At 45.5% G+C, this 144,179-nt stretch overlaps 3 protein-coding genes across 3 annotated transcripts; 2 read left to right on the forward strand and 1 right to left on the reverse strand.

Moving 5' to 3' along the window:
* The first annotated feature begins 17,043 nt into the window (after nt 1-17,043).
* srpx2 (sushi-repeat containing protein X-linked 2) lies at nt 17,044-67,733 on the forward strand. Its single transcript, XM_078210363.1, has 8 exons — nt 17,044-17,190; nt 30,712-30,888; nt 34,229-34,355; nt 47,148-47,269; nt 51,359-51,538; nt 57,447-57,580; nt 60,542-60,663; nt 62,589-67,733. Exons 1-8 carry the CDS (start codon nt 17,079-17,081, stop codon nt 62,767-62,769), a joined length of 1,155 nt encoding a protein of 384 aa, XP_078066489.1. The 5' UTR covers nt 17,044-17,078; the 3' UTR covers nt 62,770-67,733.
* LOC144492363 (uncharacterized) lies at nt 67,426-84,233 on the reverse strand. Its single transcript, XM_078210362.1, has 9 exons — nt 84,153-84,233; nt 83,945-84,049; nt 75,358-77,031; nt 73,689-73,788; nt 72,890-73,038; nt 72,380-72,492; nt 69,845-69,934; nt 69,614-69,736; nt 67,426-67,590 (listed from the first exon to the last, which is right to left on the reverse strand). The coding sequence occupies exons 1-9, from the start codon at nt 84,217-84,219 to the stop codon at nt 67,426-67,428; spliced, it is 2,586 nt and encodes an 861-aa protein (XP_078066488.1). The 5' UTR covers nt 84,220-84,233.
* Nucleotides 84,234-95,897: 11,664 nt separating this feature from the next.
* LOC144492365 (glutamine amidotransferase-like class 1 domain-containing protein 3, mitochondrial) lies at nt 95,898-102,503 on the forward strand. The gene is made up of 4 exons (XM_078210365.1): nt 95,898-96,316; nt 96,569-96,740; nt 98,683-98,884; nt 102,018-102,503. Exons 1-4 carry the CDS (start codon nt 96,206-96,208, stop codon nt 102,208-102,210), a joined length of 678 nt encoding a protein of 225 aa, XP_078066491.1. The 5' UTR covers nt 95,898-96,205; the 3' UTR covers nt 102,211-102,503.
* The last annotated feature ends 41,676 nt before the right edge of the window (nt 102,504-144,179 follow it).

Below are 144,179 nucleotides of genomic sequence, written 5' to 3' on the forward strand. Positions count from 1 at the left end.
TGCATGAGGCCTTCCCCCCAATTGGAGGACTCCGATTTCTGAACTTCCCTGTAGTCCCTGAGCTCCTTTCTCTGCATTCTCCAATGATAGTGTTATCTCAAAGACCTTCTTTACATCTAAATTGGGTTCTGCCAATAATTCTTTTCGGACTGTCATCCCATTAATTCTACAGACCAGCCTATCCGCAACATGTCATTCATGGTTGGCCTGAATTCACAGTGCCGTGCCAATTTTCGCAGCTTGGTCAGAAATTCAGTGACCGATTCTCCAAGGGTTTGCCTTGTCGTGTTAAAGTTTATGCCTGCAGGGATAGTGGAGTCAGAAACTTTAGGAACATTTAAGAAGCTATTGGATTGGCACATGGAGCACTTCGGGATGATAGGGAGGAAATAGCTTGATCTGGGTTTCAGACAAAGCTTCAGCACAACATCGTGGGCCGAAGGGCCTGTTCTGTGCTGTACTGTTCTATGTTCTATGTTGGCATTGCTGGAGTATTATGGAAGGTTGTGAGTCATAATAGCCTTTAACCAAGTCCACCAATTCATTAAAGGATTTGGAGTCAGGGGCATCTGGGTAGGTCAGGCTTTTTATTACACTGAAGGTTGAGGCTCTGCATGCCATCAACAGGATCACTTTCTGCTTCTCATCCCCCTCAATACTGAGGCCCAAAAAAGTAACGCATGCACCCTGCACTGGGCCTAGTCTTCTATGCTTGCATCATAGGTTTTAAGTTCACTGAAAAAAGATATGTTTCTTACAGGAGGATTACTTGTCGCAAGAGTAAAAGTTGTCTGGAAGGTAGAAAAAAACTCACTTGACTCTTCATCGTCAATGTAATAATCTTATTGAGGCCAGTCTTCTGTCACCAATCACCGTTTTGTTTACAGTGATATCTGGATGCCTTTCAACAGCTACAGGGTGCAGATCATCCTGAGTCTATCGACTGCCGGCCTGAGTGGAGCCAGCTGGTTTTAAACCCCCCCACCACTGCACCTTCCCTATTGGGCAAGCCTCTACCCGCCGCCTATTGGGGAGCTCCTACTCAGTGAGGCAGACAGGTAGATCTATTGATCATCCCCAGTGTCCATCATAACAGTATGAATTTTAACATAGGAGGTTAGGAGAGGGCCAGGATGTTGGGTAATATTTTTCATCCAAAGGATAACATAATTGTGGATCAAGTTAACCAGATAAATGACTTAATGACATTTAGATGCATTCCTAGATAAAAGAGCGATTGTAAAATATGAGCAAGTACTAAATGAGGACATGCATGACTGGCTCGATGCCCTTTTTCAGCTCTCAGACATTTTCTACTTCCAACGCCCCCCGCCACCGCCACCCCCCGCCAGCTCCTGTTAGCTCCTTGTTTTAAGTCTCAGTGGCAGAAGTATTGCCGTTTCAGAAATATGGTCATTGAAATATGCTTTGGGAGTGGGGGGAGGGGAAGTACTTTCTTTGTACAGTAATTTAGTAAAAAAGTAAATATTTTCTAATTTACGATTTACTTGGTACCTTGCAAAAACCCCCTTTTCCTTAAGGATTGGAGTCAGCTGATTGGTGTCAGCTCATAAGGGATGGAGTTTAAACACAGGGAGGTTCTGTTGCAGCTACCTCACCCCTCCACTCCCTCGCCCCTCCACTCCCTCGCCCCTCCACTCCCTCACCCCTCCACTCCCTCACCCCTCCACTCCCTCACCCCTCCACTCCCTCACCCCTCCACTCCCTCACCCCTCCACTCCCTCACCCCTCCACTCCCTCACCCCTCCACTCCCTCACCCCTCCACTCCCTCACCCCTCCACTCCCGAACATAAGAACATAAGAACATAAGAACATAAGAACATAAGAACATAAGAACTAGGAGCAGGAGTAGGCCATCTAGCCCCTCGAGCCTGCCCCGCCATTCAATAAGATCATGGCTGATCTGACGTGGATCAGTACCACTTACCCGCCTGATCCCCATAACCCTTAATTCCCTTACCGATCAGGAATCCATCCATCCGCGCTTTAAACATATTCAGCGAGGTAGCCTCCACCACCTCAGTGGGCAGAGAATTCCAGAGATTCACCACCCTCTGGGAGAAGAAGTTCCTCCTCAACTCTGTCTTAAACCGACCCCCCTTTATTTTGAGGCTGTGTCCTCTAGTTTTAACTTCCTTACTAAGTGGAAAGAATCTCTCCGCCTCTACCCTATCCAGCCCCCGCATTATCTTATAAGTCTCCATAAGATCCCCCCTCATCCTTCTAAACTCCAACGAGTACAAACCCAATCTCCTCAGCCTCTCCTCATAATCCAAACCCCTCATCTCCGGTATCAACCTGGTGAACCTTCTCTGCACTCCCTCCAATGCCAATATATCCTTCCTCATATAAGGGGACCAATACTGCACACAGTATTCCAGCTGCGGCCTCACCAATGCCCTGTACAGGTGCATCAAGACATCCCTGCTTTTATATTCTATCCCCCTCGCGATATAGGCCAACATCCCATTTGCCTTCTTGATCACCTGTTGTACCTGCAGACTGGGCTTTTGCGTCTCATGCACAAGGACCCCCAGGTCCCTTTGCACGGTAGCATGTTTTAATTTGTTTCCATTGAGATAGTAATCCCATTTGTTATTATTTCCTCCAAAGTGTATAACCTTGCATTTATCAACGTTATACTCCATTTGCCATATCCTCGCCCACTCACTCAGCCTGTCCAAATCTCTCTGCAGATCTTCTCCGTCCTCCACACGATTCACTTTTCCACTTATCTTTGTGTCGTCTGCAAACTTCGTTACCCTACACTCCGTCCCCTCCTCCAGATCATCTATATAAATGGTAAATAGTTGCGGCCCGAGTACCGATCCCTGCGGCACGCCACTAGTTACCTTCCTCCAACCGGAAAAACACCCATTTATTCCGACTCTTTGCTTCCTGTCGGATAGCCAGTCCCCAATCCACTTTAACACACTACCCCCAACTCCGTGTGCCCTAATCTTCTTCAGCAGCCTTTTATGGGGCACCTTATCAAACGCCTTTTGGAAATCCAAAAACACCGCATCCACCGGTTCTCCTCCATCAACCGCCCTAGCCACATCTTCATAAAAATCCAACATGTTCGTCAAGCACGACTTTCCCCTCATGAATCCATGCTGCGTCTGATTGATCGAACCATTTCTATCCAGATGCCCTGCTATCTCCTCTTTAATAATGGATTCCAGCATTTTCCCTACTACAGACGTTAAGCTGACCGGCCTATAGTTACCCGCCTTTTGTCTCCTTCCTTTTTTAAACAGCGGCGTAACATTAGCCGTTTTCCAATCAACCGGCACTACCCCAGAATGCAACGAGTTTTGATAAATAATCACTAACGCATCCACTATTACCTCTGACATTTCTTTCAATACCCTGGGATGCATTCCATCCGGACCCGGGGACTTGTCCACCTTCAGTCCCATTAGTCTACCCAGCACTGCCTCTCTGGTAACATTAATTGTATTAAGTATTTCTCCTGCTGCCAACCCTCTATCGTTAATATTTGGCAAACTATTTGTGTCCTCCACCGTGAAGACCGACACAAAAAACTTATTTAAAGACTCAGCCATATCCTCATTTCCCACTATTAACTCCCCCCTCTCGTCCTCCAAGGGTCCAACATTCACTCTAGCCACTCTATTCCTTTTTATATATTGATAAAAACTTTTACTATCATTTTTTATATTAATTGCTAGCCTAGCTTCATAGTCTATCCTTCCTTTCTTTATCACTTTCTTAGTCTCTCTTTGTTGTTTCTTAAATTTTTCCCAATCACTTGTTTCTCCACTATTTTTGGCCACTCTGTACGCAGCTGTTTTTATTTTAATACTCTCCTTTATTTCCTTCGTTATCCACGGCTGGTTCTCCCTTTTCTTACAATCCTTGTTTTTTGCTGGAATATATTTTTGCTGAGAACTGAAAAGGATCTCCTTAAAAATCCTCCACTGTTCCTCAGCTATCCTACCTGCCAGCCTGCTCTCCCAGTCTACCTTAGCCAATTCATCCCTCATCCTATCATATTTCCCTCTGTTCAAACAGAGGACACTGGTTTGGGACCAAACTTTCTCCTCTTCCATCTGAATCAGAAATTCGACCATATTGTGGTCACTAGACCCAAGAGGGTCCTTCACAATAAGATCCTTAATTCTACCTACCTCGTTACACAATACCAGATCCAAAATAGCTCGTTTCCTCGTCGGTTCCGTAACATGCTGTTCAAGGAAACTATCCCGACAGCATTCTAAGAACTCTTCCTCCATTCCACCCTCACCGACTTGAGTCTGCCAGTCAATGTGCATGTTGAAGTCCCCCATGATTATTGCCGTTCCGTTTTTACACGCATCCCTTATCTGCTTGTTTATAGCCCTCCCTACCTCAACATTATTATTTGGGGGCCTATATACCACACCTACTAGTGTCTTTCTCCCTCTACTATTCCTCATCTCTACCCATAATGATTCCACGTTTTGTTCCTCAGAGCCTATGTCATCCCTCAGTACTACCCTGATATTATCTCTTATTAATAGCGCGACCCCACCACCTTTTCCTTCCTGTCTATTCTTCCTAAACGCCTGATACCCCTGGATATTCATCTCCCAGTCCTGGTCACCTTTCAGCCACGTTTCTGTAATGGCCACGAGATCGTACCCACTTGTGCTGATTTGCACCATCAACTCATTTCCTAGTTCCGAATGCTTCGTGCATTCAGGCAAAGTGTCCTTATTCCAGCTTTTATCTGGACCCGCTTTGATGAGTCGCGAACACCCTCTCCCTCTACTCCCTTATCCAAATTACCGCCTTCATTCACTTGCACCCTCTCCTCTACCATTAATTTTGTAATTCCCCTTACCCCTGCATCCTCCCCCCCATCAATTAGTTCCTTGATCCTAGTCAACTCTTCTAGCTCCCCTCCCCCCAACCTATCTAGTTTAAATTCTCCCCAGTAGCCTCACCCCTCCACTCCCTCACCCCTCCACTCCCTCACCCCTCCACTCCCTCACCCCTCCACTCCCTCACCCCTCCACTCCCTCACCCCTCCACTCCCTCACCCCTCCACTCCCTCACCCCTCCACTCCCTCACCCCTCCACTCCCTCACCCCTCCACTCCCTCACCCCTCCACTCCCTCACCCCTCCACTCCCTCACCCCTCCACTCCCTCACCCCTCCACTCCCTCACCCCTCCACTCCCTCACCCCTCCACTCCCTCGCCCCTCCTCTCCCTCGCCCCTCCTCTCCCTCGCCCCTCCCCTTCCTCGCCCCTCCACTCCCCCGCCCCTCCACTCCCTCACCCCTCCCTTCCTCGCCCCTCCCCTTCCTCGCCCCTCCCTCGCCCCTCCCCTCCCTCGCCCCTCCACTTCCTCGCCCGTCCTCTTCCTCGTCCCTCCCCTTCCTCGTCCCTCCCCTTCCTCGCCCCTCCCCTTCCTCGCCCCTCCCCTTCCTGGCCCCACCCCTTCCTGGCCCCTCCCCTTCCTGGCCCCTCCCCTTCCTGGCCACTCCCCTTCCTGGCCCCTCCCCTTCCTGGCCCCTCCCTTCCTCACCCGTCCTCCTCCTCGCCCCTCCCCTTCCTCGCCCCGCCCCTTCCTCGCCCCGCCCCTTCCTCGCCCCGCCTCTTCCTCGCCCCGCCCCTTCCTCGCCCCGCCCCTTCCTCGCCCCGCCCTCGCCCCGCCCCGCCCTCGCCCCGCCCCGCCCTCGCCCCTCCCCGCCCTCGCCCCTCCCCTTCCTCGCCCCTCCCCTTCCTCGCCCCTCCCCTTCCTCGCCCCTCCCCTTCCTCGCCCCTCCCCCTCCCCGCCCCTCCCCTTCCCCGCACCTCCCCTTCCCCGCCCCTCCCCTTCCCCGCCCCTCCCCTTCCCCGCCCCTCCCCTTCCCCGCCCCTCCCCTTCCCAGCCCCTCCCCGTCCCCGCCCCTCCCCGTCCCCGCCCCTCCCCGTCCCCGCCCCTCCCCGTCCCCGCCCCTCCCCGTCCCCGCCCCTCCCCTGCCCCGCCCCTCCCCTGCCCCGCCCCGCCCCTCCCCCGCCCCGCCCCTCCCCTGCCCCGCCCCTCCCCTGCCCCGCCCCTCCCCTGCCCCGCCCCTCCCCTGCCCCGCCCCTCCCCTGCCCCGCCCCTCCCCTGCCCCGCCCCTCCCCTGCCCCGCCCCTCCCCTGCCCCGCCCCTCCCCTGCCCCGCCCCTCCCCTGCCCCGCCCCTCCCCTGCCCCGCCCCTCCCCTGCCCCGCCCCTCCCCTGCCCCGCCCCTCCCCTGCCCCGCCCCTCCCCTGCCCCGCCCCTCCCCTGCCCCGCCCCTCCCCTGCCCCGCCCCTCCCCTGCCCCGCCCCTCCCCTGCCCCGCCCCTCCCCTGCCCCGCCCCTCCCCTGCCCCGCCCCTCCCCTGCCCCGCCCCTCCCCTGCCCCGCCCCTCCCCTGCCCCGCCCCTCCCCTGCCCCGCCCCTCCCCTGCCCCGCCCCTCCCCTGCCCCGCCCCGCCCCTCCCCTGCCCCGCCCCTCCCCTGCCCCGCCCCTCCCCTGCCCCGCCCCTCCCCTGCCCCGCCCCTCCCCCGCCCCGCCCCTCCCCCGCCCCTCCCCCGCCCCTCCCCTCCCCCGCCCCTCCCCTCCCCGCCCCTCCCCTCCCCCGCCCCGCCCCGCCCCGCCCCCGCCCCGCCCCCGCCCCGCCCCTCCCCCGCCCCGCCCCGCCCCTCCCCCGCCCCGCCCCGTCCCCCGCCCCGCCCCGTCCCTGCCCCGCCCCGTCCCTGCCCCGCCCCGTCCCTGCCCCGCCCCGTCCCTGCCCCGCCCCGTCCCTGCCCCGCCCCGTCCCCGCCCCGTCCCTGCCCCGCCCCGTCCCTGCCCCGCCCCGTCCCTGCCCCGCCCCGTCCCTGCCCCGCCCCGTCCCTGCCCCGCCCCGTCCCTGCCTCGCCCCTGCCTCGCCCCGTCCCTGCCTCGCCCCGTCCCTGCCTCGCCCCGTCCCTGCCTCGCCCCGTCCCTGCCTCGCCCCGTCCCTGCCTCGCCCCGTCCCTGCCTCGCCCCGTCCCTGCCTCGCCCCGTCCCTGCCTCGCCCCGTCCCTGCCTCGCCCCTCCCCTGCCTCGCCCCTCCCCTGCCTCGCCCCTCCCCTGCCTCGCCCCTCCCCTGCCTCGCCCCTCCCCTGCCTCGCCCCTCCCCTGCCTCGCCCCTCCCCTGCCTCGCCCCTCCCCTGCCTCGCCCCTCCCCTGCCTCGCCCGTCCCTCCCTCGCCCCTCCCTCGCCCCTCCCTCGCCCCTCCTCTTCCTCACTCCGCCCCTTCCTCGCCCCTTCTCTTCCTCGCCCCTCCCTCGGCCCTCCCCTCCCCTCCCTCGGCCCTCCCCTCCCCTCCCTCGCCCCTCCCCTCCCTCGCCCCTCCCCTCCCTCGCCCCTCCCTTTTACTCTATTTGTTGTCGGCAAACCCAAAGGAAACTCTCTTGGCTACAACCTGCGAAGCGGAATGCTGCCGGCTCACTTACTGTGCCGCGATGCTCCTGTATGTACAGAAATCCTTCTCACTGGCACCCAGTGCAAATACCTGGTCAAATTCATTCCCCCCAAAATAAACTGGCTGTCAATGAGACAGGATTTTGCTGTCCTGGTTCGTCCTGATTGACCGTTACCCTGTCCAAAACAATGGTAAGTAATGTTGGAGAAGTCCTATTGCAATAGAATTCTGCTGAGAGTCGAACATTATGGAAACAAGAGCTGAATGAGACATATAAGTGTATTATCACATTGTTCTTTGTTTTCTAGGGTCAGGGTATTCTTATGCTGAAAGTCCCGATGTTGGTTACAGTGTTCAATATACAGGAAGCAGTTACTACATAGATTACAAAGGTAAGCCACACATTTATAGACATATATCTGTAACATCATCACTGACCTTTTCAATTGCACAAGCAAGTCATTTTTTAAATACTAATCACAATGTTCTGCTAGTTACACAAGTGAAATAAAAAAAATGTTCTTGCATTTATTTTCTGAGAATCTTGGTAACATACAAAGAAAGGTTAGTGCTTCTTCCCAGTAATGTTCAACATGGAGGAATGCTGATTTATCAGTTGAGGGAGGGCAGTAGGTGGTAATCTGCAAGACTTTTTCTTGCCACTTTTGACTTTAGACTTCATGGAAGCTGGAGTCAATGTTGAAGACTCCCAGGGCAACTCTACCCTGTTCTCTACTGGACAGGACATACGCAGGATGGTAAAGGTGGTGTTTGGGACTTTGACTGTAAGGAATAACTCCATGAGTATGTGGGTCAGTTCTCCCAATGTTGGCATCTGGCCCCAGATGTTCATTAGAAAGACTTTGCAAGGTCAACAGGGCTGGGTGTGCTATTGTCATGTTTGCATCTAGTTTTTATTCCTTTTAACTTCTCTGTAATAGTTTGGAAGAACTGATCGAGTGGCTTGCTAGACTGTTTCAGAGGGCAGGTAAGAGACAACCACATTATGTGGCCTGAAATTACATGTCGGTCAAACCAGGTAAAGAAGACAGATATCCTTCCTTAATGGGCATTAGTGAACCAGATGGGTTTTTACAGCATGCCAATAGTTTCATGGTCATCATTACTGAGACTAGCTTCTAATTCTGGATTTATTAATCAATTGAATTTAGATTCCACCTCTCCTGTCGCAGGATTAGGACCCGTGTTCCCCAGAGTATTAACCTGGGCTCCTGGATCACAATTATAGTCACATTGCTGCCAAGCCACCATCCCATTAATTGCTATGTGTTGGAAACAGACAATCTGGGAAACTTCTCCAAATCTACTTTAGACTATTTCAAATAAAATTACAAACATAGTCTTTAAAAACAACATTTAAAAAAGATTTTCTAGAAGCAGAAATCATTAAAAAACCCCCAATATATTATCATTGTTATTAACGGATAGAAACCAGATACATAGAATCCTATGGTACAGAAGGAGGCCATTCTGCCCATTGAGTCTGCACCGAACACAATCCCAGCCAGGTCCTATCCCCATAACCCCATGCATTTACCCTAGCTAGTCCCCCTGACAGTAAGGGGCAATTTGGCACAGCCAATTTGCCTAACCCGCACATCTTTGGACTGTGGGAGGAAACCAGAGCACCCGGAGGAAACCCACACAGACATGGGGAGAATGTGCAAACTCCTCACAGGGAGTGACCCGAGCCAGGAATTGAACCCGGGTCCCTGGCGCTGTGAGGCAGCAGTGCTAACCACTGTGCCACAGTGCCACAAGGTGCATTTGAGAAAGATGCAGTTGTACTTTGCCTTTAAGAAAAAGGCAGATGATTACCAAAGTAAATCGATGATTTTTAAAAGAATTACTTCGGTGTGGAGGTTTGAGGTATTGGATTTTCTTCAGTAGCAAAGAAAAATGAGAATTTTAGGCACAGTCACACCAGCTGCCTCATTCTCTCAGGCCCCTGCTTAATTTTGAACTTTGCAAAAAAGGCGACAACACTGACAACATGATATCAGTACTGAGAATGAGGTGGAAATAATGCTGCCTCACTACCAGTTTGCATTTCTATTGCCCTCCAGAACTCGATGTACTGCACTGTAATATCATGCAGTGATCAGGAGTCTTCATAATGGAGCCAAGCTAAGACATATGTTTTATATCAGTATACATTCTTCAGTTCTCTATATTATATATCTTTTATAGTGCTGGATTATGTTTCCAAAGGGGCCCCAAGTTTCTAAAGCCGCAGGTTTTGACCACAAAAATTGTCTTTTGAGTAACCGTACAAGATTCTGCAATGGCTTTAATACTGTGAATATGATTTAGCCAAATACAGTATCTTGAATAGTGTTGTATTGGAAAGGAGAAAATGCAGAAAGAAATCAGAGTTTCAGTGGGCTCAATGATGAACACGTCCAACTGCCGCAGAGCTGCATCAACATCACCAATACACTGTTGACCCACATCATTCAAACAGCAGATGTAAGTTGATGCAAGTCATGATCAAGTTGTGTGGTACCCTGGTTATATCACAAGTTGGAACAATGTGCCAGTTCGAGGCTTTATCATAAGTGTAGAATATGAAATCCATAAATTAATGATGGCCCAATATTATCCATTAATAGGACCCTCGATGGGGTACATGATATAAGGCTCTATACTGGTGAGAGAGTACAGCTCATATTCACTGGAATACTGCCTGTTGCAAATGTGAAGAAAGGTGAGAAAAATTGGATTTTTAAAAATTTGAACAACAAATATTACCGGGTTAAAGAAGTGTTTAGAATTATGAAAGGATGGAACCAGGTAGATAGAAGCACACTAGCTGAGAATGAGAGGCCATAGATAAAGGTGAAACGTTTGACATTTGGAACTGAGGGCAGGAGAAACCCGGAAGCGATTCTCCCAAAAACAAAATGAAGTGCTGAATTGGCAGGAAAAGTGATGTAACTCACGATTGTTTTACAGTACAACTTCAGACTCGAATCTTCCACATTCTGTGCAATGTGACAATCACAATTGTGAATATCATTAAAAGCTCATTTAAAACCTATTCACGCCAAAGAGCCTGAAATCGGCACGATGGGCAGGAACCCGTGCATGCGCAAATCGCTGGAAGATCGTTGAAAAGACCTCCCAGCATCGGGATCGCTGCCCTCCAAGCCTCACAGGCAACGCTGACCCCCACAACCCCCACACGGGTATTGCTGGCCCCCACAATCCCCTACAGACATCTCTGGCCTCATCGCTGCACACACACCCCCGCCTCCCCCCCGCCACCCCATACAGACATCGCTGGCCACCCCCTCCGCCATACAGACATAGCTGGCCACATCACTGCCCCTCCCCCATACAGACATCGCTGGGCACATCGCTGCCCCCCCCCACCCTACAGACATTGCTGCTCCCCCCACAGACATTGCTGGCCACCTTCCCCCCATACAGACATGGCTGCCCACTCACCCCATACCCCCACAAATCTGGATAATGAGGGTCCCCAATCCCTCTATCCCTTGAACATACTGACCTCGCTGCTGCCCTGCAGAGAACTAGCGTTGTGCTGCCATGCACCCCCAGCTTGCGATCATTCCTCTATTGATTGGGAGTCCTGGGTATTGCACCCCCTTTGAACACAGCAGCTTATTGAATGGCAGTCAATCAGCACCCCGAGGGATATATGACACTTAACTGAAACCAGCCTTCAAAATTTCTCACAAGGATTTGTTGCCAATGGGCCCTTGACGGCCGCACTCACTGCACCTGCACTCCCTTAATAAGCCAAAGCTGTGTATAAGCTGCAGGAATGGACATACAGCCAATCATACCACGAAGATGTCTTCGAGGAAAGCAGCCCCAAAATTTGCCAAGGCTGACCGGGAGCGCCTGCTAGATGGCGTGAAGGAGAGGTGTGAGCGAACCTTCCCTGGCCAGGGCCCTAACTCAAGGGGTGCAGCCGCTACGGCATTGTGGGAGGAGGTGGCAGATGCTGTGAATGCCAGGAGCCTGACACTGCCCTCTAGCCAGCAGCGCAAAATAACCTGTATGACCTTCTTCGAGCAGCAAGGGTGGGTGAGCATCCCATTTGGAAACCCGCATATGGTTGGCAAGGATCTCAAACCATGCTTAGACACTTGAAGGGCACGGAACAAGCGAGCTTTCCCCCAGGAACAGAACCTAACCCCTTCCCCTCACCCCTCAACGAGCACCCTTTAATGGTGACCCTTTTCCCTGAAACTGCCAGCACAACGCCCGAAACACAGGCACACGTTGCTCACCATCCACTTTAATATATTAATGCTTGCTTAGCCACCTTATGTTCTCACAGAAGAAAAGCATGCATAACAAACAGGAAACTGCACAGACTGGTGGTGGTGTGCCAGACCTGCGACAGCTGACCAGCCATGAAGAGCATGTCATGGAGCTGGCAGGGGGAGAAGAGTTCATCCCGAATGGTGATGGACAGCCAGGTCAGCGTCCAGCATGCAAGTGAGCAGAAGTGTACCTTCAACCTTGGTCCTTCTTGAAATAAGTGCGATGCTGCACAGAATGATTTACTTCCCTCCCACTAATGTGTGTTCTTTATTGCAGCTCTGGACCCAGAAGAACCCGGTCTCCCATGGAGTGTCTCTGGGCCCTCTGGGCACCCCAAGGGAGGAGGAAGGGCTTGAGCCCATGCCAAGGCCTTCCAGCCAGGAGATCCTGGACGTCCTTAAACCTTCCAAATTACCCCCCCCCCCCTTCCTCACACCGAGGCATCTCAAGACCAGCTAGATGAACAGAGTGGCACCGAAACAGTGTCATCTGCAAGTTTGCTGGGGCCCTCCAGGTTGCGGCCACCCAGGGGACGTCCGCCAAGGGCATCACAGGCAACGGAGCGTGCATCACAGCCGGACACCTCCACCGCCGATGTGCATCATGGGGCAGCACCTAAAAGAAGCAGTGGACCACACAAAGTTAGAAAGTTGTATTTTCACTAGGAGGGCATGGGTGAAGGTCACCAGTAGTCAGGGTTTATTCATCACAAATAACTTCTATTTGCACCTCATAGCTGTGATTAATGTATCTCTGATTCCACCCCTCCCCGCAACAGAGCTGTGTGGTCCCCGTTCCCATGCTTAGATGTGCTGCCTGTTGTACCTTGTGAGACCTGGCCACATGTGCCTGCCCCAACATCCACCAGACCCTTTGTACAAGTGCTCCTCCCCTCCCTCCCCCAGCCCCCCCACTGATTGCCCCACAAACATGTGTCCCCAACCCTTACTGCTATGTGGGCCAGGGTGGCAGCGTGCATTCAGAGTACAGGTAGGAGTCAGACTTGAGTGGCACCAGGGGCAGGATCCCAGTCTGCACAACAGCGAGTTGTCATCATCTCCCAGCCTTCAACCAAGACTTGCAACCATTGCCAGCCCCGGCACATTAACAGGTTTGGATGTTTCTGGGGAAAGACTGGGGAAGAGTGAAGTGGTGGTTTGAGGGCCCAGGTGGGTTTGGAGGGGGAATGGTGGCTGCACTTGCTCCTGGGGTGTGGTAGATGTGTGAAGCGGGCTGTAATCAAGGCGTCCTTCATTGCCCTTCTCTACAAGACACCTGCCATCACCGCCTGTCCTCTTTCCTGTGACTCCTCATACGGCAGGAAGTCCACCTCGCCCCCTCACCGCTTCTCCTCCTCCTCCCCACCCTCCTCCTCCTTCTTTACCTCCTCCTGCTCCAGCTGGTCTCTCTGCTGCTGGGCGATGTTGTGCAGAATGCAGCAAATGATGATGATGTGTGAAGCATGGACAGGGTCATACTGGAGGGCCTCCCCAGAGCGGTCCAAGCAGTGGAACCGCATTTTAAGCAGGCCGATGCACTGCTGTACGATGGACCGGGTGGCTGCATGGGCCTCGTTGTAGCGGGTCTCCGCCTTTGTGTCAAGCCTCCGCACAGGCATCATCAGCCATGATCTTGGTGGGTATCCTTTGTCACCCAGTAGCCATCCTGGGAGCCTGGGCTGGTCTTCAAAGAGGCCAGGGATGTCCGACTGCCTGAGCACAAAGCTGTCATGGACACTCCCTGGATGGCGTGCATTGACCTGCATGATCCACATGAGATGGTCACACACGATCTGCACATTCAGGGAGTGAAACCCTTTTCTGTTGACAAATGGCTGCGGTGCTCCATGTGGGGCCCACAAGGTGATGTGTGTCCCATCCACTGCTCCCTGGACATTGGGAATCCCAGCAATGGCAGTGAAGCCTACAGCTCGGGCCTCCTCCTGTGCTCGGCCCACATCAAAGTTTATCTACTGTCCTGCCCGGGGTATACAGGGCATCTGTGACCTGCTGCATACATCTGTGCACGGAGGCCTGGGAGATCCCACTGAGATCGCCATTGGGTGCCTGAAATGACCCAGATGCAAAAACGTTCAGGGCAGCCGTCACCTTAAAGTCCACAGGGAGTGGGTGGCCGCCTCTCCCCTGAGATGTTAAGTGTGCGAGCATCTCACAAAGGTGTCACACCGTGCTCTTGGGGAGCGACGGCACATCGCCTCTGAGAAGGCCTCAAATAAATTCTGGGGCCTGTACCTCCTTGGCCTCGGCACCCTCCGCCTTCTGTGCACCCTTTTGAGAGCCTGCTCACCCACCTCCTGGCCCTCAGTAGCAGCCCCCTGCCCTCCTTCCTGAGGGACTTGTATTGGTCTCTCCAAGCCCGCCACCACCTCCTCCTCCTCCGCTGCCACCATAATGGCCAGCTCCAGATCAATCAGTCCGAGATCCGTCTGCACAGTGGGGTTTGGAAAGAGCATAGAATGACAGATTAATGGCATTGGCTGCATAGACCCAGCACCATCCCAATCCCTCACTTGGGCCAGTACCCCCACTTGTGGGTGCTGGCAATACCACACAATCCATGGTGCCATGTGTGGTCCGATTAGGGTTGTGTAAGATTCCCATCATGACAAATGCTGGCACAGATTATGCAGGTCGGTGTGCAGCCGTGGGCAATGCGCACCCTTGAGCCATTGCTATGTGTGTAACTGCAGCATCCGTTACAGACAGGGACAGACTGCAAATCAGCACCAGATGTGTGCCCAGTGACAGCAGATTCCATGCAGTCCATGTCTGAACCTCTGTAACTTGGCCTGGAGCAGCAGCTGCTTCATCTGGTTAGGCCTCAGTCAGCACATGGTGCACCCCTCCCCCACCCCAGAACACCAGCACTTAGTAGAGTCCCTGACCACACCCCGCGGCAAGACAATGCCACTGCACAGTGCCCTCAAGGGGAAGGCTGCGCAGGAATCCTTCAGGGACCCTCCCCCACAGAGCTCTGAGAAAATAGAAACACCCACCCTCCCACCCCAGATATCACTGGTCCACGGGCCAGCACTTGAAGACAGCCAAGAAGAAGCCCGCCATGCATCTCCAGGGCCCGCCTACAACATCCCTCACACTCCGCTCGCTTCTGGTCCACAGCACTTACCTCCTTACGCCAGTTCAAGGCTGCCATGCCAGGTTGAGATCTTTACATACCTACTCTGATTGATGCCAAAGTGACAAAGAGGTGGGAGACACTAACGTGGGTGGAGATCGCCGTGTTGATCCTGATAATGGCATGATAAAGTATGGTAAATGATGCAAATCATCAGTAGGCCGGTTTTCAGCGCAGTCCCAATGGTGGCATTTTATTCTGGTTGAGGGATGCGCGTGGGGATCCCGCAAAATGGCCGACACGTGCATCTTCCAACCTGACGCATCAAACAATCAGCGCGTTGTGGTGGGAGAATCAGGCCCCTCTTTACACAGAGAGTTGTGTGGCTGTAAAATTAACTTTGAGGGTCAGTGGCTAATATGGAAACAATGTCAATGTTCAAGACTGTTGGATAGATGGGTGAAGAAAAACGGTTTGAAGGGATCAGGGAAGGTGGGTGGATGTGATTGGAGCTATATGATTGTATGGAGGTTAAACACCAACATGAATTGAATAACCTCTTTCCCTATCGTAATCTGTCTATATTCCTGAGACCTCGAGGAGACATTCAGACACTCAGACAGTGCAGAGAAAAGCCACAAGGCTGGTCTGTAGTGTCAGAGGTCTGAAACATGGGGAAGGATTAGATCTAGGTCTCTGAATCTATATAAAATAGTACATTGTATGGATGAAACATTGCTTTGCGTTAAATTATAGGAGCAGGATAATGTTCAAACAAGTAAAATGCAACTTTTAGATTGATACAAGGCAGTTCATGCAGTGAGTGATCAGCTGTTGGGCCTGAACTTTCACTCCTGTGTCTGGAGCGCAGAGTCACAAACCTGCCTCGGGATAATATGACTCAGGTTGTCAACATTTGTTCCAAGGTGGGTGGGCTCGTTGTCCCTGGAAACAGTTCGGAGGAGATGTGGGGGAGGAGGTAGGGGATTGTTGGATGGATTAAGTAATGTAGTTGAAATTGCCTTCATTATAATTTCTTAATGTCCTTATGACCACCAATATCACTGAATCACAGTGTTTCATTTGGAACATCTCCGCAAATATAGAAAAACATGTTAGCTCTCCCGAGGCTCTTGGTAAAAAAAACATCTGAAGCTGGGTCTGGGATATTTTGATGCATATAGTTCAACTCTCAATTCTTGATGAGTGGGCAGATTTCAGTTACAGTAGCAGAAGGTGCACCGGAATTGCCTCCTGGGTTACAAAGAGAGGGAAGAAAAGAATCACCCCCACCCCCCCCCCCCCCCCCCCCCCCCACGAGAAAACGCAAGTGTTGTGTGCAAACTGGCCTGGGACTCACCATTCTGCCCTCTGCTACTTAGTTAATTTGCTACCACCCATTGCATGGGCTCACAGGATGAGCAGGTGCAGGAGGGTATCTGGCTCTGATAAATCTTACCCTCAGCAAGTATCAGCACCTTCAGGAGAGGAAGGTAACAAATTAGAGGAGAAAGGTAAATACAAAGAAAGTGCGCAAGGCTCTGCCACTGACCACATAAACCAGTGACTTTGTATCTTTACTCATTTTTGCCTTTTTCGCTCAGCCTTATACTTTGACCAGGTGACCCGTGGGCATTTTGAACATATTAAACTGGAAAAATGAATCATGTCAAAGAAGCCCCAACTGGAAATGAAATGGAGATGAAATGGGAATTAATTTGATGTTTTCAGATGTTGTGTTAAGCAGGTTTTCATCTGAAACATTCATGTAATTTTTATTGGGTTATAATTTAAATAGGTAAAACAGTCTTTGCCCAACTTGCAGATCTGATGGCAGCCTGAGCTATGGGTGTAGGACCATGCAGATTTGATCCCAGCAAAGTGGGAGACATTGTGATTTGTCTGAGTTTTTCAATGGGAGTAAAGGGGAAAAACAACATCAGGCAGCATTCCCATTCCGATTGTTGCCTCACGTGCCTTGTGGAAGTCAGGTAAGAACAGGGTCAGTCTTGGATAGCTATTTTGATGAAGTACCAGAGAACACTATTGTCCAGGGAACCATTCCCCATCTTGAATTGATACCTCCAAGAACAAGGGGATAAGAAAATCTAAATATCCAACTCTCTTGAACATGAACTTACTTTTTTTTAGAGCCAAGGTGGTGTTACCCGTTGAGGATAGAAAACGCTGATGTTGAATGTCATTCGCCAAGAGGTCCAAATTACAGAAGCATGTTTGGAACTCGGTGTCGAATATTCTGTGACAGAGGATACCGGCTACTAGGCCGAAGGCAGGTTGAGTGTACAGTGACCAGATACTGGTCCAGAACCAGTCGATGCAAAGGTGAGTATGTGGAAATGGTGCTTCCTTAAATTTCATGCTATTTTCCTTGTTAGCTCAATTAGTAAAGGCTGCATGTAACTGAGCCATGCTGACTTGGAAGGTTTCAGGTTTAATTTTGAATCTGTGCTGAGTAGGTTGCATTTGGCCAGGCTGACAGATGTGCTGCAACAAACCTCAGCATTCCACAGCTTGGAAGGGAGTTTTAAAAAGAAATCACCTGGTGTTACTATTCAAGATCATTATCGAGTGACTTTTTTTCTCGAAAACGCACGTTTATGAATGTTTGATTAGAACAAGATCAGGCTCAGCTGTGTTACCCAATGACTGAGCAACCTGCTGACAGTCTCATGAGTACTGCAGTTGAAAGTTGCTACTTGGGTGAGGTTGTGGATAACAATCAGCTGCTGAGGAACTTTCCCTAGTACCTCTGAGCACCTTCAGAAGCAGGCGAAAAATGTTAAGGACCAAAAATCTATTGCTAATTGACTTTTGCTTGCTGGCTGCTTTTCCAGTGCCTCTAACACCTTAAAAAAGGCCAATGGCATTTTGGATTTTATAAATAAAAGCATGAAGTACTGGGGAAAACACTAATGATGAAATTATATAACCGATTGGTTGGTTTACAATTAGCCTACAGCTTTGGATTACTCATTATAGAAAGATGTAAAATCTCAGGGAAAACACAGAGTAAATTCTTCAGTTTCATGCCAGAGATGGAAAAAATACAGCTGAGGAAAGATTTCAGACACCTTACGTCAAGGATTGTTAGAGCATGGAATGCTTTTCCACACAAAATAATGGTGACTAAAAGTATGTCTTTCAAGGGAAACCAGATCATTAGTCGAAGCAGAAGAAGACCCAGTGCTTTGGGGAGAATGTGACAGAGTGGGAATAGTTTTGGGTTACTCTAATAAAGAAGGAGTGTGGATGCAATGAGATAAATGGTCTCCATACCTGCTGCAGTTGAGCAAGCTTGACGGGCTAACATGGCCTACATCTGTTCCTATGTAAACATTTTGTAGTCACGTCTGCTATCGTGGATGTCACTGAATACAACAGAAAATTTAGTCAAAACATTGCAAGTCTGGGTATGATCACATAGGCCTTTTATATGTTTCCTTTTGGTTATGTAAAATATTCTGTCATGTCATTGGATAATATAGATGGCCAGGTGCAAATTTTAAGTTACATTTTTTAATGGAGATTGTCCTTGCTCTTACCCACATCATCTTGTTAGAGTTGAAATTGCCCACCATTCACCCCTTCCACTTCATCCTCTCTGCCTTTTATTGGTCGGGAGCAATATCTTGAGAGATAGAGAACGGGATTTTCTGCATTTTCCGTGGCGACGGAGGTGGTCATCCATTGGCCGGCAGCAGGATCTTCTGATCCTGCCAATGTTAAGGGGGTTTCCCCATTCTGTGCAGCCTCCACTGCCAGGAAACCTGCGGTGGGGAGTTTGCTGTCGGTGGGGCTGGAAGATCCCGCCGGCAAGAGCAGCTGGAAAATTCTGGCCATTATTTCCTTTTGTCCATTGTCTTACAAAGCGCGACAGAACTGTGTCATTACATTTGCACAATCTGGCAAAATCTTTGGATTGTTCCAAAAAAAGCTGCAATATGAAACTTCTTCAACTCCAGTGTGACAGAACAATAGAGGCCATTGATTGCAGTCAGATATTGAGTATGTTCCAAGACCAATTCTATGGTTTAAGGAAAACATGGAAATTATAAACTACACAGGACAGGATGCACAACAGTGGGTAAACTTTCTGCTGCTGCTTTATTTATAATAAAATGCTAACTGAAACTTGTGCATAAATGGAAACAAAGGACACCTTACCGCAATCTGTACTGGTCTGTGAATGAGGAGAATGTAACAGTTGTACTACACCATGATGTGATTTGATTTATTATTGTCACATGTATTAGTATACAGTGAAAAGTATTGTTTCTTGCATGCTATACAGACAAAGCATACCGTACATAGAGAAGGAAAGGAGAGAGTGCAGAATGTAGTGTTACAGTCATAACTAGGGTGTAGAGAAAGATCAACTTAATATGAGGTAGATCCATTCAAAAGTATGATGGCAGCAGGGAAGAAGCTGTCCTTGAGTCGGTTGGTACTTGTCCTCAGACTTTTGTACCTTTTTCCCGATGGTGGAAGAGAGTATGTCCAGGGTGTGTGGGGTCCTTGATTATGCTGGCTGCTTTTCCAAGGCAGTGGGAAGTGTAGACAGAGACAAGAGATGGGAGGCTGGTTTGCGTGATGGGCTGGGCTTTGTTCATGACCCTTTGTAGTTTCTTGCAGTCTTGGACAGAACAGGAGCCATATCAATATGTGATACAACCAGAAAGTATGCTTTCTATGGTGCATCTGTAAAAGTTGGTGAGACAAGTTGTAGCGGACTGCCAAATTTCCTTAAGCTTCTGGGAAAGTAGAGGCATTGGTGGGCTTTCTTAACTCTAGTGTCGGCATGGAGGGACCAGGACAGGTCATTGGTGATCTGGATTCCTAGAAACTTGAAGCTCTCTACCATTTTGACTTCGTCCCTGTTTATATAGACAGGGGCATGCCCTGCACTATGCTTCCTGAAGTCGATGACTATCTCCTTCATTTAGTTGACACCAAGGGGGAAATTTTTGTCGTCGCACCAGTTTGACAGATTCTCTATCTCGTTCCTGCACTCCGCCTCATCATTGTTTGAGATCCGACCCACGATGGTGATGTCAACAGCAAACTTGAAAATCGAGTTGGAGGGGAATTTGGCCACACAGTCATAGGTGTATAAGGAGTATAGTAGGGAGCTGAGAACACAGCCTTGTGGGGCACTGGTGTTGAGGATGATCGTGGAGGAGGTGTTGTTGCCTATCCTTACTGATTGTGGTCTGTGGGTTAGGAAGTCTAGGATCCAGTCACAGAGGGAGGAGCCGATCCATAGGCCACGGAGTTTGGATATGAGTTTTGTCAGAATAACGGATGTTGAAGGCTGAGTTGTAGTCAATAAATAGCAGTCTGATGTAGGTGGCTTTGTTATCCAGGTGCTCCAGGGTTGAATGCAGGGCCAGGGAGATGGCATCTGCTGTGGGCCTGTTGCGGTGATAGGTGAATTGTAGTGGATCCAGGCAATCTGGGAGACTGGAATTGATTAGTGCCATGACTTACCTTTTGAAGCATTTCATAATGATGGATGTCAGAGCCACAGGATGATAGTCATTAAGGCACGCTGCCTGTCTTTTCTTTGGTGCCGGGATGATGATTGTCTTCTTGAAGCAAATAGGGACTTCAGATTGGTGTAAAGAGAGGTTAAGGATGTCTGCAAATACCCCCGCCAGCTGGTCCATGCAGGATCTGAGTGCTCATCAGCCTATCCTATCCGGGCCAATGGTTGACTTTCGAGAAGGCTGCAGTGACTTTTGCGATGGTGACCTCGGATACAGGTTGGGCATGCTCTTGTTGACCTCTTGCTCAAAACGCACGTAGAATGCATTGAACTCATCAGGAAGGGGTGTGTTGGAGCTGGCAATTTTACATGCCTTCATCTTGTAGCCTGTTATTTCTTGCAGACCTTGCCATAGTTGGCAGGAGTCTGTGTTGCTGGCCTGGGACTCTAGCTTGGTCCGGCACTGCTTTTTAGCATCTTTGATGGATCTCTGTAGATCATATCTGGATTTCTTGTATAAACCAGGGTCGCCTGACTTGATTGCTTCAGACCTAGACTTCAGCAAGCAGTGGATATCCCTGTTCATCCATGGTTTTCCGGTTGGGAAACACATGGATTTGCTTCTTTGGCACACAGTTTTCCACACACTTACTAATGAAGTCAGTTACTGTAGTGGTGTACTCATTCAGGCTGGTCACTCATTTTTAAAATATTGACCAGTCTACTGACTTGAAGTAGTCCCAAAGGAGATCATCCGATTCCTCAGACCAACATTGCACAACTTTCTTTGACGGATTCTTCTGTTTCAGTTTTTGCTTGTAAACCAGGAGCAGGAACACAGCCTTGTGGTCTGATTTGCCAAAGTGTGGGTGGGCGATAGAGCGGAAGGCATGTTTGATAGTTGTGTAGCAGTGGTCTAGGATGTTTGGGCCTCTGGTGGAACAGGAGACGTGTTGGTGGTATCTTGGTAAGACGCTCTTGAACTTGGCCTGATTGAAGTCTCCAGCCACGATGAACAGGGCCTCGAGATATTTCGTCTCAAGGCTACTTGTAGTATAAATTTCATTCTGCTTAATCTTCACGTCTGCATGGAGTGGGATGTTAACTGCTGTCAGGATAACAGAGGTGAACTCTCGCAGAAGGTAGTGGGGGCGGCATTTTAGTGTCAGGTATTGTAGGTCTGGGGAGCAGAAACTCGCCAGTATTGCTACATCTAGGCACCAAGAGGTGTTGCTTGGAAGCTAGATCTCAGCTTATAAAGAGTATGTAAAGACATGTAAAGAATAACTTCATATAGTGGAAATCTGCAATAAAAACAGAGTTCACCTTTATTTCACTTTTTAAAAGGGCAATATAATATTTTACTGAAACCACTGATTCAAAATTGAAATTCCTTCATATTAGCCTCCCAATATCACTGCCCATCATGCATAATTGAAAAATACAGGGGACAATTATAAATTCTTCAACTGTGACCTAGAAAGCTTCTTACAACTCCTCAGATATCGTCATGGTAACTATGTTGGTCCCTGAACAACATCATACTGTTGCACTGTTGGGATGAGCATTCGGTTCGGAGAGGGTATCAGAAATTCTTGGTGATCAGATGTAGAACGTCAATGTTGATAGCTTCAAAAGTACAATGTTCATCTTTTATTCATTGCTGAGATATGAAGGAATCTCAGTATGGAGACCGTCAACAAAGTTGAAAAGACAAGATGTAGTAAATCAAGAATTACTGGCCGGTAACGCCAGGGTTGGGTTTGAAAGATTGTTGCTTTCTGCAATATAAAAATGAGCACAAGACTAATTGAATATGGGGACATATTAACATTTAGCTAGCAGGATTACTGGGGCAAATTACACATACCTGCTGATAATTTTATTCCCTTATGCTTAGTTTCATCTCCTAGTTTTTGTTATGATTGGTTCTTTGGATGTGAGTGTTGCTGGCAAGGCCAGTGTTTGTTGCCCATTCCTTACTGCCTTGGAGAAAGTGATGGTGAGCTGCCTCCTTGAACTACTGCTGTCCATCTGGTGTTGTTAGGAAGGGAGTTCCAGGATTTTGAAGGAATGACAATTTGGTTCCAAGTCAGGATGGTGTGCAGCTTGGAGGGGAACTAGCTGGTGGCAGTGTTCCCACACACCAGTTGCCCTTGTCCTGCTGGGTGGTAGAAATCGTAGGTTTGGAAGTGCTGCTGAATGATCCTTGGTGGGTTGCTGCGATGTATCCTGTATATGGTGCACATCGCTGCTACTGTGCACCACTGGTAGAACAATAAAAAGAACAATAAAAGTGTATCATAGAACATAGAACAGTACAGCACAGAACAGGCCCTTCGGCCCACGATGTTGTGCCGAGCTTTATCTGAAACCAAGATCAAGCTATCCCACTCCCTATCATCCTGGTGTGCTCCACGTGCCTATCCAATAACCGCTTAAATGTTCCTAAAGTGTCTGACTCCACTATCACTGCAGGCAGTCCATTCCACACCCCAACCACTCTCTGCGTAAAGAACCTACCTCTGATATCCTTCCTATATCTCCCACCATGAACCCTATAGTTATGCCCCCTTGTAATAGCTCCATCCACCCGAGGAAATAGTATTTGAACGTTCACTCTATCTATCCCCTTCATCATTTTATAAACCTCTATTAAGTCTCCCCTCAGCCTCCTCCGCTCCAGAGAGAACAGCCCTAGCTCCCTCAACCTTTCCTCATAAGACCTACCCTCCAAACCAGGCAGCATCCTGGTAAATCTCCTCTGCACTCTTTCCAGCGCTTCCACATCCTTCTTATAGTGAGGTGACCAGAACTGCACACAATATTCCAAATGTGGTCTCACCAAGGTCCTGTACAGTTGCAGCATAACCCTACGGCTCTTAAACTCCAACCCCCTGTCATTCAGATCCATTGAAGTATCAATGACAAAAATCACTTATCATTGTGTAAATAAATATTGTGAAATTGACAATAGAATCAGAGAGCCTGAGCTTTTTGCCTTTTACCCACACCATCCCCTAACCCTTTACGTTATTGTTAATCAGAGATCTATCAATCTCTGCTTTAAATCTACTCAATGATTGAGCTTCCACAATCCCCTGGAATAGATAATTGCAAAGATTCACAATCCTTGGTGTAAAGAAATTTCTCCTCATCTCGGTTCTAAGTAGCATCCTCCTCATTTTGAAATTGTGTGCCTTGGTTCTAGATTTTCAACCAAGGCAAATATCTTACCTGCATCTATGCTGCCCATTCCTTTAAGTATTTTGTAGGTTTTAATGAGATCACCTCTGATTCTTTGGAAGTCTAGAGAATACAGGCCCAGTTTGCTCAATTGCTTTTCATAAGACAGTTCAGCCATTCAGGCAACAAGTCTGGTGAACTTTCATTGCACTCCCTCTGTGGCAATATTATTAAGAGGACCAAAGCTGCATGCAGTCCTCCAGGTGCAGTCTAACCAAGCTCCTATATAATTGAAGCAAGACTTCACTACTCCTCTACTCAAATCCTCCTGTAATAAAGGCTAACATCCCATTAGCCTTCCTAATATATTGTTGCACCTGCATGTTAGCCTTCAGTGCCTTATGGACAAGGACACCCAGGTCCCTTTGTACATCTACATTTTCTAATCTCTTGCCATTCAGGAAATACTCTGCATATCTGTTCCTAATACCAACATGGATTATCTCACATTTTTCCACATTATATTCCATTTGCCATGATCTTGCTCACTCACTAAATCTGTTAAAATCCTACTGTAGCCGAGCTTTGTATCATCTGCAAACCTGGAAATATCACATTTGGTCCCCATTTTCAAATCATTGATATATTGTAAACAGCCGGGGCCCAAGTGCTGATCCTTGTGGTACCCAACTAACCACAGCCTGCCAATGCAAGAGTAACCCCTGTTTATTCCTGTTCTCTGTTTTCTGCCTGCTCGCCAATCCTTAATCCATGACTGTATGTTCTCAATCAAGCAATGGCTTCTCTGGGGCGCAGCTGTTTCAACAAGTGTAATGGTTGTCGGAATATCGCAGACATTGGTTGTCCAATTAATAGCTGTCAAGTGGGAAAGAGGCCAATCAGAGGAGCAAAGGGAGACTCTATATCCAGTTGGCATTGTAGGCCAGAACGTCATGTGGCAGAGAGTAAAGCTGCGAACAGGAAGTTGGTCATGGCTAGAATTATAAAGGCCCCCTGCTCACAGAATCACTTTATTTTTTTGAAAATACAAAAATCATTAAACAAAATGTTTTTAAAAAAAGCAGACGCTACCAGCTTCTCCAGCAGAATCTGCTGGTACATCAATCACGGTCATGGTGGAAGGCCTTTTATTCACTCTCCAGCCTGATGCCTAAAAAATGCAGTGAGCAATGAAAACTTGCAGGCCATGGGTTGTTAACAAACTTAATAGCTTTTTAATTTGTGCTTTCAAAATGGTGGGTATGGGTTGCTGATTTCTGCCCCTGTTCGCCTTTGTAATTTGGGCGACTGGTGCAATGACATTGTATTGCCAACCCAATACCTGAATGTAGGGGGCCATGGGGCCCGATTGCAGGATCGGCCCACCCATTTTAAAGTGCAGCCCATGGGTTCGAGGGTACATCGTGGGGGTGATTCTCCCATCCCGTCGCACTAATTTTTTGGCGGGTCGGGCCAGGAGAATCACGTGTGGGCCGATTTGCGGGATTCACGCATGCGTTCCTGCCGTGCGTGCATTTCCCAGCGCCGGATATCTGACGCAGTCGGGAACGCGCTGGAAACCGGTGGGAACAGCAGATAAATGATTGATTTAAATCTTATTTTAATCTTCTTTAAATGTGATTAGTGGGCCTGGGACTAAATTCTCCGGGCCTGCTAGCATCTCCCACCTCACCAGTACAATTTCACTCCAACGAGGTTCAGACTAGCTTCCCACTTTCAGGACAGCAGGTCCCGCTGGAGTGAAAGGGGGCAATCGGGACCCTCCCAGGGGGTCAGGCAGTGGGGGGGGGGGGGGGGGGGGTGGTGCCCCCTGGGCATGGGCATCCTGGCAATGCCAGCCTGTGCCTCCTGTCACTGCCCAAGGGGCAAAGTGCCCATTCCCAAGGGGCACCTTGGCATTGCCCACTGGGCATTGGGAGTGCCGGGGCAGGGCCAATGGGGCGGGACCCGCTGGGGATGGGGCCAGCTGGGGGTGAGGCCGAGGAGCGAATGGTGGGAGTGGGGGGGTCCCGCTGCCACTGCCACTCTGCAATGGGATTGGTCGGGACTGGAGGGGGTTCAGTGATCGGGGTGGCCTGGGGGGCGGAGGGGAAGTGGTGGTCAGCCTGGGGGGGTCTGCCTCCCATAGGGGAGTCTACCGGGGGGTGGAGGTGTCTGCTGGGGGGGGGGTGGGTGGTCTGTCCCCGGGGGAGGGGGGGGGTATCGTCACTGCTGGTAGGGAGGGGTGGAGGAGGGGGGTGGCGGCTGGAGATCGGGACACTCTGGGACGGGGGGATTTGGGGCTTGCCTGCGAATGGACGGGGGGCTGCGATCGGGTCGTGGGGGTTTGGGGGGGGGGGCAGCACTGCAGAAGTCCCAGGCTGGCCAGCGATTGAGCAGGCCAGCAAATCAGAGGCTGGATAGATAGGGGCTTCTGCCTATTTGATTTATTATTGTCTTGCATGCGCAGAGTTCCGGAACTGTCAGCCTTCCGGGCGTGACTCGGCCGCACCCCCGAGCTTTTAATGATATTCACGATTGTGACCTCTGCATCATACAGAGTGTGGGAGATACGAGACTGAACTCCCACTGAAAAAATCAGCGCGATTTACACCCGTTTTCACACAAATTCAGCACTTGGAACTTTTTTGGGAGAATCAGGCCCAGTCTTTTTTCACAGCCTCCCATTCGAAGAAGAAAAGTCAATGTGGCCTGAAAAGCAGGGAAGACAATTGAGAAATTTATTCGATCATTGAATATTGATTCAGGATTTCAACTTTGTTTTCCCTGGGACAAATTCGATGTAATTTTTTGAACTGTATTTTTCCTCACAGGTATTACATCACATGCAAATGCATTGCTGATTAAAAGCACAGGCATCAATCAAAATAGTTGTCCCGAGGCTCTTTGCTCGCTGTGAGATTATTCATGGGCTGCTGAGTATGTGGAGCAGGAAAAGGACAGGAGATTTTGGGCTAAATCCTTTCCAGATTTATTTTTTGCCTTGACCCGACTTCAAATGAAACGGATGCCTGACGTTTACCGGCACGAGGAGTGTGAGGAAGCTTCTGGAATCATCTTATGCTGACCATGTCCCTTGGCACTTTACTGTCTCTGTGATGTACCCCTGGTGCTTCCTTTTGTCTCGCCCAAAAGCCTGGAGTTGGCAAGTTTCATATCGTATGTATGATTTTCACTGAGTGATGGAAGACGGAAGAAAGAAGCAAATGAAAAAACAGAGGAAGTGGATGGCGGAAAGAAACATATTTTGAATAGTAAGAAGCATCATAAAACTTGCTGCTCCTTCTCCACAAAAAGGGTAGATTGTGTCTCATCAGATTTGTGGCTTCTTCAGTCCATGTCATTTTGTCAACTGTCAAAATACTTGTTCTGCCCCCAGTTGAAAACCATGCGGTTTGACACTTTAGGAGCTTGAAGATCTAAATACACACACTTCTTGGCCTTTTGGCTAAGATCAAGTGCTCAGGGTAGCCAATGAGGTTAAACTGAAGCTTCACCTCATGCAATTTTTCAAAAGCCATCTCGGCCTTTTTGGCTAAGGTATCAGAGATTTTGGTGAATGAAAAACAGGAACAAAGATGACTTTTTGTTGTTGACTGAGTTATATAATTTGAAAATTCCCTGATTTCTTCTCCATTCCAATTGGCACATTCCTGTTGGCTGTTGTCTACTGCCCGGGAGGGGATATAATTCCTCATCCTGTCAGCTTGGATCTGGTTTGATCAAGCTCAAGATCGGATGTATATCCTTGTCTTGTCAGCTTGGATCTGGTTTATCCCTCACATGGGGACTCTGGACTTAATTGGCTTTTTTGATTAAAAAATAACTTTGATGATTTTTAAATAACTATGTCAAATGATTTGACATCACAAAAAACAAAGGGCGGCACGGTAGCGCAGTGGTTAGCACTGCTGCTTCACAGCTCCAGGATGCTGGGTTCGATTCCCGGCTCGGGTCACTGTCTGTGTGGAGTTTGCACGTTCTCCTCGTGTCTGCGTGGGTTTCCTCCGGGTGCTCCGGTTTCCTCCCACAGTCCAAAGATGTGCGGGTTAGGTTGATTGGCCAGGTTAAAAATTGCCCCTTAGAATCCTAAAATGCGTAGGTTAGAGGGATTAGCGGGTAAATATGTGGGGGTAGGGCCTGGATGGGATTGTGGTCGGTGCAGACTCGATGGGCCGAATGGCCTCCTTCTGCATTGTAGGGTTTCTATGATTTTATGAATGGAGTTTTATTTAATAATGGAAAAAGTGGGATTTGGAAAATGGGTTGAAATAAATAAAATTAAATGATAAAGCGCATGTTCTATTTCCTGTTTATATCTACCTCACCCCTTTTAGAAGTTACATGTGTGTGGAGGCGTTTGGAGAAGGGAATGGAAAAAAGAAATCATCTCAAACTTCCTCAAGATTCCATTCTGGTGAAACAGTTTCTTTGAAGATTGTGAACCCAGAGGTAGCGCGTGTATCAGGGTGTTCCTAACAGCTGTTGCTCTGCTCCACTCTTCCAGTACTGTGATTTATAAATAACAAATCTCCTCTCCAACCTCCATTTAACTTTAATAAAATTCACCGGGATAGAAGCAAGAACCAGAGATTTCAAATCAGCAGTGGGAGCCAAGATAGAAGTCAGAATGGAGTGCTGTCCATATAATCTCACAGTGTGGAAACAGTAGGCAACAACTGACAGGAATGTGTCGATTGGAATGGAGAAGAAATCAGGGAATTTTCAAATGATATAACTCAGACAACAACAAAAAAAGTCATCTTTGTTGCTGTTTTTCATTCACCAGAATCTCTGATATATGTTTGGGTTTGCACAGTGGTAGGAAATTCATCATTCTGTCCTCCTGTCCTTTTCCCTTTTATTGCCTCAATTTTAAGCAATTGGTGCCTTTGTCTCACACATTCTGATTGAACCACAAAAGATACAGCGGGGTGAATTTTACCATCCTGCCCACCAAGGGAATCGGAGCGAGCGAGGGGTGGACCATGGAAAAGTCCATTGACCTCCAGCAGAATTGTCCGGTTTTGGGGCAAGCGAGGCCGAAAACATGTGTGTATTCACTTCCTTTCATGATGCTTCCTGGTCTTCTAAGCACTCTTCCTACGTGAGACAATGCCCCATATTTTGCTGTGAGTCGTAAAGGAACTGCCTCCGCTTTCACTTTGCATATGTTTGTCCATAAATTATTTTGGAGCTTGCCATTGGCAGTTTATGGTTTTGTAGCATCTAATCCACTGTTACATCATCTCTCAGGGGTACCTGTGGGCAGGACAAGCTGCAGGGAGGCTCTTCCACCAATCAGCTAGACAAACCCTCACTGAGCCATGCAGACTGTAACACAGGAACTAAAAAAAAGCACTCAATATAGATCGCATTTTAATTATTGCACAAGAAACAAAATAAAGATTGGGTTATACACATGGGATTTAGCGAGAGACTTGAATCAGAAAAGTAAAAATGATTTTTTAAAAAACTGCAACATTTATTTTCTTTGGGAATGAGACTCTGTGGAAGTTAGGTTATAACAATTGTGAAAATTAAAGTTCCATAATTGTCAAAGAAAACTTCTGTCAAGTAATGGAAAATGATTATTAGCCAAACGCGGCCTTCAGTCAGACCTTCAGTAAGGCCAACACTGACGTATGCAGGATAAAGCGAGTATATCTAAAAACTTGTTCCAAATACACTGCATTCCAGGTTAGGACAGCAGGATGAAAACAAAGAACAAGTTACCATGGCGATTACCAAATAGCAAGATTTGGGAAAATTTATGCGAATGAAGGATTGGTTTTCTATTCGATAAGAAAGGGCAAAAGGCTATGCTATGATTGGTGGATATGTATGTCAATGGAAGATGTGAAAAATCTCTTGTTCCTGATTTGCTGTAATTGACTATAACTGTGAGTTTCTCTGTAACCTCAGAACTGCTCCGGCCATTCCGTTGGCCGTAGAGAGTTCTCCTTGTGCACAAGTAATTAAAGACCTTGCATTGGACGCATGGTATCCAGCGCTGTTTGTGTGAGGAGTCGACTGAGTGTCTTTAGATTGCTGTTACCCAAGAGAACTAACAACTCCACACTTGTAGAATTAATTGTTCATGGATTGAAAGGTTGTTCAGTAATGATCACTTATGCTATTTAAAGACCTAACGTTTTAATCTATTAGTTTGACACGAGTAAGTAATTATTGTGTTTATGTCTCGAGTATCATCACCTCGATGCTAAAGAAATCAAAAGCAGGCAACTCTCTCCAGAAATATCATTGTTCTTTCTTAAGCCACAGATAAATGTAAAGTCAAAAATGTCACTTTTACTCTTTCTGTTCCTACTCCGATCTCTCTATCTTTTACTTCCTACAATGGTGTACTCAAGATGTTAATCGGTCTTGTGTCTTAACAGATTCTGAATAATGTGCTGTGCATTCCTTCCATTTTCTGTTTGTGTTTCATAATTTATGGCATTTGTTTTCCTTCCATCAATTACGCCTACATACTCTCAGAAGCTTAAATCCTCTAGTTAACTGGCAGTCTGTTAGAAAATATAATGCCTTTTCGCTATGTTACACTGGCTATACGCAGTGAGTCTTGCGAGTTTCTTTGAAAATGAAAACTTTACAGTGCTTGTGCAGTCTGGTCTGCCATACCTGACACAGGTCTGTAATGTTCAATGTGTCAGAGGTGGCCAAAGTGTCCATCATGCATTCTGAGTATAACCTGACCAGTGCAACTGAGCCATTTTGAAGCGTATTATTCTCAGGAGCAGAATTTGTGTTGCAACGTGGGTATGATCACCAAATTAATAAGTGTAGGTTTGATGTCAGTATCTTTACCTCAAGATCCAGCTTAGTCTATACAACAGGATTACTGATAAATAGATGCATTAATAATGATTTGATTGTGGCATTATTTCATGTAATCATGATTCAAAACAATGGGAGTGTTGATAAATGTTATGCCTTCCTATAAACTAGCTCTCTGCTGTGTTGATACTGTAAGCAGAATGAACTGGATCAGGAACACCCCACAAGTTCACAAACCTGGTGTGAGTTTGAGCTAGTTTTATGCACAGTGTAACTGGTATAAATTGTCACTGTTCAATGTTAGAATATTGGTAATCCAATTACATTGCTCATGACTATTTCCTTATCAGAGGTGCGTTGTCATACACTTCCGGCATTCCCATATGGATCGTACGTCTGCTCTAAGGGGACACGTATGGATTCCCAGTGTGAGTACATATGTGAGCAAGGATACCAACTGGAAGGAGACAGAACGAGAATGTGCCTGGAGAATGGCCAGTGGAGTGGGAGTGAACCTTTATGTGTAGGTAAATTGGACTGGAACCCACTTGATTTTGTAATTATTAAATTCTCGCAGTTGATAAAAGGGGAAAAGAATGGGTTTTATTTTCTGACTGGATTGTCTGGTCCTATGCTTCAAAGTAAGAAGTTTAACAACACCAGGTTAAAGTCCAACAGGTTTATTTGGTAGCAAAAGCCACACAAGCTTTCGGAGCTCTAAGCCCCTTCTTCAGGTGAATTTCCCACTCACCTGAAGAAGGGGCTTAGAGCTCCGAAAGCTTGTGTGGCTTTTGCTACCAAATAAACCTGTTGGACTTTAGCCTGGTGTTGTTAAACTTCTTACTGTGTTTACCCCAGTCCAACGCTGGCATCTCCACATCATGACTACCTATGCTTCAAACACAGTTCCTCAACATTTTACAGTTCACACCCATTTTAATGTGAAGCATGCTGCAAAATGTTTCAGTTTATTTCTTAGTGTCACAAGTAGGCTTACATTATCATTGCAGCGAAGTTACTGAGAAATTCCCCTAGTCGCCACACTCCGGTCCCTGTTCGGGTACACTGAGGGAGAATTTGGCATGGCTAATGCACCCAACCAGCACGTCTTTTGGACTGTGGGAGGAAACCGGAGCACCAGGAGGAAACCCATGCAAACACGGGGAGAACGTGCGAAATCCACACAAAATCCAAGACGGGAATTGAACCTGGATCCCTGGCGCCATGAGGCAGCAATGCTAATCACTGTGCCACTGAGCTGCTCCTGTTGTTGTCAAAAAATACCAAAAATAGTGAAGTTTCCAAGAGCCGATGTTTTCCTTGTATCAAAGAAGTCTCTGCAGCCATGTTGTGTGGTCTTAGTATTCCCTCATTACGGAGTTCCTCACTGGTATTATTTCAGTGATAGTTGTTGATTAGAAATTACCATTGGTGATGCTGGTGGATGAATGCTTAGTTAATTTGTATAACATTCCTTTGTCTGCCATTTTATAATAGGCATTAACATATTTCAAGTTCTGAATTAACATTTCTATTAAAATTGGAACATAAGAATGATTAATTCATTCAGCTAAGAGTAATGGTGGCACAGTGGTTAGCACTGCTGTCTCGCAGCGCCAGGGACCCAGATTTGATTCCCGGCTTGGGTCACAGTCTGTGCGGAGTCTGTACGTTCTTCCCGTGTCTGCATGAGTTTCCTCCGAGTACTCCGGTTTCCTCCACAGTCCAAAAGCCGGTTAGGTGCATTGGTCGTACTAAATTTTCCCTCAGTGTACCCGAACAGGTGCCAGAGCATGGCGACTAGGGGATTTTCACAGTAACTTCATTGCAGTGTTAATGTAAGCCTACTTGTGACACTAATAAATAAACTTTAAAATTTCTAACAGTCATGATGCTCATTTGGAGAGCTGGTGCAGACACAATGAGCCATGTAGCCTCCTCCTGCGCCATGACAATTCTGTGATTCTGTGAAATTTATATCATTTAAATGAGTTTGAAACCTAGGTAAGGATCGTGGTTGCAGAGCCTTGGGAGGGTGAAGGAAGTCTGGATTAATTCACTATTAACTGGTGTCAGCATCAAATAATCCCGAATCAAATATAAATGCCCAGGTGTTGAGTAAGTTTCCTCTTTCTGCCCGGACAGCGCGTCTTGATATACTGACGCAAAGTTTCCTATGTTTAATCCCTACCATTTTGGACCGTCTTACAGTGAACAATTTTCTCATAGAATGTTGGTAATCCAATTACCTTGCTCATGACTATTCTCTATAGAAGAATAGAGGCTTGTATCTCATAGAATCATGCAGCGCAGAAGAGGCCCTTTGGCCATCGAATCTGCGCCGATACACGAGGAACACCTGAACTTGCACCTAATCCCAAGTGCCAGCATTTGGCCCATAGCCTTGAACATTATGACGTGCCAAGTGCTCATCCAGGTACTTTTTAAAGGATGTGAGGCATCCCGCCTCCACCACCCTCCAAGGCAGCACATTCCAGACCGTCACCACCCTCTACTTAAAAAAAGTTTTTCCTCTCATCCTACCGAAATCTCCTGCCCCTCATCTTGAACCTATGTCCCCTCGTGACTGACCCTTCAAGTAAGCGAACAGCTGCTCCTCATCCACTCTGTCCATGTCCCTCATAAACATATATACTTCGATCAGGTCGCCCCTTAGTCTTTTCTGCTCCAACGAAAACAACTCAATCTCTCTTCATAACTTAAATGTTCCATTCCAGGCAACATCCTGGTGAATCTCCTCTGCACCCTCTCCAGTGCAATCACGCCCTTCCTATAAATGGTGACCAGAACTGCACACAGACTCCAGCTGTGGCCTCACTAAAGTTCTATACAACTCCAAAAATCCTTCCCTGCTTTTGTAATCTATGTGTCAAATGATGAAGACAAGTATCCCATATGCCTTTTTCACCACCCTACTAACATGCCCTTCTGCCTTCAGAGATCTGTGGACAAATTTGGCAAAGTCCCTTTTGTTCCACAGAACTTCCTAGTGTCCCACTATTCATTGAGTACTTTTAAACATAAGTAATTTACAGTTAACTGCTGAACATGTTTGAAATGCTTACAAGATAATTTCTGTCCATCTTGTATGAAATAGTAAGAGGCTAAGATAAGATCAGTAAGTGCACTTGATAATCGAACTGGCCCCACATGTTTACTAATGTGACTTCTCTGGAGTTCTTCTCTCCACTGGGACCTAGATTAAAATTGAACAAATTTAACATTGAATCAGAAAGAGGAATTGCTCCTTAGCTCAGCTTGAATCAGAATCTGTCAAGATCAGAGAGAACCCGCAGGTCTCCAAAGTAGACCTTTTATTCATCACTCCAAGGTGGTTTCATCACACAGCCTACCAGATCTCATACATTGGCCTATTCGAAACAAAATTGACTTGATCTATTCAGTGCAGTACATATATATTTTAGAAATATTGCACACGGTATGTAACTGATCCACATACACCTGGAAGATCTCTGGTTGGATTTGTGGCTTGTGCCCAGTTAGGGGCTCTCAGCCACAACCATATAAAGGTGGAGCTGTTGAAATTGGCATTGGGTTCCAGGGTTAGTGAAGCAAAAGGTCAGCTGAGTTTTGCACAGCAGATCATCATCTAGTTAGAGCCTGTTCTAAACTTGCATTTGGAGTCTGTCAGGTTAGAACAGGGTCAGCGCTGTCTGTGATGCTCCCCTCCATTCACACATTATTCACAGCATGGACATGTGGCTCCAGTACTGCTGCTACCTATAAAACAACCCTCAACATTTGTCACTGCCTTCAGAGTGGGTGGGATGTGGGGAAACAATTGGAATGCAAAGAATATTAATTGATATTTCTTGATTTTAACAGATTATGAACCGCCAAGGATAAAGTGCCCAGGGTCCAGGGAGAAGGTGGCTGAACCAGGACAGCTGACAACGCGAGTATACTGGGACTCTCCACGTGTGAAAGATGTGGCTGACAAGCACAGCACAAAGTTTGTTTAATTTCATTAACTGGTTTACCTTGAGGAGTCAAACCCAAATGTGGTATTCGAGCAGGGCTCAAGTGAAGAGGGGGTAATTGGATCTAAATGGCTATGGTATCGAGGGAGGTTGGGAGGAGGGATAGGAGAGGAAGATGGGAAGAGAAGGAGGATGAGGGAAAGGGACTTGGGGGAGAGGAAGAGAAAGGAGGGAGTTGGATGACGATAGATGGTTACTGATAGACGAATAGTAGTAGTTCCTGGGCCCATTTTGGAGGAAGGAGGTGTAATGAGTCAGCAACACTGCTCAGTGCTGAGCCTGGGGAGGGTGGAGGAAGTCTGGATTTATTCATTATTAATAAAGGGGATGGGGGAGGGTTTAAAGTTTATTTATTAGTGTCACAAGTAGGCTTACATTCACATTGCAATGAAGTTACTGTGAAAATCCCCTAGTCGTCTCACTCCGGCGCCTGTTCGGGTTCACTGAGGGAAAATTCAGCATGGCCAATTCACCTAACCAGCACATCTTTTGGACTGTGGAGGAAACTGGAGAATCTGGAGGGAACCCACGAAGACATGGGGAGAACATGCAGACTCCGCATAGACAGTGTGTGGTGAACCACTGCAGTTGTCTGTTTATGTGATAGTTTATGTGATATGCCTGGACACGCTCCTGCTGCCTCATAGAATCATAGAAACCCTACAGTGCAGAAGGAGGCCATCTGGCCCATCGAGTCTGCACCGACCACAATCCCACCCAGGCCCTATCCCCACATATTTTTACCCGCTAATCCCTCTAACCTACACATCCCAGGACTCTAAGGGGCAATTTTTAACCTGGCCAATCAACCTAACCCGCACATCTTTGGACTGTGGGAGGAAACCGGAGCACCCGGAGGAAACCCACGCAGACACGAGGAGAATGTGCAAACTCCACACAGACAGTGACCCAAGCCAGGAATCGAACCCGGGACCCTGGAGCTATGAAGCAGCAGTGCTAACCACTGTGCTACCGTGCCTCAATCCGGGGCTCCGCCCTTCTCGGGGTATAAAGGTGACTGCTCTCCGCCCCTTTTGCCTCAGTTTGGATAAGCTATCGGTTCGGGAGTGCTCCAGTTCTTTGTTAATAAAAGCCTGTTATTTCGCAACAACGAGTCTTTGCGTGATCAATGATGCATCAATTTTATTAACAAAAATTTTGGGATGGAGCAACTCCTGAAACCTGACAAATTGGACTTGGATCCACAGGTTGTTGGGGCCTCAAACTCTTTTGATCACTGGATGCGCTGTTTTGAGACCTTCATTGCCTCCTCCTCCACCGCCATCGTAACCGACATCGACAAACTACACGTGCTCCACGCCCGCGTCAGCGCTCACGTCTTCGCGATGATCCGAGATGCGGAAACTTACCAGGAGGCAATCGATCTCTTAAAGAGCCAGTACAACTGGCAGCCGAATGAGGTCTACGCCAGACATCTGCTGGCCACTCGCAGGCAGCAGCCTGGGGAATCGACTGAACAATTCCTGCGCGAACTGCGTGCACTCGGCAGAGCCTGCAACTGCAAGGCCGTTTCAGCCGCCCAAAACGCCGATGACCTGATCAGAGATGCCTTTTTCGCGGGCATCAGGTCGACCTATATCCGGCAGCGTCTGCTGGAACAAGGTGGGGTGGACCTGAAGAAAACTGTGGAGCTTGCCAGCTCGCTGGAGGTGGCTTTCCGGAACCTCGAGGCCTACACCCCCGACCACGAGGGCGCACCATGGACATCGCGACCACAGCCATCACTGTACCCGGGAGGGCCGCAAACCTACGCCACGCCCTGTCCCGACGCCGAACTGACCACTGCGGCAGTCTCTGGAGGCCCGAGGTGCTACTTGTGCAGCCTGGAGAAGCACCCACGACGACGCTGCCCGGCGAAAGACGCGATCTGCTCGGGCTGCGGTAAGAAGGGCCATTACCTGAAAGTTTGCAAGGCAAAATCGGCCTCCAGGCCCAGCAGCGCCGCGTGTAATCTGCGGGAGGCACTGTCTTCGACGCCATCGGCCGTGTGCGATCCGCGGGAGCCGCCATCTTGGACGCCATCGGCCGCGTGCGACCCACAGAGGCCACCATCTTGGACTCCATCAGCCACGTGCGACCCATGGGAGCCGCCATCTTGGATGATGTCAGCCGAGTCACGGGGGCCGCCATTTTGGGAGCCTCGAGTAGGACCACCAGCTACAACCCTGTGGTGAACCATCGTTGGTTCACCACTGGGGTTGTTATTGTGTTACTGTTGGGCTAGGGTGTTGTTGTTATGGGGGTTGTACTATGTTGTTGGGTTAGGGTGTTTACCTGTCCTAAGTGTTATCGTGGCACACTCCAGTGGGGTCCCGCCTCCGGTGGCAGGGTATAAGACCCCCTGCTCCGGCAGGACCCCTTCAGTCTGAACGGGTGAATTTGTGTTAGTAGTTTCATTGTTAATGTATTAAAGCCTTCAGTTCTAAAGCCTTGTTTCCGGGTGCTCATTGAGGTGCATCAATTTAATACATTAACTGAGAATATGGAACAGATCCTAAAACCGGATCGTCTGACACTGGACCCACGTGCGGTCGGTGCAGCTAACACGTTCGAACATTGGTGGAAGTGCTTCGAGGACTACCTGGCAGCCTCGGTAGCTATCACTACAGACAGTGATAGACTCCAGGTCCTCCACGCAAGGGTAAGCGACACGATTTACCTAGCCATTCGTGCAGCTTCCACTTACCAGGGTGCCGTCGAGCTCCTAAAGAATAGGTACATTACGCCACCCAACGAGATTCACGCTCGTTATCTCCTCGCTACACGACGTCGGCAGTCGGGCGAGACCTTAGAAGACTACGCCAATGAACTCCTGCAGCTTGCCAGGGCTTGTGACTGTAAGGATGTCTCCGCCGAGCAGTACATGCAAGACCTCGCCCGAGACGCGTTCGTAGCAGGGGTAGGGTCCTCGTACATCAGACTTAAATTATTAGAAAAGGGGAAACTCAACTTGACCCAGGCAATGGGGATGGCCGTGAGGTTGGAGGCGGCGTCGAAGAGCTTGGCGCTGTACCCCGAGGACCACGTGCAGTCAACGTGGTTGGAGCAAGCTCTGCTCCCTCCTCGCCCCGCGAACCCGCGCTCCCAGATCGATTCGACGACGGCGGCAGCTCCAGGTGGCCAGCGATGCTATTTTTGTGGTGGGGCCAAGCATCCACGGCAACAGTGTCCGGCAAGAACGGCAATCTGCAGCCAGTGCGGTAAAAAAGGCCACTACAGCAAAGTCTGCAGGTCCAAACCTAAAAACGGCAGTGCAGCATGTAACCCTCCAGAACGGAGACCATCTCTTTCGGCGCTGCAGTACCCATGAGGTCCGACCACGTGCGATCTCAGGACGGCGCCATCGTGGCAGACAGAGGAGGAGGAAGACCACCAGGAGTCGCTGCGCTTGGAGCCCTCGGCCACATGCGATTCATGGGGGCGGCCATCATGGTCCACGACGACTAGGAGCGACCAGCAGGGGTCCTCAGCATCCACATCGGCAGCATGCAGCAGCGACCAGCAGGGGTCCTCAGCATCCACATCGGCAGCATGCAGTGACGCCCAGGGGCCAACGGTGGCGTCGATCTCTCTGGATCAGACCAGGCATTACAGACTGGAACATTCCATGATGGAGGTAAAGGTTAGTGGCAGAACTGTGAATTGTCTGTTTGACAGTGGGAGCACCGAAAGTTTCATACACCCTGAAACTGCTAAAAGGTGTGGACTCCGGGTTCTCCCTGCCAAACAGACAATTTCCATGGCATCACAGTCCCGGTCTGTACCGATCCAAGGACGATGTATGGTAACTCTTGAGGTACAGGGCACAGTTTACGAGCAATACAGGCTCCTTGTGCTACCTCACCTTTGCGCGCCAATTCTCCTCGGACTAAACTTTATGGCCCACATGAGGAGTGTGATCCTACAGTACGGTGGGCCACTCCCTTCACTGGCAGTAGGGAACCAGCCGCAGCCTCCAAATTGCCCAAAGCGCCCCGCGTGCAATCTATCCACCCTGAAGATCACGACACCATCCCTTTTTAAAAATCTGGTACCTGGCTGCAAGCCCATCGCTACTAAAAGTAGGCGTTACAGCGCTGAGGACCGGATCTTTATTAGATCTGAGGTTCAGCGGCTCCTCAAGGAAGGGATCATACAGGCCAGTGCGAGTCCGTGGAGAGCGCAGGTCGTGGTAGTCAAAAGCGGGAACAAACCTCGGATGGTCATCGACTATAGTCAGACCATTAATAGATACACGCAGCTGGATGCGTATCCTCTCCCGCGCATTTCTGATATGGTCAATCAGATTGCGCAGTACCGAGTGTTTTCTACCATAGACCTTAAGTCCGCCTACCATCAACTCCCCATCCGCCCAGAGGACCGACAATATACGGCTTTTGAGGCGGATGGTCGTCTATACCAATTCCTCAGGGTTCCATTTGGTGTCACCAATGGGGTCTCGGTCTTCCAGCGTGCTATGGACCGAATGGTGGACCAGAACGGGTTGCGGGCTACCTTCCCGTACCTGGATAACGTCACCATCTGCGGCCATGACCAGCAGGACCACGACACGAATCTCCAACACTTTCTACGCACTGCATCTCGCCTGAATCTGACCTATAACAGGGAGAAGTGCGTATTCCGTACGCGTAGGTTAGCCATCCTCGGATACGTGGTGGAAAACGGGGTCATTGGCCCTGATCCAGACCGTATGCGCCCACTCACTGAACTTCCCTTGCCCGCTAGCACGAAAGCACTGAGGAGATGCCTCGGGTTCTTTTCGTATTATGCACAGTGGGTCCCCAACTACGCGGACAAAGCTCGTCCGCTCATTAAGTCCACGACCTTCCCACTTACGCCGGAGGCCCAATTGGCCTTCAAGGTTTTGAAAAGCGACATCTCGAAAGCCACGATGCACGCGGTGGATGAATCCATCCCTTTCCAGGTGGAGAGTGATGCATCGGACTTCGCCCTAGCCGCCACACTAAACCAGGCAGGCAGGCCCGTCGCGTTTTTTTCCCGCACCCTTCAAGGCCCAGAGATTCGGCACTCAGCGGTGGAAAAGGAGGCTCAGGCCATTGTGGAGGCAGTCAGACACTGGCGCCATTACCTGGCAGGTAAGCGGTTCACCCTGATCACGGATCAACGATCCGTGGCGTTTATGTTCAGTAACACGCAGAGGGGCAAGATCAAGAACGATAAGATCTTGCGGTGGAGAATTGAGCTCTCCACCTATAATTACGATATTATGTATCGTCCAGGGAAGCTCAATGAGCCCTCGGATGCCCTCTCGCGTGGAACATGCGCCATCATGCAGGAGGACCGCTTGAAGGCTCTCCACAATGATCTGTGTCATCCTGGAGTCACCAGACTCTACCACTTCATAAAAGCCCGCAACCTACCCTACTCGGTGGAGGAGGTCAGGTCAGTTACTAGAAGTTGTCGGATTTGCGCAGAATGCAAACCACACTTTTATCGACCAGACCGGGCACATTTGGTCAAGGCCACTCGCCCTTTTGAGAGGCTGAGTGTAGATTTTAAGGGCCCCCTTCCCTCAACGGATCGGAATGTCTATTTTCTTAACATAATAGACGAATTTTCCCGGTTTCCGTTTGTTTTCCCCTGTGCGGACACGTCGACTGCCACCGTCATCAAGGCATTCAGTGAGCTTTTTACCCTGTTCGGGTACCCCTGCTATATTCATAGCGACAGGGGCTCGTCGTTCATGAGCAACGACTTGAGGCAATTCCTGCTCTCATTCGGGATTGCCTCTAGTAGAACCACGAGCTACAACCCTAGGGGTAACGGACAGGTGGAAAGGGAGAATGCTACAGTCTGGAAGGCTGTCCTACTGGCACTGAAATCCAAGGGCCTTCCACTCTCCCGGTGGCAGGAGGTCCTTCCAACTGCGCTCCATTCTATCCGCTCCCTCCTGTGTACGGCAACCAATGCTACTCCCCACGAGAGGATGTTCTCATTCCCTCGGAAGTCGTCCTCGGGGACCTCATTGCCAGCCTGGTTGACGTACCCAGGACCCGTCCTTCTGCGGCGCCATGTGAGGGCTCGCAAGTCCGACCCCTTGGTCGAACCGGTCCAACTCCTCCACGCCAACCCTCAGTATGCCTATGTGGCATATCCTGACGGGCGAGAGGACACTGTCTCCATTAGAGACCTGGCGCCCGCAGGGGACGTAGCAACTCCTGTCGCTCCTATTCCCCCAGTCACAGATCCACTACTCCTCATTACTTCCCCAGACGTGGCGCGGTCAGCACCGGGACCAGTGCATAACACTTTTACTCCCATGTACAGCTTGCCTGAGACTCGGAGATCGGCGCCACCATCATCACCACCACCACCACCACCAAACGTTCCAGGATCCCCTACACCATCGCCTCATCAGGGCCGGCCGGCCCGGGAGTCTTTGAGGGGACAGCCAGATGTTGCTTTGAGAGAGCCACCGCAAGCACCTGCTCCGGTTTCGCAACCGGTGTTGAGAAGATCGCAGCGTCGGTGTGGTCCTCCAGACCGTCTGGACTTGTGAATCCTGTTATTTTTTTTGTCATTGTCTGTTTTCATCCACCCCGCCACCTTTGGTTCCTAAAGGAGGGGTGAATGTGGTGAACCATCGTTGGTTCACCACTGGGGTTGTTATTGTGTTACTGTTGGGCTAGGGTGCTGTTGTTATGGGGGTTGTACTATGTTGTTGGGTTAGGGTGTTTACCTGTCCTAAGTGTTATCGTGGCACACTCCAGTGGGGTCCCGCCTCCGGTGGCAGGGTATAAGACCCCCTGCTCCGGCAGGACCCCTTCAGTCTGAACGGGTGAATTTGTGTTAGTAGTTTCATTGTTAATGTATTAAAGCCTTCAGTTCTAAAGCCTTGTTTCCGGGTGCTCATTGAGGTGCATCAAACCCCAGGGGGAACAAACAGGTGGAGAGGGAGAATGCGACAGTCTGGAAGGCCATTTTATTAGCTCTCCAGTCTAAGGGTCTTCCAGTCTCCCGCTGGCAAGAGGTCCTCCCTGATGCGCTACACTCAATTAGGTCACTACTATGCACGGCTACCAATGCCACCCCTCATGAACGAATGTTTGTTTTCTTCAGGAAGTCCTCCTCAGGGACCTCACTACCGTCGTGGCTGACGTCCCCAGGCCCTGTCCTGCTCTGGAAGCACGTGCGGACTCATAAATCGGACCCCCTGGTCGAAACGGTCCAACTCCTCCACGCCAACCCCCAATACACCTATGTGGCGTATCACGACAGGCGGGAGGACACGGTCTCCATTCGCGATCTGGCACCCGCAGGTACTATGTCCCACGGCCCCTCACCCCCAGCTCCCAACGTTACCCATGATGCACCAGGGTCGCAGCACGCTCATGTAGCCCCCGTGTACGGCACGCCTGAGCCTCAGGAGCAGCCTCCACACACCTGGCAGTCTGAAGGCGCTATGGACTGGCGTCTGACTCATCACCGCGGCCTCCTGCACCGGCATCACGGCCGACACTGTGGCGGTCGCAGCGGCAGATCAAGCCCCCGGAGAGACTGAACTCGTAACTGTGACTGTCGTTCCACCACCTCGCCCCCGCCAAACTTTTTTTTAAACGGGGTGAATGTGGTGAACCACTGTAGTATTGTCTGTTTATGTGATATGCCTGGACACGCCTCTGCTGCCTCAATCCGGGGCTCCGCCCTTCTTGGGGTATAAAGGTGGCTGCTCTCCGCCCCTTTTGCCTCAGTTCGGATTAGCTATCGGTTTGGGAGTGCTCCAGTTCTTTGTTAATAAAAGCCTGTTGTTCGCAACAACGAGTCTTTGCGTGATCAATGGTGCATCAAAGTGATCCAAGCCGGGAATTGAACCCGGGTCTCTGGCGCTGTGAGGCAGCAGTGCTGACCACTGTGCCACCATGCTGCAGGAATGTTGCTCATAGGGGTGGCAGAGTTCTAAAAGGCTGAACAATGTGGGAATGTCAGTGGCATTGCAGAAATGCAAGTTGTAAGGGGGTGCGCAGAGGATTCCACTCTGTTGGCTGAAATAATCTCCAGGTAAGGAGGAGCAAGTGCATGGGGAACAGATCTTTGGAAGTGGCAGGAGTTCAAGGATGTGGAGCAGACAGACTGGTTTGGCTTGGCGAGCTTGTCCCTGCTGGTTATCTGTCATGGGGTTATAGTTGTGGAGTTTCCAGAAATTAAAGATTAATATTCCGGGCACTGCTTCGAGCAACTCAAGAGGAAAACGTTGGAGCATTGGGAAGGGGCATACGGTTACTGTAGGCAAAGCTGAGTCAAGAAGGAAAATCTGCAACAGGATTTGTCTGGGAGAACATTTGGTGAACCCATAAAGTTTTGTCTGGGAGAACATTTGGTGAACCCATTAGGTTTTCTTTTACATTAAAAATTGTATTTATAAAACTAGTTACCTCCTCATTTATCTGCCAGCAAAAACATGCAAGAAACAATACTTTTCATTGCATACTAATACATGTGACAATAATTAATCAAATCAAACAATCGACTGTGAATGATGCTGTTCCATGATGCCCCTTAGTGGTCAGACCTGGTAATTACATATGGACAGGATCTACATTTCCATCCGATTTCTTATTATGCTGTCAATGTTTGTTCTAATAGTTAACGCTGCTTCTGTTTTATATTGAAAGCTGCAATCAGTGCAGCACCAAACTGTCCTTAGATTTAGAATGAGTTTTCCAATAAACAAGTGCTTTTGATGTATTTTAAAATGGAATATTATAACCCTTTCATCAATTTTAATACAAAATAGGTATAAATATTAGTTACCTTACCATTTATTTTCCTTCCTGCTGTTCCATCCCTTTCTTACTCTATCTTCTACTCTCCATTTTGTCTTTCCTTCCACAATTTCTCCCATTATTTTGTGTCTCGATTTCCATTGTTTTGGGAAGCAGATATCTGGATAGTGCCTCTCAAGTAATGATTCTTCATGAGTGAGTCTGGACAGTTTATTGTTGAGAGATGACTTCACCATGGGCGCCATCACAGTTTGGCCTACTCTGGTCTTCAACTCATGTCCTAAACTTTCCAACAAAGATCACAATGGGGCTCCTGGCAGAATTTATTTTTTCATTGTTCATGGGTATTGAGGCCAATTGTACTGCACTGTTCCCGCTCGCCCCCCCCCCCCCCCCCACCCCCCCCCGTGTATAGATTAATTTAGCTCAGACTACTATTCCACGTTCCGTCAGGAAAAAGGTACAAAAACCTGAGATCACATACCAACCGACTCAAGAACAGCTTCTTCCCTGCTGCCACCAGACTTTTGAATGGACCTCCCTTCTATTAAGTTGATCTTTCTCTGACTGTAACACTATATTCTGCACTCTCTCCTTTCCTTCTCCCCTATGTATTCTATGAATGGTATGCTTTGTCTCTATAACGCACAAGAAACAATACTTTTCACTATATACCAACACATGTGACAATATTGTACAGATTAAACATTGAACCTTCAGGGTTTGTATGTCCCGGTAACCTAAAGAGTGGCACATCTATCCCACTGGCTGCCGCATTGAAATTCGTCTGCCTCCATGTTGGACACTGCTAAGCACGGTCCTTGTTTATACACTGGGCTGAATTTTATGCTTTCCCACCTGTGGGTTTGAAGGCAGGGGAACATGTAATGTCCAGTGAGTGGGCTTCCCACCCACCCCCAGACCTGTGTGAAATTTTATAGAGGGAGGGGAAGGTGGCATAAGGGCTTCATCACATGCTGGCTGTATTTTACCTGTGGCGGGGTAGGAGGGTGATGTAGGGATGGGTTCACACCATATGGGAAGTTCAGCAGCTTTAGCAGTGTGGGATGGTGTGAGGAAAGAGATTGAGTCCTTCTTTGTAGAAGCCCAGGCTCATCAGAGGGATAGATTGTGAAACGAAACTAGCACAAAATATGAAAACTGATAGCAAAAGTTTTTACAAATATATAAAAAGGAAAAGAGTAGCTAAAGTAAATGTTGGACCCTCAGAAGACGAGAAGGGGGATTTAATAATGGGAAACGAGGCAATGGCCGAGGCCTTAAACAAGTTTTTTGTGTCGGTCTTCACAGTAGAGGGCACAAATAGCTTACCGAAAATTGACGGTCGTGGGACTGTAGGGGGTGAGGTCCTTAAAACGATTACTATTACTAAAGAGGTAGTGCTTGGTAGGCTAATGGGACTAAAGGTAGACAAGTCCCTGGGCCCGGATGGAATGCAACCCAGGGTACTGAAAGAAATGGCAGAAGTAATAGCAGATGCGTTGGTTGTAATTTATCAAAATTCGCTGGACTCTGGGGAAGTGCCGGCTGATTGGAAAACCGCTAATGTGACGCCACTGTTTAAAAAAGGAGGTAGACAAAAGACGGGTAACTACAGGCCGGTTAGCTTAACGTCCGTAGTTGGGAAATTGCTGGAATCCATCATTAAAGAAGAAATAGCAGGACACCTGGAAAAAAATGGTTCGATCAAGCAGACGCAGCATGGATTCATGAAGGGAAAGTCGTGTTTGACGAATTTACGGGATTTTTATGAAGATGTAACGAGTGCAGTTGACAGAGGGGAACCGGTGGATGTGGTGTTTTTAGATTTCCAGAAGGCGTTTGATAAGGTGCCTCACAAAAGGTTGCTGCAGAAGATTAAGGTACACGGAGTTGGGGGTAAAGTGTTAGCGTGGATTGAGGATTGGCTATCTAACGGAGCAGAGAGTTGGAATAAATGGGTGCTTTTCTGGTTGGCAGTTGGTGACTAGTGGCGTGCTGCAGGGATCGGTGCTGGGGCCTCAACTGTTTACTATATACATAGACGATCTGGAGGAGGGGACCGAGTGTAGGGTAACAAAGTTTGCGGATGACACAAAGATGAGTGGGAAAGCGAATTGCGTGGAGGATGCGGAAAGTCTGCAGAGAGATTTGGATAGGCTAAGTGAGTGGGCGAGGATCTGGCAGATGGAGTATAACGTTGGCAACTGTGAGGTTATCCACTTTGGAAGGAATAATAGTAAAATGGACTATGATTTAAATGGTGAAAAATTACAACATGCTACTGTGCAGAGGGACCTGGGGGTCCTTGTGCATGAATCGCAAAAACTCAGTTTGCAGGTGCAGCAGGTGATCAAGAAGGCAAATGGAATGTTGGCCTTTATCGCGAAGGGGATGGAGTATAAAAGCAGGGAGGTCTTGCTGCAATTGTACAAGGTACTGGTGAGGCCGCAACTGGAGTACTGTGTGCAGTTTTGGTCCCCTTATTTGCGGAAGCATATATTGGCCTTGGAGGGAGTACAGAGAAGGTTCACCAGGTTGATACCGGAGATGAGGGGGTTAGCTTATGAGGAGAGATTGGGCCTGTACTCGTTGGAGTTTGGAAGGCTGAGGGGAGATCTTATAGAGACATATAAGATAAGGAAAGGGCTAGACAGGGTAGAGGCAGAGAGATTCTTTCCACTTAGAAAGGAAACAAGAACTAGAGGACACAGCCTCAAAATACGGGTGAGTCAGTTTAGAACAGAGTTGAGGAGGAACTTCTTCTCTCAGAGGGTAGTGAATCTCTGGAATTCTCTGCCCATTGAAGCAGTGGAGGCTACCTCGTTAAATATGTTTAAGAAACAGGTAGATAGATTTCTGATCAATAAGGGAATTAAGGGTTATGGGGAGCGGGCGGGTAAGTGGAACTAAACCACTATCAGATCAGCCATGATCTTACTGAATGGTGGGGCAGGCTCGAGGGGCTAGATGGCCTACTCCTGCTCCTATTTCTTATGTTCTTATGTTCTTATCCCACAACCCCCCCTCAAGGAAGGCCACTATCCTTTCAACCAAGATCCGATGCTATTCCACCTTCTTCCGTTGGGAAAAAGACACAAAAGTCTGAGATTAAGTACCAACTGACTCAAGAACAGCCTCTTTCCTGCTGCAACCAGATATTTGAATGGCCCTCCCTTATATTAAGTTGATCTTTCTCTGATTCTAACACTATATTCTGCACTCTCTCCTTTCCTTCTTCCCTATGTACTCTATGAATGGTATTCTTTGTCTGTATAGCGCACAAGAAACAATACTTTTCACTGTATACCAACACGTGACAATAATAAATCAAGTCAAAACCAAATCCTCACTGTTCTTGCTGAAACCCATAGCCTGGACTGACGGTGGGGGGGGGGTTCCTCAGTGTGTGGACTGCCTGTAGTTCTGGCAGTGACCACCACTCCTGGTTAGCGCTGCTGGGACTATGGAACTTTCAATTTTTCAATTGGCCGGATGGGGTCTCCCTCCCAAGACAGGGGTGGAAGTCTTGCCATGAAGCAAGTAATGCTGCTGTCAGCATTAAATTGTTGAGAGGCAGCCGCTGGGATCGTGAACGGGGTCTTCCTCGACTTTGTAGCCGGAGGGGAAGGTCAGGGACCTTGGTGCCCTGTAAAATCAGCCCATTAATTTCAGGCAGCAAGCCAGCAACTTTAAAAGATGTGCGGGTTAAGTTGATTGGCCATGCTAAATTGCCCCTTAGTATCAGGAGGACTGGCAGGGTAAATACATGGGGTTTCGATAAAAGGGTCTGGGTGGGATTATTGTCGGTGCAGGCTAGATGGGCCAAATGGCCTTCTCCTGCACTGTAGGGATTCTATGATTCTATGAACTTTGGACTCTATCTTTGGACATTGATTGTTTGAACATAGGAGTTTGAAACTATTCAACAGCGATGCGTCAATCACTCACAACTGACTGACAGATAATAAACCTCTTCCCTTCCTTGTGTTTTCACAGAATTATTCTGAAAGGACCACCCTCAGGTTCTGAGTTTGGAAAGGGTGAACATATTATTCGCTATGTGGCATACGACAGGGAAAAGAACAAAGCTTCCTGCAAGTTCACTGTCACAGTTTATGGTAAGTTACCTGCCAAATAGGTGAGTATTTCCTTATAACACTTTCAGGAAGGTATCGTAGAAGGACCAGCAGTGAAAATTACATTTGTAGGAGTTCAGTTCAAATAAAGCATCAGGGAAACAAACCCGAGTGACAGAAAGAAATATATAGTCAGTTCAATGAATAGTTAAGAAAAAAGCAATGAGTAACTGAGAGTTTGTGTAAGCAGAGTAAAGCAGATAGGTGGAGGCAGAAGCATTAGACACGAGGAACTGCGATAGAAATAATATTGGGAAATAAAGGGCAGAGAATGCTGAACCTGACATTCCATTGCGCTCACTCCACTGCACAAATACAAGACAGCAGACCTCAAAGTAGTTCTAAGTGGAAGCTACAGATTCCAAAGCTTGATACTGGGATCAATTACAGGTTATAAGCAGCCATTACACCCACAAGGGTCCTTCCTTGACCTGTCCGACCCACTGGCAGTACCGGAGCAGTCGTGGGACTGATTGCAGTCTGCAGATAATTACTTTGCTTGCTCCAAAGGGAGTAATTTGCTGAAATTTCAAAGGTAATTGATCCTCTTAAGGGAGCTAATTTCAAGGGCCTGTCGTGGTTCTGATGATACTGTTGGTCGGTATAATGGACAGATTTCCAAATATGGGTGGAAAATTTATAGACGCACACAATGTTGTGGAGGGCAACGGGCAGGAGACTCATTCATGCTTCTTTTACTGAGATTTGTACTTATCAGGTGGAGCCACTGTTTCTCAGTGAGGAACTGCTCTAGAAACATAGAAGAAACATAGAAAAACTACAGCACAAAACAGGCCCTTCGGCCCCACAAGTTGTGCCGAACATATCCCTACCTTTTAGGCCTACCTATAACCCTCCATCCTATTAAGTCTCATCCAGGAGTCTCTTAAAAGACCCTATTGAGTTTGCCTCCACCACCACTGACGGCAGCCGATTCCACTCGCCCACCACCCTCTGTGTGAAAAGCTTCCCCCTAACATTTCCCCTGTACCTACCTCCCAGCACCTTAAACCTGTGTCCTCTCGTAGCAGCCATTTCCACCCTGGAAAAAAGCCTCTGAGTGTCCACCCGATCTATGCCTCTCAACATCTTATATACCTGTATTAGGTCTCCTCTCATCCTACGTCTCTCCAAGGAGAAAAGACCTCGCTCCCTCAGCCTATCCTCATAAGGCATGCCACTCAATCCAGGCAACATCCTTGTAAATCTCCTCTGCACCCTTTCAATCTTTTCCACATCCTTCCTGTAATGAGGCGACCAGAACTGAGCACAGTACTCTAAGTGGGGTCTGACGAGGGTCTTATAAAGCTGCATCATTACCCCCGGACTCCTAAACTCAATCCCTCGATTGATGAAGGCCAGCACACCATACGCCTTCTTAACCACCTCCTCCACCTGCGGGGCTGATTTTAGAGTCCTATGGACCCGGACCCCAAGGTCCTTCTGATCCTCTACAGTACTAAGAGTCTTTCCCTTTATATTGTACTCCTTCATCCCATTTGACCTGCCAAAATGGACCACTACGCATTTAGAAACATAGAAACATAGAAAAACTACAGCACAAACAGGCCCTTCGGCCCACAAGTTGTGCCGAACACATCCCTACCTTCTAGACCTACCTATAACCCTCCATCCTATTATGCTCCATGTACTCATCCAGGAATCTCTATTGAGTTCGCCTCCACCACCACTGACGGCAGCCGATTCCACTCGCCCACCACCCTCTGTGTGAAAAACTTACCCCCAACATCTCCCCTGTACCTACCCCCCAGCACCCTAAACCTGTGTCCTCTCGTAGCAGACATTTCCACCCTGGGAAAAAGCCTCTGAGAGTCCACCCGATCTATGCCTCTCAACATCTTATACACCTCTATTAGGTCTCCTCTCATCCTTCGTCTCTCCAAGGAGAAAAGACCGAGCTCCCTCAGCCTATCCTCATAAGGCATGCCACTCAATCCAGACAACATCCTTGTAAATCTCCTCTGCACCCTTTCAATCTTTTCCACATCCTTCCTATAGTGAGGCGACCGGAACTGAGCACAGTACTCCAAGTGGGGTCTGACGAGGGTCTTATATAGCTGCATCATTATCCCCAGACTCCTAAACTCAATCCCTCGATTGATAAAGGCCAGTACACCATACGCCTTCTTAACCACCTCCTCCATCTGCGGGGCCGATTTCAGAGTTCTATGGACCCGGACCCCAAGGTCCTTCTGATCCTCTACAGTACTAAGAGTCTTTCCCTTTATATTGTACTCCTTCATCCCATTTGACCAACCAAAATGGACCACGACGCATTTATCTGGGTTGAAGTCCATCTGCCACTTGTCCGCCCAGTCTTGCATCCTATCTATGTCCCTCTGTAACTTCTGACATCCCTCCAGACTATCCACAACTCCACCAACCTTCGTGTCGTCGGCAAACTTACCAACCCATCCCTCTGCTTCCTCATCCAGGTCATTTATGAAAATGACAAACAGCAAGGGTCCCAGAACAGGTCCCGGGGGCACACCACTGGTGACCGATCTCCATTTAGAAAAAGACCCATCTATACCCACTCTCTGCCTCCTTTGGGCAAGCCAGTTCTGGATCCACCGGGCAGCAGCCCCTTGGATCCCATGCCCTCTCATTTTTTCTGGAAGCCTTGCATGGGGGACCTTATCGAACGCCTTGCTAAAATCCATATAAACCACATCTACCGCTTTCCCTTCGTCAATGTGTTTAGTCACATTTTCGAAGAACTCCACCAGGCTCGTAAGGTACCATCTGCCTTTGACAAAGCCATGCTGAGTATTCTTGAGCATACTAAACCTCTCTAAATGTTCATAAATCTTGTCCCTCAGGATCTTCTCCATCAGCTTACCAACCACTGAGGTTAGACTCACCGGTCGATAATTTCCTGGGCTATCCCTATTCCCCTTCTTGAAAATAGGAACCACATCCGCAATCCAACTGCTCTATGGTGGATGAAGTTAGGAAACAAGTGAGATTGGAGTGACAGATTCATGTATTCAGTTTGGAGCTAATTCAAAGCAGGCAGTTGTTTGGTATTTAGGAACTTTACTGTCAAAAATGGTAAAAGCCTATATTATGCCTATAATTTATTTGCTTTTCATCCCTCTACTTTCCTGATTGCTGACACTTACTGGATTAGCACTGCATAGGCACTGGTAGTCATCCAGTGGATATTCTTCATGGATGAGCCTATGGAGAGAGTAGCAGCAGTTTGATCAATAAGTGTGTCCTGTTGGGTCTCATCTTACACTCCGTTGATTCCCATGCATTAGTCTTTCCCAGTAATGATGACAACCTGGTGTAGAAGCCTTCCTCATTCTAGCACTTTTGGTGTTGAATACTTAGGTCAAATGTTGTGCCCACACAACTGCCTTGGAAAACATTAGCTAGCTCAGGACTGACTAATAGTCAAAAACTATACTTTGCTCTTTGCTCTGTATGACTCATTTATAACACTAGTCAGGGTATTTATCCTCTAAACCATTAGGGAATCTTACTGTTCATGTAATTAAGATAAAGCTGCAAATTATTGCTGATGTTAGTGAACAAATTCTTAACTTGACAGTTCTCTTGTTGCTTGTTTAAAATGAATTGATTAATACTCTTTGCAAAAATGTTGGATGGAAAATGTCATAAAACTAAGAATTTGTCCATTGCACTTCCAGCAATAGCCTCTCTATTATGATAAATAACCTCCTGGATTGTTCAGTGTGGTGTAAAGAAGGCTTCTTGTGGGAGATCTTACTGAAGTACTCGGGTTAATTGCACTCCAGTGATGTGAGATGATTACAATATCTATAACAACAGGACCTGATCTCAGGCTCAGATACACAGGCAGTTTGACTGTTTAACTGTGAGCAGTAAGCATATCAGACAACTTCCAGGGGAGGTGGTGGAGGTGAATCGAGTTCTAGAGATATGAGGGAGTGTGGTTGGCTGTTGTTAAAACATGGGTCTTGTAGACTGCAATGGTCTCTTTTTTACTGATCACGCGTTGTGCATCTGCAATGTTTCTCACTGTAAAATTTTAATAATGATCTACTTCTTTATTGCCAGTTAGAAGATGCCCTCTTCTGAAGCCGCCTGTCCATGGTTATATCACTTGTACATCTGCTGGGAATAACTATGGGGCGACCTGCACTTACACATGTGAGGGAGGATATGAGCGTCAGGGAACCTACAAAAGAGTGTGTCTGTTTAATCGAAGCTGGTCTGGAGTGATACCAGCTTGTGTATGTAAGTGAATTTCTTAGATATTGCCACTATAAGTTCATCCACAGGAAATAAGCATTTAGGTCTCTATGACAGTGCTGCAGCCTAAACTGAAGCCCAACTGCTTGGCTCACACATGTGGTCTACATGATCAAAGGTCTGTTTACATCACAGTAACCAGCAGTCACTTTAAGATAATATTAAAATTATTTCAGTCCTAATATAGCAAAGGGAGGTCTACGGGTGCCTCCGAGCTGGGTAGCTTCAGGTTCAAATCCCAACTTAGGACTTGATGGCTAAGATGGTGACAGGCTAGCAACCTGCCCCAGAAAATTCTGGCTAAGGGAACAGACATGAGGACATGTGTATGTGCTCTGTCTGCCTCATGTGTCTGTAGGTATGGAAGAGATTATGGATGGAATATAGCAAGGTTTTGGAACTCTTTTCTCCTTTTTTGGTGTTTATTGATACTCTTTTAAGTGTCACCAGGAGGTTTTTCAGTCGACTTAATGAAGAAACAATCTTTAGCAGAACCACACTGACCATCACAGTGGACCTGGAATGCACACCATGACTAGGAACTGGATTGCCACTACACAGAATTATGTTACTGACAATACTCAATTCTGGCAGAGGGAGAGAAGAAACTTTAATTCTTTCAGTAAGAAGTCTCACAACACCAGGTTAAAGTCCAACTGGGTTTATTTGGAATCACGAACTTTCATAGCGGCGCTCCTTCATCAGGTGAGTGTAGCGGAGTGTAGGATTAGACCCAACAGGACATACCTATTTATCAAAATGCTGTTACTCTCTCCATAGCCTCATCCATGAAGAATATCCATTCAGTGATTCACCTGAGGAAGGAGCAGCGCTCTGAAAGCTCGTGATTCCAAATAAACCTGTTGGACTTCAACCTGGTGTTGTGAAACTTCTTACTCTGCCTACCCCAGTCTAATGCCAGCATCTCCACATCTTAATTCTTTCAGCCTGGGATACTTTCAAATGTAGGTCTTAGAAGTGAACAACCATAATTAGTACAAATTTGCATTTACACCATTATGATTCCATCAAAACCTGTCCTGAAATATTTCCTGAAGACAGAGAGAAGACTCTGCCCGAGTGAGACGTAGACAAAGGGTATTTAGGAATTTGGTTCTGGTGGAAATTCAGTCCAGAGGGGCAATGAGGTGCTCCTTTTTATACTTTATTTCAGCCTCCTGTGGTTGGTGAATTTTCTTCCTCTGTCACCAAGCTCAGTGTGTGCCACTTTCTATTACTTTATCTGTCTGAGTTATTAATAAATTGACTAACTAAATAAATAAGGTTGGTTAGAAATGGCAGGGCTGGTGGTGTGCTGTGACTGCAGCATGTGGGAATCTATGGAATGCAGTGCAGTCATGGGCAACCATATCTGCAGCTTAGGCAACTCCGGCTCAGAGTCATTGAGCTGAGGTCTGAGTTGAGGACCTTGCAGGGCATCACGGAGGGGGAGAGTTACCTGGACACTTAAGGGGGCGATCTTACCAAAAGAATTCTAAGTGCCAAATGAGCTTGCAAACAGGAGAGAAACGCATCCATTTTTTGGGCGAGCTCTCAGATGCTGTCTGATGCCACTTGGAGAAAAGAATGAGGCAAAGTATGATTCTTGCCAGCAGGGGGAATGGATGGAGACTATTCACACCGGGAAGCCGCCTAGTGACTGCTAGAGGGGCGCCATTGAGCATGTGCATGATCTCCTAATGCACTATGTACAATAGTACGTTGGAAGATTGCCACTCCCCAGAATATCGCCTCCCCCCACTCCCCGATCACCCCTCTGACCGATCCCATTTCCTTTCCCGGATGCGAGGCTGATTACACCAGCAATTCAGGGCCGGTAACATCGCGAGAGGCGAGAAACTGGGTGCGAACTTGTTTTTTCACCTCACTCGCGATCTTACTGGCTCGCCACACCAATCAACAGGCGTGATGAACAAGTAGAAACAAGAGAAAGCGAATCTATAAAATGGGACTGGGAAACCTGCAGTACACTTAGAATAAGGCTGATTTCTGCTTCACCATGAAAAAACATATCAGCTGCAGACCAGGCAGTTCCCCAAATGGAGAGAGTGAAAAAAAATTGGTGGAACAGTTACCTCCTGATCACGCTAGCACCCAGTACAGATCCGCACTGTCAGCCATTTTGGATCAGCTCACTAGCTGTTCTCTTGGCTGTAGCAATCAGCTCCAGTCAGGCCAGGGACAATCAATGGTGGAATGTATCCCAACCTTTTTATTACGTGATTGCAGAGGGAGATTTTTGTTCTGGGAGGAAGTGCTACAGTCAAAAGAAAGAGACAATGTGGAGGATTTTCAACTGCTTGGTACGGTAACACAGTGGTTAGCACTGCTGCTGCACAGTGGTTAGCACTGCTGCTTCACAGCTCCAGGGTCCCGGGTTCGATTCCCGGCTTGGGTCACTGTCTGTGTGGAGTTTGCACATTCTCCTCGTGTCTGCGTGGGTTTCCTCCCACAGTCCAAAGATGTGCGGGTTAGGTTGATTGGCCAGGTTAAAAATTGTCCCTTAGGGTCCTGGGATGCGTGGGTTGGAGGGATTAGCGGGTAAAATATGTGGGGGTAGGGCCTGGGTGGGATTGTGGTCGGTGCAGACTCGATGGGCCGAATGGCCTCCTTCTGCACTGTAGGGTTTCTATGTTTCTATGTTTGCTTGCCACCTGTTTCTTACCTTGGGAATGCATGACTGGCTGGGATCTATCAGTTGGAATATTTGCCACATGATTCAAATTTCAGGCAGCTTTTAAATAAGTTCCCGGTATTTCTGTCCAAGACAGATGGGAGGCTGTTTAAAAGGATGATATTAGACTCTGCTTTCTCTCCCTGCCATCTGCTGCATGTTTTTAAAGATCCTTTGCATCTGGAATCTGTCAGTGCTGCTTTATTTAAAGGCGTTGTGTGGAGCTGTTGTTCACTTTTTATTGTCATTTCCATGTCCCTCTTATCTCTTTAATCTCTCAGGGGTTTCTCCAACCGCACTTGAATTGTCATTTTTGATTCTGGGCATGGGCACATTTTGCTCTTTTTCTTGCCATTGATAATTCGGGTGTGGTTTTGGTTGGCATTATACAGTACAAATCTAGTAACTATAGATGGGTAACATCAGCACATGAAAAGTGTGTACAACTGTTCCTTTATTACTAAATCTTTTCAACAGTGTAAACTTGGTAAATTCAGCTTAAATCATATAGCAAGTAGCCACTGTGTTAAGTAACTGAGCATCAGATAGGGAAGACTTTGACTTCCTCTGCACTCACCCCCCCCTTGGCTACCTCTTTACATACACGGTGGCACACTAGTTAGCACTGCTGTCTCACAGCGCCAGAGACCTGGGTTCAATTCCAGCAAGAAGTCTCACAACACCAGGTTAAAGTCCAACAGGTTTATTTGGTAGCAAAAGCCACTAGCTTTCGGAGCACTGCTCCTTCGTCAGGTGAGTGGGAGATCTGTTCACAAACAGGGCATATAAAGACACAAACTCAATTTACAAAATAATGATTGGAATGCGAGTCTTTACAGGTAATCAAGTCTTAAAGGTACAGACAATGTGAGTGGAGAGAGCGTTAAGCACAGGTTAAAGAGATGTGTAATGTCTCCAGACAGGACAGTTTGTGAGATTTTGCAAGTCCAGGCAAGTCGTGGGGGTTACAGATAGTGTGACATGAACCCAAGTTCCTGGTTGAGGCCATCCTCATGTGTGCGGAACTTGGCTATCAGTCTCTGCTCAGCGACTCTGCGCTGTTGTGTGTCGTGAAGACCGCCTTGGAGAACACTTACCCGAAGGTCGGAGGCCGAATGCCCGTGACCGCTGAAGTGTTCCCCAACAGGAAAAGAACACTCTTGCCTGGTGATTGTCAAGCGGTGTTCATTCATCCGTTGTCGTAGCGTCTGCATGGTCTTCCCAATGTACCATGCCTCGGGACATCCTTTCCTGCAGCGTATCAGGTAGACAACGCTGGCCGAGTTGCAAGAGTATGTTCCGTGTACCTGGTGGATGGTGTTCTCACGTGAGATGATGGCATCCATGTCAATGATCCGGCACGTCTTGCAGAGGTTGCTGTGGCAGGGTTGTGTGGTGTCGTGGTCACTGTTCTCCTGAAGGCTGGGTAGTTTGCTGCGGACAATGGTCTGTTTGAGGTTGTGCGGTTGTTTGAAGGCAAGAAGTGGGGGTGTGGAGATGGCCTTGGCGAGATGTTCGTCTTCATCAATGACATGTTAAAGGCTCCGGAGAAGATGTCGTAGCTTCTCCGCTCCAGGGAAGTACTGGACGACGAAGGGTACTCTGTCCACCGTGCCCCGCGTTTGTCTTCGGAGGAGGTCGGTGCGGTTTTTTGTTGTGGCTCGTTGGAACTGTCGATCGATGAGTCGAGCACGATATCCTGCTCTTATGAGGTCATCTTTCAGTGTCTGGAGGTGCCTGTTGCGATCCTCCTCATCTGAGCAGATCCTGTGTATACGGAGGGCTTGTCCGTAGGGGATGGCTTCTTTAACATGTTTAGGATGGAAGCTGGAGAAGTGGAGCATCATGAGGTTATCCGTGGGCTTGCGGTACAGTGAAGTGCTGAGGTGACCGTCCTTAATGGAGATGCGTGTGTCCAAGATTGCAACCGATTCCGGAGAGTAGTCCATGGTGAGTCTGATGGTGGGATGGAACTTGTTGATGTCATCATAGAGTTGTTTCAGTGATTGTTCACCATGAGTCCAAAGGAAGAAAATGTCATCGATGTATCTAGTTTATAGCATCGGTTGAAGGTCCTGTGCAGTGAAAAGGTCTTGTTCGAACCTGTGCATGAAGATGTTGGCATATTGAGGTGCGAAATTTGTCCCCATGGCTGTTCCGTGTGTCTGGGTGAAGAACTGGCTGTTGAAGGTGAACTCATTGTGATCCAGGATGAAGCGGATGAGTTGTAAAATTGCATCTGGAAACTGGCAGTTGTCGGCGTTGAGTACTGAGGCAGTTGCAGCAATGCCATCGTCGTGGGGGATGCTGGTGTAGAGTGCCGCGACATCCATTGTGACGAGGAGTGCTCACATTTTGTGAGCAATTTTGTTTGCTGACCAATATCAGTATAATGAGTGTAGTATTCAACTTTACTCAAATGATATCTTACTAAAAGTTTATTTGAACAGCCAAGCTTAGAGATTTCATTTATTTGATGTCATCAGTCTATTTTTACACAAGGTGGGAGGAAGGACAAGAAGAGGCCGAACATGTTTTATAAATGACCGTTGACTTCCTTTCTGCAGCAACAAGACTTTCTCAAGGGATCTCTCCATGAAACATGAGCACTCACGTTGTCTGTACCTTTAAGACTTGATTACCTGTAAAGACTCTCATTCCAATCATTATTTTATAAATTGAGTTTGTGTCTTTATATGCCCTGTTTGTGAATAGAACTCCAACTCACCTGACGAAGGAGCAGCGCTCCGAAAGCTGGTGGCTTTTGCTACCAAATAAACCTGTTGGACTTTAACCTGGTGTTGTGAGACTTCTTACTGTGTTTACCCCAGTCCAACGCCAGCATCTCCACATCATGACTTCAATTCCAGCCTCAGGTGACTGTCTCTGCACGTTTTCCCTGTGTCTGTGTGGGTTTCTTTTGGGTACTCCCACAGTCCAAAATATGTGGATTAGGTTTATGGGCCATGCTAAGTTGCCCCTTATTGTCAGGGAGATTAGCAGGGTAAATATGTGGGTTTACAGGGATAGGGTGTAAGTGGGATTGTTGTCGGTGCAGACTCAATGGGTTGAATGGCCTCCTTCTGCATTGTAGGGATTCTTTTATGATTCTTTTTCTTCTAGACAAGCGACCAAACAGATAAAACATGTCATGTGTGACCTGGGAGGTAATATTTTGCTTCTTTTATATAATTGCAGTAATTGAGATTAATGTTGATGTGAATTCTGTGGCCGCTCTCTTGGACCAGTTTTATGAAATGCAGCGTCTCCTCATCGTATCCTCTCCAAGTGCATCTGATAGATACTACAATCTGCAAATAAACATGTTGCAGGTCAGTAAATGATACATGGCAGTCAATGCTGATGAGCAAGGGTAAAAACCTTCTGACTATATTTCTGTCTATTCCTTACAGGTGTAGTTGCATCTCAAAACAGTCACAATAATAATTTTATGTTGCACATACATTAATTTGTTTCTCACAAGGATGCCAAATAGATTGCTGCATTAATTCATGGAATAAAAGGGACAATAACAACGTGGATACAAAATTGGCTGAGTAATAGGAAACAGAGAGTAATGGTCAATGGATATTTCTCGGGCTGAAGGAAGGTTTGCAGTGAGGTTACCATGTGGTAGATATTGGGACCCTTGTTCTTCCTGATATATATTAATGATCTAGTTCTTGGTGTGCAGAACACAATCTCAAAGTCTGTGGATGATACAAAACTTGGAAGCATTGTAAACTGTGAAGAGGACAATGTAGAACTTAAGAGGGACATAGACAAATTGATGGAGTGGGCAGATAGGTGGCAGATGAAGTTCAATACAAAGAAGTGTGAGGTGATTGATTTTAGTAGGAAGAACATGGAGAGACAACACAAAATAAGGGGTACTGTAAAGAGCTTGAAGGAGCAGAGGCACCTGGGTGTATATGTCCATAAGACATTAAAGGTTGCAGGACAGGTGGAGACTAGCTAATAAAGCACATAGAATCCTGGGCTTTAGTAATAGGGGCATAGAGTACAAGAGCAAGGAGGTTATGCTGAACATGTACAAAACAGTAGTTAGACCTCAGCTGGAGTATTGTGTACAGTTTTGGGCACCACACTATCGGAAAGATGTGAATGCATTGGAGAGAGTGCAGAAGAGGTTTGCAAGATCGATTCTAGGGATGAGAAACTTTCAGTTATGAAGATGGATTGGAGAGGTTGGGGTTGTTCTCTTTGGAGAGGAGGAGGCTAACAGGGGATTTAATAGAGATATTCAAAATCATGAAGGGGCTGGACAGAACAGCTAGGGAGAAACTGTTCCCACTCATAAGAGGTTGGAGAACAAGAGAGAACAGATTCAAAGTGATTTGTGAGAGAAGCAAATGTGATGTGAGAAAACCATTTTCACACAGCGAGTAGTTTGGGCCTGGAAATGTAGTAGAGGTGGGTCCAATCAAGGCATTCAAGAGGACATTAGATGATTATTTGAATAGAAACAATATGCAGGGATACCGAGAAAAGCAGGGGAATGGCATAAGCAATGATGCTCATTTGGAGAGTTGGTACAGACACAATGGGCCGAATGGCCTTCTTCTGCACTGGAACAATTCTATATTTCATCATTTTGATTGTAATGATGAATTCAGACTCAGTGGCCTGCTGCACAATGTTTCATGAGATCCCTTTAGAAAGTGTTGTTGCTGCAAAAAGGAAGTCAACGGTTATTTATAAAACTTGTTCGGCCTCTTCTTGTCCTTCCCGCCATCTTGTGTAAAAATAGACTGATAACATCAAATAAATGAAATCTCTAAGCTTAGCTGTTTAAGTAAATTTTTAGTAAGATATCATTTATAGTAAAGTTCAATACTACACTCATTATACTGATATTGGTCAGCAAACAAAATTGTTGAAATAGAGATTTCCCTAATTAGCTTTCTAATTAGCTGCTTAGTAGAACAAAACTTGAGTATTGTTCAAAAGAGAGTCATGCTGTCAAAACTTTTCATCTTGCACTCATCGTGATAGAGGCAGGAATGCCACGTCTCAAAGGAAGAAACAATCCATACCACATGAGAAAAGAATGTTGATTGTTAGGCCGGTTAGCTCTGATTGGTGGAAGCGTTACCATGGAGAGTGTACCGGGGAATTATTTTTTGGTATTTTTGCATTTGTCCTGATGAGTACAAGATGGAAAACTTTGACAGCATGCCAATTAATACCACCTGAGCTACAAAGTCAGTTCGAAGTTACTATTATTTCTTTTTCAAACAATCAAAACGTTCTTAAAATATAAAAGCTTTCCACAGACTGTTGAATGGCGAGAGAAGAAATAATGTGACCTTCCACTTGTGAAAACCCGTGGATAAACTGAAATTCATAATAGAATAAGTTCAGTGATCCCCGTTCTTGAAATTAGTCTCAAAAGACCCAGGAGATTTTGTTTCACAAATGGATGGGATTGGGAAAATGAGGTAATTAATCGGTTCCTGCACCAATTGTGTTGGTTCCACCCAGTCATCAGTGTCCAGATTTGGTTCCCTTCAGGTAGAGAGTGAAATGAATGAAGCAGTCAATAGAGATTAGAGGCAGATATCAGAGATAGGAGGAGCAGTTGTGGAGTGGGAGGGGGAATAGTAGGCAAAGCCCTGGGTAAGAAATGTAGGAAGGGGAGTAACCGGAGGGAATGGGTTGAGACATTAGGGATGAATGCTCTCCAGACAGAATCACTGCCTCCTAGCAGTTTTGGAGGATCCTGCTCAAGCCATCCGAAACACTCAGGCAAGCATCTCAAGGGTAGGAATTTCCCATTCCAAACACTTGGTGAGTGACTAATTCCAGCTAGTAAAGTTAGAACTGCCAGGACGGATAGGGCATCGGCAAGTGTCACTGAGAAGGGATTTTGCTCGGAAGGAATGAGCTGATGAATGAATGGGAAGGTGTTCTCAGTCAGAAAGGGACAGTGAGAATTGTACGTTGGGGAAAAGGCAAACCCTACTGATCGGATGGCTTGTGGCATGGGCATTTCTAGTGTTTTATCTGTGGATAATTTTACAGACTGTAAATGGTCATATCACAGATTAATGAAGACAATGGACATCTCTAACCATGATTTTTAAAATTCTAATCTTCCTGTTTTATACAATCATTAGAAGAAAATAGTTACGATATTGGGTATCTTTAAAGGATGTAGAGTGTGGATAGAATATTACCAATATTTAGAATGAGGATTAAGTCGTGAATGACAAAGTTGAGAGCTTTTTTAATGTCTCTGGCTGAAGCACATTGTTTCTGCTCTTGTTCAGGAAGCTGCCTGTGGTCTGGAACTGAGACAAGTAACAATTGTTGAATTAGTTGGAAATACACCCAGAGTAATAGGACGTATAAAGGAACAGATGCTTTCTTCAGAAATTGTCGATCAACTCCGGTAAGAGGCTGATGCTGAATTGACTTTTAAATGTGGACTAAATTTTTGATTCATCTATGGTAAAATGAAGTTGGTTTACAAAGCTGAGCTGAACGCTGCTTACTTCAATTCAATTCTCTTCCATGTGATCAATTGTGATCAGTTGATTAAGGAAAATTAGGGAAAACATGTTGGTTAACATGTAGGGGTACATGTTCATAGCTCCTTGAAAGTGGAATGACAGGTGGACAGAGTGGTGAAGAAGGCATTCGGCATGATTGGTTTCATCGGTCAGAACATTGAATACAGGAGTTGGGATGTCTTGTTAAAGTTGTACGAGACATTGGTAAGGCCATACTTGGAATATTGTGTGCAATTCTGGTCACCCTATTATAGAAAGGATATTATTAAACTAGAAAGAGTGCAGAAAAGATTTACTAGGATGCTACCGGGACTTGATGGATTGAGTTATAAGGAGAGGCTGAGTAGACCTGGACTTTTTTCTCTGGAGCGTAGGAGGCTGAGGGGTGACCTTATAGAGGTCTATAAAATAATGAGGGGCATAGACAAGGTAGATAGTCAATATCTTTTCCAAAAGGTAGGGGAGTCTAAAACTAGAGGGCATAGGTTTAAGGTGAGAGGGGAGAGGTACAAAAGTGTCCAGAGGGGCAATTTTTTCACACAGAAGGTGGTGAGTGTCTGGAACAAGCTGCCAGAGGAAGTAGTAGAGGCGGGTACAATTTTATCTTTTAAAAAGCATTTAGATCGTTACATGGGTACGATGGGTAATCGTAGAGGGATATGGGCCAAATGCGGGCAATTGGGATTAGTTTAGCGGTTTTTTTAAAAAAAAGGCGGCATGGACAAGTTGGGCCGAAGAGCCTGTTTCCATGCTGTAAACCTCTATGACTCTATGACTCTATAACTCAATGGTGAGGTTATTTAAAGTAGAATGATTATTGAATTTTCACCTAATCCTAAACACAAAGCAACAAATACAGGTCTCTTGTGGTCATTCCTTGTCACTATGCTCCATGATTTCCAATAAATATTTAGAGGTAGTTTGGTAGCAGATATTTTATTTGGATTTTGTTGAAGAAGTACGCTGGCTTGTCCCAGTGGGCAACTGGAGCCAAACGTAAAATTGCCTTTTTGATATCAGGTATTGTTGGCACAAGCTGTTGATATTTTGGTTGGCAGAAAAACCTCAGCTGTAGGATGATGTCTTCCTACCCAATGTAATGATTCTCAGGTCATTTGTAGTACAGACACTGTGCCATTGGAGGCACTCTTATAATGAACGGAAGTATTTGAGTTAAAGCATCTAAAACTTCATGAGACAGTTTGCCAGGTTAAACATATAGCCTTGTAGATTTTCCTGACTCTTATTCCAGGGGCATTTGTTTGGGGAGGTAGAGTGAGGAGAAAAGGTGGATCTGGGCCATAGGACAGGCGCATTGCAGAGCTATACATTGGGGATGAGGGGACTCCCTAGGTTCCCATCTCATTTTTCTTGGAACCTGGTTGTTGGGCAGTCAGTAGAAAGATGCTGTGGCTTGCCCCCAGAATCCTGATGAATGGGTGGCCAGCTAGGGTCATGAATGTAGGTTGAAGGATCCAAGGGAGCATAGGATTGGCCATTAACCTTGTGTAAGCCTTGCTGCCAGTACACAAGTACACACTGAGAATGATGCAGTTGTATTGAATCTATTGTTCAGAAAAGAGGTTAGATCAGAAGGAAAGGAATATCCCCCAGAGTTTTGGGAAGAAAAAATGTATGTTGATGAATGAAATGTACTCCTTTTTTACATTTTACAGAATGTTACTTGTTATATTGTTATATTAGTTACTACCTTTGCACGAACAACATTCATACTCTGCTGATAAATTGTGAAAGTTGTTTTGCAGCCTTAATAACCTCTGCTTCTTTTTGGTTCCTTTTGCAGACAAGTCTATTACTTACCCAGTATGCAGTTTAACGTTGTCTTGATTGACAAGTATGGCACAGACAGGGAACGTTATATTCAACCAGTCACATCCAGTGAGCTGTTTCCATTCATAGATAATTACCTACTCCAGACGGAGGAAAGAATTATCCTACAACAAAAGGAAAACTTCTGCAATTAAAGCTCAAACTTGACCAGTCTTCTCTACATTTTCACTCACAACAACTTGTATTTATATAGTGCCTGTAGCATAGTAAAATATTCTAAGGCGCTTCACAGGAACATTTTCAAACAAAATTTCACACTAAGATACATCGGGAGATATTTGTGTAGATGGCCAAAAGCTTGGTCAAAGAGCAAGTTTTTAAGGAGTGCCTTAGAAGAAGGAAGAGAAGCGGAGAGGTTTAGTGAGAGAATTCCAGAGCTTAGGACTTGTCATCTAAAGGCTGGAGTGACTGGTGGAATGGTTAAAATTGGGGATGCCCAAGAGGGCAGAATTGGAGGAGTACTGATGTCTTAGAAGCCCGTGGCATTGATTCATCTTTCTCATCAAATTGTGAAATCTCAGCCTCAGTCTGCAAGTTGCTCCATACACATTTATATCCTTTCCTCAACTTCTAATAGGGCCATTTCCGTCATTAGCCTTTGAAATTTGTTTTTTTTCCCCATTAGTACAACTTACCAAAGCTAATTTTCTGTAATCGCAGTTGATTTTTAAATACCTGTAATTGCAGTTTTGTAAATGTATATAATCACAAAACATTTTCTAAAACATAGGAATTTGAACAAACATGAAACATGAGATGACCAAGCCTGCTCCACCTGATGAATGGTACGCCATTTGGCCAATCACAGATGTTCCCTAATTTATTTACTCTCCTGAGAGACATGAAGAACCCCGAGGAAAATTCCAGAGAAAACTCTAAACTTTCTATGAAACTATCAATGATAACCTCCAGGATATCAATTTAATCTTTGATCCAACATCATCTAACACTGCCCACTTCCCAAAAACACTGATCAAATTTTTCTGCAAAGTTTTGGCCATCAATGCTGGCATGATCTTTTTTTAAATTCATTCACGGAATTTGAGCATCGCTCACAGGATCAACGTTTATTGCCCATTCTAATTGCCTTTAACTGAATAACTCACAAGGCCATTTCAGAGGGCAACTATATTCCTGTAGGTTTGAAGTCACATATAAGCCAGATGGGGTGTGATTTTCTTTCCAAAGGAACATTAGTGAACCAGATGGGTTATCGCAGCAATCCTGTATATGTTCACCATTGCTGATATTAGTTTTTAATTTCAAATTTCCTTTTTATTAACTGAATTTAAATTCCCCAGCTGCCGTGGTAGGATTTGAACTCCTGTCTTCAAATTGTTAATCCAGGCCTACGGGTTACTGGGCCAGTAACAGAAGCATTAAGCTACCATGACCCCTATCCTTATAACTGCTTTCCATTTGTTGATTTATGTTCAGCAATTTTTAAAAAATTACTCTTGTTTTGAAGGGAGTTCATTTCAATCTGCTATTCATTCAATTGTCATTTTGACAGTGAATTGCTGGGATTTCTCACAGAATCATAGAATTGTTAGGGTGCAGAATTAGGACATTTGGCCCATCATGTCTGCACCAGCTTTCCAAACGACCTATTGCCATTTCTTCGCCTTTTCCCTGTACCCCTACGCATTGTTTCTATTCAAATAATTATAAAATACCCTCTTGAATGCCTCAATGGAAGCTGCCTCCACCACACTTCAAGGCAGTACATTCCAGACCTGAACCACTCGCTGTGTGAACAAGTATTTTCTTACATCACATTTGCTTCTTTTGTAAATCAATTTAAACCTGTGCCCTCTCATTCTTGATCCTTTTCTTGCAGTTTCTCTCTATCTACTCTGTCAAACCATAATATGGCATAATACATTTTCAGAGGGACAAGATAATCTTATTAAAACCAACAATTCATCTCTTACAATAGATCTCAATTTCATACATCCAGCTTCATATTGTAATCTCTTTCTAAAGTTTGATCTACTTCCAATGTGAATGTAACTAAGTACAGGAATATGCTTAGCAGACCCGAAGGCCAAAGCCATCAGTATGGGCTTGAAATCCTTATTTTATTTCGATTAGAAAAGCACTAATATAATTGAATGCAGTCATTGTTATTAGGCGGATGAATGGTGTTTTTGGTAGCTGGCTGGACAGTGGTTTCCGACACAAGTCAGTGAATGTACCATCACATTCAAATTCTAGATGCTGAGTTGCTTGACAACTTGGAGGTTACAATTTTGAATTAACAGCTGCCTGGGCTGGAGACGTGGGTTTGACCTGCGAGAAGGGGAAGGTGCAATGAGTCATTGGAACACTTTAGCTGGAAGTTTCTAAGTGTGAGGTTAGCTCAGATTGACAGCATTTAACTCTCCAGACTGTCAGGTTAGCAGAGGGTTTGATCAATTCGAAATATGAGGAAGGATTCTTGTATGCAAGAGCCGCTTGCAAGGTTTATTCTAAAGTTAAGAGTTGGCTTATGGAAAGCAGCTTGGTTTTCCTGAGGATTCATAATTGGCATTGTTTGTGCTGAATACTGTCCATTTAGCTGTTCTGTGATAAATAAACTGCCTCCTGTTTTTTTAGCCAAAGTCTCAGTCTGATTGAGTGTTCAATCTGCCTATCAAAGATGTGGAGAATCAAATATTTCCTGAAAATACATCATTATTGTAAATGGTGTACAGTGAAAGTGGCTTTCTGATTAACCTTGATGTCACACTGTAAATTAACTTAATATTGCTGTAGTTAACAAGGATGCGGTCTAATTTTTGTTATATGGTCATGGGATGTGACCATCACTGACTAGGCCCACGTTTATTATCCATTCTTTATTCCATTGAGAAGGTGGTGGTGAGCAACCTTCTTGAACCACTGGAGCCTGTAAAAATGAGGCTACAGCCATGGCACTGTTAGAGAAGGAGTTCCAGGATTTTGACTCAGTGACAGTGAGGGAACTGCAATATAGTTCCAAATCAGGATGGGGAACTTGCAGCTGGTACTGTCCTTGCGCATCTGCTGAACTTGTTCTTGTCGGTGGTAAAGGTCATGACTTTGGAAAGTGCAGTTGAAGGAGCCTCGGTGAGTTCCTGCTGTGCATCTTGTAGATGGTACACACTGCTGCCACTGTGCATAGGTTATGAAGGGAGTGAATGCTTAAGGTGGTGGATGGGATGCCAATCAAGCATGCTGTTTTGACCTAGATAGGTCAAGCTTCTCGACTGGGGCTACACTCACCGAGGTAAGTAGAGTGTATTCCATCACACTCCTGACTTGTACCTTGTAGGTGAACAGACTTTGGAGAGCCAGGTGGTGCGTTAGTCACTGTAGTATTCCTAGCTTCTAACTTGCTCTTGTAATGACTGTATTTACATAGCTAGTCCTTCTGGACTCAGCCAGCTCAGTCAGTAGGGGCACTTGCGTGATGGCTATTGAAGCCCCCCAGTCAGAGTACATTCTGTGCTCTTGCCACCCTCAGTTTTTCTGCCAAGCGGTACTTAACATTGGAGGATTACTGCTTCATCAGCTGAGGGAGGTTGATTCATGGTGGTAGTCAGCAAGAAGTTTCCTTACTCATGTTTGAACTGATACCATGAGACTTCATGGGGTCCAGAGTCAATGTTGAGGGATTCCCAGGGCCACTCCCTCCCGACTGTATACACCTGTGCTGCCACCTCCACTGTGTTCATCCTGCCCGTGGTACATTTATTGCGGGAGTCCAGGACATTAGCTGTAAGGTATGATTCTGTGGGTGTAACTAAGTTGGGTGTTGCTTGACAATGTAAGGGAAAATAAAGACATAATTGCTAGCCTTGACATTCAACCAGCATGATCTGAGAAGTTGGAAATAGTGCTGATGTAAAATATGTTTATTTCTCAGTCTTTTAAAATTAAGCTTGCTGAACTGTGACAAGATTGAAACTAAACAAATGCCATCAGGATGGAACAAAGGTAGTACTGATAAAGAATATTATTTGTACATGGATTTATGAGTAAAGACCTTTGAGATTGTGCAATATCGGTAAGATGGATTCAAGTGTTCAAAAAAATCCTACAAGCATCTTACATCCATAGATAAGCATTAAACAGATCACTGGAACCTCGTTTGTCTGGGGTATCACAGTTTTCTCATGGAAAGATGGAAAAAAACTTAAGCGGGCCTGGGCGTTTTCTTAAAAGTGCAGGGATTTACTGATGATCTCCAAGAAGTCACTAGGGCACTGAGCAACAAGCCTTCACGCCATTATAGGGCACGAAAGAAATCAAAATGTAAAGATACAGCAATAAATGCTATAGCCTGGGAATTAAACCATTTCTTCATCCAGTAACACATTGACAATCAGTTACATCACTGTCAAAGTATACAATAATTCAGTTATAATAAAAAAATCTATATTTATTACAAAATGCTCAAAGTACAATAAATATTGCATTTTTCCAAATGTGTTTTTTAACACAATCATCCAGTGGTTACATCCACTGACATCAGGATAATTGGTTTTTCATGGAGTTTAACTGCTTCATACTTACGAAAGCAACTCAAGAAATATGTTCCTGTACGATGATGCTAAATAAGAACAGCGTCAGGTTATACCTGTCCACTTGTTGTCTAGACTCTTTAAGAATGGTCAATTTGGTAAAGTACTGGAATGTATCAGGTTCTGTTAATGTCTTCAGAAAAGGAGAGGGAACCTGTGGGGTGGCTGTTCCACAGATGCTGAAGTTCATAAAGTCATATTCAAGTCAAATACAAATTGGACTATTTCAATAATATCTGTACATTACAACTTGTTTTCTTCTTCCTCTTTTATGAAGGCAGGGTTATCATATGTATCTGTCACTGGTGGATGTTGAAATGTATTCAGCTCTGTATGATCCTGATTGAATCCACCATTATCATGACCCTTGAGATGTTTCTTCTGCACTTCTTCAAACAGCTGCAAGACCTTCAGTCAAAATGTACATAAAATTAATAAGCAGGTACTCAACACAATATTTGAACTTTAGGGCTAAAGAGATATTTATTCCCAGAATATTTTACTATATTTCTGTGATGGTTTAATGAATAAATATGATACCACACCCTATACACCAGATATTCCTGGTTTGACTCTTGATTTTTACAGTTACCAATCTTAGTTGTGAGGCCATGGGCACTTGGGGCCTATATGGATGTCAATACTTCTGGTTTACAAAGACTATTTCCTCGGGTGGATGGAGCTATTACAAGGGGGCATAACTATAGGGTTCATGGTGGGAGATAAAGGAAGGATATCAGAGGTAGGTTCTTTACGCAGAGAGTGGTTGGGGTGTGGAATGGACTGCCTGCAGTGATAGTGGAGTCAGACACTTTAAGAACATTTAAGCAGTTATTGGATAGGCACATGGAGCACACCAGGATGATAGGGAGTGGGATAGCTTGATCTTGGTTTCAGATAAAGCTCGGCACAACATCGTGGGCCGAAGGGCCTGTTCTGTGCTGTACTGTTCTATGTTCTATGTTCTGCAAGTATGTGTGGTGAGGCTTCTCACTCCTGACTGCTATTTAGTGTGGATGTGAGTATTAGATTTGGATGTGACAGTCTTCCTAGCAGCCTGCTGGCCCAGATCTCATCATTTGGATCCGAGGACTTGACACCCCAACAACAGAAAGGATTTCCAATAGAAAAAATGACAATTGTATTTTGAAAAATACACATGCTGTGAAGCCATTGTCCTTGCCTGTTGGCATTGCTGTATTGCAAACATTTCTTTATTCATTCATAAGACATGGGCATCGGCTGGCTGGCCAGCATTTATTGCCCATCTCTAGTTGCAAGAGGGCAGTTGAGAGTCAACCCCATTGCTGTGACTCTGGAGTCACGTGTAGGCCAATCCAGGTGGTAGATTTCCTTCCCAAAGGGCATTAGTGAACCAGATGGGTTTTTACAACAATCGACGATGGTTCTCAGTAGTTTCTTAATTCCAGATTTATTTTATTGAATTCAAATTCCATCATCTGCCATGGTGGGGTTCGAACCCAGGTCACCAGAACATTAGTTATGTTTCTGGATTAATAGTCTAGCGATAATGCCACTAGGCCATCCCCTCCCCCCCAAACAGTTGAAGCAATTAGTTTGATCTTGATCCCTTAAATTGGGCTGCAGGAACAAGTGGTCCTGCTAAGCTTGTGTTCATGTTTAGTGGGGTCTTCCCTCATTTGCATACTTTACTTAAAAACAGTTGCAACAGTTCAATAACTCAAGCATGGCTTTGTAATTGCACATTTGATAAACGAACTAGGTAGAACAATGGGAGGTGAAACGTAATACAACCAAGAACAAAATAATGCATACAGGAGAGAAAATGGACAACACACTTATGTCACCAATAGTACTGAAATAGTTAAGAATGAAGGTGAAAGAAACCTTTGGTTAGTCCACGCACCTTACACACTGTGCTCAGTTCTGCAACACAGACACAAGAAAAGCAATCTAAGGATAGACAGACTACAAAGAAGAAGCCCAAAACTGATTCTCGTGCTAAGGAAATGAGTTATGAGGAGAAAACTTGTGCTTTTCAACCTTAAGAGGAAACGTCTGGGGAGTGACCTTAAGACAGTAAATGGAACACACAAACCTGCAAGGTTACATTAAACTAAATGATGCGAATAGGACACAGATTCAACATTGTAAAAAACAAATGTAGCACGGATATCAGGAAGCTTTTCACACTGAGTGGTGGATACAGGGTGAGAATGAAAATCCTGGTAGTATTTAAGAATCAATGTGATAGTAAAATGGAGTTGGATGAGGGAGGAGGATAATTTGAGAGCCTTTCTGGATCTATAAATGAGGTGGAATCAAATGTCTTCCTCATTAGTAATAAATTTGTAAACCTTCAGTCTTTCATTATTTCAAACCGCTTAGAAGCAGACTTCTGAGCACATGTGTGACATCAAAGCAACCGGACATTATTCACAAATCATACCTGTGATTTGGGCACAAGACCAACTCTAAAGAAACCCAGTGTCCCTGACTCTATCTTGGTGCAATCCACAACTGTAGAGGCAATATTCTCCGGTGAAGGCCCATCACACAATACACCATCAACCTGGACCAGGGATAAAAATTGTCCGTAAGTGAGCAGCTATAATTTTACACACCATTGCGGAATTATTTTCAAAGAATTGTCAAAGAATAAGTTGTAAACAATAACAACCTTGTCGCCAAGTTTGGCGTAGACTTGATTGTGGTGGGTGGTGTCTGCTTCTCCTGTTGGGTTTGCTGATGTCACTGCAATAGGTCCCACCTGAATTTGTACAGGAAGAGATTAGTTAGTCCATCAGAGAAAGGCAGCCCAGGCTCAATCCTGTTCTGTACAGATTTCAGCCAAAGGGCTGAATTTTATAGGTGGGAAAGCAGGAGGGTAGACTTATAAATTAGGACAGCGTGACATTGGTGACATGCCCGCTGGCTACCCATCTGCCCCACCATTAATATACAAGTAGTGGGGGTGACATTCGGTGGGTGGCCCTCTGATGGCCAAATTGAGGCCATTAAGTGGGCAATTCTTGTCTGCTATTCTGATTTAATGGTAGGTGGGAGAGGCCAATATTCAATGTGCAATCTGGCAGGTTTAACTATGAGGCCATCTCCGTGGCCTATCTGCAATACCAGCAATGGCCATCACTCCTGTTGATATTGCAGGCATGCAGAGCTGCTGCTGTCTGGTCAGCAGTTCAATGAGGCAAGACCTCCTCTTGGAGATGGGCAGAATCCCACCTCATACTAATCAAAGGAAACACTAAAATGGGGTGAGCCAGCGAACCAGAGGGCTCACCCTCAATAATGTATAATCTAGCTCAGGGAGTCAGTAAGGGTTCAATAATGAACAAGTGAGAGGAAAATCAGTAATGGTTTTCTGCATCTGATGATTTGTCAATAACTGCTGCTGAAAAGTGTGAAAGTTAGATAAGACCTGAATTAAAATTCAGGTTAAATTCATGTTTCTCCAAGCCCCATAATAATTGGTTAAAAAAAATGCCACCCTGTTTTCTAAGTAATGTAGTTTCTAAGGGATACTAGTTTGGCTTCTCTATGGTCATTTTCACATATAAGGCTGGTACAGTGCATGTTCTACCAAATGGAAGCTCAAAATTTCATCTAGGTCCCAAATATATCACATACTCCTATTTAGGGTGAGGGCAGGGGATTCCTGCCTGTTACCAGCAAGAGTGGAAGCTACCAAAATGGGTCTACTCGACAATCACAAGGAATGGAAGCCTATTTTTGTTTTTTCAATGCAGTCTCTTTCACTATCCCATTCAGGATAATAAACAAAACAGCACTTAGGTGGAAATCCTCCTCATTTAGCAATTGGATTTAAAGATTTAACGTAAACTTCAACTAGCAGAGTACTGGATGAATCATTGGGCCCTATTTTACCATTTTGATTCTAAGTGCTGGCTGGACTTGAAACTGGGAGTGTTTCAGATCCGACTTTTAGACCCGTTCTGCAGCGCCCCCTTCGCACTCTACCTGTAAAAATATCAGCGATTCCGAATCGCGCTGCTCAAGCCTGTGGGCGGGGTTTAACACGGCCAAAACCTGCAGCTCCGATCAGCGCCTCCAACTGCGCATGTGCAGGAAAGAAAATGATAGAATGCAGCTCCCTTGCCACATCCCTCCCGGGCCAGATAATGCCTCCCCCTGCCCCCCCCCCCATCCCCCCACCACAGACATAGCCCCACCGCCCCCACCATTGCTGACCCTCTTATACCCCCACGCCCCTGCCACCCAGGCCGATCAAGCAGAGTGACAGCAGAACCCCCTTTCCCCCCCACTGATCTCAGGTCGAGTGGCAGCGGACCCCCCCCCTTCCCACCCCCCCACTGATCTCAGGCAGAGCGGCAGCAAAACCCCTCTTCCCCTCCACTGATCTCAGGCAGAGTGGCAGAGGACACCCCCCTCCCCCCCCCCCACTGATCTCAGGTAGAGTGGCAGCGGACCCCCCCCCCCCCCCCCCACTGATCTCAGGCAAAGTGGCAGTTGACCCCCCTTCCCCTCCACTGATCTCAGGCAGAGTGGCAGCAGACCCCCCTTCCTGCACCCCTTCCCCCCACTGATCTCAAGCAGAGAGCCATCGGACTCTAGGAACCTACTTCCTCACTAACTGGAACGCCCGAATCAGACTTTTGTGGAGCATGTCTGTTTTGCGCCGATTCTGGATGGGCGAACATGGTGGTAAAGGGGGAAGTGCCGGTAAGGTTGGGCGTGCAGCCCATTAAGTCAATTTAAATGCATGCAAATACATTTAAATGGCCGTCATACCCGTTTCGGGGACGGTCCCGATCGTGCCATTTTTGGGCCTTGGTAAAGGGGGAACCGGCGTGGAGGCAGGCGTGGATCATGCTACAGGCCTCATGCCTGACTTTACCAAGTTTTCACGCCTGAAAATGGGCGCAACGTGATGGTAAAATCGGGCCCATTGTGTTTCCAACTATTTAATAATCACAATCTGCTATCCATTAATTAGTGTATAATTCACTGAGAGGTGTCTAGTATTTCCTTTTTACATGTGATAGACTTTAAAATAAGACATTTTTATGTCATTGTAAATTTACCTCATTGACCTTTTCCATTGAAACATACAAAGGTTCTATAAAAGTTGCCACTGAATTAAGACACAACAATTCAAGAAAATAGCTCATATACTCAACAGCGTGGGAGCTATTTGGAGAATTAAGTATTTCACCTGATCAATGAGATGTGTAGTAACAGTGCAGTCTGGAATTCGAATGGCAATGCTCTGAGGAGTTCCAATGTATTTATCTGCATATTCCAGTCTGAATAAGTTCAACCATTCACCTTCAAATGATAAAGTTAGTTATTTTCTCACATTTATTTAACTGTGATTTAAACACAATGCTCTGTATTGCAACAAGGAGTATTGACATAATGGGACATGAATTCCAACAAAAAGGTTTGAGTCTGTGACACGTACAGAATATTTCTGTTCTAATCTTGACAAACAGTGAACTTTTCAATGGAGGTGAGACACTTCACCAAACTCAGGAAGTAAAAGCAGTGAGCGAGTCCTCCCAGGCTGCATTTTCAGACCTCCAGAAAGCTGGCTGAAGAGCAACACTGCAAGAGTACAGATTGCCCAAATGCCAACTGAACTGGAAAATGACACTTGACAGATTCAATGAGGAGAACAAATGAATCACGAAGGGAGAATATGGAATGTAACAAAGGGTCTTACCTCTGGGGATGACAAGACTGATAGACGAAGGCCAAACTTTCTGCATGAAGTCCCAGAGTAGAGGGTTTATCAGATGTTTTGCTGGTTCTAGTTGTGCGATATTAGAGATCCAGAGAGACATTGGCCTCTCTTTGGCCTGTTTCTTTGTACTGTGCAAATAAAAAAGGAAATAAAATCTCTCACTTTGTTTGTGTCTGTTGGTTCCATTCTTATAAATCTCAAAAGATCCCTTATATTGGGGGGTGGAGTTGGGGGCGCGGGGAGTGGGTGCGAGAATATGCCATTTAAGATAGGTTGGAGATAAAAGAGGAAATTGACTCGATCATCTTTCAATCCCCATGTATATCACTATTTATTTAATAAAAAATAATCAAGGAAGCGGTTCTGGATTCCTTAGAGGAGATTTTTAATCTGAGGGATGTTGTTACTTTACTTGTTACACCCCATGACAAATGAATTGAAACTTCATAAATATGGTGCGATCTACTCATGCGAAGACTTGACATTCCTTATTCTAATTTTAAGACCAGTCAATGCTGACCTAATGAGCGTTGAAATGAGATTTGCTACAATGTTACCATGTCAGTTTGGCAATAAATTGGACAAAATTATACTATATTTTCTCTAGTTGAATTTTCATGCTTTAAATCTCAGTTTTTTATAAACAGTAGCAAATCATCCCACACCCTGCTGTTTTCTGTGTCCGGATGTACTAAAGGTGTCTTGTCAGATTTATTACTGTGATGACCCTTTTCTGAAGGTACTACTTAAAAGAAAACAGAATGGAGAAAGATCATACTTGTAAGCCTTTTCCACAGCGTCAGGGCGATTGCAGGCTGCCACCAGCACATACACAGTGTCTGTTGGAACACCACATGTGCCTCCATTTTTCATAATCTCTGCAGAAAAGAAAAAGTTCTGATGTGTTTTCTTTATTTCATAAATCTGGAAAAAAAAGCATCAAAAACATTTCTGCCGAAGATTTTTGTTTTGGAGTAGGAAACTGTAAGGTTTTGTGGGAATTCTGACTAATTGATCACCAGGTGAAAGACACTGAATACCAGGAAGTACTAGTGAAACAATGGAAAGCCAGGAATGAATGGAAACCAGATAAAATACTGATGGAAAGAATCGGAGATTACAATACAGGAGAAGGCATTGGCCCATCAAACCGAGGCCAATGCATACTGTCACACTGGAGTTACTAGTCTAATCTTGTGTGCTCACCCTTTCCTCATATTGTTTTATATCTTGCCTTTTTAGATATTTATTATCATTTAAATGTATGGGAACAATGGAAAAGAAAATTCTAACACTTCATTCTTCTCATGATAATGCTGAGCCAATGTTTCTAATCTGTTTGCATTTTTCTGTCACCTTTCTTACTGTTTGCCAAGACTTAATATTGCATCATTAGCAAACTCAGAATGTACTTATTTTATGTGGGCATCCCTGGTGGGGACAGCATTTATTAGCCATTCCAAACTGCCCTCCAGTTCAGAGGGCATGTGAGAGTCAACCACATTTCTGTGAATCTGGAGTCACATGGAAACCAAACCAGGTAAGGGGGGCAGATTTCCTTCCCTAAAGGACATTACTGAACCAGATGGGTTTTTATGACAATCAACAATGGTTTCATTGTCATCATCATTAGACTTTTAATTCCAGATTTTTATTGAATTCATATTTCACCATCCACCATGGTGCGATTTGAACCCGTGTCCCCAGATCTTGCACTAAGTCTCTGGATTACTAGTTCAGTGACAATACCACTATGCCATCGCTTCCTACCCCCTCCTCTCTACTGTTTATATCTTAATCAATTATATAGACTGTATAAGTAGGTTCAAGAGCCAACAGGGTACTTTATGGAAGGTGTTTATCATGTTCCTAAACAAATTTGCACTCCTAGAGCAGCATGGTGGCACAGTGGTTAGCATTGCTGCCTCACAGCGCAGAGACCCAGGTTCAATTCCAGTCTTGGGTGACTGTGTGGAGTTTGTACGTTCTCCCCATGTCTGCTTGGGTTTCCTCCAGGTCCTCCTCCCACGCTCCAAAGATGTGCGGGTTAGGTTGAATGGCCATGCTGCATTGCACCTTAGACTAGCAGGGTAAATATGTGGGGTTACAAGGATAGGATCTGGGTGGTATTGTTGGCATTGCAGGCTTGATGCACTGAATGGCCTCCTTCTACACTGTATGGATTTTATATTATTACTTCACAAACCATTTCCAATACATCAGGAAACACACCAGACATAGAGCAGATTTAAAACTATCAGTCTAGTAATTATGCAATTAGTACTTGCAGGGAATAACCACCTGCCTTAGAGATTAAATTTAAGGCATATCAATGTACAAAATAATTTAGTAACATGTTTCTCTGTCTATCCTTACATATATGAACACAATTGTGAGTTGGCAGAGTTTGTACTTAACATTTTCTTAAGTGTTCGTCTGAACCTTACCTGCAATTTTTCTGACTGAGCTGGTTTTTCTTGAAGACAAATGAGGGCATTTGGAGCTGCCCTGTCCAAAACCACACAGGTTCGCCCAGGCATGCCCTAAGGGCAACTGGGGACTCTCAAAGCTCTGGTTAAAGAGGGTGGCCAGAAAGCAGTAAAAGCTAACCAAACCAAAAATGATGGTGACCCCAATATCATATCCAAAAGGATTTGAATTAATAGCATCCAATAGGAAGCTGATCAGAATTAACTGAAAGCTGAGAGAAAAGGCAAACCACGCTGCATTAAGAAAGCAAGTCCCTATCACCACAAAGCAATTAAAAAGCAGGAAGCAAATAATTCCTACTGAAATACTAAACCCCCTAGTGGAACCGTAAAGACCACCGTATCTGGTCAAACCCCAGATTATCCATATTAGACCATACAAAATGAAAGCACAACTTTCCAGGGTTTTACCCCGAGAAAAAGAGATTGAACCACAAAGAAGCTGCAAGACTCCCCCAGGAATGACTATCCAGGGCAGGACCACAGTGGCTAAAGGTGCAGAAGCATTGACTGATGCAGTGATGGCAAAGGCAGCCACAACATTGCAGGCATGAGCTAGGATCTCAGCATCTGAATATCTGGAGTATCCCAAATAAGGACTATGGGTATCTTTGTCTGACTTCAGAGTTAATGCATTCATTCTAATGATTAAACCCTTTATGATCCCCTTTCCAGTGGGAATAGTGAAGGATCCAGTACTATTGAAAAGAGAAACTAACATTAAGCAAGCAGATGCCACAAATATGGCCACACTGACACCTTGTGCACCACCGTGAAAAAAGCCATTTGGGTGAGCTGCCACTGCAATACAATAGGAAACAAAAAAAAGCAAATAAATTCCATCAACAAGACTTTTACTTGTCAGAAACAGAGCCAGAACAAAGAAAAGGATAGCAAGAACAATGGGGACTGGAACTGGGAAGAAGGGCTGGTCGTCTTGCCAGAGCTTGTAAAGAAAAGCGTAGCCTTCTGCAAATTTTAATATGGAGGTAAAACCAAAGAATGTAGCAGTTAGGCTATCATTGGCTCTATAAGACAGAACACAAACAACAATTTGATAGACAGCTGCCGTCCAAAGCCAGGGGACTTGGCCAACAAACAGATTGGAAGTTACACCTAAAACCTGGCATCCTAATACACTGGCAGATAGCATATTTGTCATGTACCCCAGAACTACTGTGTCATTTTTGATGCTTTCTGATTTCAGAGAGGAATTATTTTTAGGCAGACTAGCCCCTGGGAAAATGATTTTTCCTTTAGTTAAGAATGCAGAAACACGACCCAGCCCAAAGTAAAGCCCCATAGAGGATACAATCAAATAATTTGAAGCTACCGCAGAACGCCCAAACGATTGATCATATAAACTGGCAATTTCATGGGCAGTAGCAAGAGAAATGGCAAAAGCAATCACAGCAAGGATCGCTTCCTTTTGGATTAACCCCACCAGCCCAATGATGAAGAGCCCTAAGGTGAAAGCTGAGTAGCCAGGGACAAGAGCATTCCTGATCCCATCACCTTGAATTACTTTCTCCCCAATCAAGATATGAATAAGACCAGATCCACACCAGAGAGCTGATACTGTCAGGCACAGGTTCACAAAAAGCACAGCATGTCTTGAACACTTCCTTATGCCTGCAGGGGAAAAAAAGAAAAAGTAAAGGAGACTAAAGAAGCATCTTACACATATACATACATATTCACTGAGTTACATTGCACCCAAACAGGTCATTTGCCACAATAGTCTATGCTGGCATTTATGTTCTACACTAGCTTACTTCCACCCCACTTCATCCAAGCCTATCCTTCTATTTCATGCTCCTCCTGTGCTTATCTAGTTTTCCCTTAAATGCATCAATGCTACTTGTCTCAACTACTCCTGAATTCCCTATTGGATTTATTAGTGACTATCTTCATAGAGAATCCCTGCAGTGCAGAAGGAGGCCATTTGGCCCATCGAGTCTGCACCGACCACAATCCCACCCAACCTCTATCCCCGTAACAACACTTATTTACCCTGCTATTCACCCTGACGAGAGATGGCAATTTAGCATGGCCATTCAACCTAACCCGCACATCTTTGGACATCTTCTATCGATGATTTCTAGTTTTGGATTTGCCGACAAATGGAAACAGTGGGCGAGATTTTCCCGCTGCTCCCACCAGCAGGATCTTCCAGTCTAACTGACAATGGCCTCCTGCCATGGGTTCCCTGGCAGCGGAGGATGCAAACAACAGAAAACAACATTGACAATGGCAAGACGAGAGGGTCCCACCACTGGCCCATGGTGGGCCACCTCTGCCATTGTAAAACACGCTATGGGGGGTGGGAGGGGGGTGGGGGCACGTGGAATATCCCGCGCATCCTTTCCACATCTACTCTATCTTAGAGATCTTAAAGATCTCTATCAGGTTACCCCTCAGCTATCTATTTTCTTGAGTAAAGACCCCCAACCTGTTGGAATGGCTATAACCTCTCAGTGCTGGAATCATCCCTGTGAATCTTTTTCACAGTTTCTCCAATGCCCCTGTATCCTTTTATTATATGAAGGCCAGAACTGTGCACAGTAAACGCGGTTCAACAAGGTTCACTCAAGGTTAATATAACATCTTTGTTTTTCAGTAAATTCAATCTAAAAAATCAACCCTATTGCTGGTTTATTACTTTTACTGGCCTTATTAATATGCATTACTATTTTCTAGTTAGTTTTGTACCTATATCCCTTGATCCCTTTTCTCTGGCTCTTATTATCCAAGCAATATGTTACCTCCTCATTCTTCCTACCAAAATGCACCACCTCACACTGTACATTTTTCCTCTGTTTACAACACTTCTCATTTTGGTGTCATTTGCAAATTTGAAATTGTACCAATTCCAAATCATTAATGCATGAACGACAGAGATCACAGCAACAACCACTCCCTGTGGAACCACACTTCCCAGCTTTTGCCTATGGAGCTAATCTTAATCCCTACTCTCCATTTTTTCTTTTATAGTCAACATACACACAGGCATCTACATAAGTCTTTAATGAGCTCCCATTCCACTTTATCTAGGTTTCTTAATATATTTCTAAACAGTTATTGTTAGCTTTCATGTCTTTTAAAAGCTTTTTTTCATATTCCCATCATACATCAATTTTTTGTATTGGTGTCTTTTTATATACCTTTCAGTCTGAAAGATATGGAGGCGCTCTTACTGGTTCATCCCGCTGGTCGATCAGCGTAGTGAGCCGGTGAGATTGGGCAAGAGGCAAAAAAATCAGGGTCACACCCAGTTTTTCACCTCTTGCGATTACCAGCCCTGTTTTGCCGGCAAAATCAGCTTTGGAAATCAAGTTCAATTTTCATTACCTTATTTAAATATCATTAGTGAGTCCCGAACGCTATCATCCAGACTCACTTGCCCTTAAATGCTCATCTATCGAGGTACTCAATGGCAACGATCATGTATGGTCCCCACCAATGGAGACCCGATGTAATGGACTTACTGGTGGGAATGGAGGCCATTGAAGCACCTTGGGTGGTTGGGGGCAGGGCCGGGCAGTGCCCACTGGGCACCTTGGCACTGTCCACCAGACACTGGGCAGTGCCAAGGAGTCGGGACCTGAGGGGGTGGGCATGAAGGGGTAGGCCCATGTTGGGGGTAGGGTCATGGAGGTGGGGGGGGGGGGGGGGGGGTGGAGAGCTGCACATGGGAGATAGGGAGTACTCTGAAGAGAAGGCTTTGGAGATTGGCATTGGTCAGGACGGCGATTGAGGGGGGTGGGGAGGGACGCGGGGGTGTGGTGGGGATCACTGATGTCCAGGGCAGTGATCAGGGAGTGCGACGATGTCTGGGGGTATGGGGTGACAGGAGATCTCCCAGTGTGCATGCAGCCCACTGGGAGATCAGGGCACCTGCGCAATGGCACCCCTAGAGCTCAGCAGTCATTTTCCGGGTGATATTAGGCTCCGTCCCGCCCTACTGGTGAGAATCACATCTGGGCTTTTTTCTCTTCTTTGTGCCGTATGATTGGCAGCTTGCCCCAAAAAAATCAGTGCAATTCTCTCCCATTTTAATACTCGTTCGGCACTTCGAATTTTAAAGGTAAGATCATCCCCGTGAACTTTTTCTCACATTCTTTGAGTTGGATACTGTCTCTCACCTCACGTGTTGCCTTAATTTCTTAACTCCAGGAGTTGTCTTTTAGGGATATATATTAGTTTCGTATTTTACCAAACATTTCATTTCTTATTCTTTTAAAGTTTGTCTTAAATCGATTTACTCCAGATAACCCTGCAAGTACTATGTGCAACATTAATGTAGGAAATGTGGTGGCCAATTTGCACATAGCAAGATCCCACAAACAGCAATGTGATAAAGACCATGGAATCTGTTTTAACAGTGACGTTCGAAGTATAAATGTAGGTCAGAGCACGGGGAGAATCTATCTGCCCTTCTTCAAACTAATACCTACTGGAGTGGGCAGGTGGGAGCCTCAGTTGAATGTATCATCCCAGAATGTGTTCTAAATGAAGTGAATTAAAAGGTTCAAGAGATGCCATGCCCATCTTCCATCAATATGAGAATCAGTGAGTTTTCAGTAGCATCATCCTAGCTTTCACAAAGGCTTATTTGAATTGTAAATTCATGTTGATGATTATCTGAATGTATCAGCTGTAGTCACCTGGTGGTTGAATAGGGGAATGCAGCAACTTATGTAGTGGCAATGAATCATATCGACCAGAAATGTAACCAGCTCTAATGTTGGTCTAAAATATAAAGAGAAAATGCTGGAAAAACTAAGCACCTGTGAGGAGAGAAACTGAGTTAACATTTTGAGTCCAATATCATTCTGAAATGGCAAGTGGCTGGAAGGTTGGGTCATGCTTGGAGACTGAGTGAAGGTGTTCTGCAAAGCCGTCACCCAGTCTGTGCTTAGAGGAGACCACATTGTGAGCAGGAAATACAGTCGACAGATAGAAAGATGTGCAAGTAAATCACTGCTTCACCTGGAATGAGTGCTTGGGACCTTGGAGAGTGAGGAGGCAGGAGGCAAAGGGTTACACCTTCTGTGATTGCATGGCAAGGGGATGAGGTATTGGGGGTATTAGTGAATTGGAACAGGGTGTCCTACACCTTTTATTCAGAGGAGAAATTGTTCAATGGGAGAATAAGTTCAACCAGGTGGCATGGTGGCACAGTGGTTAGCACTGCTGCATCACAGTGCCAGGGACCCGGGTTCGATTCCCGGCTTGGGTCGCTGTCTGTGCTGAATCTACATGATATCCCCGTGTCTGTGTGGGTTTCCTCCAGGTGCTCTGGGTTCCTCCCACAGTCCAAAAGATTTACTGGTTAGGTGAATTGGCCATGTTACATTCTCCTTCAGTGTAACACGAACAGGCGCTGGATTGTGGCGACTAGGGGATTTTCACAGTAACTTCATTGCACTGTTAATGTAAGCCTACTTGTGACACTAATAAATAAACTTTAAGAGGGTGGTGGTGGATGGGGATTGTTCAGGTGAGAAGCAGAGATTCCTAGACCGTCCTGGTGAGGATGGAGGTGTTGGGGGATTGGACATCCAGAGTGATGGGGAGGCCATTAGAGTCAGGGAACTGGAAATTGTTGAAATGGCGTAGGGCATCAGAGGAATCAGGAATGTGTATGGGAAGAAACTGGACAAAGGGAGAAAAAAAGAGAAGATAGGAAGAAATCATTTCAGTGGGGCAGGAGCAGGCCCCACAGTTGTTTGGTTGAACTGTTTGCCTTTTAATTCTGCTGTGTTGTAAAGTTAGCTGATTTTACCTAGTGTAGAAGCTGGGGCAGTGTGGATATATCCTTGGGCCAGAGAGAAGGAAATAACCATAGCTCCTGCTCAATATTCAGTGACCTCTACATAAAAGTGCTATGTGTAGATTTTGGGTGAGACTTCTGGTTGGATTTGACTCTGAAGTCTGTTTGGTTAAGAGTCAGTTTATATTGTTTAGGCTTGCTCTGGTTTCTCTTGATCCTATAAATATTTTTTTAGGCTTGCATATGAAGGAGACAGTGTGAATGAGGGCCGTAAGAGAGAGAAGAAGCAGTTAAACTGGAACAGCTGCCAACCATGCTCTGGGACCAGGTGAAAACAGCGAATAGTGACCGCTGACAAGCTGGCCCCTGTCCGTTGGAAACAATTGATTCCGGGTTTCCCCAGAGTTGAATCCCACCAGAAATTGGCACTTTAACAGGGAAAATTTGGGGTAAGAAATAGATGATCAAAGTAAATGTCCTAATTCTGGTCCTATGTCTGATAGTCTGGTGGGACTGCTTTGGGTGAAATTCTCTCAGAAAGTACCGAAGGAAAGTGGAGGATTTTCAAGGAATGTTTGTCTGGAGCTCTGCATGACAACGTTCTGATGAGACAGGGGGGTGTTGGTAGGGTACGGGAACCGTGGTGCACGAAGGTTGTGATGAACCTGGTGAATAAGAAAAGAGAGGCGTACAGAAGGTTCAGAGAGCTAGGAGGTGTTAAGGATTTAGAGGAGTATACGGGATGTAGGAAGGAGCTTAAGAAGGAAATTAGGAGAGCGAGAAGGGGTCATGAGAAGGCCTTGGCGGGTAAGATTAAGGAGAATCCCAAGGCTTTCTACAAATATGTCAAGAGTAAAAGGATGAGATGTGAAGGCATAGGACCCTTAAAAGGTGAAGGGGGAAAAGTTTGTGCGGAACCGTTAGAAATGGCGGAGCTGCTTAATGAATACTTTACCTCGGTATTCACGGTGGAAAGGGATCTGGGTGGTTGTACTGCTGGTTTGCGGTGGACAGAAAGGATCGAGCATGTGGACATAAAGAAAGAGGATGTGTTGGAACTATTGAATGGCATCAAGGTTGGTAAGTCGCCGGGACCGGATGGGATGTACCCCAGGTTACTGTGGGAGGTGAGGGAGGAGATTGCGGAGCCTTTGGCGATGATCTTTGCATCGTCGATGGAGACGGGAGAGGTTCCGGAGGATTGGAGGATTGCAGATGTGGTCCCTATATTCAAGAAAGGGAACAGGGACAGCCCGGGAAATTACCGACCGGTGAGTCTAACCTCAGTGGTTGGTAAGTTGATGGAGAGGATCCTGAGAGACAGGATTTATGATCATCTAGAGAAGTTTAGTATGATCAAAAGTAGTCAGCACGGCTTTGTCAAGGGCAGGTCGTGCCTTACGAGCCTGGTTGAGTTCTTTGAAAATGTGACCAAACACATTGACGAAGGAAGAGCGGTGGATGTGGTCTATATGGACTTCAGCAAGGCGTTCGATAAGGTCCCCCATGCAAGACTTCTTGAGAAAGTGAGAGGGCATGGGATCCAAGGGGCTGTTGCCTTGTGGATCCAGAACTGGCTTGCCTGCAGAAGGCAGAGAGTGGCTGTGGAGGGGTCTTTCTCTGCATGGAGGTCAGTGACCAGTGGAGTGCCCCAGGGATCTGTTCTGGGACCCTTGCTGTTTGTCATTTTCATAAATGACCTGGATGAGGAAGTGGAGGGATGGGTTGGTAAGTTTGCTGACGACACCAAGGTAGGTGGTGTTGTGGATAGTTTGGAGGGATGTCAGAAGTTGCAGCGAGACATAGATAGAATGCAAGACTGGGCGGAGAAGTGGCAGATGGACTTCAACCCGGATAAGTGTGTGGTGATCCATTTTGGCAGATCCAATGGGATGAAGCAGCAGTATAATATGAAGGGTACCATTCTTAGCAGTGTAGAGGATCAGAAGGACCTTGGGGTCCGGGTCCATAGGACTCTTAAATCGGCCTCGCAGGTGGAGGATGCGGTCAAGAAGGCGTACGGCGTACTGGCCTTCATTAATCGAGGGATTGAGTTTAGGAGTCGGGAGATAATGCTGCAGCTTTATAGGACCCTGGTTAGACCCCACTTGGAGTACTGCGCGCAGTTCTGGTCACCTCATTACAGGAAAGATGTTGAAGCCATTGAAAGGGTGCAGAGGAGATTTACAAGGATGTTGCCTGGATTGGGGGGCATGCCTTATGAGGATAGGTTGAGGGAGCTTGGTCTCTTCTCCCTGGAGAGACGAAGGATGAGAGGTGACCTGATAGAGGTTTACAAGATGTTGAGAGGTCTGGATAGGGTAGACTCTCAGAGGCTATTTCCAAGGGCTGAAATGGTTGCTACAAGAGGACACAGGTTTAAGGTGCTGGGGGGTAGGTACAGAGGAGATGTCAGGGGTAAGTTTTTCACTCAGAGGGTGGTGGGTGAGTGGAATCGGCTGACGTCGGTGGTGGTGGAGGCAAACTCGTTGGGGTCTTTTAAGAGACTTCTGGATGAGTACATGGGATTTAATGGGATTGAGGGCTATAGATAGGCCTAGAGGTGGGGATGTGATCGGCGCAACTTGTGGGCCGAAGGGCCTGTTTGTGCTGTGGCTTTCTATGTTCTATGTAATCATTGTGCTTGATATTGGGGAACGTTCCAACTGGAGAATGTGCTGAACACAAAGCAGAGAGGAGTTTACATTGTAATCCAACAGACTGGAATGCTACTAAATAACTTTATGATGGCAGTACATCGTTACTTACCAGTATAGCATAGAAGAGCCGCCACGATAAGTAGCAAAACTCCGAGAGCCGAGCTGGGAATCAGCGGGACTGTGCTGTAGTGACTCACAGCCAGCAACAGAGCACCTGGCACACACAAAAACAGGGAAATAAAGAAGGAGGTTTCTTTTTAAAGTTGGAAGAAAACACTTTCATGAGTTAACGAGAACCGTGCATTTTCAGCATTTACCTGCACATGTAGCCAGGATCCCCACGGAATAGTGCAGCGTCTCGCTTACTTCATGCGCTTGCGGCATCTCAAGTTTTGGAAGTTTAAAAATGTATTGAAAAGTTGCTGTCTGATCTGACCTCTGAAATGTGATCAGATGCTTCAATATCTCAGAGAGGAGCCTGTTTAATCTCTGTACTGCATTATACTGCTGCCTACACCTCGGCTCCTGCTTTAGCCAACAGAAGCCTTGCTGCTCTTTATATCAACTCTTTCATATCCTCCTCTGAGTCACCCAACACGCCTATTGGATATGCAAATCTAGCAGGAAACTTCCAACAGGAGCTGGCTTTCACAAAAAGCTGTTTGTCTTCATACAGGATATTTTTTATCACACAAATCCATTCGTTCTCACATCTTCTAGAACCATGAGTGAAATGAAAAGATATTTTTAAATATAAAACGTTGGCATCTGTTTTATAATGAACTAGAATAAGAAACCTGTCACATCCGAGGTACGAGGTATCTCCTGAGGGAAATGCTGAATGATAAATAGGCTGAATTGCTCTTTCTGCTTTTAAAAAAAATGATGTGGAGATGCCGGCGTTGGACTGGGGTGAACACAGTGAGACTTCTCACTACACCAGGTTAAAGTCCAACAGGTTTATTTGGTAGCAAATACCATAAGCTTAATGAACAGGGAGGAGGAACAGCGGGAGGAAAAACAGCGGGAGGAAAAAAAGTAACAACCTTCTGAAGGTGGCACCGAAACAGCAATCTTTAAACAGGAACAAAATCAACGTTGGGTTTGTTGGGGTGGGGGTAGCAATTTATACTCACAGGGAGGTGACACTCTATGGTCCCATTAACCGGACGGTCAGCTCCTGTGACTGGGGCAGTTCCACCAGCCAGAACATGAACCTTCCCCCCGGCCCCCTACAGATTCTGACCCACGGGCTGGGGTTTGTGTTATTTATCATTGCCAACATTTGCAAATCATTCTCCAGAAGGGAAACGTTGGAAATCTGAAATAAACCAGACGATCGAGGCTGCCGAATTCTACCATTTCCCCGTGAACCCCAGGATCTGGAGAAATCCAGAGCAGTGTTAGTTAACATTAGGAGCCAACGTTACTGAACAAGACCCGGTTACCGGGTTTAGTAGAATTACCAGGGCAGAAAGGCCACCCTCCACTGACATAGGGCAATACAACTGGAAAAATAGAAGGAGGAATGGTGCTGAACCTCATCAAATAGGTTTTCCTCTGGGCGTTGGGAAATCTATCCCATCTTTTAGCTCTCAACCTGTCCTTAAAAATCATTAATAATTGGTTATCACGCTGTCCTTTCAGAACTATAGAACAAGGTTGCGGGAAACCACATACTTGATCAACTATCTATTAGAAAGAAACGACTGCATTACCGTCAATGTAATTTACAATATTTGGATAGCATTGAACCATTCACAATGACTGGCGTGATGGTAAAGAATGCTTGCTCTAATCCTATGGCTGTGGGTAAAATTTAAGGCTGACTTAAACGGAAATAACTATTGTTTATGTTGCTGATAGCTATGTGTTCGGGAATGATGCGAATCTAATCCTATTTTCGTTGCACGAGATCCCCAGTGCACAGTGATGGGTAGAAAAGGCATTAAGTGTCTCCCCGCCATTTTCCTACTACTGTTGCTAATAGTGTTGTACAAAACTGTAATATATGAATCATTGAGTCTTAGACAGATATTACACTGCGCTGTGCGCGAACTCAGCAGCGCTCTGGTTAGGGGCTTTATTAGCTGCTCTCCCGAGTTAGTGCCACGTTTGCATTGCCCAGTGCCCCAAACTGTGGCACATTCAAATAATAGTGCGCCTGCACCTTTAGATAATTGGGTGCAGACATGGGCTAATACCCGCCACAATTAACCTTGCCATGCTTAAAATATGCGTCCAGTTGAAGAACCATTATTTAAATACAATGTAAATAGAATGAATACTGCTTGTGAAAGAGGGTCTATATTATTTGACACCTAGCTCAACTTCTCGGGTACATTGAGCCATTTAACCATTTTAACTTTGAAGCTTTTAAGTTCGATCACAGGTGAGCTAAAGGTTGTACCTTGAGGGGATACTTTCTTTTCGAGTGTTCGGATAAATATTCTATCTATTGCATCGACCAAGTATTTCATTGTAAAAATGTGTTTGTGCTGAGTGTCCTCTGGGAAGTGCATCGCCCACAGATAGTTATGAGTTGTTATATACGAACGAAATGTACAAGTTTTCCATTCTGAAAATATATTTGACGCTTCTTCTGCCCAGCTCAGCCCCCACAATGTGTCCAAGTTACTGCGGTACCTGTCTCCACACTCAGCTCTGCCAACAGGGGGCACTCCAACCAAATAGAACAGCTCCCTATACTCCGTCCAGTGAAACACCAGCTCAGTGTGAACCTTAGCGCAGCGCCCTCTAAAATATTGGTGCGACATTTTTCAATTTCTTACACCATCTAATTGTGGTCTACCTGATTGAGAAAGAGTGGGTGGCGCGGTGGCAAAGTTGCACTGCTGCCTCACAGCACCAGGGACCTGGGTTCAATTCTGGCCTCGGGTCACTGTATGGAGTTTGCACGTTCTCCCCATGTCTGTGTGGGTTTCCTCTGGGTGCTCCAATTTCCTCCCACACTCCAAAGATGTGCAAGTTGGGTTAATTGGCCATACTGAATTGCCCCTTAGTGTCAGGGTAAAGTACATGGGGTTATGGGGATAGGTGGGATTGTTGTATGTTCAGACTTGATGGGCCGAATGGCCTCCTTCTGCACTGTAGGGATTCAATGAGTTGGGCTCAGTTAAGGCAGTTGTGGATGGAAGCTAGCCAATATATTTCATATAGATGCCATACAGCCAGGAGAGAGAGAGAACATCACCCCATTAGCTCTGAGGGTCATCCTGACTCAAAGTGTTGACTCTATTCTCTCTCCACAGATACTGTCAGACCAGCTGAGGTTTCCCAGAATTTTCTGTTTTTGTTTCAAATTCCAACATCCACAGTATTTTGCCTTTATCATTAGTGTGGGTTTACAAAGAACAAAGAACAATACAGCACAGGAACAGGCCCTTTGGCCCTCCAAGCCCGCGCCGCTCCCTGGTCCAAACTAGACCATTCTTTTGTATCCCTCCATTCCCACTCCATTCATGTGGCTATCTAAATAAGTCTTAAACGTTCCCAGTGTGTCCACCTCCACCACCTTGCCCGGCAGTGCATTCCAGGCCCCCACCACCCTCTGCGTAAAATACGTCCTTCTGGTATCCGTGTTAAACCTCCCCCCCCGTCACCTTGAACCTATGGTTTGGATTTGAACCCTGGATTTGATACTTTCAAAGGTGAAAGACCAATGCTTAGACTAGTGGTTCCCAAAGGGTGCGGCGCGCCACACTGGTGCGGCGAGAGAGGATGGCAAGTGTGGCGGGAAGCTTCAAGGACAATCAAAGAAACATTTAAACATGGATATATATTTTTCCAAAGTGATTGTTTTATACTTTCTGGATGTCCCATGATCATATTATAAAGTAGTTGTGTTCTATGTTATGAATCAAGCACTGCGAGGAGTTTTTTTTTGTTTTTGAATGTATTTCTTATCAATAAAAAATTCAGTGTGGCGCGAACAAATTTTTATTCCGAAAGTGCGGCCCAGTGAAAAAAGTTTGGGAACCACTGGCTTAGACCATAAAACCTTAAGACATAGGAGCAGAATTAGGCCACTTGGCCCTTTGAATCTGCTCCACCATTCAATCATGGTTGATATTTTTCTCATCCCCATTCTCCTGCCTTTTTCCCATAATCCCTGATCCCCTTATTAATCAAGAACCTATCTACCTCTGTCTTAAAGACACTCAATGACCTGGCCTCCACAGCCTACTGCGGCAAAGAGTTCCACAGATTCACCACTCCCTGGCTGAATAAATTCCTCCTCATCTCTGTTTTAAAAGATCGTCCCTTTAGCCTGAGGTTGTGTCCTCTGGTTCTAGTTTTTCCTACTAGTGGAAACATCCTCTCCACGTCCACTCTCTGTATCCTGCAGACCAGTTGACCTTGCAGACCTCGCAGTATCCTGTAAGTTTCAATAAGATCCCCCCTCATCCTTCTAAACTCCAACAAGTATAGAGCCAGAGTCCTCAACTGTTCCTCATATGACAAGCTCTTTATTCCAGGGATCATTCTTGTGAACCTCCTCTGGACCCTTTCTAAGCATCTCCACATCATGGCCCTTTCCAAGGCCAGCACATCCTTCTTTAGATACGGGGCCCAAAACTGCTCACAGTACTCTAAATGGGGTCTGACCAGAGTCTCATACAGCCTCAGAAGTACATCCCTGCTCTTGTATTCTAGCCCTCTCGACATGAATGCTGACATTGCATTTGCCTTCCTAACTGCCGACTGAACCTGCACGTTAACCTTAAGAGAATCTTGAACAATGACTCCCAACTCCCTTTGAGTTTCTGATCTCCTAAGCATTTTCCCATTTAGAAAATAGTCTATGCCTCCATTTCTCCCTTCAAAGTGCATAACATCAGACTTTTCCACATTGTATTCCATCTGCCACTTCTTTGCCCACTCTCCTAACCTGTCCAAGTCCTTCTGCAGTCCCCCTGCTTCCTCAATACTACCTGTCCCTCTACATATCTTTGTATCATCTGCAAACTTAGCAACAGTGCCTTCAGTTCCTTCTTCCAAATCGTTAATGTATATTGTGATCCCAGCACTGACCCCTGAGGCACATCACTAGTCACCAGCTGCCATCCTGAAAAATACCCCTTTGTCCCCAATCTCTGCCTTCTGCCAGTCAGCCAATCCTCTACCCATGCCAGGGTCTTATCTGAATTAATCAGATTCAGTCAACGTGGATTTGTTGAAGGCAAGTCATGTTTGACAAATAATGCATTTTTTTTAAGAAGTGACTGATGAGAGGTAAAGAGAATGCAGTAGAGCTATTTGTATTTTTTTAAATTATATTTGATCTGTTCTACCAGAAGAGACTTGTTAGAAAAAAATCCAGGCACATGGCATAAGAGGAAATCTAGCAGCATGTGTAGAAATGTGTGCTTATAAGTAGGCAATAAATATTTGTAAAGGTGTGGCTCGGAATAGAGAACAATTGGAAATTGTGTACCCAGGGGCAATTGCTGGGACCTCTTCAGTTCTCCGGTGACTTGGACTCTCATTGAGGAATTGCAATTGCGAAGCTTGTTGACAACACACAAAAAGGAGCTTTAGTAATTATGAAGTGAAAAAACTTCAGAAAAATATAGACACTTCAGTAGAATAGGCAGACAGGTGAAAGAAGCAATTTAATATTCTCGAGTGCAGAGTGATACATTTTGGAAGGAAAACAAGGAAATTAAATAAGCTGAACAAAAGAACATTGAAGTGTGAGAATAAATAAAGACAATGATGTATTCATCATTTCCTGAAAGCATAACGACAGGCAACAGCAACTTATATTTATGTAGTGCCTTTCATGTCAGTAAACAACCCAAAGCACTTTACAGAAGCATTATCGAACAATGTTTGACACCAAGCCATATAAGGGAAAACCATTGAGTTTGTTCAGAAGGTAGATTTTAAGGAGTGTCTTAAAGGAGGAAAGAGGGGTAGCAAGGGAGAGGTGTTCGAACAAGGAATTTTGGAGTTTGGGCCTTGGCAGCTGAAAGCAGTCATCAGCTGTGGAATGATTAAAATCGAGGACACTTGAGAGGCCAGAATTGGAGGACTGCAGATACCTTGTAGGGTTGGAGGAGAGTTTAGAGATAGGAAGGAGTGAGGCCATGGAGGGATTTGAAAAAAAAAAGTTAATTTTAAAACTGAGGCCTAAGCGGACACACTGGTAAGGGATAAATAAGACTTGCTGCAAATCAGGGCATGAATAATTAATCCCTTGGCATCTGCTTTGGTTAATATTAACCAATGCCGTGCAGCCAAAGGTGCAAACATTAGGACCTTATTGGCCTGCATGACTCACAAATAGCATCTGGTGCATTTAACTTGGAAGTCATTAGAGTAGATAGCTCACACAATTCTTAAGTATTCTTAATCTCTGGCTTCTTTGAACACTTTAGTCACACTTTTCCATCACGAAATTTAGATTTAACTAGTTTTAAGTTTCAGACTTTGATCTATTGAAGTAATGATAAATATAACAATTACTCATGCTGCAAAATATATCCAAGACCTCGATACTGCTCTAAAATCTGGGCAAATATCCCGAGATCTCTATTGCATTGATAAGCTGGAGACACAAAATACTTGACACCTAATGGGCAATTTCTTTAACAACCAATTTCTTTCTGAGTCACCTTTACTCTTTTCGATTTCATCAATCACTGTCCAGTGTTACATGCAATCATACTCAGTGGTCTTTAGAACATTTTGTTCTGATTTCTGCTGGATATGTATCCCATACGCTTTTTCTCTTGCTTGCGTCATTACATTGTAGAAAGGAAGACACATTCCACTCTCTGACTCATTTGTTCCCAAGCACTCAATATACATTGAGAAATATACATTGTGATCAAACTGAAGAGTAAAATGTCCTGAAAATAATTACTTAAAATCACACCACTCCATATCAGTTTACCTGATAGAAAGTCAGCAAGCACGGTGGCACAGTGACTAGCACTGCTGCCTCATAACGCCAGGGACCTGGGTTCAATTCCTGGCTTACGTCACTGTCTGTGCACGTTCTCCCTGTGTCTGCATGAGTTTCCTCCCACAGTCTGGTTCGGTGAATTGACCTGAACAGGTGCCAGAGTGTGACAACTAGGAGATTTTCACAGTAGCTTCATTGCAGTGTTAATGTAAGTCTACTTGTGACTAATAAATAAACTTTATTAATTTTGTTTCTCTCTTCTCTGACTTCCTGAGTATTTCCGACATTTTATGTTTTTATTTGTTTTTAAAAAGATGTCTTGCTATTTTTCATAAGTAACACTGTCACGCATATGGGCTATATTTTAGACTTATTAATCAAATCTTAACTATTTACTTGCTGCAGGTTTCATAATAGGCAAAGAAAAATATCAATAAAATAAAATGCACATAGTAACTAAGTAGATGTAAGGGGCCTATAAATTTTAAAGTTTAAGTTTAAAGTTTATTTATTTGTGTCACAAGTAGGCTTACATTAACACTGCAGTGAAGTTTCTGTGAAAATCCTCTCAGAGAGAATTTAGCTACACTCAGAGAGAATTTAGCATGGCCAATGTACTTAATCAGTACGTCTTTCGGACTCTGTGAGGAAACCGGATCACCCGGAGGAAACCCATGCAGATACAGGGAGAACGTGCAGACTCTGCATAGACAGTGATCCAAGCCAGGAATTGAACCCGGTCCCTGGTGCTGTGAGGTAGCAGTGTTAACCTCATGTCCATCTCTCATACAAGTAAAAAAGAGGATGCATGTTGATGTCATTTTACATTATGGCTTTACAACATTGTAAACAGAAAAGATTAGAATTGCTGTTGGTGCAGACTCGATGGGACAAATGGCCTCCTCCTGCACCATAGGGATTCTATGATTGTACAATTTTGCAAACATTTCCTCATAATGAAGACTCAAGCCCTTATTCCAGAACTTAAGCACAGAATGAATCCTGAAACTTCGATGCAATGCTATAGGAGTATTACGTTGTTGGAGATGTCACCTTTTTGAAGAATTGTTAAACAAAGACCCCTTTGTCTGTTCAAATGACATAAGAGCAAAGAATTCCCCAGCATTTATCTCTCAATCATCAGTATTCATAGAATCATAGAATCATAGAAACCCTACAGTGCAGAAGGAGGCCATTCGGCCCATCGAGTCTGCACCGACCACAATCCCACCCAGGCCCTACCCCTTTGAAGTAGATTAGCTTAGGGGTTTAAATACCCCTAAATACCCCTATTGAAGTAGATTAACCTACTATTGTAGTTTGTGGTGCTTACCTGTACACAAATGTGTTTCTGACATAACAAAGTTAACTGTGCTTCAAAAATAATTCATTGTTTATGAAGCTTTGAATGTTCTGAGGATTTTAAGGACGCAAATACTCAATTTATTTATTTAATCCAAGTCATGGCACTCACTGATTTAAATACGCAACAGTAAGGGATACACTTCAAAAGTTATTACTTGGCTATAAAGCATCTGGTGACCTGTTGGGTCTGTGAGCTCTTCTTTCCTTGGAAAGTGCTTCTTAGCTTTCTAGCTAATAAAGAGGAACCTAAGATATACACACAAACATAATTACCTCTACTTCATTGGTAATCCCATAATTACAGCTGCCAAGTAAATGATTTGATTTGATTTAGAGTCATAGAATCATAGAGGTTTACAGCATGGAAACAGGCCCTTCGGCCCAACTTGTCCATGCCACCCCTTTTTTTAAACCCCTAAGCTAATCCTAATTGTCCGCATTTCACCCATATCCCTCTATACCCATCTTACCCATGTAACTGTCTAAATGCTTTTTAAAAAACAAAATTGTACCCGCCTCTACTACTATCTCTGGCAGCTTGTTCCAGATATTCACCACCCTCTGTGTGAAAAAACTGCTCCTCTAGACACTTTTGTATCTCTCCCCTCTCCCCTTAAACCTATGCCCTCTAGTTTTAGACTCCCCTACCTTTGGGAAAAGATATTGACTATCAAGCTGATCTGTGCCCCTCATTATTTTATAGACCTCTATGAGATCACCGCTCAGCCTTCTACGCTCCAGAGAAAAAAGTCCCAGTCTATCCAGCCTCTCCTTATAACTCAAACTTGATTTGATTTATTATTGTCACATAAAGTTAAAGTTTATTTATTAGACACAAGTAAGGCTTACATTAACACTGCAATGAAGTTATTGTGAAATTCCCCTAGTCGCCAGCCTGTTCGGGTCAATGCACCTAACCAGCACGTCTTTCAGAATGTGGGAGGAAACCGGAGCACCCGGAGGAAACCCACGCAGGCACGGGGAGAACATGCAAACTCCACACAGACAGTGACCCAAACCAGGAATCAAACCTGGGTCCCTGGTGCTGTGAGGCAGCAGTGCTAACCACTGTGCCGCCCTGTATGTATTGGGATACAGTGAAAAGTATTGTTTCTTGCACGCTATACAGACAAAACACACCATTCATAGAGTACATAAGGGAGAAGGAAAGGACAGGATGCAGAATATAATGTTGCAGTTGCAGCTATAGGTAGGGTGAAGAGGAATATCAGCTTAATATATGACCATTCAAAAGTCTGATGACAGGAGTCAAAGGATGGGAGGCTGGTTTGCATGATGGACCGGGCTACGTTTACAACCCTCTGTAGTGGACTTGCCAAATTTCCTCAGCCTTCTGAGAAAGCAGAATCAGAGGCATTCTTAACTATAGCATCGGCATGGAGGGACTAGGACAGGTTGTTGGTGATCTCGACAGCTAGAAACTTGAAGCTCTTGACCATCTCCATGTCATCACTGTTGATGTAGACAGGTGCACATCCTCCACAACGTTTCCTGAAGTCGATGATTAGCTCCTTTGTTCTACTGACATTGAGGGAGAGATTATTGTTGTGGTACCATTTCATCAGATTCTCTATCTCCTTCCTGTACTCCGTCTCATCATTGGCTGAGATCCAACCCACTACAGTGGTGTCATCAGCAAACTTGAAAATGGAGTTTGAGTGGAATTTGGCCACGCAGTCATAAGTGTATAAAGTGTATAGTAAGGGGCTGAGGGCACAGTCTTCCGGGGCACCGGTGTTGAGGATAATCATGGAGGGGGTGTCGTTGCCTATCCTTATTGATGGCACTCTGTGGGTTAGGAAGTTAGGATCCAATCACAGAGCAAGGAGCAGAGCCCTAGGCCATGGAGTTTGGAGATGAGTTTTATTGGAATAATGGTATTGAAGGCTGAGCTGTCATAATTAAATGGGAGTCTAACATAAGTGTCCTTGTTATCCAGGTATTCTAGGGTTGAGTGTAGGGCCAAGGAGATGATGTCTGCTGTGGACCTTTTGCGGCACTAGGCAAACTGTAATGGATCCAGGCAATCTGGGAGACTGGAGTTGATGTGTGCAGTGACTAACCTTTCGAAACATTTCATAATGATGGATGTCGGAGCCATCTGTAAAGTCATTGTAAAGGCGCTGCGTAACTAAACCCTGTGGATAGAACAGTCCAAGCTTAATTTCTCTTTATTCTGAGTTAAAGAATAAAGCAGATCCGAATTGGAATGTCATTATGGATGATGGAATTAGCTTTAGCATCCCTAACTGGGGAGAAAAAATTGGTCAATGACCTCAAATGAACAAGTGATGGTGGATTTGGATTAGATTTGATCTTGGCTAGAAGATGGTTAATGGCACTCAATGTTGAGTGTCACAATGGTCACTTGGGTGACTTACTGGAGGGTGAGAGATGCACAGTAACGGTCAACACTTTCAGAGGAGAAGGGAGATAGGGAAATATATAATGGGAAAAATAAAAAATATGTAATTTGCATTCTAACTTTGCATTTTGAATGCTGCAACTATGTGTTGGTCCTGAAGGGCATGAATATAATGGAAAGGGTGCTGAGCGAGGGTGCTGCTTCACCCTGGCTGTTAATGAGCTTCTTGCAAATTGGTGGAGGTTAGCATGGGGGTGGGGTGGTAGTGATGAGGGGGGGTGGGAGGAAGTAAACCACCAAATTACTGATATATCATTGTAGATGGTGGACATCATTTAGGAAGTCAGTTGCTTGCTGCATAATTCCCAGTCTTCGATCTACTCTTGTAGCTGGCTGGTCCAGTTAGGTTTCTAGCCAATGGTAATTGCCATAATGTTGATGTGATTGCAATGTCATTGCATGTCAGGGGGAGGGAGTTAGATTCTCCAATGCTGCATATGTTCATTGCCTGCCATTGCCATTATTGTCATTTATTAGCCTAAGCCTGAATGTTGTCAAAGTCTTTTTGAATGTGGGAACACCTGCCTCATTATCTGAGACAATACGAATGGGACTGAACCATGCAATCATCAGCAAACATTCCCACTATTGATGAGGGAGTTGAAGATGCTTGGACCTATTGGACCTCCTCCAGTGATGTCCTACCTTCCTTTATGCTAGGTATTACTTCAGTCAGTGCAGGATTTTCCTTTCTGAGTGCCATTGACTCAACTTTACTAGGATCCCTTGATATCATACTCAGCTTTGATGTCTAGGGCAGTCACTCTCTGGAATTTAGCTCTTTTCTGTAATGAGGTGTGTTGCCCAGTTGCCCTCGCGAAACCAAACTGAGCAGGTTGTTCTTGTGTTATGTGTTAATTCATAGCGCTGTCAGTGATACCTTGCATTGTTTTGCTGCCAATTGAGAGTAGACGGAAGGGTCAGATTAGACTTATTCTGCTTTTTGTGGACAAGTGATACCTGGGCAATTTTCTATAGTGTCCGGTAGATGCTGGTGTAGTGGAACAGCTTGCCTAGGGGTGCAATTAATTCTGAAGCTATATCAATAAACTAGCTGAGTTGATTTCATCAAGAGAGAAACTCTTACCACAACTTCTATTTTCTGTCGATTGGATCCATTGGGGAATTGACACCAACAAGCTGCTGCAGTCATTATATTCAGCATGACAAAGCACTTTTGCTTAAACATATAAGTGATCCAAAGCAAACGGGAATTAGGATATTTCCTTTTCAGCCACCTTTTTCGTAAGGCACCCAGGCGAAATCTTTATTTACAAGATTTTGCCTTATGATTGCCACATTTTTGGCTCGATAATTATGCAAATATTATTCAATGAATGCTCTTCAAGGTCAAACCGATTAACAACTGCCTTAGTCCGCCTATCTAAAGTTTCGAAAGTGACCAAATGCACGCAGCACCCTGGAAAATTCCCAAATTGTCTCCATCAGGAAGTTGGAAGTAAATGAATAATTAACAATGCCAGGGGCACAGTTGCTACGATGCTGCCCGAGTTGGGTACCGCCCTCTTGCTGACTATATAAAGTGGTGACAAAAGGGGAAGAGAGTGCTCGCTGAGGCTCAGTTTATACAGAGGCCTGCTGTTACTGTCCTGTCTGCTCTGACCATGGGGAAGAAGCGTGTGGCCATCATCCTCTCCGGCTGCGGGGTCTACGATGGCAGTGAGCTACACGAGTCCTCGGCAGCGATGGTTCATCTGAGCCGAGCTGGCGCCGAGGTACAGCCGCTTTTCAGCTTATCCCGGAGCAGGCCAGCCACCTCTTCTCCCCTGGGAACCCAAACTTGTCCCTCTTAACTTTGCTTCTTCATTTACATTCGGTTCACATTCCATTTCTATCCCAGTGTCATTTTGTAAACGTTTTTTGTCTACTTCCTTGTTGCAATTTTCATTCCCCCCCCCCCCCCCCCTTCCTGTTCCTGCCGCTTTGATACAGTCAACGTTCTCGATGTTCCTTTCACTTCTCTCCAGGTACAACTCTATGCCCCCAATGTGGACCAGATGCATGTTGTAAACCATATGACCGGCCAACCAACCGAGGAGGTGCGCAATGTGCTGGTGGAGAGCAGCCGGATCGCCAGGGGTAACATCAAGGATCTGAGCCAGTTCAGTATTAATGACACGGACGCGCTCATCATTCCAGGTAAGCGTACTGATCTGTCCTCTCTCTCCGCTCGATCACTTAAAACCAAAACAGAATGGACTACTCGACGATCGTGGAAGATCGCAGCAACATTTGATTTGATTTATTATTGTCACATGTATTAACATTCAGTGAAAAGTATTGTTTCTTGCGCCCAAAGCATACAGTTCATAGAGAAGGAAAGGAGAGAGGGAAACGAGAGAGTGCAGTATGTAGTGTTACAGTCATAGCCAGAGTGTAGAGAAAGATCAACTTAATGCAAGCTCAGTCCATTCAAAAGTCTGGCAGCAGCAGGGAAGAAGCTGTTGGAGTCAGTTGGTACGTGACCTCAGACTTTGGTATCTTTTTCCGACCGAAGAAGGTGGAAGAGAGAGTGTCCCCGGTGCGTAGGGTACTTAATTATGCTGGCTGCTTTGCCGTGGCAGCAGGAACTGTAGACAGTCAATGAAAGTTGATTATATATTTGTGCACAATTTTGAGGTGTTGAAAATATCAATGTATTGTTTAATACTACTTTGCAACATAATTGTACATTTTGAAATGCCCTGTAATTGGAGTGTACTGTTCCCTGAAACTTGAGATCATCTGTGTGGTATCAGGTTTCCATGCATAGGGCAGCTGTGCTTATTAAAAAAAACAGTTCATTCTCAGCCAATTCAATACGGCTGCTGAAACTCTTGTTTTTCCAATTCATTGGGGATGTTTCATGTTTCCAGTTTACGGTAACATAACAGTGGGCCGATTCAAAATGGTTACTGTATAGTATCTGTGATGCTGTACTTGTACAGCCATTTTAGAAAATGGTTCTGAAAAATAGATGTGCAAAGTTCTACTTGTATAAACAGCACGTTGGCAGACACTTGCAAGCCTTGTCTGAGAGATCTGGATCTGGGAGAACTGAGCAGAGAAATGGGGGTGACTGGATTGCCGCATGGAAATCTGGCATGGATTTGATGGGCTCAATGACCACCTTCTACATCATAAATGGCTCTATGGGCAGAATTTTGAATGGATCAGATTCCTCCTGCCTGCCCAAGCCCAGGTACAATTTCACGTTTGGGTTGACAGGGCCTTGAGCAGGTAACTTGCCCATTCACATGTTAAGGCCCTTAAAGTTGCCACTTAACGGGCTTATTTCGCCCAGCCTCAATTTTTAGGCTGATTAGGGTGGGAAAGTGACATTTACATGTTTCCCCATCTTGAGCGGGAAGTGGAGGGGGGGTATGCCCCATTCTGAAGGCCCCCTCCGAGTCATCCTTACCCAGTCTGGCCTACGTGAGCCACAGTAATGTGGTTGACTCTCAACTGCCCTCTGAACAGGGGCAACTAGGGATGGGCAATAAATGCTGGCCAACCAGCGACGTCCATGTCCCACGAATGAATAAACAAAAGCTCTCGGGATGGTGAGCGTCAATCATTCGCCATCCTTAAAATTCTACACTCTGGTTGGAATCTTGTGAAGTTGATGGGATCAAGGACCCTGGAGGTTGAGGTCCTGCCTGACAAAAGCTTTCAGCCAATTTGAGGCTGGTAATTCTTCTGTACTCAGCTGTGCCAACAGTGAGGTGGTGACTGTGGCTATGCCAACTGAGGCCTCAGATCAAGGAGGGAGCCAGGCACAAGTGAGTGGCGGCAGAAAGGGGTCACAGGAGGAGGGGGAAGGGAGGGTGGTCAGCAGCAAGGGCAGTGCATAGTTCTCGGGTGGGTGGGGGGACTGTTCCTAATGCCAAGTCCTTCAATTCGACACTGAGCATCTTTGAAGGGCCCTAATCACCTCCCCACCCCGTGGATGTCTGCGAGCAAACACGCCGTAAGATCCCACTGGCATGAATGGCAGCAAGATTTCAGTGACTGATTTAAGCAAATTTCCTTTGGAACCTGTGGCAATTATTTTTATAGCAATGAAACCTCAATCAAATCTCCATCTCTCTTCTCTGTTCAGGTGGTTTTGGAGTTGCTAAGAATCTGAGCAACTGGGCAGTGAAAGGGAAGGACTTCACGGTGGAGGCATCAGTGGAATCCACTGTAAAGAAATTTCATGCTACAAAGAAACCCATTGGCCTGTGCTGCATCTCTCCAGTGTTGGCGGCTAAACTCATTCCTGGGTGTGAATTAACTATGGGTTATGATACAGAATGTGAAAAGTAAGTATACAAATTTAAATAACTTTGCCAAGAATTTAGATATGCATTTTTGTAACACCTAAAGTAATAAATGCAATAACACCAAAAGCTTTCATCAACACTGATGGTTGTCTATTCTCATATTCATCACAATTAGCACTGGATAAAACATGCATCACTGTAACAGAACAATAAAGAAGCTGAAGGAGGCAGCTGCTCTGGAAAAAGAGTGACCTCTGAGGCATCACATTTGAATCTACTCAAAACTCTGGCCTGCTCACTAAAGGAGTTACATTTGTTGGTTGTTGTTCTTGTTAGTCCTTGTTTTTCTCTGCTCCTCTTGTCTCAGACTTGATGTTGATTTGGTCAATCTCCTTTTCTTTATCTCTAACAAGTATGCGCCTGTTGGGTACAGCATTTTCTTCTGTGTTATATTTAACCCAGTTGATTCCACTGTTAAGAGCTTTATCTCCCCTGCTTAATGAATTGCTTACTACTTTCCTTGCTTCGTACGTTCAAGGTTTTTAATCGTGCCAGTTTGTTTAATAAGCTGAATTTCTGTATCAACACCCATAACAATTTGACCCAGTGGACTAGCATGCTGATGTGTCACAGGATTGTAGGATGTTTATTTACCTGATGATACCTTGCCCTGTTGCTCGCTCACAGGGCCTTGGGGGTGGGGGGAGGGGAACAAAGTGAAAGTGAGGGGGGGGGGGGGAAGGGAAAAAGAGAACAAGTCAATCTGGAACTTTCCTTTTAAACTAATTAAAGGCTTGGGAACAGGATGCCTTATTTGGAGAAGAGCAAGTGGCACTAGAGAAGCAAAAGCTTAAAATACAACAAAATAATATATTGCTCATTGTAATTTGACTTTGAGAGGCCACATGACACCAGGTTATAGTCCAACAGGTTTATTTGAAGTCACAAGCTTTCGGAGCACTGTTCCTTCATCAGGTGAAGTTGATCTTGCATCAGGTACTTAAGAGTGCAGATGGGAGAGTTAGGGTTGCAGCGTTGTACCTCTACCTCTGCCGCCTGCTCCATTTAAGCACATTGCAAAATGTGGGATCGCTGAATTAACCTCTTAATCTCTGACCTCTTTCATTTGAATGCTACAGATACTGAACTACACCAACCAGCAGAGAGTACCTCCCAGATCAATCAAGTCTGATGCACAAACACTTTTATGCTTACCTTTCATATGTTTAGCTGTTTTCTGGGGTGAAAGAATCTCAATCCCATACAAATAGCTCCAATTGTGGTACTATTCATATAAAGCTCGTGAATAGTGAATATTACATACACTTTGCAACACTTTTTTTCTTCAAAACAACATTGAGTTGGGGTGGGGGCAGCTGGTGGAATTCAATGATATCACTTGGCTTTGGGTTGAAAGGTACAAAGAGGTGCATTATGAAACATTTGGAGAAAAGATGGAAGGTCAAAATGGGTTTCAAATTGGGTAAAGGGATAGTAAGTAGATTATTTAATTTGGGTTACAATTACAGAACAGTTCATAAGAATAACAGTAAATGAAGACAGTTTTTAAAAAAAATCAGTCTACCAAGTATGGGCTTAAAGTTTAATTCTTGTAAAGTTGGGTATTTGCTTGATTATCTTTTAGTTAGTTAGGGAGAAGTCCTAATCTTTACTTTCTCTTATGATTTCTGATGGTTCATTAGTTTCTTGGGAGATGGTCTGGGTGGGGCTCATGAAGGGGAAATTATATACGATCTGGATGGGTTTGCTCCCATAGTCCAAAAGACATGCTGGTTAGGTGCATTGGCCATGCTAAATTCTCCCTCAGTGTGCACGAACAGGCACCAGAGTATGGCAACTAAGGGATTTTCACAGTAACTTCATTGCAGTGTTAATGTAAGCCTACTTGTGACACTAATAAATGAACTTTAAACTAGATAGAATGGGCTTCATGGTACATATAGGCTTGTCACAAATTTTCAATGTGTGCAAAAATGCATTTACATTATTCCTTCCTGTGCAGCTGTTTCATTACTCAAGCCACTGGTATATCAAGTGCTTGTTGATATGCCATTTTATGGTATATCATTTTACCTCTAACATTTTATGTGCATTTACCATTCGATACTCCTGTTACCTCTTCAAGATTCCCATTGTTTACTGCAGTCCCCAGGCCTTTTAGGTGACTCCCTTGTTGAAATCTTTTTCCTTGCTGCGTCACTTAGTTTTTGCAATCAGTGTCACATTATGATCCCATGTTCTGGTTTTTCTACAAAGGGGTAAATCTATTCTAAAACTTTAAAAACAGCCACTCTTTAAATGAGTGAATTACTTTATTGTATCTTTATCCAAACATTTATTGTTTTCAGATCAGGTGAAATAGTACATAGTGATCTTAACATCTTGGGCAGGATTTTCTGGCTGCGCTCGTCCCAAGGCCAGAAAATTCCACCCAAGATTAACAGACCTTTGTATGGTCTGCCCGCCCCTGCCTGCTACAACACTCGTGGGGGGGGGCAGGATGAGAAAATTCTGCCCCTTATCTCTTCCAATTTCACCCTGACATCCTGCATTATATCACACTTGTTGGAATCAGCCTTTTGTTCTGCAAAATCCAATACTAAAGACAGCAATCATATTTTACTGAAAGTCCACATGGCCCTTTTCCATACTGTGCTGTGTACTCACCATCAGGGATCTCTATTCTGGAATTCTGTATGAAATATAAATAGCGATGAACGAGTTGCTACATTCCATTTGAACAGTAAGTGTCAGGTTCAAGGACAATAGCATTATCACTGTGCATTTAATGCTGAAAATTCTGCTGCAAGAGTACATTTGTTTGAAATATTTATCCTGTGTTTACTAATATTTATAATAGTTGCATAGGTTAAATAGAATATGGTAGCCTTTGCATTTTCAGAATTAATACAGTAATGAACTCATTCCAGTTCATGTAGTTGTTAATCACTCCAGGGAATGTGGGTTTGAAATTTGGTGCTAGTGTTGTAGCCTTGTCTGAGTTATAATTCCTGATTTCTTGCTTGGTGTACAGGCTTCTTGAATTGTATCCTATCTTATCATTTTATTAGGTATTTTTCCTGACATTGTGATTCCTCTGTTTTTCATGAGCTCAGTTTGCCATTCTGATGTTTTGCACTTATTTCTCTAGGTGGCCCTTTGCAAAAACAGCCCAGGCCATGGCAGATCTAGGTTGCAAACATGTCAACAAGCATGTGAATGAAACACATATCGATAAGCAAAATAAATTGGTGACGACCAGTGCCTTCATGTGCAATGCTCCCATTCATGAGGTTTTTGACGGAGTTGGGGAAATGGTGAAAGAAGTCTTGAAGATGGCATAAATCTTCATTCAACTGATGGAATTAAAAGTGCATCTCATGGAATTTTTGAGGAGTGGAAAACTCTTCAATTTATTCAGTTTACTAGAATGTGTATTTGTTGGTACACCACTTCAGACATGACTTGTTTTGAAGGAATATTTTAATCCTTGTGTTGTGAAAGCTCTAATTTAACAGGTTAAAGGAATGTTCTGAAATATTATCTTGTTACATTCTTTTTATTGTCTAAAGTCAAACTACAAATTTAAAGGTGTCTACAAAATAAATTATTAAAGTATTGCCACATAATATTTCTCAAATTTTGTGAGTTGAATTTTCAATTCCATTTTTATTCAAGGAGTATGGGACAGAATCCCATCTTTACTTATCTTTCAATCAGCCTCCAACTTCTGAGACATTTTCTGCTCAAAGCTAACTGAAACAACCAAAACCTGGATAGTGATGTGCTGCAAAATTTGGATGCTGTGAGACAAGGCAATTCATTCCCCTATTTTCATTTGGCTGTTGGTGACCTCACTTATACAGCAGTAGATGGCAAAGTGTGAGATTTTGGGGATGTCCCCTGCTCTAGACTGGAAGGAGCCTGATATCAAGAAAGTCACTAACATTGCCATCCTTGCCCTGCTCTGAGCCCACAGGTCTGCCTCAAGATGTGGCAGATTTCAGTGAGCACCACCTTATGCATACACTGTTGGGTTAAGTTGGGAGAAATGCTCCCTGAAGGGCACTGCTACAAAAGGGAGATTACTATAGAAAGAGAGAAAAATACATTGCCTTCTGTCTTTCCAGAGAGAGTAAGAAGTTTAACAACACCAGGTTAAAGTCCAACAGGTTTATTTGGTAGCAAAAGCCACACAAGCTTTCGGAGCTCTAAGCCCCTTCTTCAGGTGAGTGGGAATTCTGTTCACAAACAGAGCATATAAAGACACAGACTCAATTTACATGAATAATGGTTGGAATGCGAATACTTACAACTAATCAAGTCTTTAAGAAACAAAACAATGTGAGTGGAGAGAGCATCAAGACAGGCCAAAAAGATGTGTATTGTCTCCAGACAAGACAGCCAGTGAAACTCTGCAGGTCCACGCAACTGTGGGGGCATGGTACATTGGGGAAACTATGCAGACGCTGCGACAACGGATGAATGAACACCGCTCGACAATCACCAGGCAAGACTGTTCTCTTCCTGTTGGGGAGCACTTCAGCGGTCACGGGCATTCGGCCTCTGATATTCGGGTAAGCGTTCTCCAAGGCGGCCTTCGCGACACACGACAGCGCAGAGTCGCTGAGCAGAAACTGATAGCCAAGTTCCGCACACATGAGGATGGCCTCAACCGGGATATTGGGTTCATGTCACACTATTTGTAACCCCCACCAGTTGCGTGGACCTGCAGAGTTTCACTGGCTGTCTTGTCTGGAGACAATACGCATCTTTTTAGCCTGTCTTGATGCTCTCTCCACTCACCTTGTTTTGTTTCTTAAAGACTTGATTAGTTGTAAGTATTCGCATTCCAACCATTATTCATGTAAATTGAGTCTGTGTCTTTATATGCTCTGTTGGTGAACAGAATTCCCACTCACCTGAAGAAGGATCTTAGAGCTCCGAAAGCTTGTGTGGCTTTTGCTACCAAATAAACCTGTTGGACTTCAACCTGGTGTTGTTAAACTTCTTACTGTGTTTACCCCAGTCCAACGCCGGCATCTCCACATCATGATTTCCAGAGAGAAGCAGGTGGAATGTGAACATGACTTTGCCAGGATCATGGGCTTCCACACATTACAGGGCACCATTGACTGCACATGTGTTGCTTTGCGGAAATTGCCTTTAACTTCAGAAATTTTCAGCAACTGCTCAGGTTTCTATTATGTATGCCCCTATGAACTAAGAGTACATAAAGAATCACGAGGTACGCTTAAATACTGGGAGCTCTTTATTAAGGTGTGCACTCATTCACAGTCAAGTCTAAGACTGCCAAACAGGATCCCACACTGGGAGGAGCTAATTGCCCAGGGGTCATCTTAAAGTGCCATTCCATAGATCATACCCCAACACACAATATATATACATACATGACACTCCTTCCCTCCCCCCACCCCCTCCCCCCCCCACCCAACTCCAAAAGTACCCAATGGAAAACCTATATATACAAACAAGGAAGAGCATATTTACAGATAATGACTACTATTTATACAGCATTGCAAACTACCACAGTCCCCAAACATAAAGTCTCTTCTGACAACTCACATGGACATAATGGACCCTATTTTACCATTTTGATTCCAAGTGCTGGGTGGACTTGAAACTGGGAGTGTTTCAGATCCCACTTTTAGACCCGTTCTCCGGCATCCCCATAAACACTCTGCCTGCAAAAATATCAGCGATTTCCAATCGCGCTGCACAAGCCCCTGCCTAAAATCCTGCAGCTCCGATCGGCCACTCCAACTGCGCAGACGCAGAAAAAAAACCTGGTAGAATGCGGCCCCTCTGCCACATTCCTCCCGGGCCGGATAATGCCTCCCCCCTGGCCCCCATAGGCATGGCCCCGCCCCCACAGACATGGCCCCGCCCCCACAGACATGGCCCCACCCCCACAGACATTACTGACCCCTTTATCCCCCACCCCTCTCTGCCACCCAGACCGATCGCGGGCCCTCCCCCCTTCCTCCCGCTGATCTCAAGCAGAGTGGCAGTTCATCCCCCCTTCCCCCCATTGATCTCAGACAGAGTGGCAGCGGACCCCACCTCCCCCCCCCTCCTCCAACGATCTCAAGCAGAGAGTCGTCGTACCCACCTCCCCTCACCCCCCGGCCACTGATCTCAAGCAGAGAGCTGCCGGATGCTCGGCACTTACCTCCTCACTAACTGGAGCGCCTGTAGAGCATGTCTGTTTTGTGCCGATTCTGGATGGGTGAACGCAACGGTTAAGGCCCCATTTCGGGCGCAGTCCTGATCACAGCCATTTTTGGGCCTTGGCTGCCCTTGGTGCACCTGTTTCAGCACCTTTCCTCTTAATGATGGGGGAATGATAACTCCCATGTCCCATACTAAACATCCATCCAATAAGGACAACTCCCATCTTTGGGACATCTATGGCTGCAACTCCAGTTATTTTCCAGTACTTGACGTCCCTCTCAGGACAAGGTCCACTGCTTGGCTCAGGATTGGATTAGTCCAGGTGGCATTCTGCATCTGGTTAGCAGTTACCGAAACTTTATCTTCCTGTGTGAAGTACATAACCTTCAGATTCCAGCTGGGAGCATCTTTATCCCCAGGCAAAGGGAGCCTTGACAGAGCATCCGCATTGCTGCATCTCTCTGACTGATGGTACCAGATCTCGTATGAGTGTGCTGACAGCACCAATGCCCACCTTTTCAAACAAGCTGCCACCATGGACAGTATCCCATTGTACGGTCCTAAGATAGAAATCAACGGCCTATGGTCTATTAAACTTCTTCACACCAAAGACAATGACAAAGCCTTCTTTTTCTCAGCTTTCGTCAATGATCTAGACGTGAATACTATGGGTCTTTCCATTCTGTTTAGACAGGAGACAGGACAGCCCCAATCCCATAGGGTGAGGCGCGGCATGCAAGCCATTGTGGTAACTTTGGATTGAAGTGAACTAGCTCTCCCGATCTTTTCAAATCCTGTTTTACCACCAAGTAGGCCTCCCTACATTATTTTGTCCACTTCCACGGCTGCCCTTTCCCCAGCAACCAGTGCATTGGGTTCAACATGGTCACCAGATCCAGAACGAACTTGCCAGAGTAATTAACAACTCCCCAAAACAACCTCATTTGGGACACATTCGCCGGAATTTTACCATCCTGCCTGCCACGGGAACCAGAGTGGGCAAGGGGTGGAACATGGAAAGGTCCGTTGACCTCGGGTGGGGTTTTACGGATTTGGGACGAGTGGGGCCGTAAAATCCTGCCATTGCCTGGTCTTGGGGCTTTCAAAATGGCCTCTATCTTCTTGGACGCCTTGTGTAACCCATTGCCATCAATTACATGATCCATGTATTCAATAGAGTCCTTGAAGAACTCACATTTCCCTCTCTTGACTTGTTGGCTGAGCTCCCTTACGTTTTTAAGATATTCTCCAAGTTCTTCAAATGCCCCTCCTCTGTCGAACCCGTGACCAGGATATCATCCAGGTAACACTGGACTCCTGTCAATCCACTCAAGATTTGGTCCATAGCCCTCTGGAACAGAGCTGGAACTGATGTGATGCCAAAGGGAAGCTGCTAATAATGGAGCAGACTATTGTTAGCGGCAGTTGTGATTCCTTTACTACTTCCATCTGGAGATAGGCCTGCGATAGGTCAACCTTGGAGAATTCCTTTCTCCCTGCCAGGCCACTAAATAGGTTCTCGATGAGAACAAGCAGGTACTGGTCTAGACACAAGGCTGGGTTTACTGTCACTTTAAAATCCCCACATATTCCGGCTGATCCATCTGATTTTATGGATGGAACAATTGGATTGGCCCATTCAGTGATGTTCACTTGTTCTAATGCCCCCAGACCCACCAGCCATTTCAATTCAGCCTCCACCTTAGACCTAATGGCATATGGTATCGGACGTGCCGTTAAACCCCTTGGTCAATCCTCCGGCTTCAACCTTTAACCTTGACAGCGTCTACCTCTTCCTTATATTTTTCCAACATGTCTTGTAACCTCGTGTTTGAGTCTGTCAGCCTATTTACCATGCCCCAGTTCAACTTCAACTTCTGTAACCAGGAGTGTCTGAATAGTGCAGGGGACTCGCCTTTCACCAAATATAGTGGCAGATGTGTACATTGGTCTCGCAACTGTACCTTCACCAGGACATAACCCTTGAGGGGAATCATTGCTCTGTCTATGTTCATAATGTGATATTTGCAGGCTTTAATGGCAGGGCTTTTAACTTCTCCCGGTGTACTACTTCAGGAATCAAAGGTACTGCCGTCCCCTTGTCCACTTCCATTTTCACGGTTTTCCCTTCCAGTTTAGGGAGAACCCAGAACTGATTGGCTTCACCTTGTATCTATAGAATTTTCAGCCTGAGCTCTTGTTTCTCTGGACTGTCTGCTTCCTCTGCAGACCCGGCAGACTCCTTATCCTCTCCATGGCTGGCAGCATGGACCTTTTTTGCTCATCTCTCTGCATTTAGTTGCACCAGGCAATTTTGAGCTGTGACCACCCGCTTGTACAAAGAACAATACAGCACAGGAACAGGCCCTTCGGCCCTCCAAGCCCGTGCCGCTCCCTGGTCCAAACTAGACCATTCTTTTGTATCCCTCCATTCCCACTCCGTTCATATGGCTGTCTAGATAAGTCTTAAACGTTCCCAGTGTGTCCGCCTCCACTACCCTGCCTGGCAGTGCATTCCAGGCCCCCACCACCCTCTGTGTAAAATATGTCCTTCTGATATCTGTGTTAAACCTCCCCCCCTTCACGTTGAACCTATGACCCCTCGTGAACGTCACCACCGACCTGGGGAAAAGCTTCCCACCGTTCACCCTATCTATGCCTTTCATAATTTTATACACCTCTATTAAGTCTCCCCTCATCCTCCGTCTTTCCAGGGAGAACAACCCCAGTTTACCCAATCTCTCCTCATAACTAAGCCCCTCCATACCAGGCAACATCCTGGTAAACCTCCTCTGTACTCTCTCCAAAGCCTCCACGTCCTTCTGGTAGTGTGGCGACCAGAACTGGACGCAGTATTCCAAATGCGGCCGAACCAACGTTCTATACATCTGCAACATCAGACTCCAACTTTTATACTCTATGCCCCGTCCTATAAAGGCAAGCATGCCATATGCCTTCTTCACCACCTTCTCCACCTGTGACGTCACCTTCAAGGATCTGTGGACTTGCACACCCAGGTCCCTCTGCGTATCTACACCCTTTATGGTTCTGCCATTTATCGTATAGCTCCTCCCTACATTATTTCTACCAAAATGCATCACTTCGCATTTATCAGGATTGAACTCCATCTGCCATTTCTTTGCCCAAATTTCCCTTGTATTTGTGACATTGGGCCTCTCATGTCCAGCAATTCGATTCCTTGTGGCCTATCTTGTCACATCGGCAGCATTCTACCTACAGCACCGAAACCTACGGGGCTTCTGTAACCTTGTATACCTGGGCACTGACACCCAACTGCGCTGCTTCTCTGGCAGCTAATTCCATGGATGTTGTGATCACTAACGTAGACTCAAACTTTAAATTCTTTTCAGCCAATAACCTCCACTGAATGGCTTCATGCTGGAAGTTACAAACCAGCCGGTCCTGTAAAACATCCTGGAGTACTTTCCCAAACTCGCAGTGCTCAGCCATCCTCTTCAGAGTTGTCACTCTGCAATGGGCTCCTTTTCGAGTTGGTTTCATTTGTAGAATGGAAAACGCTCAGCAATCATTAATGGCTTTGGAGCGAAATACATCGCACAATTCCTGGTAAGTCTTTTCACCGGTTTGTCAGGTTGTACCAAACTCTTCAAAACAGTGAAGGTCTTGCCCCCTATGGTGCTCAAGAAGACCGGTGCTACCAGGTTCTCAGCCATGTTATTTACCACCAGATAAGCACTGAAGCATGCTGTGTAAGGTATCCAGGTCCCTGCCTCTTCATTGAAAGGGCCTATGGCACTGAATCTGGCCGCCATTTTGTTTTTCTGCCAGTGGGGAGTTTTCCTGCTAAATGTGTGCAAGCCCAAGGCCTCCTCCCACCATCGCCGACAGCTGCCCATAGCCTGACTCCCCTCAGCGTTCACTTCCTGAGTCCCTTTGGGATCTGCTTCCACACGAATCTAGGCCCAAACTCTTTCTGCCATTGCCAATAACCACCCGCAGCATGAGTCCCCTTGGTGTCCACTTGCTGTGACGTTTTGGCCAACTCCCAGGCAAGTCCTACCTCCCCCTGAATGGACTGTTCAGCCTGAAGTAACATGGTCGGAACACTCCTACCCATTCTTCACGGGGTTGCCATGCTATAGCTCTTTTCCAGCTCTGTTCTTTGAAGTCCTGGGGCGAAGCTCTAACTCCTCCTCCTTCGCAAGAATGGAAAGTCAGCGGAATGAGTGGGCAATGAAGCAATCTCATTGACAGTTATTATGCATGCCTCTCTGGATTAAAAGTGCATAAAGAATCATGAGGTAGGCTTGAATATTTTAATACTGAGAGCTCCTTATTAAGGTGTGCAGTCATTCACATTCAGGCCTAAGACTGCCCAAGAGTCCCACAATGGGGAAGCTGGTTGGCTCTCTGTGTCTGCATGGGTTTTCTCCGGGTGCTCCGGTTTCCTCCTGAAAAACGTGCTGGTTAGGTGCATTGACTATGCTCAATTCTCCCTCAGTGTACCCAAACAGTTGCCGGAGTGTGGCGATGAGGGGGTTTTCATATAACTCCATTGTGGGATTACTGTAAGCCTACTTGTAACACTAACAAATAAACTTATAGAAAATCACCTTGGTAACTATCACTCAACAATTTGGGAGAACCAACAGTTTCTGCATCATATTACCTGCCTGTTCCCTGCATATTTTTCACTACTTCGTAAATCAATCTAAAAACCATTGCAAGTGCTGACTGAGTTGTTAATCAAGTCAAGATTTCTGACATGAATCCTATACTTATTGTTGACAGGTCTGAATTTATATCCCCTATCCTATTGTTAAGTTTGCGGCATTCTAGATTTACCTTTGTAAACTATTCAGCATTTTAATATATCACGACGGGACTGCCTCTAAATGCTGAAGGGTTTTTTATTCTTTCCTTGTATTTCAGTCCACTGGCACTTTGGGTCAGTCTGCCCCACAAAACCTCCTGATTGTATATCAGTGACATAAATATGACACAAAATTCAAGGTGTGACCTCGCTGGAATATTGTTCCCTTTCAGAATGATACTGTTTGACTTTTACATCATGATTTTGCAATAATGGCCTGGATTCTGCAGGGAGCTCTAGAGCTGTGACCTTGAAGTAAAGTATTCTCAAAGATCTAACCTTTCCAGACACCAGCTTAAATCCTCTGCCAAGTAAAATGCATCTCCAGATCCATAGCAACAGTAGCATCAGCAAGCAATGAAGCTGCTGCTTAACATCCTTCACTTTTAATTTAAATTTTAAGATAACTAATAACATGATTTTGATTGCATTGAGTTAGAAGTGAAAATAAAAATGAACAAACCTCTAACATAAATACAAAACTTATACAAAAATGTAGATTTTATCATGAGAGAGAAACTTGATATTCCCGAAATATAACATTGGGCTTCATGGCCAATTAAGTTTAGTGGTAATTAGGAAGTTAGTAGATTGTTAAAAACATAGTTAAACCTCATTCAGCAAGATTTAACTTGTTAAAGGTTCTGACAGCAAAATTAATAGTCTTGATGTGGAAGTTCATGTCAGTTAAATTGAGCACCATTGATTGGAGTCTGTGGCTGGCTGCCTCAACAGCACACCCTCTCGAGAAGAATAAGAACATCAGAAATATGAGTAGGTTATTCAATCCCTCAAGCCCACTCCGTCATTCAATAACTGATGCAGCAAGACCTGGACAATATCCAGGCTTGCGTGACAAGTGGCAAGTAACATTCACACTACACAAGTGCCAAGCAATGATGATCCCCAACAAGAGAGAATCTAGCCATCACCCCTTGACATTCAATAGCATTACCATCACCGAATCCCTCACTAAAACATCCTGGGGATTAACATTGACCAGAAACTGAACTGGACTGGCCATAGAAATATTGTGGTTAGAAGAGCAGGTCAGAAACTAGGAATTCTGTGGCTTGTAGCTCACCTTCTCACCCCCCAAAGTCTGTCCACTCAAGAAGCTTGATATCATTCAGGAAAAAGCAGCCTGATTGATTAGTGTCCCTTCCACAAACATACACTTCCTCCTTCAACACCAATGCACAACAGCAGCAAAATGCACTGCAGAAACTCACCAAGGCTTCACAGACAGCACCTTGGAAACCTACAACCTTCTGGAAGGACAAGGCTAGCAGACACATGGAAACACCACCACCAGGCGCTTCCCCTCCAAACTACTCACCATCATGAATTGAAAATACATTGCTGTTCTTTCACCATCACTGGGTTATAATCTTGGAACTCCCTTCCTAACAGTACTGTGGATGTACCTACACCATATGGACTGCAGTGGTATAGGAAGGCAGTTCACCACCACCTCAAGGCCAGTGAGTGCTGGGCAATCAATTCTGGCCTAGCTAGCGACACCCACATCCATTGAATGAATAAACAAGCACAATAAAATCATGGCTGATCGGTTACTGTGACCTTAATTCTATTCTGTCTGGATCCCCCAGAACTCTTGAGTCCCTTATCAATTAAAAATGTCAAAGTCAGGCTTGAATATACTCAATGACCCAACCTTTGATACTGGGGAGGAGAAGGCCAAACAGTAAGGTTCTTCTGAGAGAAGAAATTCCCCCTGAAAAAAAAAATCTCTTCCAGAAGCAAAGGGGCAGCTTATAGGCAGGTCAGTCTAAATGAGAGACTCCTTTTATGCTCCTAGTTCTATATTCTCCCATAAGAGAGAACATCATCTAAGCATCTGCCTTGTTGAGACCCCAGGGCCTTGCATGTTTTAGTAAGATCACCTTGTATTATTCTGAACTCCAATGTGAATACAGTAGCGCAAAATCACTGTAAGCAACCTCTGGATTTTCACTTTATTCTATTCATGTGTGCTCTCCAGGAGCATCAGTGAAGTATTGACAGTAAACGCTACATCATCTTCATCATGGTTAAGATCCAAGCCATTGTTCTGCATTCTGTTGTTGCCTTGATTTCATCTTCCGCAATGACTGGGCATGTTCCAAGAGATTATACAATATCGACAGAAATTCCACGCTTCATCCTGAAATGAAGCTTGTTCGACAAATTTCACCGCATGAACAGGGAGTGACTTGAAAGAGGAACAAATTCCACCTCAAGAGATGGATGAGACTGTTGCCAAAGTACGAAACCCATCAACATTAATTGCACATTACATTTTTACAGATTGAGTAATTGTTCCATTCTTTTCAGCGCAGAGATAACAGAAGAATCCACCCACCCTTCCTGAGAATGGATTAATACACCTGCAAAATCTTTTTTAAAATGCAAAAAATGTATCCTTTTGAACTTCCTCCACATGTCCTTTGAAGAGTGACTGATCAGGTCTCTGAATGCTAGGAGAAATGGGACACGTATAACATGTACGCACCACTTATTTTGAGTTAATAATAGACATGTATTCTTACTGGCTTTCTTTATTTTCTATTGCCAGTTATCACCAGGAAAACCAGTTTCATCTCAGGGACAGAGAATAACTAAACAAAGCAACAAATTCCATAGGTGTGGATTGGGGGTGGTGGGGGGGGGGGGGGTGATTTTCGCCCACGGGCGAAAGTGGCGATGCCAGCGGATAATCCCACAAAACTGCAGGAACAAGAATCTCGGCATCTCATTCCGAGATTTTCCCTACCCTTCGCTGGTGACACAATGTGGTTTAAATGTAATAAAATTAATTTAAATGTATTTAAAGGGCTCCCCCCCCCCCCCACCCAGGTAGGGAAATCCAACCCCCTGCCCCCACCTCGCTGAGGTGATGTCACATTGGTGAGGTTTACAACAGTTTTAACAAAAGGAGAAGGTGTTGAAGGAATCCTTCCAGTAAGAATAGCCACCGGGGGGAGCGGGACATACCCAGGCAGTGCTAGGTTGGCACTGGCCCCTGGCACTCTGCATTGTCAATGTAGCACTGTCAGTGTGGCACTGCCAAAGGAGCTGCACCAGGGGCAGGCCCTTGTGGAACCCAGTTGGGGCATTCCCTCATGTGTCAGTGATGAGGGCGTCTCAGTTGCCTCTCCTTGTCGAAGTCAAGGAAGAGAGAGAGATGGCATGTTCATCCAAGGTCAGTAATGCACTGAATGTTGAACACCGATCACGTCCATAACACCACACACCACGGTCCCTGGGTGCTTCTCGCATCACACTGTGACACTAATGGTGAGGGCAGTGAGGGTCAATTAATAACTGGTGCTCCGAACAGGGAGGCCTATTGAAGGGGCAACCAACTGAACAGTTTTTCACCAAATGAAGGGACATGTTCAGAGCCTTTCAGAGGCAATGCGGGGAATCAGAACAGAAATATGCACAGAGGCACATTTACGGAAATCAAATCTCCATTCCTGGCACTAATCAATCTTGTATTAACCCACTGTTCCAAACACTAACATTTCCTAGAGAAATAAAGAAGTATGAGGCTATTGGACAATTGGACAGGCTGGAGTTACATCTTAAACACAGGAGCTCAAAAAACAGTCACTGATAGCTGACTGGATGAGACCCTCAGCACCCCCATAAAATTATCACATGTCCTGACTCAATAATGACCCTTATACCTCAAGTGACTAGTTAGGGAGAGCAGTGAATCATGCTGTCTGTGACATGAAGGAAAACTGCACACCTCGGCACCCAGCCAAAGCAATGTTCTGCCAGTGGGTGATGAACAAAGGTGAAGGTGGGGGGGGGTCATTGTGTGAAGACAGGTGCGCTGGCCAGGATTTCAGTACCAGTTAGATGCAGACATGGCACCCAACAATCTGAATCCACAATCACTCAGTATTGTGCCATTTTGTCTTGGATCACATGGGCCCTTACTTTCCTTGTCTAATTTCCTTGTCTATTCCTAGATCTCTTTTATAAGGATGGGACATGTTAGCAGTCTTCCAGTCCGCTGGAACCTCAACTGTGGTCAGAGAGGATTTCAAAATTACTGGTTCTGATATCTCCTCCCTTACCTCCCCCAACAGCCTGGGATACATTTCACCCGGGCTGACAGGTTAATCCAATTTTAAGGCTGCAAAACCTACGAGAATCTCCTCTCTCTCCATGTTAATTGTTTCTTATATTTCACAGACCGCCACCCTGATATGTACACCTGCGTCTTCCATTGTTCTTTGCATAAACTGCTTGAAAGATAAATTTACTGGTCTACTTCCTTTAAGATTTAGAATTAACAATGTTGTGGGATCTTTTGTATGGTTTGCTTCAGTTTATGTAAAAGACTTCATTTGAAGAAATTTCTGCCTATGTAACTAACTATACTAAGCTTTAAAGCTAACTTAGCCACATTTTAAAACTCAGCTGGGAATGCTGGGATGTTGGGAAGTTGACTGCATTCTTTGAAAGTACAATGCAAGCGAGGCTTTTTCATAAGCAAAACAAAGTTTCTCCTAAACAAACACCTTCATGGCCAAAGCTGCAAATGGTTTATGAAAGTTACAGATACTGCTTGTACCTCGTAATTTCATAACACAGATAACTGAAAAGTTATAATGCTCTCTATAGCTGTATGTGGGCAGCGTATGGTTTGGATCGAGTCAGTGTCAGGACTAACTTTTGCTGGTATCTCTACCTCTCTCTCTCCCTCCCTCTCTCTCTCTCTCTCCCAGTAAATCAATTTTTTTGCTTTCTGCAATGTGTTAATTTTAAAATGCTCCATAAAAGTTATTCAATGGACCAGTGCTGTCGATGTCTATTCTGAGGAATGAATGGACCCTACAAACGTGTTCAACTGAAGATAATGTATGTATTGTGATCTTACTGAAAGAACCATTATCTGCATAAAGTTACCAGAGTGTTCAATTGTGAAAGTGGAATTAAATTGCTGATGCGAAAATAACAATCTATCTCCACAGCAACTGATCAAATACAACTTTTCAGTTCATTTGTTCTGTTTCAGTAAAATTCTGTAAGATCGACAAACTTCCAATTCCCAAAACTGGTTTAGATTCTTCCTAATAGTAAGGCATTGTTATTGGAGAAAAAGGATTAGTTGCAGACACTGGACCCAACAACTTTAAATCATAATCACTCAATATTCAATGGCAGAAGTCGGACATTTATGGCCTCAACTCATTCATGTCTTTTTCTGAATTATGCTGCAGAGAGGATACCTTTTTGGCCCTCGCCCAAATGTAGCTGGAAAATTGGCTGAGTTACAAGGACACTAAAGGCTGATGGGAAGAGTAACAGAAACACTTCAAGGAATAACAGGCAATTCTACGGGCAGGATTCAAGACAGCAGGAGGTCTCTGGCTTCAAAAGATGATTGTTGAGATAGCAGAGATGTGAAATTAATAAATGGTTGTAAACAAAAAACCATCACACAGGACGTAGGAGGTAACAGCTGTGACGGATGGGAGGTTATTAACATGGACATCTGCGATAATCTGTGGGAACAGAGAGAGAAATGCAAGCAGACACACAGTCCCAAGGAAGATATAGATATTGTCATGGACGCCATGGACTAATCTTCTATGATGGGATTGTCAGTGTGGGAGTTGAGAGTGATGACCTGGTTGACTGACCCTGGTCTTTCAACCTCTTTCTGCACAGATGGCACCCAGCCAAAGCAATGTTATGCCAGTGGGTGATGAACAAAGGTGAAGGGGGGGGGGGCGGTGGTCAATCAGAGAGCGAGCAATTGTAGCCCTGGTAATGTGTGATGAGATGGGATTAATTGATAACCTCATGGTGAAGGCACCAGCAATCTTAATATGATTGAATTTTCCATCAAGTTTGAGAGAGGGAATGAGTATTTTAAATTTAAATAAGGGCAATTATGTGGGAATGAAGGCCGAGCTAGCTAAATGGGTTAAATGTGGTTAAGGAATATGTCAAAAGAGCTGCGGTGGAAGACAATTAATGAGGATATTTCAGAATGCACAGAATAGGTACATTCCAAAAGAAAGAAAAATTCCAAGGAAAGAACCCACCATCCGTGGTTAACTAAACAAGTAAAAGACAGCAGGAAACTTAAAGAAAAAGCATAAATACATAAGGATGGGTGGCAGGTCAGAAGATTGGACAGAATATCAAGAACAGTAAAGAATGACAAAAAGATTAATAAGGAGGGAAAATTAGAGTATGAGTGAAAGCTACCTGGAAATATAAAGACTAATAGGAAGAATAACTATGGATACTTAAATCAGAAAAAGAGTTTGAGCAATTGTCCTCCAGAAAGTGAGTCTGAGGAATTGACAATGGAGAACAAGGAGATGGCAGATGGATTGAACAGGTATCAGTCCTCACCATAAAGGATATAAGTAACATCTCCGAATTAGCTGTAAATGAGCAATTGGAAGGCAGGGAGGAACCCAGAAAAATGACAATCACTGGGGAAGTAGTGAACAAAGAACAAAGAACAATACAGCACAGGAACAGGCCCTTCGGCCCTCCAACTTGTTTGAGATGGGGGCTGACAAATCCCCAGGTCCGAATGGACTTCATCCTAGGTTCTTACAAGAAGTGGCTAGTGAGATAGTTGACGTGTTGGTTTTAATTTTCCAAAACACCCTGGTTTGGGGAAGGTAGCATTAGATAATAAATGTAATTCCCTTTTTCAAAAAGGGAGGGAGACAGAAAGCAAGAATCTACAGGCCAGATAGTTTAATATCTGTCATAGGGAAAAGGTTAGAAACTATTATTAGCGATTCCATTGCAGAGCACTTGGAAAAATTCAAGCCAACATGGTTTTATGAAAGAGAAATCATGTTTAACCAATTTATTGGCGTTCTTTAAAGGAGTCACGTGTGCTGTGGATAAAGGGAAACCAGTGGATGCATTGTACTTAGATTTCCAGAAGACATTTGATATGGCACCAAATCAAAGGTTATTGCAGAAAGTACATCTCATGGTTTTGTGGATATCCATTAGAGATTAGAAGAGTAAGTGGTGACTTGATCAAAACCTTTAAGAGCCTGAGGGGTATTGGCAGGGTGGATGTAGAGAGAATGTTTCCTTTTCTTGGAGAATCTAGAACTAAGGGCCACATTGAAACATAGAAAATAGGTGCAGGAACATAGAACATAGAACATTACAGCGCAGAACAGGCCCTTCGGCCCACGATGTTGCACCGACCAGTTAAAAAAAAAACTGTGACCCTCCAACCTAAACCAATTTCTTTTCGTCCATGAACCTATCTACGGATCTCTTAAACGCCCCCAAACTAGGCGCATTTACTACTGATGCTGGCAGGGCATTCCAATCCCTCACCACCCTCTGGGTAAAGAACCTACCCCTGACATCGGTTCTATAACTACCCCCCCTCAATTTAAAGCCATGCCCCCTCGTGCTGGATTTCTCCATCAGAGGAAAAAGGCTATCACTATCCACCCTATCTAAACCTCTAATCATCTTATATGTTTCAATAAGATCCCCTCTTAGCCGCCGCCTTTCCAGTGAAAACAATCCCAAATCCCTCAGCCTCTCCTCATAGGATCTCCCCTCCATACCAGGCAACATCCTGGTAAACCTCCTCTGCACCCTCTCCAAAGCCTCCACATCCTTCCTGTAATGTGGGGACCAGAACTGCACACAGTACTCCAAGTGCGGCCGCACCAGAGTTGTGTACAGTTGCAACATAACGCTACGACTCCTAAATTCAATCCCCCTACCAATAAACGCCAAGACACCATATGCCTTCTTAACAACCTTATCTACTTGATTCCCAACTTTCAGGGATCTATGCACACATACACCTAGATCCCTCTGCTCCTCCACACTATTCAAAGTCCTCCCGTTAGCCCTATACTCAACACATCTGTTATTCCTACCAAAGTGAATTACCTCACACTTCTCCGCATTAAACTCCATCCGCCACCTCTCGGCCCAACTTTGCAACCTGTCTAAGTCTTCCTGCAAACTACGACACCCTTCCTCACTGTCTACCACACCACCGACTTTGGTGTCATCAGCAAATTTGCTAATCCACCCAACTATACCCTCATCCAGATCATTAATAAATATTACAAACAGCAGTGGCCCCAAAACAGATCCCTGAGGTACACCACTTGTAACCGCACTCCATGATGAATATTTACTATCAACCACCACCCTCTGTTTCCTATCCGCTAGCCAATTCCTGATCCAATTTCCTAGATCACCCCCAATCCCATACATCTGCATTTTCTGCAGAAGCCTACCATGGTGAACCTTATCAAACGCCTTACTAAAATCCATATATACCACGTCCACTGCCTTGCCCCCATCCACCTCCTTGGTCACTTTCTCAAAAAACTCAATAAGGTTAGTAAGGCACGACCTACCTGGAGTAGGCCATTCAGCCCCTCGAGCTTGCACCACCATTCAATATGATCATGGCTGATCATGCACTTTCAGTATCCCACTCCCGCTTTCTCTCCATTTCCCTTGATCCCTTTAGTCGCAAGGGGCCATGTCCAACTCCCTTTTGAACGTATCTAACAAACTGGCTCCAACAGCTTTCTGTGGTAGAAGTCCACAGGTCCACAACTCTCTGAGTAAAGAAATTCTTCCTCATTTCAGTCCTGAATTCTTAGACTGTCCTAGTTCTGGACTTACCCAACATCAGGAACATTCTTCCTGCACCTAGCGCGTCCAGTTCCATCAGGACTTTATATGTTTCTATGAGATCCCCTCATATTCTTCTGAATTCCAGTGAGTACAAGCCCAGTCGATCCAGCCTTTCTTCATATGTCTGTCCTGCATTCCGGGAATCAGTCTGGTGAATCTTTGCTGGATTCCCTCAATAGCAAGAATGTCCTTCCTCACAATAGGAGACCAAAACTGCACACAATACTCAAGCTGTGGCCTCGCCACGGCCTGGTATAACATCCCTACTCCTATTCTCAAATCCTTTTGTTATAAAAGCCAGCATGCCATTAGCTTTCCTCACCGCCAGCTGTACCTGTCAACTTTCAGCGACTGTTCCACCATAACACCCAGGTCATGTTGCACTTCCCCTTTTCCAAAACTGCCACCATTCAGATATTAATCTTCCTGTTTTTGTCACGAATGTGGATAGTCTCACATTTACCCACATTATATTGCAATTACCAAGTATTTGCCCACTCAGCCGGCCTGTCCAAGTCACCCAGCAGCCTCTTATTATCCTCCTCACAGCACACGCTGCCACTCAGTTTAGTGCCATCCGCAAATTTGGAGATATTGCACTCCATTCCTTTGTCCAAATCATTAATGTATATTGTGAATAGCTGGGGTCCCTGCACTGAACCCTGCAGTACCCCACTAATCACTGCCTGCCACTCTGAAAAGAATCAATTTATTCCCACTCTCTGCTTCTTGTCTGCCAACAAGTTCTCTACCACGTCATTACATTACCCCCAATATCATGAGCTTTCATTTTTCTCATTAATCTCTTGTGTGGGACCTTGTCAAAAGCCTTTTGAAAGTCCAGATACACGACATCTGCTGGCTCGCCCTTGTCCACTCTACTGGTCACATCCTCAAAACATTCCAGAACATTTGTCAACCGCAATTTCCCTTTAGTGAATCCATGCTGACTTGGACCAATCCTGTCATTGCTTTCCAAATGCTCAGTAATTACATTCTTAATAATTGACTCTTGCATTTTCCCCACCACCGATGTCAGACTAACAGTCTATAATTCCCCATTTTCTTTCTCCTTCCTTTTTTAAAAAGTGGGGTTACATTAGCTACTCTCCAATCCATTGGAACTTTTCCAGAATCTATAGAATGCTGCAAAATGATCACCAATGCGTTCACCATTTCTAGGACACTTCCTTAAGTACTCTGTGATGCAGAGCATCAGGACCTGGGGACTTATCGGGTTTTAATCCCAGCAATTTCCCCAATACAATTTCCTGACCAATAAGAATTTCCTTCCATTCCTCCTTCATCACTGTTTAAAAATAAGGGGTTGCTCATTTAAGACAGATGAGGAATTTATTTTTCTTTCAAAAGGTCGTGGGTTTCTGGAATTCTCTTCCTCAAAAGGCAGTGGAAGCAGAGTTCTTGAATATTTTTAAGGCAAAGTTGGATAGATTCATGATTAGAATCATACAACCCTACATTACAGAAGGAGGCCATTCGGCCCATTGAGTCTGCACCAACCACAATCCCATCCAGGCCCTATCCCTGCAACCCTATGCATTTACCCTGCTGGTCCCCCTGACACTTAGGGGCAATTTAGTATGGCCAATCCACCTAACCCACACATCTTTGGACTGTAGGAGGAAACCGGAGCACCTGAAGGAAACACACGCAGACACAGGGAGAACGTACAGACTCCACACAGTCACCCAAGGCCGGAATTGAACCCGGATCCCTGGCGCTGTGAGGCAGCAGTGCTAAACACTGTGCCACTCTGCCATCCCAAGACGGTGAATGGTTATTGGGGGTAGGCAGGAATGTGAGGTTGAACTTATGATCATATTAGCTATGAGGCAGTGGCATTGCGGTATTGTCACTGGACTAGTAATCCAGAGACCCAGGGTAATGCTCTGGGGACCCGGATTTGAATCCCACCAGGACAGATGGTGAAATTTGAATTCAATAAATATCTGAAATTAAAAGTCTAACGATGACCATGGGGCCATTTTGTCGATTGTTGTAAAAACCCAAGTGGTTCACTAATGTTCACTAATAAGGAAGGGAAATCTGCTGTCCTTATCCGGTCTAGCCTACTTGTGACTCCAGATCCTCAGCAATGTGGTTAACTCTTAACTGCCCTCAGGGATGGGCAATAAATGCTGGCCCAGTCAGCAATGCCCACATTCCATGAATGAATTTTTAAAAAATCTTATTTAATGATTGGAGCAGGCTCGAGGGGCCTACTCTGACTCCCAATTCATATGTTTAAATGTACCTATGTGACATATTGGCATTGATAGATGATTGGCTAGCTAACAGGAAACAGAGGGTAGCCACAAGTGGGTTTTTTTCGGGTTGGCGGGATATAACAAGTGGCTTGCCACTGGGGCCTAAATGTTTTATAAATTATATAAATGACTTGCATGAAGGAACTGAGACTAAGGTTGCTAAATTTGCTGATGATGCAAAGATTGGTAGGAAAGTAAATTGTGAGGAGTGACATAAAGAGGCTACAAGAGGGCACAGTTAGGCAAAAAAACTGGCAAATGGAGCATAATGTAGGCAAATGTGAACTTCTCCATTTTGGGCAGAAGAATTAAAAAGAAGCTTATTATCTAAATGGTGAGAGGTTGCAGGGCTCTGAGACTCAGAGGTCTCTGGATGTCCTACTGTATGAATCACAAAAGGCTAATGTGCAGATACAGCAAGTAATAAGGAAAGCTAATAAGATGGTATAGTTTATTGAATACCGACTCAGTGCAGATGGGTGGGGAAGTGGGGCTGACTCGGATCAGGGTGGTGGAGGGGTTGGGTGAATGCTGATTCCAATCAGGGGCTTGGGGGAGAGGTGACAACTCCAATCAGGGCAGTTGGGGGGGAAGAGGTACTGGGACCAATTGGGAAGAGGGGAGAGGGGGAAGAGGAGCTGACTCTGATTGGGTGGGAGGGGGTAGAGGTGCTGACTCCAATGGTTGGGGGGGTGGTGGTGGGGGGGGGGGGGGGGGAGAGGGATCAGGGGGCAAAGGGGGCCGACTTTGATCGGAGGTATGGTGGAAAATCATGTCTCACAAATTTGATTGAGTTTTTTGAAGGGGTAACCAAGAAGGTAGATGAGGGCAGTGCAGTTGATGTTGCCTATATGGATTTTAGCAAGGCCTTTGACAAAGTACCGCATGGTAGGTTGTTGCATAAGGTTAAATCTCACGGGATCCAGGGTGAGGTATCTAAATGGATACAAAATTGGCTTCTTGACAGAAGCCAGAGGGTGGTTGTAGAGGATTGTTTTTCAAACTGGAGACCTGTGACCAGCAGCGTGCCTCAGTGATCAGTGCTGGGTCCACAGTTATTTGTCACTTATATTCATGATTTGGATGAGAATATAGGAGGCATGGTTAGTAAGTTTGCCTGCAGAAGGCAGAGAGTGGCTGTGGAGGGGTCTTTCTCTGCATGGAGGTCAGTGACCAGTGGAGTGCCCCAGGGATCTGTTCTGGGACCCTTGCTGTTTGTCATTTTCATAAATGACCTGGATGAGGAAGTGGAGGGATGGGTTGGTAAGTTTGCTGACGACACCAAGGTAGGTGGTGTTGTGGATAGTTTGGAGGGATGTCAGAAGTTGCAGCGAGACATAGATAGAATGCAAGACTGGGCGGAGAAGTGGCAGATGGACTTCAACCCGGATAAGTGTGTAGTGATCCATTTTGGCAGATCCAATGGGATGGAGCAGCAGTATAAAATGAAGGGTACCATTCTTAGCAGTGTAGAGGATCAGAAGGACCTTGGGGTCCGGGTCCATAGGACTCTTAAATCGGCCTCGCAGGTGGAGGATGCGGTCAAGAAGGCGTATGGCGTACTAGCCTTCATTAATCGAGGGATTGAGTTTAGGAGTCGGGAGATAATGCTGCAGCTTTATAGGACCCTGGTTAGACCCCACTTGGAGTACTGCGCGCAGTTCTGGTCACCTCATTACAGGAAAGATGTTGAAGCCATTGAAAGGGTGCAGAGGAGATTTACAAGGATGTTGCCTGGATTGGGGGGCATGCCTTATGAGGATAGGTTGAGGGAGCTTGGTCTCTTCTCCCTGGAGAGACGAAGGATGAGAGGTGACCTGATAGAGGTTTACAAGATGTTGAGGGGTCTGGATAGGGTGGACTCTCAGAGGCTATTTCCAAGGGCTGAAATGGTTGCTACGAGAGGACACAGGTTTAAGGTGCTGGGGGGTAGGTACAGGGGGGATGTCAGGGGTAAGTTTTTCACTCAGAGGGTGGTGGGTGAGTGGAATCGGCTGACGTCGGTGGTGGTGGAGGCAAACTCGTTGGGGTCTTTTAAGAGACTTCTGGATGAGTACATGGGATTTAATGGGATTGAGGGCTATAGATAGGCCTAGAGGTGGGGATGTGATCGGCGCAACTTGTGGGCCGAAGGGCCTGTTTGTGCTGTGGCTTTCTATGTTCTATGTTCTATGTTCTATGACACCAAGATTGGTGGCATAGTGGATAGTCAAGAAAGTTATCTCCGATTGCAACGGGATCTTGATCAATTGGGCCAATGGGCTGACGAATGGCAGATGGAGTTTAATTTAGATAAATGCGAGGTGATGCATTTTGGTAGATTGAACCAGAGCAGGACTTACTCAGTTAATGGTAGGGCACTGGGGAGAGTTACAGAACAAAGAGATCTAGGGGTACATGTTCATAGCTCCTTGAAAGTGGAGTCACAGGTGGACAGAGTGGTGAAGAAGGCATTCGGCATGCTTGGTTTCATTGGTCAGAACATTGAATACAGGAGTTGGGAGTTGAAGTTGTACAAGACATTGGTAAGGCCACTCTTGGAGTAGTGTGTACAGTTCTGGTCACCCTATCATAGAAAGGATATTATTAAGCTAGAAAAAGTACAGAAAAGATTTACTAGGATGCTATGGGGACTTGATGGTTTGAGTTATAAGGAGAGGCTGGATAGACTGGGATTTGTTTCTCTGGAGCGGAGGAGGCTGAGGGGTAATCTTATAGAGGTCTACAAAATAATGAGGGGCATAGATCAGCTAGATAGCCAATATCTTTTCCCAAAGGTAGGGGAGTCTAAAAACTAGAGGGCATAGGTTTAAGGTGAGAGGGGAAAGATACAAAAGTGTCCAGAGAAGCAATTTTTTCACACAGAGGGAAGTGAGTGTCTGGAACAAGCTGCCAGAGGGAGTAGGAGAGGCGGGTACAATTTTGTCTTTTAAAAAGCATTTAGACAGTTGCTTGGGTAAGATGGGTATAGAGGGATATGGGCCAAATGCGGGCAATTGGGACTAGCTTAAGGGTTTAAAAAAAAAGGCGGCATGGACAAGTTGGTCCGAAGGGCCTGTTTCTGTGCTTATAGACCTCTATGACTCTAACTGGGGAGAAGAGGTGCCGACTCAGGTTGGGGGTGAGAATGCTGACTCCGATCAGGGTGGGGGTGCCAACGACCTCCACGGTGGGCTGGGGGAGATTTATTCATGTACTGATCGTCGCACCCTTTAAACATGGCACCCTAATCTCAGTGCAGTCAAGCTTTGCCGCTTGGCGTGAAACTCGTCCAGTTGTGCTTTGGGTGGACGATACCAATTCTCTCCAGATCTTACCACACAGAGTGTGGTAAGATCTGGAGAGAAACACACCATTTTTCTCACTGGAACCAACACTCTGCCAAGTTCTGGTAAGATGGTGGGCAGCACATTGGCACAGTGGTTAGCACTGCTGCACATTCTCCTTGTGCCTGCGTGAGTTTCCTCCAAGTGCTCTGGTTTCTTCCCACAGTCCAAAGATGTGTGGGTTCGGTTGATAACATAAGAACATAAGAAATAGGAGCAGGAGTAGGCCATCTGGCGCCTCGGGTCTGCCCTGCCATTCAACAAGATCATGGCTGATCTGAGGCGAATCCGTTCCACTTACCCGCCTGCTCCCCATATCCCTTCATTCCCTTATCGATCAGAAATCTATCTACCCGTGATTTAAACATATTCAAGGAGGTAGCCTCCACCACTTCAATGGGCAGAGAATTCCAGAGATTCACCACCCTCTGAGAGAAGAAGTTCCCCCTCAACTCTGTTCTGAATCGGCCCCCACTTATTTTGAGGCTGTACCCTCTAGTTCTGGTTTCCCTTCTAAGTGGAAAGAATCTCTCTACCTCTACCCTATCCAGCCCCTTCATTATCTTATATGTCTCTATAAGATCACCCCTCAGCCTTCTAAACTCCAACGAGTACAGACCCAATCTGTTCAATCTCTCCTCATAAGCTACACCCATCATCTCCGGTATCAACCTGGTGAACCTTCTCTGCACTCCCTCCAAGGCCAATATATCCTTTCGCAAATAAGGGGACCAAAACTGCACACAGTACTCCAGTTGCGGCCTCACCAGTGCCTTGTACAGTTGCAGCAAGACCTCCCTGCTTTTATATTCTATCCCCCTCGCGATAAAGGCCAACATTCCATTCGCCTTCTTGATCACCTGCTGCACCTGCCCCTTAGTGACAGGGGGACCAGTGGGGTAAATATGTGGGGTGAATACAGGGTTAGGGCCTGGGTGGGACTGTTGTCGATGCAGGCTCAATGGGCTGAATGGCCTCCTTCTGCACTGTGAGGATTCTATGATTCTATGATCACCCCCAAAACACTAAAGGCATTTAAGAAACAGGCAGATATCGTGATGTAGGAACCAAGATTGGTGAGTGCAAGGCACTGAATTAATCTTCCATATTTATACTGATCTAATTTAAAACCCAATGACAGAAGAGTATGTGAGAAAAGGAAGAACAATTTGTGATGGTGCAGGAGGGAAGAAGAGGTCTGTCAGCTGGTGATCATACATTGTCAGTCCTTATGTTCCTTGTTCGTTGTTCATTCATTGTCCAATTTGAGATTTAGTTCTCTGATGTTGTAGATTTGATAGTTCTTATTTACCATTGATTTATTTTTCTTCCTCCATCCAAATTTACTAAAAAGATTCCATTCAACGACACTGCTAATCACAGAAATTGGAATAGCTTTGTACATGACAGGCAGCACGTGTTATGCCGAGGATATTTTCTGTGACGTTTTGTCCTTTGTGAAATGAGAATCACAAATGGAATGAACGAAACTGGACAGAGCTCATGGTTGGTTGTGAAATTCACGCAGTGTGGAAATGTTGGCATAGTCCACCCAAAGCACAGGTCTGAATTTAGCAATTCTCTGTAAATCACATAGCTTGGAAGGCAGAAAGTGCCTCAAGCTAGCACATTCCTGAACATTGTGATGGAACAGTGTGAAAGAACAGAAGCTAACACTGTACCTTTCTATATTTCTTAATTTTAAATTGGACCTTTCGCTGAAAAAGACCATTGAACTAACTGATCCCAGGGGCGGGATTTTACGGCCTTGCTTGACCTGAGACCGGAAAATCCCGTCCGAGGTCAGCGGACCTTCGCATTGTCTGCACCTTGCGTGCTCTGATTCCCATGGCAGGTGAGGCAGTAGAGTTCCAGCCATTATCTGTGACTTACTGTCTGTGACCACTGTTCCATCACAATGTTCAGGAATGTGCTAGCTTGAGGCACTTTCTGCCTTCCAGGCTATGTGATTTATGCCAACATTTCCACACTGCGTGAATTTCACAACCAACCATGAGCTCTGTCCAGTTTAGTCACAGTATGGGGAAGTTCACACCTTGTTATTTCCCAAGTCTCCTGGAAATGGCACAGCCCAACTTCAAAGGGAGTTACACAAATGCCATTTTGTGTTTGATAGACCAGGTTTTCCAGCAGAGTCAAAGGGCGGGATTTTCCAAGGGCATTGGCGGGGGAAAAAATCGGCCTTTTCCCACGAGCTGTAATGGCATATTTTCATGCTGTGTTGTGCATTACCCACTGCATGGGTAGCACTCAGGATCGGGGAATCTGGGGGTGGGGGGGGAGGGGGGGCTCTGATTTGGCTACCACTTCGTGAGCTCACTGGTTTCACTCCAGGCGCCATTTTTAAGGAGCAGCCATGCACAGCAGTCTGATTACATGCCGCACAGGGCTACTGCACTGAAGATATGGTCCAGAAATGCAGGACAATGGCAGCCCCGATGTTTAGTGACGCCTCCCTGGGCCGCCTATTGGGTGTCATGGAGGACCACCATAATGCCTTCTATCTCATCTCTGGCCAGAGGAGGTTAACCAACATCACCACTCTGGTTTGGCAGGCAGTGGTAGAGGTGGTCAGTTTGAAAAACAATCCTCTACAACCACCCTCTGGCTTCTGTCAAGAAGCCAATTTTGTATCCATTTAGATACCTCACCCTGGATCCCGTGAGATTTAACCTTATGCAACAACCTACCATGCGGTACTTTGTCAAAGGCCTTGCTAAAATCCATATAGGCAACATCAACTGCACTGCCCTCATCTACCTTCTTGGTTACCCCTTCAAAAAACTCAATCAAATTTGTGAGACATGATTTTCCACCATACCTCCGATCAAAGTCGGCCCCCTTTGCCCCCTGATCCCTCTCCCCCCCCCCCCCCCCCCCCCCACCACCACCCCCCCAACCATTGGAGTCAGCACCTCTACCCCCTCCCACCCAATCAGAGTCAGCTCCTCTTCCCCCTCTCCCCTCTTCCCAATTGGTCCCAGTACCTCTTCCCCCCCAACTGCCCTGATTGGAGTTGTCACCTCTCCCCCAAGCCCCTGATTGGAATCAGCATTCACCCAACCCCTCCACCACCCTGATCCGAGTCAGCCCCACTTCCCCACCCATCTGCACTGAGTCGGTATTCAATAAACTATACCATCTTATTAGCTTTCCTTATTACTTGCTGTATCTGCACATTAGCCTTTTGTGATTCATACAGTAGGACATCCAGAGACCTCTGAGTCTCAGAGCCCTGCAACCTCTCACCATTTAGATAATAAGCTTCTTTTTAATTCTTCTGCCCAAAATGGAGAAGTTCACATTTGCCTACATTATGCTCCATTTGCCAGTTTTTTTGCCTAACTGTGCCCTCTTGTAGCCTCTTTATGTCACTCCTCACAATTTACTTTCCTGCCAATCTTTGCATCATCAGCAAATTTAGCAACCTTAGTCTCAGTTCCTTCATGCAAGTCATTTATATAATTTATAAAACAGTTAGGCCCCAGTGGCAAGCCACTTGTTATATCCCGCCAACCCGAAAAAAACCCACTTGTGGCTACCCTCTGTTTCCTGTTAGCTAGCCAATCATCTATCAATGCCAATATGTCACATAGGTACATTTAAACATATGAATTGGGAGTCAGAGTAGGCCCCTCGAGCCTGCTCCAATCATTAAATAAGATTTTTTAAAAATTCATTCATGGAATGTGGGCATTGCTGACTGGGCCAGCATTTATTGCCCATCCCTGAGGGCAGTTAAGAGTTAACCACATTGCTGAGGATCTGGAGTCACAAGTAGGCTAGACCGGATAAGGACAGCAGATTTCCCTTCCTTATTAGTGAACATTAGTGAACCACTTGGGTTTTTACAACAATCGACAAAATGGCCCCATGGTCATCGTTAGACTTTTAATTTCAGATATTTATTGAATTCAAATTTCACCATCTGTCCTGGTGGGATTCAAATCCGGGTCCCCAGAGCATTACCCTGGGTCTCTGGATTACTAGTCCAGTGACAATACCGCAATGCCACTGCCTCATAGCTAATATGATCATAAGTTCAACCTCACATTCCTGCCTACCCCCAATAACCATTCACCGTCTTGGGATGGCAGAGTGGCACAGTGTTTAGCACTGCTGCCTCACAGCGCCAGGGATCCGGGTTCAATTCCGGCCTTGGGTGACTGTGTGGAGTCTGTACGTTCTCCCTGTGTCTGCGTGTGTTTCCTTCAGGTGCTCCGGTTTCCTCCTACAGTCCAAAGATGTGTGGGTTAGGTGGATTGGCCATACTAAATTGCCCCTAAGTGTCAGGGGGACCAGCAGGGTAAATGCATAGGGTTGCAGGGATAGGGCCTGGATGGGATTGTGGTTGGTGCAGACTCAATGGGCCGAATGGCCTCCTTCTGTAATGTAGGGTTGTATGATTCTAATCATGAATCTATCCAACTTTGCCTTAAAAATATTCAAGAACTCTGCTTCCACTGCCTTTTGAGGAAGAGAATTCCAGAAACCCACGACCTTTTGAAAGAAAAATAAATTCCTCATCTGTCTTAAATGAGCAACCCCTTATTTTTAAACAGTGATGAAGGAGGAATGGAAGGAAATTCTTATTGGTCAGGAAATTGTATTGGGGAAATTGCTGGGATTAAAACCCGATAAGTCCCCAGGTCCTGATGCTCTGCATCACAGAGTACTTAAGGAAGTGTCCTAGAAATGGTGAACGCATTGGTGATCATTTTGCAGCATTCTATAGATTCTGGAAAAGTTCCAATGGATTGGAGAGTAGCTAATGTAACCCCACTTTTTAAAAAAGGAAGGAGAAAGAAAATGGGGAATTATAGACTGTTAGTCTGACATCGGTGGTGGGGAAAATGCAAGAGTCAATTATTAAGAATGTAATTACTGAGCATTTGGAAAGCAATGACAGGATTGGTCCAAGTCAGCATGGATTCACTAAAGGGAAATTGCGGTTGACAAATGTTCTGGAATGTTTTGAGGATGTGACCAGTAGAGTGGACAAGGGCGAGCCAGCAGATGTCGTGTATCTGGACTTTCAAAAGGCTTTTGACAAGGTCCCACACAAGAGATTAATGAGAAAAATGAAAGCTCATGATATTGGGGGTAATGTAATGACGTGGTAGAGAACTTGTTGGCAGACAAGAAGCAGAGAGTGGGAATAAATTGATTCTTTTCAGAGTGGCAGGCAGTGATTAGTGGGGTACTGCAGGGTTCAGTGCAGGGACCCCAGCTATTCACAATATACATTAATGATTTGGACAAAGGAATGGAGTGCAATATCTCCAAATTTGCGGATGGCACTAAACTGAGTGGCAGCGTGTGCTGTGAGGAGGATAATAAGAGGCTGCTGGGTGACTTGGACAGGCCGGCTGAGTGGGCAAATACTTGGTAATTGCAATATAATGTGGGTAAATGTGAGACTATCCACATTCGTGACAAAAACAGGAAGATTAATATCTGAATGGTGGCAGTTTTGGAAAAGGGGAAGTGCAACATGACCTGGGTGTTATGGTGGAACAGTCGCTGAAAGTTGACAGGTACAGCTGGCGGTGAGGAAAGCTAATGGCATGCTGGCTTTTATAACAAAAGGATTTGAGAATAGGAGTAGGGATGTTATACCAGGCCGTGGCGAGGCCACAGCTTGAGTATTGTGTGCAGTTTTGGTCTCCTATTGTGAGGAAGGACATTCTTGCTATTGAGGGAATCCAGCAAAGATTCACCAGACTGATTCCCGGAATGCAGGACAGACATATGAAGAAAGGCTGGATCGACTGGGCTTGTACTCACTGGAATTCAGAAGAATATGAGGGGATCTCATAGAAACATATAAAGTCCTGATGGAACTGGACGCGCTAGGTGCAGGAAGAATGTTCCTGATGTTGGGTAAGTCCAGAACTAGGACAGTCTAAGAATTCAGGACTGAAATGAGGAAGAATTTCTTTACTCAGAGAGTTGTGGACCTGTGGACTTCTACCACAGAAAGCTGTTGGAGCCAGTTTGTTAGATACGTTCAAAAGGGAGTTGGACATGGCCCCTTGCGACTAAAGGGATCAAGGGAAATGGAGAGAAAGCGGGAGTGGGATACTGAAAGTGCATGATCAGCCATGATCATATTGAATGGTGGTGCAAGCTCGAGGGGCTGAATGGCCTACTCCAGGTAGGTCGTGCCTTACTAACCTTATTGAGTTTTTTGAGAAAGTGACCAAGGAGGTGGATGGGGGCAAGGCAGTGGACGTGGTATATATGGATTTTAGTAAGGCGTTTGATAAGGTTCACCATGGTAGGCTTCTGCAGAAAATGCAGATGTATGGGATTGGGGGTGATCTAGGAAATTGGATCAGGAATTGGCTAGCGGATAGGAAACAGAGGGTGGTGGTTGATAGTAAATATTCATCATGGAGTGCGGTTACAAGTGGTGTACCTCAGGGATCTGTTTTGGGGCCACTGCTGTTTGTAATATTTATTAATGATCTGGATGAGGGTATAGTTGGGTGGATTAGCAAATTTGCTGATGACACCAAAGTCGGTGGTGTGGTAGACAGTGAGGAAGGGTGTCGTAGTTTGCAGGAAGACTTAGACAGGTTGCAAAGTTGGGCCGAGAGGTGGCGGATGGAGTTTAATGCGGAGAAGTGTGAGGTAATTCACTTTGGTAGGAATAACAGATGTGTTGAGTATAGGGCTAACGGGAGGACTTTGAATAGTGTGGAGGAGCAGAGGGATCTAGGTGTATGTGTGCATAGATCCCTGAAAGTTGGGAATCAAGTAGATAAGGTTGTTAAGAAGGCATATGGTGTCTTGGCGTTTATTGGTAGGGGGATTGAATTTAGGAGTCGTAGCGTTATGTTGCAACTGTACACAACTCTGGTGCGGCCGCACTTGGAGTACTGTGTGCAGTTCTGGTCCCCACATTACAGGAAGGATGTGGAGGCTTTGGAGAGGGTGCAGAGGAGGTTTACCAGGATGTTGCCTGGTATGGAGGGGAGATCCTATGAGGAGAGGCTGAGGGATTTGGGATTGTTTTCGCTGGAAAGGCGGCGGCTAAGAGGGGATCTTATTGAAACATATAAGATGATTAGAGGTTTAGATAGGGTGGATAGTGATAGCCTTTTTCCTCTGATGGAGAAATCCAGCACGAGGGGGCATGGCTTTAAATTGAGGGGGGGTAGTTATAGAACCGATGTCAGGGGTAGGTTCTTTACCCAGAGGGTGGTGAGGGATTGGAATGCCCTGCCAGCATCAGTAGTAAATGCGCCTAGTTTGGGGGCGTTTAAGAGATCCGTAGATAGGTTCATGGACGAAAAGAAATTGGTTTAGGTTGGAGGGTCACAGTTTTTTTTTTAACTGGTCGGTGCAACATCGTGGGCCGAAGGGCCTGTTCTGCGCTGTAATGTTCTATGTTCTATGTTCTATGTTCCTGCACCTATTTTCTATGTTTCAATGTGGCCCTTAGTTCTAGATTCTCCAAGAAAAGGAAACATTCTCTCCACATCCACCCTGCCAATACCCCTCAGGCTCTTAAAGGTTTTGATCAAGTCACCACTTACTCTTCTAATCTCTAATGGATATCCACAAAACCATGAGATGTACTTTCTGCAATAACCTTTGATTTGGTGCCATATCAAATGTCTTCTGGAAATCTAAGTACAATGCATCCACTGGTTTCCCTTTATCCACAGCACACGTGACTCCTTTAAAGAACGCCAATAAATTGGTTAAACATGATTTCTCTTTCATAAAACCATGTTGGCTTGAATTTTTCCAAGTGCTCTGCAATGGAATCGCTAATAATAGTTTCTAACCTTTTCCCTATGACAGATATTAAACTATCTGGCCTGTAGATTCTTGCTTTCTGTCTCCCTCCCTTTTTGAAAAAGGGAATTACATTTATTATCTAATGCTACCTTCCCCAAACCAGGGTGTTTTGGAAAATTAAAACCAACACGTCAACTATCTCACTAGCCACTTCTTGTAAGAACCTAGGATGAAGTCCATTCGGACCTGGGGATTTGTCAGCCCCCATCTCAAACAAGTTGGAGGGCCGAAGGGCCTGTTCCTGTGTTGTATTGTTCTTTGTTCTTTGTTCACTACTTCCCCAGTGATTGTCATTTTTCTGGGTTCCTCCCTGCCTTCCAATTGCTCATTTACAGCTAATTCGGAGATGTTACTTATATCCTTTATGGTGAGGACTGATACCTGTTCAATCCATCTGCCATCTCCTTGTTCTCCATTGTCAATTCCTCAGACTCACTTTCTAGAGGACAATTGCTCAAACTCTTTTTCTGATTTAAGTATCCATAGTTATTCTTCCTATTAGTCTTTATATTTCCAGGTAGCTTTCACTCATACTCTAATTTTCCCTCCTTATTAATCTTTTTGTCATTCTTTACTGTTCTTGATATTCTGTCCAATCTTCTGACCTGCCACCCATCCTTATGTATTTATGCTTTTTCTTTAAGTTTCCTGCTGTCTTTTACTTGTTTAGTTAACCACGGATGGTGGGTTCTTTCCTTGGAATTTTTCTTTCTTTTGGAATGTACCTATTCTGTGCATTCTGAAATATCCTCATTAATTGTCTTCCACCGCAGCTCTTTTGACATATTCCTTAACCACATTTAACCCATTTAGCTAGCTCGGCCTTCATTCCCACATAATTGCCCTTATTTAAATTTAAAATACTCATTCCCTCTCTCAAACTTGATGGAAAATTCAATCATATTAAGATTGCTGGTGCCTTCACCATGAGGTTATCAATTAATCCCATCTCATCACACATTACCAGGGCTACAATTGCTCGCTCTCTGATTGACCACCGCCCCCCCCCCCCTTCACCTTTGTTCATCACCCACTGGCATAACATTGCTTTGGCTGGGTGCCATCTGTGCAGAAAGAGGTTGAAAGACCAGGGTCAGTCAACCAGGTCATCACTCTCAACTCCCACACTGACAATCCCATCATAGAAGATTAGTCCATGGCATCCATGACAATATCTATATCTTCCTTGGGACTGTGTGTCTGCTTGCATTTCTCTCTCTGTTCCCACAGATTATCGCAGATGTCCATGTTAATAACCTCCCATCCGTCACAGCTGTTACCTCCTACGTCCTGTGTGATGGTTTTTTGTTTACAACCATTTATTAATTTCACATCTCTGCTATCTCAACAATCATCTTTTGAAGCCAGAGACCTCCTGCTGTCTTGAATCCTGCCCGTAGAATTGCCTGTTATTCCTTGAAGTGTTTCTGTTACTCTTCCCATCAGCCTTTAGTGTCCTTGTAACTCAGCCAATTTTCCAGCTACATTTGGGCTAGGGCCAAAAAGGTATCCTCTCTGCAGCATAATTCAGAAAAAGACATGAATGAGTTGAGGCCATAAATGTCCGATTTCTGCCATTGAATATTGAGTGATTATGATTTAAAGTTGTTGGGTCCAGTGTCTGCAACTAATCCTTTTTCTCCAATAACAATGCCTTACTATTAGGAAGAATCTAAACCAATTTTGGGAATTGGAAGTTTGTCGATCTTACAGACTTTTACTGAAACAGAACAAATGAACTGAAAAGTTGTATTTGATCAGTTGCTGTGGAGATAGATTGTTATTTTCGCATCAGCAATTTAATTCCACTTTCACAATTGAACACTCTGGTAACTTTATGCAGATAATGGTTCTTTCAGTAAGATCACAATACATACATTATCTTCAGTTGAACACGTTTGTAGGGTCCATTCATTCCTCAGAATAGACATCGACAGCACTGGTCCATTGAATAACTTTTATGGAGCATTTTAAAATTAACACATTGCAGAAAGCAAAAAAATTGATTTACTGGGAGAGAGAGAGAGAGAGGGAGGGAGAGAGAGAGGTAGAGATACCAGCAAAAGTTAGTCCTGACACTGACTCGATCCAAACCATACGCTGCCCACATACAGCTATAGAGAGCATTATAACTTTTCAGTTATCTGTGTTATGAAATTACTAGGTACAAGCAGTATCTGTAACTTTCATAAACAATTTGCAGCTTTGGCCATGAAGGTGTTTGTTTAGGAGAAACTTTGTTTTGCTTATGAAAAAGCCTCGCTTGCATTGTACTTTCAAAGAATGCAGTCAACTTCCCAACATCCCAGCATTCCCAGCTGAGTTTTAAAATGTGGCTAAGTTAGCTTTAAAGCTTAGTATAGTTAGTTACATAGGCAGAAATTTCTTCAAATGAAGTCTTTTACATAAACTGAAGCAAACCATACAAAAGATCCCACAACATTGTTAATTCTAAATCTTAAAGGAAGTAGACCAGTAAATTTATCTTTCAAGCAGTTTATGCAAAGAACAATGGAAGACGCAGGTGTACATATCAGGGTGGCGGTCTGTGAAATATAAGAAACAATTAACATGGAGAGAGAGGAGATTCTCGTAGGTTTTGCAGCCTTAAAATTGGATTAACCTGTCAGCCCGGGTGAAATGTATCCCAGGCTGTTGGGGGAGGTAAGGGAGGAGATATCAGAACCAGTAATTTTGAAATCCTCTCTGACCACAGTTGAGGTTCCAGCGGACTGGAAGACTGCTAACATGTCCCATCCTTATAAAAGAGATCTAGGAATAGACAAGGAAATTAGACAAGGAAAGTAAGGGCCCATGTGATCCAAGACAAAATGGCACAATACTGAGTGATTGTGGATTCAGATTGTTGGGTGCCATGTCTGCATCTAACTGGTACTGAAATCCTGGCCAGCACACCTGTCTTCACACAATGACCCCCCCCCCACCTTCACCTTTGTTCATCACCCACTGGCATAACATTGCTTTGGCTGGGTGCCGAGGTGTGCAGTTTTCCTTCATGTCACAGACAGCATGATTCACTGCTCTCCCTAACTAGTCACTTGAGGTATAAGGGTCATTATTGAGTTAGGACATGTGATAATTTTATGGGGGTGCTGAGGGTCTCATCCAGTCAGCTATCAGTGACTGTTTTTTGAGCTCCTGTGTTTAAGATGTAACTCCAGCCTGTCCAATTGTCCAATAGCCTCATACTTCTTTATTTCTCTAGGAAATGTTAGTGTTTGGAACAGTGGGTTAATACAAGATTGATTAGTGCCAGGAATGGAGATTTGATTTCCGTAAATGTGCCTCTGTGCATATTTCTGTTCTGATTCCCCGCATTGCCTCTGAAAGGCTCTGAACACGTCCCTTCATTTGGTGAAAAACTGTTCAGTTGGTTGCCCCTTCAATAGGCCTCCCTGTTCAGAGCACCAGTTATTAATTGACCCTCACAGCCCTCACCATTAGTGTCACAGTGTGATGCGAGAAGCACCCAGGGACCGTGGTGTGTGGTGTTATGGACGTGATCAGTGTTCAACATTCAGTGCATTACTGACCTTGGATGAACATGCCATCTCTCTCTCTCCCTTGACTTCGACAAGGAGAGGCAACTGAGACGCCCTCATCACTGACACATGAGGGAATGCCCCAACTGGGTTCCACAAGGGGCTGCTCCTGGTGCAGCTCCTTTGGCAGTGCCACACTGACAGTGCTACATTGACAATGCAGAGTGCCAGGGGCCAGTGCCAACCTAGCACTGCCTGGGTATGTCCCGCTCCCCCCGGTGGCTATTCTTACTGGAAGGATTCCTTCAACACCTTCTCCTTTTGTTAAAACTGTTGTAAACCTCACCAATGTGACACCACCTCAGCGAGGTGGGGGCAGGGGGGGTGGATTTCCCTACCTGGGTGGGGGGCGGGGGGGAGCCCTTTAAATACATTTAAATTAATTTTATTACATTTAAACCGCATTGTGTCACCAGCGAAGGGTAGGGAAAATCTCGGAATGAGATGCCGAGATTCTTGTTCCTGCAGTTTTGTGGGATTATCCGCTGGCATCGCCACTTTCGCCCGTGGGCGAAAATCCCCCCCCCACCCCCAATCCACACCTATGGAATTTGTTGCTTTGTTTAGTTATTCTCTGTCCCTGAGATGAAACTGGTTTTCCTGGTGATAACTGGCAATAGAAAATAAAGAAAGCCAGTAAGAATACATGTCTATTATTAACTCAAAATAAGTGGTGCGTACATGTTCCACGTGTCCCATTTCTCCTAGCATTGAGAGACCTGATCAGTCACTCTTCAAAGGACATGTGGAGGAAGTTCAAAAGGATACATTTTTTGCATTTTTAAAAAAGATTTTGCAGGTGTATTAGTCCATTCTCAGGAAGGGTGGGTGGATTCTTCTGTTATCTCTGCGCTGAAAAGAATGGAACAATTACTCAATCGGTAAAAATGTAATGTGCAACTAATGTTGATGGTAAACATCCTCTTGATTTCGCCATTTAGAATTTTGGCAACAGTCTCATCCATCCCTTGAGGTGGAATTTGTTCCTCTTTCAAGTCACTCCCTGTTCATGCGGTGAAATTTGTCGAACAAGCTTCATTTCAGGATGAAGTGTGGAATTTCTGTCGATATTGTATAATCTCTTGGAACATGCCCAGTCATTGCGGAAGATGAAATCAAGGCAACAACAGAATGCAGAACAATGGCTTGGATCTTAACCATGATGAAGATGATGTAGCGTTTACTGTCAATACTTCACTGATGCTCCTGGAGAGCACACATGAATAGAATAAAGTGAAAATCCAGAGGTTGCTGACAGTGATTTAGCGCGACTGTATTCACATTGGAGTTCAGAATAATACAAGGTGATCTTACTAAAACATGCAAGACCCTGGGGTCTCAACAAGGCAGATGCTTAGATGATGTTCTCTCTCATGGGAGAATATAGAACTAGGAGCATAAAAGAAGTCTCTCATTTAGACTGACCTGCCTATAAGCTGCTCCTTTGCTTCTGGAAGAGATTTTTTTTTTCAGGGGGAATTTCTTCTCTCAGAAGAACCTTACTGTTTGGCCTTCTCCTCCCCAGTATCAAAGGTTGGGTCATTGAGTATATTCAAGCCTGACTTTGACATTTTGAATTGATAAGGGAGTCAAGAGTTCTGGGGGATCCAGACAGAATAGAATTAAGGTCACAGTAACCGATCAGCCATGATTTTATTGTATTTGTTTATTCATTCAATGGATGTGGGTGTCGCTAGCTAGGCCAGAATTGATTGCCCAGCACTCACTGGCCTTGAGGTGGTGGTGAACTGCCTTCCTATACCACTGCAGTCCATATGGTGTAGGTACATCCACAGTACTGTTAGGAAGGGAGTTCCCAGATTATAACCCAGTGATGGTGAAAGAACAGCAATGTATTTTCAATTCATGATGGTGAGTAGTTTGGAGGGGAAGCGCCTGGTGGTGGTGTTTCCATGTGTCTGCTAGCCTTGTCCTTCCAGAAGGTTGTGGGTTTCCAAGGTGCTGTCTGTGAAGCCTTGGTGAGTTTCTGCAGTGCATTTTGCTGCTGTTGTGCATTGGTGTTGAAGGAGGAAGTGTATGTTTGTGGAAGGGACACTAATCAATCAGGCTGCTTTTTCCTGAATGATATCAAGCTTCTTGAGTGGACAGACTTTGGGGGGTGAGAAGGTGAGCTACAAGCCACAGAATTCCTAGTTTCTGACCTGCTCTTCTAACCACAATATTTATATGGCCAGTCCAGTTCAGTTTCTGGTCAATGGTAATCCCCAGGATGTTTTAGTGAGGGATTCGGTGATGGTAATGCTATTGAATGTCAAGGGGTGATGGTTAGATTCTCTCTTGTTGGGGATCATCATTGCTTGGCACTTGTGTAGTGTGAATGTTACTTGCCACTTGTCACGCAAGCCTGGATATTGTCCAGGTCTTGCTGCATCAGTTATTGAATGACGGAGTGGGCTTGAGGGATTGAATAACCTACTCATATTTCTGATGTTCTTATTCTTCTCGAGAGGGTGTGCTGTTGAGGCAGCCAGCCACAGACTCCAATCAATGGTGCTCAATTTAACTGACATGAACTTCCACATCAAGACTATTAATTTTGCTGTCAGAACCTTTAACAAATTTAAATCTTACTGAATGAGGTTTAACTATGTTTTTAACAATCTACTAACTTCCTAATTACCACTAAACTTAATTGGCCATGAAGCCCAATGTTATATTTCGGGAATATCAAGTTTCTCTCTCATGATAAAATCTACATTTTTGTATAAGTTTTGTATTTATGTTAGAGGTTTGTTCATTTTTATTTTCACTTCTAACTCAATGCAATCAAAATTATGTTATTAGTTATCTTAAAATTTAAATTAAAAGTGAAGGATGTTAAGCAGCAGCTTCATTGCTTGCTGATGCTACTGTTGCTATGGATCTGGAGATGCATTTTACTTGGCAGAAGATTTAAGCTGGTGTCTGGAAAGGTTAGATCTTTGAGAATACTTTACTTCAAGGTCACAGCTCTAGAGCTCCCCGCAGAATCCAGGCCATTATTGCAAAATCATGATGTAAAAGTCAAACAGTATCATTCTGAAAGGGAACAATATTCCAGCGAGGTCACACCTTGAATTTTGTGTCATATTTATGTCACTGATATACAATCAGGAGGTTTTGTGGGGCAGACTGACCCAAAGTGCCAGTGGACTGAAATACAAGGAAAGAATAAAAAACCCTTCAGCATTTAGAGGCAGTCCCGTCGTGATATATTAAAATGCTGAATAGTTTACAAAGGTAAATCTAGAATGCCGCAAACTTAACAATAGGATAGGGGATATAAATTCAGACCTGTCAACAATAAGTATAGGATTCATGTCAGAAATCTTGACTTGATTAACAACTCAGTCAGCACTTGCAATGGTTTTTAGATTGAGTTACGAAGTAGTGAAAAATATGCAGGGAACAGGCAGGTAATATGATGCAGAAACTGTTGGTTCTCCCAAATTGTTGAGTGATAGTTACCAAGGTGATTTTCTTTAAGTTTATTTGTTAGTGTTACAAGTAGGCTTACATTAATCCCACAATGGAGTTTATTGAAAACCCCCTCGTCGCCACACTCCGGCAACTGTTTGGGTACACTGAGGGAGAATTGAGCATAGTCAATGCACCTAACCAGCACGTTTTTCAGGAGGAAACCGGAGCACCCGGAGAAAACCCATGCAGACACAGGGAGAACGCACCGACTCCACACAGACAGTGACCCAGCTGGGAATTGAACCCAGGTCCCTGGCACTGTGGGACAGCAGTGCTAACCACTGTGCCACTGAACTATTTATACTGATCTAATCTAAGTTGAAGTGACAGAGTGGCACATCAGAAAAGGAAGAATTGGTGTGGCTAGGGAGGGGATATGTTAGCTGGTGCTTTTTTATGTTTCTTTCTTTGATCACTTTCAATTTTTCTCCCAAACCCTATAATTGCATCATCCGTATTTACTCTTCTTTCTTTCTTTTTATTGCTTCATCCTATTTTACTGAAACCATTAAGAAAGAACAAAGAACAATACAGCACAGGAACAAGCCTTTCGGCCTTCCAAGCCCATGCCGCTCCCTGGTCCAAACTAGACCATTCTTTTGTATCCCTCCATTCCCACTCCGTTCATGTGGCTATCTAAATAAGTCTTAAACGTTCCCAGTGTGTCCGCCTCCACCACCTTGCCCGGCAGTGCATTCCAGGCCCCCACCACCCTCTGCGTAAAATACGTCCTTCTGGTATCCGTGTTAAACCTCCCTCCCCCCCTCACCTTGAACCTATGGTTTGGATTTGAACCCTGGATTTGATACTTTCAAAGGTGAAAGACCAATGCTTAGACCAGTGTATCCGTGTTAAACCTTCCCCCCTCACCTTGAACCTATGACCCCTCGTGAACGTCACCACCGACCTGGGAAAAAGCTTCCCACCGTTCACCCTATCTATGCCTTTCATAATTTTATACACCTCTATTAGGTCACCCCTCATCCTCTGTCTTTCCAGTGAGAACAACCCCAGTTTACCCAATCTCTCCTCATAACTAAGCCCTTCCATACCAGGCAACATCCTGGTAAACCTCCTCTGCACTCTCTCTAAAGCCTCCACGTCCTTCTGGTAGTGTGGCGACCAGAACTGGACGCAGTATTCCAAACGCGGCCAAACCAACTGCAACATCAGACCCCAACTTTTATACTTTTATTATGAGGAGAGACTGAGCAGATTGGGTTTGTACTCATTGGAATTTAGAAGGCTGAGGGGGGATCTTATAGAGACCTATAAGATAATGAAGGGGCTGGATAGGGTAGAGATGGAGAGATTCTTTCCACTTAGAAAGGAAGCTAGAACTAGAGGTCACAGCCTCAAAATAAAGGAGGGTCAGTTTAGGACAGAGTTGAGGAGGAACTTACAACTGCAACATCAGACCCCAACTTTTATACTCTATGCCCCATCCTATAAAGGCAAGCATGCCATGTGCCTTATTCACTACCTTCTCCACCTGTGACATCACCTTCAAGGATCTGTGGACTTGCACACCCAGGTCCCTCTGCGTGTCTACACCCTTTATGGTTCTGCCATTTATCGTATAGCTCCCCCCTACGTTAGTTCTACCAAAATGCATCACTTCGCATTTATCTGGATTGAACTCCATCTGTCATTTCTTTGTCCAAATTTCCAGCCTTTCTATATCCTTCTGTAGCCTCTGACAATGTTCCTCACGATCTGCAAGTCCAGCCATTTTCATGTCGTCCGCAAACTTACTGATCACCCCAGTTACACCTTCTTCCAGATCGTTTATATAAATCACAAACAGCAGAGGTCCCAGTACAGAGCCCTGCGGAACACCACTAGTCACAGGCATCCAGCCGGAAAAAGACCCTTCCACTACCACCCTCTGTCTTCCAAGAACATAAGAAATAGGAGCAGGAGTAGGCCATCTAGCCCCTCGAGCCTGCCCCGCCATTCAATAAGATCATGGCTGATCTGAAGTGGATCAGTTCCACTTACCCGCCTGATCCCTATAACCCCTAATTCCCTTACCGATCAGGAATCCATCTATCCGTGATTTAAACATATTCAACGAGGTAGCCTCCACCACTTCAGTGGGCAGAGAATTCCAGAGATTCACCACCCTCTGAGAGAAGAAGTTCCTCCTCAACTCTGTCCTAAACTGACCCTCCTTTATTTTGAGGCTGTGACCTCTAGTTCTAGCTTCCTTTCTAAGTGGAAAGAATCTCTCCATCTCTACCCTATCCAGCCCCTTCATTATCTTATAGGTCTCTATAAGATCCCCCCTCAGCCTTCTAAATTCCAATGAGTACAAACCCAATCTGCTCAGTCTCTCCTCATAATCAACACCCCTCATCTCTGGTATCAACCTGGTGAACCTTCTCTGCACTCCCTCCAAGGCCAATATATCCTTCCGCAAATATGGGGACCAATACTGCGCACAGTATTCCAGCTGCGGCCTCACCAATGCCCTGTACAGATGCAGCAAGACATCTCTGCTTTTATATTCTATCCCCATTGCGATATAGGCCAACATCCCATTTGCCTTCTTGATCACCTGTTGCATCTGCAGATTGGGTTTTTGCGTCTCATGCACAAGGACCCCCAGGTCCCTTTGCACAGTAGCATGTTGTAATTTTTTTCCGTTTAGATAATAATCCAATTTGCTATTATTTCCTCCAGAGTGAATAAACTCGCATTTGTCAACGTTATACTCCATCTGCCAGATCCTCGCCCACTCACTCAGCCTGTCCAAATCTCTCTGCAGTCCTTCTACGCCCTCCACACGATTCACTTTTCCACTTATCTTTGTGTCATCTGCAAACTTTGTTACCCTACACTCAGTCCCCTCCTCCAGATCGTCTATATAAATGGTAAATAGTTGAGGCCCCAGTACCGATCCCTGCGGCACGCCACTAGTCACCATCCGCCAACCAGAAAAGCACCCATTTATTCAGACTCTCTGCTTCCTGTCGGATAGCCAATCCCCAATCCATGGTAACACCCTATCCCCAACTCCGTGTGACCCAATCTTCTTGAGCAACCTTTTGTGAGGCACCTTATCAAAGACCTTTTGGAAATCCAAAAACACCGCATCCACCGGTTCCCCTCCGTCAACCGCACTAGTCACATCTTCATAAAAATCCAACAAGTTCGTCAAGCACGACTTTCCCCTTATGAATCCATGCTGCGTCTGCTTAATCGAGCCATTCTTATCCAGATGTCCTGCTATTTCTTCTTTAATGATGGATTCCAGCATTTTCCCAACTACAGACGTTAAGCTAACTGGCCTGTAGTTACCCCCCTTTTGTCTATTTCCTTTTTTAAACAGCGGCGTAACATTAGCCGTTTTCCAATCCGCCGGCACTACCCCAGAATCCAACGAATTTTGATAAATAACCACTAACGCATCCGCTATTACCTCTGACATTTCTTTCAATACCCTGGGATGCATTCCATCCGGGCCCAGGGACTTGTCCACCTTCAGTCCCATTAGTCGACCAAGCACTGCCTTCCTGGTAACATTAATTGTATTGAGTACCTCTCCTCCTACCAACCCTCTATCGTTAATATTCGGTAAACTATTTGCGTCTTCCACCGTGTAGACTGACACAAAAAACTTAGTTAAAGTTTCAGCCATTTCCTCATTTCCCAATATTAAATCCCCCCTCTCGTCCTCCAAGGGTCCAACATTCACTCTTGCCACTCTATTCCTTTTTATATATTTGTAAAAGCTTTTACTATCATTTTTTATATTTAGAGCTAGCCGAGCTTCATAACCTATCTTTCCTTTCTTTATCGCTTTCTTATCGTTCTTTGTTGTTTCTTAAAGTTTTCCCAATCTTCCAATTCTCCACTATTTTTGGCCACTCTGTACGCATCGGTCTTTAATTTAATACTCTCCTTAATTTCCTTTGTTATCCACGGCTGGTTATCCCTTTTCTTACAGTCCTTCTTTATCACCGGAATATATTGTTGCTGAGTACTGAAAAGGATCTGTGACCAAGCCAGTTCTCCACCCATCTAGCCACCTCCCCCTTTATCCCATTAGGATTCATTTGGTTGTTTGGGATTCTAATCCCTGTATGTTTTGCGATCTCAAGGTTGTTTTACACATAGCAGGAGATCAATGTTGCAAAGAAGATAATAAATATGTTGCTTTGTAGCATTTGAAATGATGTGGAGATGCCGGCGTTGGACTGGGGTAAACACAGTAAGAAGTTTAACAACACCAGGTTAAAGTCCAACAGGTTTATTTGGTAGCAAAAGCCACACAAGCTTTCGGAGCTGCAAGCCCCTTCTTCAGGTGAGTGGGAATTCTGTTCACAAACAGAGCATATAAAGACACAAACTCAATTTACATGAATAATGGTTGGAATGCGAATACTTACAACTAATCAAGTCTTTAAGAAACAAAACAATGTGAGTGGAGAGAGCATCAAGACAGGCTAAAAAGATGTGTATTGTCTCCAGACAAGACAGCCAGTGAAACTCTGTGGGGGTTACAAATAGTGTGCCATGAACCCAAGGTTGAGGCCGTCCTCGTGTGTGCGGAACTTGGCTATCAGTTTCTGCTCAGCGACTCTGCGCCGTCGTGTGTCGCGAAGGCTGCCTTGGAGAACGCTTACCCGAATATCAGAGGCCGAATGCCCGTGACCGCTGAAGTGCTCCCCAACAGGAAGAGAACAGTCTTGCCTGGTGATTGTCGAGCGGTGTTCATTCATCCGTTGTCGCAGCGTCTGCATAGTTTCCCCAATGTACCATGCCTCGGGACATCCTTTCTTGCAGCGTATCAGGTAGACAACGTTGGCCGAGTTGCAAGAGTATGTACCGTGTACCTGGTGGATGGTGTTCTCACGTGAGATGATGGCATCTGTATCCACTTCTTGCCTTCAAACAACCGCACAACCTCAAACAGACCATTGTCCGCAGCAAACTTCCCAGCCTTCAGGAGAACAGTGACCATGACACCACACAACCCTGCCACAGCAACTTCTGCAAGACGTGCCGGATCATCGACACAGATGCCCTCATCTCACGTGAGAACACCATCCACCAGGTACACGGTACATACTCTTG

This window comes from Mustelus asterias, chromosome 4 (assembly GCF_964213995.1).
Source record: "Mustelus asterias chromosome 4, sMusAst1.hap1.1, whole genome shotgun sequence".
Lineage (NCBI taxonomy): Eukaryota > Metazoa > Chordata > Chondrichthyes > Carcharhiniformes > Triakidae > Mustelus > Mustelus asterias.

Coding starts and splice junctions, on each gene's coding strand:
- LOC144492363 (XM_078210362.1), bottom strand. CDS start 84,219: ATGCCGCAAGCGCATGAAGTAAGCGAGACGCTGCACTATTCCGTGGGG. Junction 69,935..72,379: donor CTACACATCTCATTGATCAG/GTGAAATACTTA, acceptor GTACAAATTCAG/GTGGGACCTATTGCAGTGAC. Junction 69,737..69,844: donor ACGCCAAACTTGGCGACAAG/GTTGTTATTGTT, acceptor TCCCTGGTCCAG/GTTGATGGTGTATTGTGTGA.
- srpx2 (XM_078210363.1), top strand. CDS start 17,079: ATGTTTGGAACTCGGTGTCGAATATTCTGTGACAGAGGATACCGGCTA. Junction 17,191..30,711: donor CAGAACCAGTCGATGCAAAG/GTGAGTATGTGG, acceptor TTTCCTTATCAG/AGGTGCGTTGTCATACACTT. Junction 51,539..57,446: donor AGTGATACCAGCTTGTGTAT/GTAAGTGAATTT, acceptor ATATAATTGCAG/TAATTGAGATTAATGTTGAT.
- LOC144492365 (XM_078210365.1), top strand. CDS start 96,206: ATGGGGAAGAAGCGTGTGGCCATCATCCTCTCCGGCTGCGGGGTCTAC. Junction 96,317..96,568: donor TGAGCCGAGCTGGCGCCGAG/GTACAGCCGCTT, acceptor ACTTCTCTCCAG/GTACAACTCTATGCCCCCAA. Junction 96,741..98,682: donor GGACGCGCTCATCATTCCAG/GTAAGCGTACTG, acceptor TTCTCTGTTCAG/GTGGTTTTGGAGTTGCTAAG.